At 40.3% G+C, this 144,179-nt stretch overlaps 4 protein-coding genes and 1 pseudogene across 5 annotated transcripts in view; 4 read left to right on the top strand and 1 right to left on the bottom strand.

Moving 5' to 3' along the window:
• Positions 1-10,047: 10,047 nt before the first annotated feature.
• On the top strand, positions 10,048-23,296 carry ASPDH (aspartate dehydrogenase domain containing; the record flags this gene model as incomplete). Its single annotated transcript, XM_081343554.1, has 7 exons — positions 10,048-10,102; positions 11,220-11,364; positions 12,692-12,776; positions 13,517-13,666; positions 14,110-14,336; positions 15,174-15,313; positions 23,259-23,296. 7 exons carry the CDS (start codon positions 10,048-10,050, stop codon positions 23,294-23,296), a joined length of 840 nt encoding a protein of 279 aa, XP_081199680.1.
• A 9,082-nt stretch (positions 23,297-32,378) lies between these two features.
• JOSD2 (Josephin domain containing 2) lies at positions 32,379-38,798 on the top strand. The gene is made up of 5 exons (XM_081344006.1): positions 32,379-32,476; positions 34,080-34,265; positions 36,025-36,150; positions 36,569-36,763; positions 37,094-38,798. Exons 2-5 carry the CDS (start codon positions 34,123-34,125, stop codon positions 37,194-37,196), a joined length of 567 nt encoding a protein of 188 aa, XP_081200132.1. The 5' UTR covers positions 32,379-32,476; positions 34,080-34,122; the 3' UTR covers positions 37,197-38,798.
• Positions 38,799-47,790: 8,992 nt separating this feature from the next.
• Positions 47,791-92,019, top strand: LOC308678247 (RNA binding protein fox-1 homolog 1-like). Its single transcript, XM_081345312.1, has 12 exons — positions 47,791-47,896; positions 63,231-63,452; positions 73,032-73,175; positions 73,578-73,631; positions 74,834-74,926; positions 75,216-75,276; positions 77,564-77,617; positions 78,859-78,994; positions 79,992-80,031; positions 82,386-82,462; positions 82,764-82,836; positions 84,321-92,019. Exons 1-12 carry the CDS (start codon positions 47,810-47,812, stop codon positions 84,363-84,365), a joined length of 1,086 nt encoding a protein of 361 aa, XP_081201438.1. The 5' UTR covers positions 47,791-47,809; the 3' UTR covers positions 84,366-92,019.
• A 7,062-nt stretch (positions 92,020-99,081) lies between these two features.
• LOC308678929 (vomeronasal type-2 receptor 26-like) lies at positions 99,082-122,564 on the bottom strand (annotated as a pseudogene). Its single transcript has 9 exons — positions 122,371-122,564; positions 121,168-121,558; positions 119,947-120,804; positions 119,426-119,653; positions 116,240-116,319; positions 106,310-106,601; positions 104,567-104,794; positions 101,478-101,604; positions 99,082-99,983 (listed from the first exon to the last, which is right to left on the bottom strand). The product of its transcript is annotated as a vomeronasal type-2 receptor 26-like (transcript).
• A 19,866-nt stretch (positions 122,565-142,430) lies between these two features.
• Positions 142,431-144,179, top strand: part of THAP7 (THAP domain containing 7) — a 12,592-nt gene continuing 10,843 nt past the window's right edge. The window contains exons 1-2 of the mRNA XM_081344780.1: positions 142,431-142,469; positions 143,769-143,848. Coding sequence (XP_081200906.1) covers positions 143,769-143,848 — 80 coding nt within the window. The 5' untranslated portion in view covers positions 142,431-142,469. The remainder of the gene's footprint in view (positions 142,470-143,768; positions 143,849-144,179) is intronic.

Raw genomic sequence — 144,179 nt, 5'->3', positions numbered from 1 at the left:
TAAGGAAAACCCAAGCTTGCCACTGCAGAGAGAAAAAGGTTAGATGAAATGAAAACATGCCAAAATCTATTTAAAAATAGAGAGGATATATAATAAACTGGAATTAAAAGTGACAACAGGACTTATTAGGATAGCACTTGCCCAGTGACTGCAGAATTTTTTGTTAAAAGGAAGATACTAACTCCAAGAATAATTACATAAATCAGAAACAAAATGTATGTTATAAAATTTGCACATATGTTTCATACCATTGGTAGGATAAGAAAATATAAATTGGTAGTGATAATGGTGGTGGTGGTGGTGGTGATGATGATGAATCCAGAATGATGTTAGCTCCAGTTAGTTAATTACACTTTAATACCCCTTGTCTAATCCTAGGATCTACAGCTCGATGTTCATGATGTCAATGATGTCAATGCCCTCATGGACATATTCCTGATATAATAATAATAATAATAATAATAATAATAATAATAATAATAATAATAATAATAATAATAAGAAGAAGAAGAAGAAGAAGAAGAAGAAGAAGAAGAAGAAGAAGAAGAAGAAGAAGAAGAAGAAGAAGAAGAAGAAGAAGAAGAAGAAGAAGAAGAAGAAGAAGAAGAAGAAGAAGAAGTTGGAAGGGACCTTGGAGGTCATCTAGTCCAACCCCCTGCTAAGGCAGGAAACCCTATACCATTTCAGACAAATGGCTGGCCAGTCTCTTCTTAAAAACTTCCAGTGTTGGAGCATTCACCACCTCTGGAGGCAGGTTGTTCCACTGGTTAGTTGTTCTAACTCTCAGGAAGTTTCTCCTTAGTTCTAGGTTGCTTCTCTCCTTGGCTAGTTTCCATCCATTGCTTCTTGTCCTGCCTTCAGGTGCTTTGGAGAATACCTTGGCTCCCTCTTCTTTGTGGCGGCCCCTGAGATATTGGAACACTGCTATCATGTCACCCCTCACTCTTCTCTTCATTAAAATACACATACCCAATTCCAGCAACCGTTCCCTATATGTTTTAGCCTCCAGTCCCCCAATCATCTTTGTTGCTCTTCTCGGTACCCTTTCTAGAGTCTCAACATCTTTTTTACATCGTGGTGACCAAAACTGGATGCAGTATTCCAGGTGTGGCCTTACCAAGGCATTGTAAAGTGGTATTAGTACTTCACGTGATCTTGATTCTATCCCTCTGTTAATGCAGCCTAGCACTGTGTTGGCTTTTTTGGCAGCTGCAGCACACTGCTGGCTCATATTTAAGTAATTGTCCACTAGGACTCCGAGATCTCTCTCACAGTTACTACTATTGAGCAAGGTACCACCTATACTATACCTGTGCATTTGATTTTTCCTGCCTAAATGTAGAACCTTACTTTTTTCACCATTGAATTTCATTTTGTTAGATAGTGCCCAGTGTTCGAGTCCATCCAGATCCTCCTGTATCTTAAGCCTATCTTCTGGAGTATTGGCTATTCCTGCCAGCTTGGTGTCATCTGCAAATTTGATGAGTTCTCCATCTATTCCCTCATCCAAATCGTTGATGAAGATGTTGAAGAGCACTGGGCCCAGAACAGAGCCCTGGGGCACCCCACTACACACTTCCTTCCATGTAGATGCAGTTCCATTGAGGACTACACGCTGAGTACGGCCTGTCAGCCAGGTACGAATCCATCTGGTGGTGATGCTATCTAACCGACATTTTTCTATCTTATCAAGTAGTAGGTTGTGATCTACTTTATCAAATGCCTTACTGAAGTCCAAGTAAATTATATCTACAGCATTCCTCTGGTCTACTAGTTTTGTCACTTGGTCAAAGAATGCAATAAGGTTTGTCTGGCATGATCTGTTTTTGACAAACCCATTTTGGCTTTTAGTGATAACTTTGTTCACATCAAGGTGTTCGCTGATTTGTTGTTTGATTATCTTTTCCAGAATCTTCCCAGGTATTGAGGTCAGGCTGATAGGTCTGTAGTTTCCTGGATCTATTTTTTCCCTTTTTTGAAGATGGGAACTACATCAGCTCTCTTCCAGTCCTCTGGTAGTTCCCCAGAGGTAGTTCAACTATATTTGAAAAATATAGTTCAGTGGTTCTGAGATCATGTCTGCCAGTTCCTTGAGAACCTTGGGGTGTAATCCCAAGGACAGACTCGAACACTTGGTGCTATCTAACAAAATGAAATTCAATGGTGAAAAAAGTAAGGTTCTACATTTAGGCAGGAAAAATCAAATGCACAGGTATAGTATAGGTGGTACCTTGCTCGATAGTAGTAACTGTGAGAGAGATCTCGGAGTCCTAGTGGACAATCACTTAAATATGAGCCAGCAGTGTGCTGCAGCTGCCAAAAAAGCCAACACAGTGCTAGGCTGCATTAACAGAGGGATAGAATCAAGATCAAGTGAAGTACTAATACCACTTTACAATGCTTTGGTAAGGCCACACCTGGAATACTGCATCCAGTTTTGGTCACCATGATGTAAAAAAGATGTTGAGACTCTAGAAAGGGTACAGAGAAGAGCAACAAAGATGATTAGGGGGCTGGAGGCTAAAACATATAGGGAACGGTTGCTGGAATTGGGTACGTGTAGTTTAACAAAGAGAAGAGTGAGGGGTGACATGATAGCAGTGTTCCAATATCTAAGGGGCTGCCACAAAGAAGAGGGAGTCAAGCTATTCTCCAAAGCACCTGAAAGCAGGACAAGAAGCAACGGATGGAAACTAGTCAAGGAGAGAAGCAACCTAGAACTAAGGAGAAACTTCCTGAGAGTTAGAACAATTAACCAGTGGAACAACCTGCCTCCAGAGGTGGTGAATGCTCAACACTGGAAGTTTTTAAGAAGAGACTGGACAGCCATTTGCCTGAAATAGTATAGGGTTTCCTGCCTTAGCAGGGGGTTGGACTAGATGACCTCCAAGGTCCCTTCCAACTTCTTCTTCTTCTTCTTCTTCTTCTTCTTCTTCTTCTTCTTCTTATTATTATTATTATTATTATTATTATTATTATTATTATTATTATTATTAATTATTATTATTATTAATTATTAATTATTATTATTATTATTATTATTATTATTATTATTATTATTATTATTATTATTATTATTATTATTATTATTATTATTATTATTATTATCCATCTGGTCCTGGTGATTTGAACTCATCTAGGCTGGACAGGTGCTCACTTACCATTTTCTTGCCTATCTTAACTTGCATTTCTATTCTGTTTTTTATGGCACTGGTTTTGGTAGGTTGGACTGTTTTTCCCCTTTGTGTACAAGACAGATGCAAAAAACAAGTTAAATAGTTCTGCTCTTTCCCTGTTGCTTGTCACCTTCTTGCCACTTTCCCCCACTAATGGACCAATCATTTCCTTAACTTTTTTCTTGCTTCTTATATGTTGAAAGAAGCTTTTTTGTTATTTTTGACTTTGGTCACAAGCCTTAGTTCATTTTGAGCCTTAGCTTCCCTCACTTCATCTTTGCAGGCATGGGCTGTTTGCTGATATTCTGCCTTAGTTATGTGCCCCTCTTTCCACTTCTTATACTTGTCCTTTTTATCTTTCAGTTTATCAGAGAGCTCTTTATGCAGCCATGCTGGTTTCTTTTGAAAGCTGTTATTTTTCTTCTTTGTTGGTATTGTGCTATACTGGGCCTTTATTATCTCACTTTTCAAAATTTCCCAAGCTTCTTGAGTTGTTTTCCCCTTTAGGATTCTCATCCATGGAATTCTTCCCAAGATCTCTCTAAGTTTATTGAAATTAGCTCTTTTAAAGTCCAAGACTCTAGTTTGGCTGTATTCTATTGCTTGTGCTTCCATAATGTTGAATTCCAAGATTGCATGATCATTTCCCCCCAAGGTTCCTGTGGCTTTGACACTTTCTATCATTTCAGCTCAATCCCATTCTAACTTCTATAAGTCTGAAGACTGGAACATAAGAAGCACTCTAGAAAATATAAAAAAGTACCAGCATCCAGTACAATATCTGTTTCCCTGAGAACTTTGGATGTACCTCACAGATCCCTAGGATGTTATAAAAGTAATGAGTGGCTACCCCCAAATGCTCAACAAAATGGTGGGAAGGGAAGGAAAAGCTTACTAAAGAGGTTGGCTAGTAGCAATCCTACCAGTTTAACCTCTGAGTGCTTTGTAATTTCCCCCACCCACTATCTAGCCACCATTTATGGAAGGAGCAAGCCCTCTCTATGACAGCCATTTTCACTGAGTGCCCACAACATGTTTTCAAAATGTCAAATGTGCCTGCTGGCCCTCAAAGGCTGGAAAGCTTTAAGAAAATAATATAATTTTGTAGCATTAATAGAAAAAAGGTGAACAAGGTGAATAGGTATGAACAGTCACAAGTAAATTATTGCCTTTTTTTAAACTGACCCTGTCATACCACAGTTACATTGACCTGAAAAATTGAGGCTGCAGCTGTAAACATGCTTACTAAGAAATAAGTTCTACTTAAGCTTAATAGAATTTATCCCTGAGTAAACACATTTTAGGTGGGCTCATAATTTTTTCACATGCATAGTTGATTATTTGGGGACCAGTGGGTACCTGTGGAATTTTAAAAATATGTTGTGGGATAGACAGTGGTGTTTTTACATTCATTAAAAATGACATTCATGGAAACAGGCATCTGGAGATGATGATATGATTGTGATATCATAATGCACACTCACTCTTTCATTTTTGACTTATTTATTAATATGTATTTTGTCTTTATTATTTTTACAAATAACTCAAAGCTGCAAGCATATCCAACGCACCTTCCTCCTCCTATTTTCCCCACAACAATCTGTTGGGTTAAGAGAGAATGACTGTTCCAGCTACCTTTCATGGTTAAGGTGGGACTTGAACTCATGGTCTCCCACTTTCTAGCTTGTCAACCACTAACCACACTTAAGTCCTGACATTGGGCACAACTGAGTAAGGCAGAGAGGTTGTGTTGTGTATATCATGACATGTTTTATCAGTTGTTGCCCCTGATCACATTCTGCAGGTGTCTATGACATTGGGATAACCAGTCACAAAACCTCAATTTACCAAAATGTTACCTGCTAACCCTCTCTCATTCTTTTTCTGTATAGCTAGATCATATCCAAAGCACTGAACTGTAAGTTGCCTATCATTTTTATTTTCTAAGAAAGCTTATGGGACCAACCTTAGGCTCAGAGGCATTCTTAGAATTAAAGATGATGTTGAAGAGTTCCCCATTTTAATTAAAAGAATGTTTTCAAGATGTACAAAATTAGATGGGTCAGGAGATCTGACAGATACCAAGGGAAATATCTAGAAGCACATTGATATTTCTATGCAGTGGGCACATTACAAATTAAAACTTATTTTCAGTCAAGTGTGCGAATTATGTCCATTATAAAAGCTTAGTTAATAGGACTTAAGACTTCAATGCTCAGGAGGGAGCATATGATGTGGGATACTTACAGTTGTTGGAATGAATGTGTGATATTGTGGCCATATTTCCAAGCCAGCCAAAGAGGCAGCTTTATTTTTGAGAAATTCTGCAAGCAACCATTTCAACAAGGGTTACAGGCCAGCCTGGGTTAATAATTAATGCCCTTCCAGAAATGATCAGCCAAAGGAACTCAGTCAACATTCCTCTTTTTCCCCCATTATCCTGCAGCTATCTGAACGCAACTTAAACCAGGTGAGTCACCTCAACATAGAAGGGGAGCTGGGGATATTAAGCAAGAGGAGGAGTAAAAGCTATATTTTTGTTGTTGTTGTTGTTGTTAGTTGCGAAGTCGTGTCCGACCCATCGCGACCCTATGGACAATGTTCCTCCAGGCCTTCCTGTCCTCTACCATCTTCTGGAGTCCATTTAAGCTCACGCCTACTGCTTCAGTGACTCCATCCAGCCACCTCATTCTCTGTCGTCCCCTTCTTCTATTGCCCTCAATCTTTCCCAGCATTAAGCTCTTCTCCAGTGAGTCCTTCCTCCTCATTAGGTGGCCAAAGTATTTGAGTTTTAGCTTCAGGATCTGGCCTTCTAAAGAGCAGTCAGGGTTGATCTCCTCTAGGACTGACCGGTTTGATCGCCTCGCAGTCCAAGGGACTCGCAGGAGTCTTCTCCAGCACCAGAGTTCAAAGGCCTCAATTCTTTTGCGCTCATCCTTTCTTATGGTCCAACTTTCACTGCCATACATTGCAACTGGGAAGACCATAGCCTTGACTATACGCACTTTTGTTGACAGGGTGATGTCTCTGCTTTTTAGTGTGCTGTCTAGATTTGCCATGGCTTTCCTCCCGAGGAGCAAGCGTCTTTTAATTTCTTGACTACAGTCCCCATCTGCAGTGATCTTGGAGCCCAGGAAAATAAAATCTGTCACTACCTCCATTTCTTCCCCATCTATTTGCCAGGAATTGAGAGGGCCGGATGCCATGATCTTGGTTTTCTTAATGTTTAGTTTCAACCCAACTTTTGCACTCTCCTTCTTCACTCGCAACAAGAGACTCTTCAGTTCCTCTTCACTTTCTGCCATTAGAGTGGTATCATCTGCATATCTTAGGTTGTTGATATTTCTTCCAGCAATCTTAATTCCAACTTTTGATTCATCTAGCCCTGCCTTTCTCATGATGTGCTCTGCATATAAGTTAAATAGGCAAGGCGACAGTATACAGCCTTGCCGGACTCCTTTCCCAATTTTGAACCAATCAGTGGTTCCGTGTCCAGTTCTCACTGTTGCTTCTTGGCCCGCATATAGGTTTCTCAAGAGACAAATAAGATGTTCTGGTACTCCCATCTCTTTAAGAACTTGCCACAGTTTGTTATGATCCACACAATCAAAGGCTTTAGCATAGTCAATGAAGCAGAAGTAGATGTTTTTCTGGAACTCTCTAGCTTTCTCCATGATCCAGCGTATGTTGGCTATTTGATCTCTAGTTCCTCTGCCTCTTCGAAATCCTGCCTGTACTTCTGGTAGTTCTCTATCCACATACTGCTGGAGTCTAGCTTGTAGGATTTTAAGCATAACTTTACTAGCATGAGAAATGAGTGCAATGGTGCGATAGTTTGAACATTCTTTGGCACTGCCTTTCTTTGGAATTGGAATGTAAACTGATCTTTTCCAATCCTGTGGCCACTGTTGAGTTTTCCAAATTTGCTGGCAAATTGAGTGTAGCACTTTTACTGCATCGTCTTTTAAGATTTTGAATAGCTCAGCTGGAATACTGTCACCTCCACTAGCTTTGTTGTTGCTCAGCTTTTCTAAGGCCCACTTCACTTCACATTCTAGGATGTCTGGCTCGAGGTCAGTGACCACCTCATTGTGATTATCAGGGACATTAAGCTCATTCTTGTATAGTTCTTCTGTGTAATTTTGCCATCTCTTCTTAATCTCTTCTGCCTCTGTTAGGTCCCTGCCATTTTGGTCCTTTATCATGCCCATTTTTGCATTGAACGTTCCCTTCATCTCCCCAATTTTCTTGAAAAGATCTCTGGTCCTCCCTATTCTATTGTTTTCTTCTATTTCTTTGCACTGTTCATTTAAGAAGGCATTCTTATCTCTTCTAGCTATTCTCTGGAATTCTGCATTCAATTGGGCGTATCTTTCTTTTTCTCTCTTGCCTTTTGCTTCCCTCCTTTCCTCAGCTATTTGCAAAGCTTCCTCAGACAGCCATTTTGCTTTCTTGCATTTCTTTTTCTTTGGGATGGTTTTGGTTGCTACCTCTTGTACAATGTTGCGAACCTCTGTCCATAGTTCTTCAGGCATCCTGTCTATCAGATCTAATTCCTTAAATCTATTTGTCACCTCTACTGTATATTCAATGGGGATATGATTTAATTCATACCTGATTGGCCTGGTTCTTTTCCCTACTTTCTTCAGTTTAAGCCTAAACTTTGCAACGAGAAGCTCATGGTCTGAGCCACAGTCAGCTCCTGGTCTTGTTTTTACTGACTGTATAGAGCTTCTCCATCTTTGGCTGCAGAGCATATAGTCAATCTGATTTCTGTGTTGACCGTCTGGTGATGTCCATGTGTAGAGCCGTCTCTTGGGTTGTTGGAAAAGAGTGTTTGCTATGACCATCGTATTCTCTTGACAAAATTCTATCAGCCTGTGCCCTGCTTCATTTTGTACTCCAAGGCCAAACTTGCCTGTTATTCCGGTTATCTTTTGGCTTCCTACTTTAGCATTCCAATCCCCCATGATGATAAGGACATCATTTTTTGGTGTTAGTTCTATAAGGTGCTGTAGGGCTTCATAGAACCGGTCAATTTCATCCTCTTCAGCACCGGTGGTTGGAGCATAGACTTGGACTACTGTGATATTGAATGGTTTGCCTTGGATTCGAACTGAGATCATTCTGTCATTTTGAGGATTGTATCCCAGTATTGCTTTTCCTACTCTTTTATTGACTATGAAGGCTACTCCATTTCTTCTGAGGGATTCTTGCCCGCAGTAGTATACCTGATGGTCACCTGAATTAAATTCACCCATTCCTGTCCATTTTAGTTCGCTGATACCTAAGATGTCGATGTTCAATCTTGTCATCTCTTGTTTGACCACGTCCAGCTTGCCTTGATTCATGGATCTTACATTCCAGGTTCCTATGGAGAAAAAATCTTTACAGCATCGGACTTTCCTTTCACCACCAGACATATCCACAGCTGAGCGTCCTTTCGGCTTTGGCCCAGTCGCTTCATTCTTTCTGGCGCTACTAGTACTAGCCCTCTGCTCTTCCCCAGTAGCATATTGGACGCCTTCCGACCTGAGGGGCTCATCTTCCAGCGTCATATCGTTTTGCCTTTTGGTACTGTCCATAGGGTTTTCATGGCAAAGATACTGGAGTGGGTTGCCATTTCCTTCTCCAGTGGATCACGTTTTGTCAGAACTCTCTGCTATGACCTGTCCGTCTTGGGTGGCCCTGCACGGCATAGCTCATAGCTTCATTGAATTACGCAAGCCCCTTCGCCACGACAAGGCAGTAATCCATGAAGGGGAAAAGCTATATTAAGATAGAGTATTTAACAAAGTAAATCTGTGAGTAAGAGTTGAAATAATAAGTTACAGGATGAAATGTTCCCTTTCAGTTTCAGGCCACATCATTCCATTCTGTTCCATTTGAACAGATGTCATTCCTTGTAGACCAACATATTCAGGCTACTTTAAGATGTTTGGGGTGTTCTTTTAGCTTCAAGTCCCAAAGATATTTTTTTCTGTTTTTGCAGACCTTGGGGTTTTCCCAATCTTCCCTTTCATGCAGCCTGAGCATGGAATTGGAAGGAATAATAGATTTGATTAGATCATACAGAAGAAGCATCTGGTGCCAGCATGCGTGTGTATGAATGAAAATGGGAACTGAAGACTCAGAGGATGGGTAGAGAATGGGAAACTAAGATACTTTCCCAGAGCTTTCTCATCCATCAATTATTAATGGCAGCATCAAATGATGACTTGCATGTCTGAATGAGCAATAAGATTAGAAATTCTGACTCATCTCTGTTGCTTCACAGTGAATTCGTTTGCACATGCAGCCATGAATGACTGAGTGGCTGAACTAATAAGAAATCTTGAAATGGCAAATGTGCATAGCCTCTCTGTATCTCCCTCACATCAGCGCCATTCAAGATATGTTGCACTACTGTTCCCATCATCCTCAGCCATTAAGGATCTGAGCCAACATATACCATGTTATATGCATGTTAAGATGTTTGCGTCATTTCGCAGTTATAGAATTGCAAGTTCTTGCATTTTGTACATATTAACTGCAATTCTTTTCCTCATTTCCAAGTGCAGAGAAGGTGATTTTGCTCAATAGCCAAGTAGCGTATTAGAGTCAGAGACTCTTGAACTAGGATATCAAGATTCAAATCCCCATTCAGCCATGAAAATCCCCAGATAGCTTTATGGCATTCCCTTGACTTATAACCTACTTTGCAAGAAAAAAAACAGTATGCAGGAAGACAGGTAGCCTGAGCTTCACTAGGAAGGGCTAGACAAACATGAAATACCCTGGGGCCTAAATAAGGGATCCAGTATAATACCTCAGGCTCTGCTCTATCTTTGTCAGACAACTTTCTGTGGCTATTTGTCTCATAGCAGGCTGAATGTTTGGAGGCCAAAGGAAGAGGCGGATTGGAATTGTGGGCTATGGACATCTAGGTAAGCAGCATTTCTTGACCATATTTGTCTTATCAGTCTCCCCATTCACTGAATCTGCTACTAGACAAGCAACTTGTAGTTTTTGCCTTTATTATGAACATCTACTTTCAGCAAGATTGCCCAATATTTCTGAAAACTTGGGTGTCTTTTTATTTCAAAAGCGATTTTAACAAATCTGTGTGTTTGGCCAAATGCTTTGGTTCTTCAGGGAAGAAAAGAGGGGGGCTGGGGGGGGAGACTTTCTGAGGACTTTGCAGAAGCTTAAGACATTTATGCTAACCCTTAAAATCTTTTAAAAAAAACTTTTTGCAATGGTGTGAGGGGGATTAGGGGGTATAATATGTGCCTTAAATCCCTGCAAACATTGCCCCACCCACTCTGCCCTATCACCTGGAGAGCGTATAGAAATAGCTCAGCTTTTAGCTACTACAAATTTCCCACTCCTGCACTAGAGCCAGTCAAATGCTTTTCTCCAAAGACTCATATTTTCAGTTTTCAAACCCAGACTTTTTCTTAGGTCTTGATTTTGACCTGGAGCAAATGCCAAACTGTTATTTAAGTTTTGATTAGTTTACTGTAACTGTCAGGATCTACAACCCCCCGCCCCTTCTGATTTTTTCATTGATTTTTGCTTTGGGCTAATAAAACAAGCCTGTCTTCTTGTACATTTGTGGGGTTTTTTCCCCTAAGTACAGAAGGTTTATTTTGCTGGATCAGAAAAAAGATTAATGTATTGCTCAGCATTCTGTTTCCAATGGTGGTCAAACAAATCTTTTTTGAAGCTCATAAAACACATCTATTGTGCTAAGCTGTAATGTAATTTGCTTGGTTTTGGCTTAGTGCTATATAAACTATGATTTATGCTTGGGCATAATCACGATTAGGCAACTATATCATAACCAGACATGCATGGACTCAACCAGTGCATAACAACCCCCCAAATCATTGGAGGTTCTAAACAAAGGACATTATTAAGATTGAGTCACTCCCAGAACAGAATCATAGCAAAATTGTGACAATAATGCCAGAATTTTTCTCCCACATCTGAAGTGTAGCAGGTGCATGAGAGAGCTAAGTCCACAATGGTGAAAATTACTATTTCATTTTCAATCTTCAGGCCAATATCTGACAAAACGAATCCAAGATGAAGGGTTCCAACATGGTTTGGAGCTGGCTTTTGTTTGGAACCGGGATGCCAGCAAGTTGGAGGGCACTGTACCATTGGAGCTGAGGTTGGGGAAGTTGACAGATTTTTTACAATGGTGAGTAGATAAGCTGTTTCACAGTTAAGATAAGGAAAAGGTGATTTATGACCTGTCAACATACTTAGGATCATTGCAACATCCCTATGCTCAAATGATTGCAATCTGGGTGCTTGGCTTGCATTTATAATGCAAAAATTTTTGCAAAAATTTAGGGTCATGTCATCACCATTTTTAACCTTCCCAGCTGACTTCCAGTAAGCAAAGTTTATAAGTTAAGGACTACTTACATTGAGTTGAAAGCCACATTCAACCTTTGAGTAGTCTGCTTGGGCTACGCTCCAGTACAAAAAAAATCAAACTAGATTTGATTTTAATAAAATTAAAATCAAGTAAGTGTAGTTAGTGTGAGCACTTCCCATCTTTTTAGCAGTCAGCATAAGACAGTTATTAAGATGTTAGACCAACTCTTAGCTCTCTGAGTGATTTTGGATTATAATAATCATATACTATATACTGTATGGATTATCTCTGTAGAAACTGAGTTGAATTTTATTGAAGAACATGTCTAGGTAGACATGCCTTCAACTGATGATTCACAATGTGGCCAGTGTTTATTCTCAAAATTATTACAGTCTTCTCATTTGGAAGACATGTTCTCTATTGGCATTCTTGCCAGGGGAAGTTCTACTGGCATTCAAAGGTATATTTATTCAAACAGATACTTGATTTTGTAAGTTGACTGTTAGAGCTACTGCAAACCCAGGCAGAATTACCTCACATTTATTTGTTCTGAGTGACTAGGTTGATGTTTGACACACCTATGTTTAGGTTTTGATGGTTGTCTGTTTTGAATTTCATTTTTCTTAGTTGCCTTGAAAGATGAAAAACAAACCTAATAAAGATGTATCAGTAGAAGATCCCACATTCAAACATTAGCATTTCTACACAAGGGCCAAGAGGACACTTGACAACAGCCCGGGAGTGCTGCTGTTGATGAAAATAGTTCAGCATTCCCCAACCTGAGGAAAATTCTGTGATTAAACCAATCTTCTCTGACCAAATGTAATTCCCTCAGGATGTCTAGACTTCAGTATTAATCGCCACTACCCTACTGGATGGGGAATAATAGGGAGTGAATAATGTGACTGAATACCTATCGGTCAATCAAGTTGGGGAAGGCTGAACTTCAAGGCACATTGTGTGAATCTCAAGAGATCTTATGGAAGAATACCATTATTTTTTTAGATTTAGTGTAAGAGTTGGTCCATTAAAGACAAACTTTTCAGTGGTTACAAAATGAAGGGGAAATGGATTGTTATCTAGGTACTGCACTGGTATTTTCAAGATAGCATCTTGTTATTATGTTTGTTGCTTCTTTCCAAAGCCATGCTGATGTCATTGTTGAAGTGGCACATCCCTGCATTGCCCAAGATTATGGGGAATTCTTCCTTAAAGCTGCAGATTTTATGGTGAGAACTACAGCTGCCTACAGACAGAGGCAGGCAGCATCAGCATGTTTTTTTTATTTATATCTTGCTCTAAATGTGACATGCAAAAGACTCTAATCCATATTTTTTTACCACGAATAGAGAACTTTGGGTGATCAGAGACCATTCAATGTTTTGGAAGGAATCAAGGATCATAGAGAGTGAAACAATAATGCAAATTGTGCTTGACTGCGTTATGTACATAGGCAGGGACAGGATTTGCTATTTGTTTTGGGAGAAAGTCCAATATTTCCTCTGTTGTGTACATTATGTTAAGGTTACTTTTAAAGACTTGTGGTACTGTTTTCATGTTTTCTATGGTACAAAAATTATGCCACTAGGTTTTGACAACTCTTCGTCTCCCAGTAAGGGTGGATATGAGTTTGGATCATAGAATATGGTCTAAATTAGCATTTCCACACATGGTATTTTCCAGATATGTAGCCTGATTCCCAGAATTCCCTGTAAGCATGGCCATTACTGAGAAATCTGGGAGTTGAAATTTGCATATTTGGAGGGCCAGCTTGTGAAAGGGTAGTCTAAACCAAATAAATCACATTTATCTGTTAGTATGCTGTGTGTACTTGGTTTCTGTTTCTTTCTCCTTTGTCTTATCAAAATAAATTATTTTGCACTCAATAATTGGAGAGAACCAATAAATATATTATCCTGAAGCACTCTTCTTCCAGATTCCCCAGTGCAAATATCTCCATGTCCTTTAGGTGGGATCACCAACAGCCCTAGCAGATGTGAACACTGAGCTTAGATTACGTGAAGTGGCAAAAAAGACTGGACACACACTTTACATCCCCAGTGGGGCTCTATGGGGTGGCCAAGACATTCAAAGGTTGGATGATGCAGGGATGCTCCAGGTAAGTGCCTACAGAGAAATGGGGTAGGTAGCTTACTTAACCTAGTGATATCTATAAAACATGGAGCTGCATCTTTCAGAATTCCAGCCTGCAAAGGAATTGTAGTAATTGCAATTAAAATCTTGGAGTTGTGCCCTAAGTCCAGATAGGACATGTTGATGTAAGAGAAAATCTATGTTGATAAAAGGAAATTTGGACATAAATATTTGGAGAATTACTGACATCAAATGCAGCCGTGGAAGACGCCAGTTTGAAATACTGGAAAACTTTCAGCCAAGCAATGTATACTTCACAGAGCAAAACAAATTAATTAATGTAAGGCACTTTCCTGTATTCTTATTCAGAAGTGGAAATCTTTGGATTGGGATTTTACTATTTAAAAGGCTAGAAAGAAAGGGATATTTAAGGATTTGTGACTTCTCCAATACTCTATTTTTTTCTAGGCATTAACAGTCACCATGATTAAACACCCGGACAGCTTCCGGTTGAGTGGGTCTCTTGGAGAGCTTGCAAAGGGAAACAAGGAGGAAAGCATAGTGCTGTACAATGGCCCTGTGCGGGGTCTGTGTCCCTTGGCTCCCAACAATGTCAACACAATGGCAGCAGCTTGCATTGCTGCTCCAAGTCTGGGCTTCGATGGTGTAAAAGGTTGCCTCGTGGCAGATCCTAAGTAAGTTTTGAACTGAAGGGCAAGCAACTTGGTACTCATGAATCCCTCTCTTAGTATCTAATGTACATCTTGCATGCCTGATTTTTACTTGGTGTTTTTTTTTTGTTAAAAAAGTTTATTTCAGTCTTTTAAAATTTAAATGAGAAACCTGCATACCTTATCTTTATTTACAAGACTTCTCCTGTTTCCCCAAATAGGGCCTGCAGGCATTTTCAGAAAAAAAAGGAATGAATAATAATAATAATAATAATAATAATAATAATAATAATAATAATAATAATAATAATAATAATAATACCCAGAGATTGGGAGAATGCCAAGCAGAACTGGCAGCACTATGTGTCAGAAAAATCAAGATGATTGCCATGGTAGTCATAAAAACGAGGAGTTTGATCACCATGTAGCCATATTGTCTTTAAAAAACAAACAAAAAACCATCATACACTGTAGACACCCTTTATGGCAATTTTTTTTAAAAAAAGGAAACTCCTATTTCTAGAGAATATTCTGAGGATTAAAGTTGGTGTTGTAGTTATATTCTTGATAAGTGGATATTTTGTGACTGGACACAAGTATCATGGTAGCCATTTTCTGAAAGTGCTATGGTTTTAAAGCAGGTGTCTCTCAATCTTGGCAATTTTAAGAATTATGGCCTTTAACTTCCTAAATTCCCCAGGCAGTATGTTAGCTAGTGAATTCTGGGAGTTGATGTCCACACATCTTAAAGTTCCCAAGGTTGAGAAACACTGGTGTGAAACGTGTCCCAGCAAGCTCATGGCTTTGTGTCATTTTTTTTCCTAAACACCTGGTCTAACTGAGCACAATTTTATTTTCCAGTGTCCCTGACTATCATGTGGTGATGATTGAAGCAACAGGGCCAGGGGGCTTCTCAGTCAGCACCAGTCGCAGGAACCCAGCTGCTTGTGGGGCTGTTACAGGGTCAGCTACCTTTTCTGCTTTCTGGAGCAGCCTATTGGGTAAGGATGAAAACTTTCCCTTATCTAGAATGTATGAATTCTGCAGCATATCCCCAATAATGACAGCTGTCACAGGCCGCTCCACGCGGCCGCACTGACAGCTGTCAAAGGAATCGCGCATGCGCAGTCACGCTCCGCGGACTGTCAAAAATCCAGTACACGCGGCCGTTTGACAACTGTCAAACGCCGCGCATGCGCCCTGCCCGCGAGCTGTCAAAACAACGAAGCCGCGGGCTGTCAAAACGGCGGCAGCCGCTAAACTGTCAAACTGGCGCATGCGCCTAAGCCGCAGACGCTAGCTGTCAAAAATACCGGCTGGTTGGAAAGGCCAGCTGACAGGGTTTCCCCAGCCAACGCGCTTGCGCTATCACTGGGGAAATGTCAAAGCTGCCAGCTGACCATTGGCACAGGGTTCCTCGGCGGGAAAACACCCGCCCCTGATTCGCTGTCCCGTTTGACAGCTGCCTATAAAAGGCATGTTGTACCGCTCTGTTTTTCGTCCGGGCTATGTTAATAAACAGTTGAACCGAAGACGCGTCTCCCTCGTCCTTGCCACCGCTAATTCACCTGGCGACGAGGATGGGATCCCGGTACTAGCTGAAGTCACGGCCCAGAGGCATAGCTGCCCAGCCGAATCGCTGAAGTCATGAGCTAAGTCACTGACTGGGCAAGCGAAACCTATTTCTGGCGCCACGGTACCGCGGACCCAGCATGGCAAACCTAGGGCACGTGAGGGAGTTCGACGTCCGCCACCCTGAAGGCTGGGAGTCGCACTGGGGCCAAGTCGAGGGGTACCTCCTCGTGAACAAAATCACGGAGGACCGCCACAAGGCCGCTGCGCTCCTATGCCTCAGCGGGCCGGCAGTATACGACATTGCCGTCGGCCTCTGTAGCCCGGACCCGGTCGCCACAGTACCGTACGCCGAGCTCACGGATCGCCTCAGCAAGCACTTCATGCCGAGGGGGTCAGAGCTGTACTGGCGACTCTTCTTCGCTCGCCGGCAGCAGCAACCTGGAGAGCCCTCCACGGCTTTCATCACTGCCGTCCGGCATGCCGCCCGAAAATGCCACTTTCCCGACCTGGAGGATCGAATTCGGGACCAAGTCATCGCCGGTCTCCAAAACGTGCGCCTGCAGAGGAAGCTTGTGGCAAGACCCACAATGGACCTTGCAGAGCTCACCTTGGAGATAATGGCGTATGAAGACAGCCATCGTGACGAGCCCCAGGCGTTTGGCGACAACCCCGGTACATCCGTCCATCAAGCTCGAGAGCTCGACCAAGGACCTCCGGAGCCAGACTCCAGGGTCGATGCAATCCTCTTCCGGTTCAATCGCATGGTCGCCGGTCGCGAAGGGAACCGCAGCACGAAGAAACCGCAGACCGGCTTTAGGGCAAAGTGTGCGAGCTGCGGCGGGGGCCATGCCAGGGCCACTTGCCGTTTTAGAAACGCGAAGTGCCATGGATGTGGCAAGACCGGCCACATCCGCTCCGCTTGTCGCAGCCTAAACCGGGAGACCCTCCACGACCTTGACGAGATCCCCGCAGGTAGGACTGACTTCCCCCGCCCTCCCCAGGGGTCTGTAGGGTCCGTATTCTCCCTAACCAAATCCCCTGTAAATCACCTCACCAGGGCAAAAGTCAGAACCTGGGTCAAGATTCAGGGAGTCCCCTGCGAGATGGAGGTCGACTCGGGGTCCTCCGTCTCCATCCTGTCAGGGGACACGCTCCAAAGGATAGCAATCAAATCCAAACACCGCATCCCCATCCAACCTTCGAAGGTTTTGCTGGCAGATTTCCAGGGCGCTCCAATAGATTTAAAGGGACAGGCCAACCTAAAGGTCGACTTTAAAAAATTTTCAGGAAACCTAATAGCTCAAATAACCAAACAACCCAGAACCAGTCTCATCGGATTGGACTGGTTCGAGGCATTAGGCATTCGCCTCGAGGGGACAAACCGCATCCACGCCCAATCGTTGGAAAACATCTGCAAAAACTTTGCAGATGTATTCGATGGCTCCCTGGGCAAATACAACGGGCCCCCCATCAACCTCAAACTCAAACCCGAATTAGGACCCATCAGAATCAAAGCCAGGAAAGTCCCCTTTGCGTTAAAGCAAAAGATAGATAAAGAGCTAGACCGCTTAGTCAATTTAGGAGTCCTGGAGCCCACTGACAGCGGAACATGGGAAACCCCCATCGTGACGCCTGTCAAACCAAATGGGGAAGTGAGGATCTGCGCGGATTACAAAGCGACCCTGAACCGCGCGTTAAACCCTCACGCGTATCCAGTCCCCTCAGTGAGAGACGTCCTCTCAGAAATTGGTTCCGCTTCCATCTTCGCCAAATTAGACCTAGCACATGCCTTCCTGCAACTCCCTGTAACTAGAGAGACTGCAGATGCCCAGACTATAGTCACGCATAGAGGGGCGTTCAAAGTGAACCGCCTCCAGTTCGGCATCTCCGTGGCACCTGGAATATTCCAGGAAGTCATGGAACGAACCCTTAAAGGCATCCCCGGAGTCTGCCCTTACTTCGATGACGTCCTCATCGCGGGCGACTCCACCCACACCTTAGCAACCAGACTGCACAAAGTCCTCACCAGATTCCGGGCAGCTGGATTAAAACTCAAACGAGAGAAATGTTCCATCGGGGTACCTTCTACAGACTTTCTTGGCTATAGGATAGACGGCAAAGGCATTCACCCCACCAATTCCAAAATCCAAGCTATTAAAGCCGCACCCCCCCAAAAAAAAATAAAACGGAGCTCCAGGCATTCCTAGGACTCCTGAATTTTTACCACTCCTTCCTACCAGGCAAAGCCACAATAGCGGAGCCGCTCCATAGATTGTTAGATAAAGGAGCCCCCTGGCAATGGACCGCTTCGCATAATGACAGTTTTAATCAGCTGAAACAATTGCTCTCCAGCGATACCACTATATCGCACTATAATGAGACCAAACCCCTTTGCATCGCCTGCGATGCTTCCCCATATGGCATCGGGGCAGTCCTCAGCCACTCCCTAAACGACGGTACCCAAGCCCCAATAGCATATTACTCCAGGACCCTTTCAAAGGCCGAACGTAACTATGCTCAAATAGATAAGGAAGCCCTGGCCATAGTAGCTGGAATCAAAAAATTCCACGATTATCTCTACGGCAGACCCTTCACAATTTACACAGATCACAAGCCCCTCCTAGGAATATTTACTTGGGACCGTCAAACACCCCAAATCTTGTCCCCTCGCATGCTGCGCTGGACCACATTCCTGTCCGCATATTCATGCCAGCTAATTTACAAACCCGGCAAAGAAATGTCCCATGCCGACGGCCTGAGTAGGCTCCCTCTGCCACAAATAGACCCGGACCCAGCCCCAGCTGGCCGCATTCTAGCCATACAAGAGCTCTCAGAATGCCCAGTGACAGCCAAGGACATCGCCCATGCCACAAGCAGGGATCCCACACTCAGCAGGGTGCTATCCTGGGCCACATCAGGCTGGCAAACTTCCTGCCCCAACCTCTCCATCCAGCCATACTTCACAAAACGGCACGAGCTCACCACCCATCTAGGCTGCATTCTCTGGGGATGCAGGGTGATAGTTCCACCCTGCCACAGAACCAAGGTTCTCCAGACCCTTCACGATGGCCACCCGGGCATCACGAAAATGAAAGCCTTGGCACGAAGTTATGTTTGGTGGCCTTCAGTAGATAAGGACATAGAAGATCATGTAGCCGGCTGCTATCTCTGCCAGCAAACCAGACCAGCCCCTCCCCATGCTCCCATACACAAATGGGAAATCACAAAAAACCCCTGGTCCCGTATCCACCTCGATTTTGCTGGCCCTTTCCAGGGACAAACCTTCCTGATCATAGTAGACAGCTATTCCAAATGGTTGGAGGTTCTCCCGGTTTCCAGCACCACCACAAGTGCCACCATCCAAGCCTTAAGGGGGTTTTTCGCAACCCACGGTTTTCCCGACGTAATAATTACTGACAACGGGCCTCAATTTACCTCCCGTGATTTTCAGATCTTCACGAGGAGCAACTGTATTAGGCACGCGACATCGGCCCCCTTTCACCCGTCGAGTAACGGCCTCGCAGAGGTCATGGTGAAGACCACTAAAGACTCCCTCCGCAGACTCATCGGAAACTGGCACCTCCGACTCGCCCGTTTTCTCCTCGCTCACCACACCACACCCGTGTCCACCACCGGGAAATCCCCCGCAGAACTCAGATGGGGTCGCCGGCTGGTGACTCGTCTCGACAGACTTCACCCAGACAGGCCAGCAGCAGAAAAGCCCGACAATCTACCATCAAAGACATTCACTCAGGGACAAAATGTCTGAGCCCGCAGTTATGGGGGAAGGGATAAATGGACCCAGGGGGTAGTCCTCGATCAAACTGGCCCCCTGTCCTACACCATCAACGTCGGCGAAGGGCTCACATTGCGAAGACACGCCGACCAACTTCGGCCCAGGGCACCCGCCAATATCACGCCAGAGCCAACTTCGGAAATTTCCGACCCCCCCAGTACCAATCACCCCGAGGACATTCCAACATCCACTGATCTACAATTCGACACCCCCGAGGAGACTCCTGCGGCAGACGAGGAACCGCCACTCCGCAGATCCACACGACCTAAGAAACCCCCAGAGTACCTGGCGGACTTTGAGTGGGCCGGCAGCTCGCCAACACGTTCTAATGCCAGTTGAATATAGTTCTAAGTTATGTTGTTCAAACCAAGGGGGGGGGAAGGGGTGCAGCATATCCCCAATAATGACAGCTGTCACAGGCCGCTCCACGCGGCCGCACTGACAGCTGTCAAAGGAATCGCGCATGCGCAGTCACGCTCCGCGGACTGTCAAAAATCCAGTACACGCGGCCGTTTGACAGCTGTCAAATGCCGCGCATGCGCCCTGCCCGCGAGCTATCAAAACAACGAAGCCGCGGGCTGTCAAAACGGCAGCAGCCGCTAAACTGTCAAACTGGCGCATGCGCCTAAGCCGCAGACGCTAGCTGTCAAAAATACCGGCTGGTTGGAAAGGCCAGCTGACAGGGTTTCCCCAGCCAACGCGCTTGCGCTATCACTGGGGAAATGTCAAAGCTGCCAGCTGACCATTGGCACAGGGTTCCTCGGCGGGAAAACACCCGCCCCTGATTCGCTGTCCCGTTTGACAGCTGCCTATAAAAGGCATGTTGTACCGCTCTGTTTTTCGTCCGGGCTATGTTAATAAACAGTTGAACCGAAGACGCGTCTCCCTCGTCCTTGCCACCGCTAATTCAAATTCTTCATCTAGATGTGGGTCAGTTTGTTCCAATCCTGATTTTGATTCAAACAATACCTGTAATTCTTGGCTGGAACTTAGCTTTTCCCAATCTTTCATGCCTGGATAGTCAGTTCCTATATCCCACATAGCATCACTCATCTCACTTCTGATGGGGTTGAGCGAATAAAAGTCCAGTGCTCAACAAGTTGGGGAAGGCCAGCTGAATATAACCCTGAACTTGTAATGATAGATGCCCAGATATGGCGATTTCAACATTACATTTGCATTACAAACTATTGTATACCCTCAGCTAAATGTGCTTTTTAAAACAAATGTTTCAGGGTACATCATCCCTATCTATTTTTATATCAGACGATCCTGCTAGGTATTCTAAACTAGTTTTGTTACAGCAGTGTGGTCATTGATGCAGTTAGATCACTTGAGATCTTCAATAAAATGTATTAATAGGAGTCTCCTTTTATAGAACTACTTATTTTACCAAGATTAGAAAAAATTATAAAAGGGTTATTGGAATACCCTGCTCCCTGATTTTAAATGACTCCTGATCACCATTAAGGATAGTTTTAAATGTGTTTAAAAATTAAAATGAAAGAATAAGATAGAAAGTTTTATTGTCATTAGTACGCTCAAGTGCTTATGCCACATCTGATCTTTCTTTCTCTTTCTTTCTTTCTTTCTTTCTTTCTTTCTTTCTTTCTTTCTTTCTTTCTTTCTTTCTTTCTTTCTTTCGAGTGATATGGTTCCCAAGCCTTTGACCTGGGCACCAAGACATACAGTAATCCTACCTGCACTACTACAGTAATTATATAATAATATAATTACTATAAGGAAGTGATGAGAGAATTGTTCCTATCATGAATCTTTCTAGTGAGTAGATAATCACATCTCTTGGTTATACCTTCATTTACATTGTATATTATCTGTTTCCTACTTTAGGTGATCTTTGAACAATCCTTTATGGTGATCAGAAGTCAGTTTAAGAAAGCATAGACAGAGAGAAAGTATAGTATAGTGGTTAAATTTATTTAACAAATGGCATATCATACATGGACTAGTAATATATATTAACATTTCATCTAGATTAATAAAACACTGTAAAATATAAATGTTGAAAAGATCTATGTTGAAATACTAATGTCTAGGCCATTTAACCATTAAAGCACACTTTGTTTATATTACAAATAAAAATAAAAAATAAAATATTAAACCGGTATATGCCCTCAGCTTACAGCCACTTCCTTATAGCAATTAATTATATTATTATATAATTAACTGGAGTAGTGCAGATAGGATTACTGTATGTCTTGGTACCCAAGTCAAAGGTCCAGGAACCACATGACTCCTTTCTCAAAAAAAAAGCCAGTCACAATATGAGCTACAGTTTGAAGTGGGACCCCCACATTGAGGGGAGGATACTATGCCCCATTTATACAGAGAGTCCTGGCAGATTCCATGTGAGGTACAAATCCTATTCAGGATTGTCCATTGCTGACATGATAGTTCAATGCCTGGCACCTTTTTTGTGGGTCATTTATATTTCTTGATTAAAGTATTAGCTTAAAACTGGGGAGATTCTGATATTATGAATGGAACTTCATTTTTCAATTCATCTACTTTAAGATCAATGTGGTGGGGATAACATAAAGAGAGATTCTCATCTAAGCCAATTTGAGAAAGAATATTAATCTAAAAATAAATAAAAAATAAAAAAACTGAAAAGTAAAGGCTGCAGCCCTACTTGGGCAAAGGTCCCCCTGAATTCAATCATCTTTCCCCAATATTTGGGAGGGACTCTAGCAGCAGGATTTAGCTTCTATGAGAAAAAGATGGACATTTTAAACATTTTCCCCTAAAGCCATGATGTCCTTCCCCAAATCTCAGCAGGTGAAATAGGTAGGTGCACCTAATAAAAGTGTCACCCTGTATAAAACTGAGATTTGTGAAATCAGACTTTCCTCTGCATCTTCCTATGTGGAGAGATCAATTTTAAAAGAGATAAATAGAATCAAACTTTACTTTAAAAAAGAAAAAGAGACAATGGCAAAGGAGATTAAAGACACAAAGCTGTTAAAATCACATACAGCATCTTAGAAGGAATTCCAGTAGAAAAATAAGCAAGAAAAGATAAGGTTGTAAGTAGTTCACAAATTACTTATTCTTAATATAGAAGCAACTCTACTGTACAGAGGAGCCACTTGCATAAAACATACAAGGACTGAGACAATTGTATAGAGGTAATAATCATCAGAGAAAATAGACTACTCATATTGTTAAAATAAAAACTAATCTTAAAGAATATTTCTACCTAAATGTTTTAGGTTTCCCTATTCCTTAGAATAACTTGATCACTGAAGTTGAAGTATAAGTGCTAGCTTCTGTGAGGTTTTTTAAAATCAGAAACTGAAAAATTCTTCTCTTTCCTCTACACAACTTTTTACTCCTTTTCTCAAGAGTTCAGCTTCATTTTTCAACAGGGGCCAATTTCAATATTTTTAGCAAAGAGGAAATGGCTGAGAAAATTAATTATTCTTGTTTAGATACTGAAGCAAATTTCTGATTCAGACAATCTGGATATTATAAGGCAGCTGGCTAAGAATAAGGTTTGGGAGATAGAAGCAATAACCCAGGCCTTCAATGATCCATTCTTTTCCTTCCTATAGTATGCCAAGGACATGGAGGCCGAGTCTACCTGTGCTGAGGTTTATGAGATTTCTTCCTAAGAAGATACATAGAAGATACCTGAAAGGTAGTTCAATATGATGGGAAAACCAAGAAAGGTAGCAGCACCTTCTTAAAGGAAGCAGAAAAAACCCACTCACACATCTTGGATGGTTTCAGTTTGTCAGTCAAATAAATCAACTTTCTCCAATGTGAGCACCTTGCAAATATGCAGATCCCCCCTAACCAGCTGAAAATTTTGAGTGGAAGTCCACACATCTGAAACAACACTGAAACTGGGGGAAGCTGGTAAAATAACTGGATCAATCAATATCTTTCAACCTAACCCACCTCACAGGTTTGTTGTTGCAGGGAAATTTTTTAAAATTTAAATTTTAATCCCATTTATATCCCGCCCTTCTCCGAAGACTCAGGGCGGCTTACAATTTAAGCACAAACCGATGCGCTTAGCAATAGCCTTCATTCTATGTATATGCCTGCTTATTAGGGCTTTCGGCCCCCGCCAAGCGGCATTTTTACAAAGTCAGCTTATTGCCCCCAACAATCTGGGTCCTCATTTTACCTACCTCGGAAGGATGGAAGGCTGAGTCAACCTTGAGCCTGATGGGACTCGAACCTGCACTAATTGCAGGCAGCTGGTGTTACTTAAGGAGGCATTAGCCCACTGCTGCACCAATAGGAGGAGAAAGTAGTATTGTTTGTGTCTGCTGCCTTGAGTTCTTTATAAAAATAATAAATATGACATGGGGATAAACTGATTCAAATGAGACAAAGTTCAGTTGCTGTTATTCTTGTAATCCCATCTTGTTCTTCTCAATAAATCTTGTTAAAGAGACACGGTGACAATTGTGCTTAGGAATATCATTTTTACTTTTAGCTGGATGCTTAAAGATCTGACAGTATGTTATTTGAGAGCAGGTTGCATTACTGTATGCTTATCGAAAGGATGTCTCAAGGGAGCTGATCCTGAAATCCTGAGCGTTTTAGAACAGGGCAGCTGCAAGCTCTGAAATCCAAGGAGGGCCCCCATGTGGCCTTCCAAAGCCATGAATGCCTCCCAAAGTTGTTACCAAATTGTCATATTTAATATAATAGGTGGAAGAAATAATAAAACTCATGATCAACAGACAATCTAATTAATTATATTTGAGTTTAGTTTACAATATAATTTTATTCATTAGTATACACCGAAGCACTTCTGTGGTGAAAGGATCTCCTAGTAACATCACTGTTGCCCGGGGGAACAACCAGTAGGGAGCTCTTTTCATGTCCCTGATAATGAGACCACCGAAGTGGTGCTATTTACTCATGTTTTTACACACTTTTGAACTGCTAGGTGGGCAGGAGCTGGAGTGAATGATGGGAGTTTTTCCAGTCACACAATATCACTTGGGCTTTGAGTGCGAGTTGCAAATTGTCAACCTAGCTTTGCAACCACATGAACCAGCACTCTCCTTATTTATTAGTATAGAAAGTTAATTCAAATGTAATTCTTATCCTGACCCTATCCACTACTTTGGGATGTGTACCACTGATAAGCCCAAATGCAGCTCTCAGATTTAAGAAACAACTTCCTGGTTAGATAGGTGGGGAACAGCTCTTGTACGTAGCACTTGGTAATACTTAACTGCAACTTTGGAAAGACAGCCAGCTAAATGCATGATGCCAGTTAAGAGAAGCACAAAAGTTTATTTAGTGGTTAAGGCATCAGAAATGAGGCTTAGGCCTGGCTGAGTGACTTTGTACCAGTCCCCCTCTCTCAGCTCAACTCACCTCACAGGGTTGTTGTTGTGGGGACAATAAGAGAATGAAAGATTATTAGATGTTTGCCATTTTGAGTCATTTATTAAAAAAAGGCAGAAAAATATTTTTAAACAATCTATTTCCCCAAATATTTATATCCTTACACAGCAAGATTCCTTAATATTCTTTTCTCAACTTTTCCATTTAAATGGAACAGAATCATTAATTATTAAATTCCATTTGATTCTTTTTTTTACCTTTTTAATTAGCATTTAACTTGAAGCTGTCATTCAGCTGAAGAATTCTTAGAAGAAAACCTGCCATTATGAGCTTCTTTATTCCATCAATATTAGGTGTGACTTGAAATATACAGGCCTTAATTAGTACCCAACTTAAATAATTTCACAGTGTTTAGTGCAGTAACTTTATTAAGTCAAACTGAAGATCCTAATAGGTAAAATTTGGAGAGCTTTAGATCTCCTGAATTAGCTATTACATAGAGATAATGGTCATTTAATGTTGTTACAGTAGTCATGAAGAAATTAGAATGCTTTGCTGTCTGTTAAGTTATGAGACATCCCACTTATTTCAAACATCAAAGGAGAATAGCTAGAGGAGGGGTCCCCAACTCCTGGGCCATGGACTGGCAGTAGGCCGTGGCTTACTAGCAACCAGGCCCTTGAAACAAGTGAAGCCCCATCCATTGGATGCAGGCAGCACACAAAACCACACCCCCTATGGTCCACGGAAAAATCTTTCTCCTTGGAACCAGTCCCTGGTGCTCAAAAGCCGGGGGGCCTCTGAGCTAGAGGATGTCTGAAAAGATTGTTCAGTGCTACCCAATATCCTTGAGTCTGCCTGTCTTTTTGTCTGTCTGTCTGTCTATCTATCTATCCCAACAATGTTACTTCATGTTTCAAAGCAGGCTCCCCCAATTTAGCATCTTTCAACTATGCTGAGGTTGCAAATTCCAAAATTCAAAATGTGAACATCTTAGCAGGTGCTACTGCTCAGCTGCCCTTGACTAAGCTCAGAAATTTAGGCTGGACTGGAAGCCCAAAAGCACCCCAGAAAGAAGTGGGAATAAAATATTACTATGAAAATGCACTGGCCATATCCAGATCTCTGTAGTTCTCAAAAGGGGTATTTATGTACAGCATTTTAGCATCAGAAGACATATTTATCTATTTAGGAATACTTGTAAAGAATGGATGCCTTTTCAGCATTTTACAGAACTGAATGAAATTAAGACAAAGGTAGCAACTCTTTTGGACAGATAAGTGTAGTTAGAATTTTGTCAGAATGTAATAAATACACACAAAATGGCTGATGGAAGCTCATTTATTCATAAAATGGCTGCCACAATGGCATAAAAACTATTAGTAGTACTCGCAGAAACTTCATCTTGTTTCTCTGGATGTTCTCTGCCTCCATAATAAGAAGTAGACACATTTCCAAGCAAAGCACTGGACTGAAATTATACCATTTTTTATTTTGTGAGAATGTTTGCTGATGCCAGGGGCATTCTTATAAATAAAGGTGATTGTAAAACCTGGCATTTAGCAGCATTTTCTTTTTCTATTTATTTGTTGTTCTTTTTAAAATTAGATTAAATGATAAGATCAGGTCGAGCAAGAAGCTATGCAGACTATATGTCCTTGAACATATCTGTACTCAGCACACTGCTTATTCCTAGATTAAGAGCTATTGCCTTTTTTTCTTACCAGAGCCTATCATTTATAGACAGAAATCCAACAAATATAACATACCATAAAGATTACAATGGTAGTTTGCTATACATCTAGAACATCTCCCAAACTTTAGAACTATTGTAACGAACTCTACATGGGTTGGCTTTGAAGATTAATCAGATGGTTCAAATGGTCCAAAATATTGCAGCTGAATGATGAAGCTCAATAAATGTTCCCATATAAATACCTCCAGGACCTACAGGTGAAACTCAAAAAATTAGAATATCGTGCAAAATTTCATTTATTTCAGTAATGCAACTTAAAAGGGGAAACTAATATATGAGATAGACTCATTACATGCAAAGCAAGATAGTTCAAGCCGTGATTTGTCATAATTGTGATGATTATGGCTTACAGCTCATGAAAACCCCAAATCCACAATCTCAGAAAATTAGAATATTGTGAAAAGGTGCAATATTCTAGGCTCAAAGTGTCCCACTCTAACCAGCTAATTAAGCCATAACACCTGCAAAGGGTTCCTGATCCTTTAAATGGTCTCTTAGTCTGGTTCAGCAGGAATCACAATCATGGGGAAGACTGCTGACCTGACAGTTGTGCAGAAAACCATCACTGACACCCTCCATAAGGAGGGAAAGCCTCAAAAGGTAATTGAAAAGAAGTTGGATGTTCCCAAAGTGCTGTATCAAAGCACATTAATAGAAAGTTTTGTGGAAGGGAAAAGTGTGGAAGAAAAAGGTGCACAAGCAGCAGGGATGACTGCAGCCTGGAGAGGATTGTTAGGAAAAGGCCATTCCAAAGTGTTGGGGACTTTCACAAGGAGTGGACTGAGGCTGGAGTCAGTGCATCAACAGCCACCACACACAGACGGATCCTGGACATGGGCTTCAAATGTCGTATTCCTCTTGTCAAGCCGCTCCTGAACAACAAACGTCAGAAGCATCTTACCTGGGCTAAAGTAAAACAGACCCGGTCTGTTGCTCAGTGGTCCAAAGTCCTCTTTTCTGATGAGAGCAACTTTTGCATCTCATTTGGAAACCAAGGACCCAGAGTCTAGAGGAAGAATGGAGAGGCACACACTGCAAGATGCTTGAAGTCCAGTGTGAAGTTTCCACAGTCTGTGTTGATTTGGGGAGCCATGTCATCTGCTGGTGTTGGTCCACTGTGCTTCATTAAGTCCAGGGTCAACGCAGCCGTCTACCAGGAGATTTTGGAGCACTTCATGCTTCCTTCCGCAGACAAGCTTTATGGGGATGCTGAGTTCATTTTCCAGCAGGACTTGGCACCTGCCCACACTGCCAAAAGCCCCAAAACCTGGTTCAATGACCGTGAGATTACTGTGCTTGATTGGCCAGCAAACTCGCCTGACCTGAGCCCCCTAGAGAATCTATGGGGCATTGCCAAGAGAAAGATGAGAGACATGAGACCGAACAATGCAGAAAAGCTGAAGGCCGCTATTGAAGCATCCTGGTCTTCCATAACATCTCAGCAGTGCCACAGGCTGATAGCTTCCATGCCACGCCACATTGAGGCAGTAATTGCTGCAAAAGGGGCCCAAACCAAGTATTGAGTACATATGCATGCTTATACTTTTCAGAAGTCCAATATTGTTCTATGTACACTCCTTGTTTTATTGATTGCACGTAATATTCTAATTTTCTGAGATTGTGGATTTGAGGTTCTCATGAGCTGTACGCCATAATCATCACAATTATGACAAATCACGGCTTGAACTATCTTGCTTTGCATGTAATGAGTCTATCTCATATATTAGTTTCCCCTTTTAAGTTGCATTACTGAAATAAATGAAATTTTGCACGATATTCTAATTTTTCGAGTTTCACCTGTATATTGGTTAAAAGTGACCTTCAAGGTTCAATTCAACATGCTGGTTGCCACCTTTAAAGCCTACATGGTTTAGGACTGTATACTGTATAATACCATCTACTTTCATTGTATACTGTATAAGACCACCTACTTTCATTGGTTTCTACCTGTCCAATAAGATTTAGGGGAATGTCTCCCTCCCTCCCCTTAAGATCATGCTTAAGGACTATGATGACAAAATTCTCATAGTTCCCCTTCTTTGGAATTGCAATACCCCTGAAATTAAACCACTCTCCCCATTTGGTTATTTTTGGGGTGGGTGGGTGAAAGTTGATTGAAATATTATTATTAATAATAGCTATTATTGCTAAATTGGTTTTAAGTAATTCAAGAAAAAGAAAAATGTGTTTATGGCCCTGATCAGATCTAGGCATTTAAACAGTGCTCTGACCACACCTGGGCCTATGGCTGTCCTTGTCTGACCCATATGAATTGGAAATTAGAAATGAAATGTAAATAAGTGTGCCATGCACACAATACAACTGCATTGTTTTTATTTGAAAGTGACTGCTATGTTTTTTCAATTGTATCTATATGTGTGCATGTGCAGTGGTGGGATTCAGCTGGTTCACACCGGTTCGGCAGAACTGGTTGCTAATTTTTTGTTGCCCACGCCCAGAATGGACTTCCGGAAGTGGCATCCATTTGTTCACATATTTGAATCCCACCACTGTGCATGTGTGTCTATGCACCTTCATAGCCTTATTGGTTTAGCCCTTAACAAGAGTCTCAGTTTCTCTTGGGAAAATTAATTGCCTACCCCTGGCCTGGATAGACTACAAAAAGGCATTTGATCATTTGATTCTTTTTCACATAGCTGAACTGAGAAATATCTCAATTTTTTTTTATTGAAAAGTTTTACAATACATTTTTGAATACAAAAAACCCCCTCCTCCCCCTCCCCTCTCCCCAACCCCCCCTACCCTCCCCTCCCCCCGACTTCCCCGAGCTGAATACAGGGTATAATAATACAAACAAGCATAATCTAAAATATGCTAACAACAATAATAAAACATTAAATTCTATCACACTTTAACTCTCCATAGTCAAAATATTAATAAAATAACTACTAATTATACGTCATAAAAATCTGCTACTTATTCAAATGCTAAATGATACTTTTTAGTCCCATATTTATTCTGAATATATTCAATCCATCTTCTCCATTCCACAATGTATCTCTGTTGCGATTGATCTTTCAAATATGCTGAAATCATTGCCATTTTCGCCAAGTTAGAAACTTTCAAAGTCCACTCTTCTATAGTCGGCAGTTCTTCCTTCTTCCAATATTGTGCTACTAAAAGTCTCGCTGCCATAATTAAATTCAACATCAACTTTGTATCTATAACAGTAGTATCTGTAATAATACCTAATAAAAACAATTGCGGAGAAAACTTTATCCTTTTCTTAAATATCTTTTGCATATTCCACCAAATTTTAATCCAAAAAGCTTTAACCTTTTTACAAGTCCACCATATAGAAATATCTCAATTTTTTTTGAAACAGCAGAAAAATTTGGCAATTTATGAAAATCTCAATAAAGTTTTGGTAAAAAAGCTGGTGGCTAATAGGGAAGAGATAAGATAAATTGAAATGAAATGTGGAATTTTTCAAGTTGATTTATTATCATCTTTACTCTTTATACTATGAAGTGGCCCCAGTAACAACAATTTGGAACAAAAGAAACTGTGGATATGACTTGGCCAAAAAATGAGTAAGCAGTCTGCATTTACTCTATATGGATGATTTAAAATTATTTGGAAAACCAAAGGCTGAACTAGATTCCCTATTAAAAAGCATAAAAGGATTCAATAAGGTTCCTGGAATTTGATTTAGTATCAACAAGTGTGCAACTATGGTGATAAAGGCAGGCAAAATTGTTGAAGACAGGGGAATATAGCTTAACAATGAAGATTTGATAAAAACAAGAGCACCAAAAGAAGGATACAAATATTTTATAATTTTGGAAGAATTTATTCCTTTATTACAGAATCAAGTCAAAGAAAGTACTTCAACCAAATATATCATATGAGTTCGTAAAATGTTGAAATCAAAACTAAATGTTGGAAACATTGTTAAAACAATATCTGGGCCCTGTTATTCAATGTACTGCAATATAATTGACTGGATCAAGGTGGAACGTGATTACCAGGATCAGAAGACAAAAAAACTCCTTATGATAATATACCATGATTTGCACCCCAAAAAATGATAGTGATGAACTGTATTTGCCAAGAGATGAAGAGGGTACAGGACTTTTACAGGTGAAACAAGCTGTAATGGAAGAAAAGCATGGCCTGATTGACTACATTAAGAAAAGTCAATAATTCTTGCATGAAGGAAATCTATCAAGGAAAGCTTTTGAAAATAACAAAGGTAATTAAAAACAATTTGTTAATTAGAAGAATAAGTCAATACATGGTCAAAATTTGAAAAATATAAAAGGAGAACTTGATAAAAAATCCACATAAATTGGTTATCAGGAATATTAAAGAAACTGAAGGGTTTATTTTAATGTCTCAAGAACAAGCTTTGCCAACTAACTGCATGAAGGTGAAAATTCTATATGTAAGGAACAACAGAAAATGTCTTGGTTGTAATAAAAAGAATGAAACAATTAACCATTTGATCAAAGGCTGCAGTAGAATGTCACAGATTGATTACAAACAGCATCATGAACAAGTTGCCAGAATTATTCATTCTAAATTTTGCCAGAGATCTCATTTTGAATGCTGTAAAAATTGTTGGGACTATCGAATTGAGAAAGTTTTGAAAAACGACCAGATCTTAGGGAACTTTAAGATCCAAACAGACAAACACCTTTTTCATAATATGTCCAATACTGAAAAAAAAGATTCTGGTTCACTGATGTTGCTATTCCAGGTGATCCAGGATTGAAGATAAAAATTAGAAAAAAATATGAAATACTAGATTGAAATTGAACTCTTATGGAAAATCTGTTGCTATGTCAACTGACATTGGAGTTAGCTAAAAGACTTCCTCAGTATCTGGACATATTGAATTTATCAGACTGAAACACACTAATTTTAATAAAACCGAAAACTGTATCCTGCCCATATATGCTCCCTTAATAACTCTTAGATCTATGGTTCAGATTTGAATTATTAAATTTTACTTAAACTTAGGCTGTGAATCTAACATAATTACTCACACGTAATAATAAACATATAATAACAAAAGAATAATAAAATCTGGCTTTTAGAAGACTCCTGGGAGCAGTTTTGCTATCAATATAGATACTTCACTAAGGGTATGTGTTCTGCACCTGGTATAGTAATTGCTTATAGTATATATAAGCAATTAATATAATAATATAATACATAATAGTATATAAAGACAGTTTAAATCTTGGAATGAACTGCCCTTAAACTTTGTATAGTTAGGTTATCTTACAACAGTTGAAATCCTACACCTTTGCAAAGCAACTGTCCAGAGTGTTTTGAACGAAATATTGTACCAAGATTGCAAATCCACTTACTTTCCAGTTACAATATTTCTCATCCGCCGTTTGGGAACTATACTGTAATCTTTACCTAAATTATAAGGAACACCAAACCTCTTGAATTCGCGATCAGTACACTCCCTCCCGTGGTCTCTTTCAAGAGAACGAAATCGTAGAAATTGCCTCTCCTTTAGTTGCATTCTGGGAAATGTGGTTTCCTATCTTCTTCCGGTCAAACGCGTGAGACCTGCCGGGAATTGTAGTTGTATCGCTACGCCCAGGGCTTACTGGGAATAGTAGTTTCTACATCTCTGCACAGTCAGCCTGGCCTTTAACAGCCGTTTCTGGGGAAGTCATGGTGGGGGGGCTCGTTTATTGGACTTTCGCTTTTTCCCGGGTAAGTTGATTTTCTCTGGTGGTTGTTTTCCCAACACCCCCCCCCCCCAATCCTGGTACGAGTTGGTAATTGGGAATTACTCACGTTGGTGAGTTTTTGTTTCCCTTGGTGGAAAAAATATGAAACATTCAGCTGGGTGTGGAAGTTCGATTTGCATCCGAGGATGATTTTCAGCGCAGTGAAGAGTGGTATCTTCGAGCATGCACAGAATTAAGCTTTGTTATAATAAGGACCTTTGCATCCGTCGCACCTGTTTATGGGAGCAAATTTACAGTTTATAGGAATATCTTTTTTAGTCTGTCTTTAGCTACCTCATTTTGATTTACGAGTTTGAAAGTTGTAATGACTACTGTACGTTACCTTGTAATAAGTCCAGTACCTGTCATTTTGGCATGATGTGATATGTACATTTTAACGCATGTGCAGTGGTATCATAAAATGAAATATTAATGTTTTACTGCTGTAATATTGCTTGTCTTGGGAACTTAGTAGCAGAGTACTAACAGGAGTTTTTATGTGATGATCAATGCTACAACATTGCTGATATTTAAATATATATGATTTCTTGACTGTTGTGGATAATTATTTCCTTTGTATATGATGCTTCAGAAACTTTTGAGTGAATAATCTTCTAAGGAAGGATAGTTTTGCCATGCCATAGATAGCCTTCCCTAACCTGCTGTCCAACAGATTTATTGGATTCAACTTTCCATAATTTTCAGAAAGTGAAATTTATCACATCTGAAATGAAGTTGGCTCAGAAAAGGCTGGCTTGCCTTCATATTTTGCTATGGATAACTATAACACACAATTTCTTAACAGAAAGATCTGTATGTACATCTCAACAAAGTGGCTGTGTTCATTCTGATCAGTCTGGATTAAGGGAAAACAATTTGATGCTATCCATTCATTCAGGATTTAAATCCCGAACAATACTATCCAAATAGTGTATATGATGGGCATCATGTTCCTCTCCCTGCCCCTCTCTCTCAGGATGCATTAAGTTACTTGTTTAGCACTATGGTGATTAAAATAAAGGGATATTTGGCTTCTGGGTCTTTTAATATTTTTAATATTTGACTTTTTTGTTTTGTTTTCAATCCTATGGTACTTAAGAATTCCCATAATTTGCTTGGGCTTCTGGGAAACATTTAATATTATGATGCACTCAGGGCATTTGTGCTGCCAATAATGAACATAAAGTTAAAGCTTTGGTCAACAATTGGCTGGCATTCCCTAGCATCTGACAAGGGTGGGGCAGCCAGGAGAATCTATTGGATGAACTGCTATGATCCTAGAGAGAGCTTAGCAGGCATACGAGCTAGAGAAAGAAGAGACAGAGAAAACAAAAAAGCAGAGAGGTTGAGAAGACATTAGGTCTATCTGACGAAAGTGGACTTTGAGAACCAAGAAGGTCTAAAAAAGAAAGGCTTTGAGGACAAGAGTTGCTGTGAAACAAACTACACAAAGGTGCCTAGAAGGGTCAGAGGTGAAACTAGTGTTGTTAATGCTACTGCCAAATATCTCTTTGTTGTCTGCTACTGGGATTGTACTGATTGGATGTGTTTATTCCATTGTTTTCTTACTGGTTTTTTTCCTCCAGGGTTGATCTCCTGGGAACGGCCTTTCAGGCCAGTTTGGATGTGATGTCTGGGAATCTGGGCCAAACTGAGACATCTGCAGTTTATCATGAGAGACAGCGCCTGGAACTGTGTGCCGTCCACGCCCTCAACAATGTCTTGCAGGAACGACTGTTTACCCAAGAGATAGCTGATGAAATCTGTAAAAGGTAGGTGGTTTGGGTGGTTTGCCTCTCTTTGGGACTGCTCTTTCCTATACTAGGATCTTTAGGGGAGCATCTCGTAGAGTTAATTGCTCCAACTTTCTTATACCAACCTTAAAAACATTAAAAGGAACTAAAATAAGTGAGTCAAAATGGAGAGGGGAAAAAAATCTTAAGGGTTTAAACCTTTGGTGTCAAAGTGGAGAAGGATGGAGTTTGAAATATTGATTTTATTTTATTTAAATATTTTGTTTATATTCAGTCTTAGAATTCCATCTTTTCCTTAGGAAGAAGGGTGGTGATTTGTTGGTTTTGGTTTCTGTGAAACACTGATTGACGAGAGAGGTGGAGTAAAACTGTTTCATGCCCTTTTTCCATTTGAGAATCATGAGGGCTATGAACTCGTAAGTTCCATGTGAAATTGTTCTTGCAATAAATTATACATAAGCTTTATCTTAGAGAACTCCCATAAAATACTCCTATTGCTGGACCCAAATCTCCTTACGCCCTTCCAAGCCTCCTTGTTTATTTAATGTAAACTCTGCAGGTTTCCTGGTAGTAGGGAATGGATATTGGGCTTGTCAAATCTCCTTCAGTAATATAAAGTGGCTATTTAGAAATAACAAAAAGGGCTCCATCTCTTTTTGCTTTTGTTTGCATTTGCAAGCCCCTGAAAGGGACACTGCCTTCTTTTGTTTCTTTGGAAACTGACTAATTGTGCTCAGGGCAAAGCAAGTCTGATGAAGAAGGAAGATTTTACCCTGGATAAATATAATAGACTATTCCAGCATCTTCCACATAAGTGGCTGGAAATTCTTTCATGTATTCATTTAAAACAATTAGTATTTGTGGCACATTGTTTAGTACAATTAAGATAATATCTTAGCTTCAGCAATATTTCATTGGAAGCAGGTGTAAGCTATAAGTTGGCCTCTTAAATACTGAATCTGCTGCAGTCTGGGTCGGTTGATTTATTGTTCATTTATACAATCTTATTCTGGGGCAAGTAGAAGTCTCTGAGGCTTCCCTAGAGTATCATAAGTCTACGGAAAAGGCAAGGCACCAGCTGTATATAAAGAAGTGTACATCCTTTATTTTCAATATATTTCCAGGAGTAGCTCTCTGGAGTATAAGATTTTGCCAGCTTGAAATAAACAAAAAGTTAATACATGGAATGAGTGCTTTAAAAACCCACACATCTTATTTTGGACAGCTGGAGATAAGAAAAGAAAAAATAATAGCACGATACTGTCAATGGGCATGGCACAATATAACTTCAGAAAAAAAGGTCTTTCCCTCAAGGGAAGGCAAGAAAAGAAGATGAAAGTGAGGTATAGTGGCCTCCCCTCTGTCTTATTTTTGGACTCTCCATGTGATGTTCATGGCAACTCAGGAACATTCTCTATTATTCCAGGTAATAATGCTGTGATATATCAGCTCCAGCATCAACTGTATTTCCAAAAATGGCCCTTGGAGTCTCATGTATGCACCCTGAGAAAATAAAGATGACAGGTCATTGAAACTCAGTACTTTTTTTAAGAAAGAGCCTGCTTCTACAGAAAATGAAAAAGCTAAAATAATTTAAGGAATGTAATAGGGTCTCCGTGGGATATAAATGGATCAGCCAAGCTTACTGTGGAAACCATTTTTGAGAGCACCCCTATCATACACTTAGTATTGCAGATGCGCCCTTGACACTTAGGGGAGTCCCTTCCTCCTTTTCCAAACCTTCTCTGGTGATGTCTGTCATCTTTTTTTCCCACAGACTGGCCCCTGATACTAGGTGGAATCCACACCGTAGCTTTCTGGGAACAGGGAATTATGATGTCAATGTCATCATGGCAGCTCTTCAGAGTGTGGGGCTGGAAGCCATTTGGTGGGATAAACGAAGGTAAGGAAGATCCTATCCCTTTACTTTTTCTAGCTAAGCTACTTTTTCTGAACAGACAAAAATCAAACTTCAAATTTGTCATTCTATTTTTTTTTAAGAATAAGCTTCTGTCATTCTGTACTTCTGTATTCTCCTTCACCTTCTCTTCCTAACTATCTTTACTGATTCATCCCTCACCTTCATGCCTCATTACTTAAGGCAGCTTGTAATTTAAAAATGACAAAGTTCAATCAAGGTCACATCATGCTGTACCATTTTGAGGCATGATTGCTAATCTTTTCTCTATGGCTGTCTTGGGAACTTCCTCACTGATAGATTGACTAAGTTGGGAGCTGCTTACCATGATGTGAGACTATCCTCTTCTCCTGGCCATTTCAGAATTGTTTTTTCATCATCTCTCCTTTCTCTCTGTGTATAGACCCCTCGAGCAATTGACCCTGGCAGGGCTGGTTGGCTTCATCGTTAATGTCCCTTCCAATGTGTGCCTGGGTTTCCTGTCTCTTCCTGTGAGGCGTCGCCACTGGATTGCTGTGCGTCAGCTTGATGGCATCTATTATAATCTTGACTCCAAACTGAAGGCACCAGCACCAATTGGTGGTGAAGCTGACCTCAGGTAATAATTGCAAAGATGTAGTGACCTTTTTTTGTTTTTATTTCCATATTATGAATTCTCTTAAAGTATATCATATCATATACATAAATAATACCAAATATCATGTAATGAAAACCCAACTGACCACGGAAGTTAAAGTTGCTAAAAGGAGTAAAACCGACTGATTGCTTTGACTAGCCACATCTGTGCTGACTTTTGAACAACAGTCTACAATGCTGTAGAAAGCTGAGGTCCTTGGAGAAGAGTGCTGGGATGGTGAGAATGGTGGTGGGAGGCTCACTCAGCAGGAGACCTTGCTGAATCCGTAACATGTTATTTTTGTCCCCACAGGGTATTTCTCCAGGAGGTGCTTTCCCAGGGCCCCTGTGAGTTGCTGCTGGTTGTGCCCCATGAGGCAGGTGAAGCCAGGCCTTGGCTGAACACTGTGAGGTGATCCCAGGCCTCCCATAAGAAACTGCCTGGCCTAAAGATCTTTTTTCTCTCTGCTGCACTCCCTTGCACCACCTGCTGCATGTGACGAGGGGAAGAAGGCAGCACTCCATTCCTGTGTATACTGCCACTCTGGGTGCCAATAATAGAATCCATCTTACCCTCTCTAAGAAATGATCCTGACGTCCCTCTATGTCTGCTTGCTTTTTAAAGGCTTGGCTTCTTCTGGGATGATATGGAATAAAGGACATGGCACCTAATGGTGAAGGGTCCCCACCATAGCCTATTACATGATACCTAGGCCTATATAGGATCTTCCCTGTAGACAAGTAGATCAAAGTTGGAAATTAGTTTATGTGCAGGGCGTGATAGGATGCCCATTTCTTATTTTCATCCTCAGCCTATGATATAAATGCAACAGTACAATGTGGGTCTCAGTAGACCCAGAAGGCCTTGAGTTGTGTTTTCAGGATTCTTCTATAAAAGCCATTCTGCTAATAACATCCAAGAGTTCCTTGGGTGAAACAATTTGTTGACCATATCTTAAGGAATTCACATTTGATTTTGGAAAAGGCTATTCTGGAAAATTGAAGAAGTCAGGAGAGTCGTTTGAAGAGCCAGTTGGGAGAATGTGGAGATAATTAAGAACTGTTAAAATGTGAGAAAAGCAGGGTAACTTTAGTTTGGGAGAGCTATGCAGAAAGACTTGCCTTCTTTCTCAAGTTTCCTTGTGAAACTATTTGAAGGAAAATGAGAAGTTTAAGAATTGTGGGATGGCTGTGGTTGATGTGGAGAAGGCAGAAATTGAGAGAGGGAGAATAATATTTTGCTAGAATCATGGTTTAGAAGAGAGTAATAATTTGGATACTACATAGTAGCTTCTAAGGTGCTCCTTGCCTTTAATTCCTGGCTAACAGAAATTCAGTAGGAAGATTTCCCCAAAAATGATCTCTTAAAATAGTGCTGTTCCTGAGTCTCTGTTTCCAGTATCCTTCCTCATTGGATGGTGCTGCTGGGAATTGTAGTTCAGCACTATTGGGAAGGTACTAGGAGTACTTGTGCCTGTTGAATTTTTGGCTGCCAATAATAATTAAAGGACAAGAATCTGCCACAGTGAATAAAGATGTGATGATTCTCTTCCAGAAAATGAAAATATTTGCTTCTTTTTCTTCATTTCTTTTATTTCTAAAGGGAAAAAAAATCCTCCTTGTGCCAGAGAACAGAGTTATATGGTGAACAGTTCAAAACAGTTGTCAGGACATGAGAGGATAATGCACTACCCAGTTCATTATCCAGTTTTATGTGTTTTTATCCTTTTCTAGGCTGCATTGCCTATTTTGTGATGTAGAATAATTATAAACCTTCCAAGTTTTATGTTTTTACCAAAAGAAAAAAATCCTGAAAGGGTAGAATTGAAATGGTGCGATACAAATAAATGTGTTCTTGAGTTTATTTTTTATTTTTTCTAGTAGAATGTGATTTTGTTGTAGGAGAAGATTATACCTCATTTATGTAGAAAGTTGCACTGACTACCAGGAGGCCACTGTCACCACTGTTTCTACAGAAAGTTGATGAAACAATATTAAAAGTTAAAAAAGGTAAAGTTTCCCGTGCACATGTGTGCTAGTCATTTCCAACTCTAGGGGCCGGTGCTCATCTCCGTTTCAAAGCCAAAGAGCCAGCGCTTGTCCGAGGACGTCTCTGTGGTCATGTGGCCGGCATGACTAGTTAAGTGAGCCCAATAAAATGCTTTGTTTCAGACATATGAAAACAATGATGGGCAACTGGACTGATTTGAAGGTTGGGGAGAAAGGATGGGAAGTTTTTCTCATTTACCATTTCACAAATGAATAAAGCATTTGCATAAATGTCTCATATCACCATAAAGAACTGCTGTTTCAATCATCTCCCTTGGCATTCTACAGCATCCTGAATTGTCCCCTGGCTGTGTATTCATTATGTATGAATAAACTGTCAATCACAATGTTCTCTTTTTTAAAAAAATACATTGCAGTGCTTCATATTTGGAAAGGATTTATTAATAATCTCTGGGCAACTTGAATGGTCAGAAAATCTATTAAATTTCTACACTGCCGATCTCACCTAAATGATTGGGGAAATTACGCAGCATAAGAAACCATATAAATACATAAATAAAAACATACATTAAAAAGAGAATTAAAAACAAGTTAAAATGCCAAGTAAAAATAAAAATCTGTACAAAATTCAAAAGGCTATGAGGTTAACAAAACAGTAGAAGTGTCCTCAAACCACCATTTCCAAGTTTACACCATACTTCTAGACCCCCATAATAATTGGCAGAGCCAGGTCTTAGCACTCTTCTTGTACCATATCTGTTATCGGACATTGGCGATCATGTTGACTGCTGAGTTTTGTTCAAACCAGTCCCTTAGATTTTGAAGCCATGATCTTCTGCCTGGACCTCATTTGCCTTCAATCTTTCCCTGGAGGATTAAATGGAGTATGCTGTATTTTTCTGGGTGTCGCATCACATCCGAAATATTCTAATTTTCATTTTTTTAATTGTTTTGATGATTTATCTTGGCTTTCCCAGGTGGCTTATCACCTCATTTCTGATTTTATCAACCCAGCTTATATGTAAATCCACATTTCAAATGCTTCTAGTCTTTTTAGGTGGACTTCTGTCAGAGACCAACTCTCTACTCCATAGAGCAGGATAGAAAAAATATAACATCTGACAAGCCTGGTTTTCAATCTTAGGCTTATGTCATGACTACAGAAGACGGTTTTCATTTTGAAGAATGCTGTTTGAGCTTTCTCTATCCTTGTCTACGTCAATGGTCATGTACCAACTTTCATGTAAATTAGAACCGAGGTGCATGATCCTTTTAAATTTTTCTAATGATATTCCTTCTGAATTTATTGGTGGTAAATTAACGGGCTGTTTGCTAAAGATCGTGATCTTGGTTTTCAAGGTGTTAAGCTTCAAGCCGTATTTTTCAGACATTTCTATGACTTGATGAGGAGCTGAAGGTCTTCATGCTTACTGGCAAGCAGAACTGTATCATCAGCATATCTTAAATTGTTGATCCAAAAACCATTTACTTTGGTGCAGCATCGGTGTTCTCCACTGCCTCATTGAAGATTGACTCAGAGTAGATCAGGGGTGTCAAACTCAATTTCATTGAGGGCTGCATCAGCATTGCAGTTGCCCTCAGGGAGCCGGGTGGATATGGCCTGGGTGGGCGTGGCCTACTGGGTGGGCGTGGCTAGAGTGCGTATGGCCTACTGGGTGGGCATGGCCAGCTCTACATCGTTCGCATCAAGGGTGCCTATGGGGGCCTGGGCAGGAGTGGGACAGATCTGAGGGTCTCTGGCAGAAGGAGGGTCTTTGGGCCAGGGCCAAGGCAGTGGGGGCCGTTCCCTCACTGTTTCCAGGATGGCTTCATGGGCCGCATGAAACCATTTTGCGGGCCGGATCTGGCCCCCGGGCCTTGTGTTTGACATGTCTGGAGTAGATATTGAACAACAGTGGAGACAGAATACATCCCTGTCTGACCCCTCTTCGTGTTTCTGCATCAGCTGAGTATTTTTGGCCTAGTCTCACATTTGCTACCTGATGCCAATATAGATTCTTTATGATTTGGATGTCTTTGTCATCTAGTCCCACTTGTTCCAGGATTTCTAATAGTTTGTTGTGTCTTATTTTATCAAATGCTTTTTCAAAATCAATGAAGCACATGTAAACACTGTGATTGACATCTCTACAATGCTGTACAAGAACTTGAATGCTGAATAGCACATCACGTGTACCAAGATTGTTTCTGAAACCAAATTGTGCATTACCTACACTCCTCAATTTTGTTGTATATTCTTGTGTGAATTATTCTCAGGAATATTTTCAGGGCATGACTCATTAAGCTTATTGTTCTGTATTTGGTACACTTCTTTGCATTTATTTTTGGGGGGATTGTCACAAAGGTTGATTTTAGCCAATCATTTGGAATCCTTCCAGTTTCATATATTTGAAGAGCTACAGAATTTTTCTTCTAATTGTTTTCTGCAATTCATTGTATTTTTCTTTGTTTTTATTTTTATAAGGTCTTCTTTCATCCATGAGATGAACGATTTCCTCTGTCATCCACTGTTGTTTCTTGTGGTACCCCTCTCTCTGTTTTGAATTTGTTACCTCTACTATTGCATTTTTAAATTTATTCCAGTTCACTTCTACATCTTCATCATTCAGGTTGTTGGTTTCTCCTAAATGAATTTCTAGTACTTCTTTTATCTTACCTTCATGTTTAATGATGAAGTCTCTGTCAATTCTTGGTTTAGTAGGATTCAGGTTTTTCATCCTTTTTAGTTTCAGCTGGACTTCGACAAGTAGTAGACGGTACATCTGCACCTGGGTATGTCTTTACTGATTTTACTGAGTTTCTAAATCTTTTGTTTATTGTAAAACACTCTTGGGAAACCAGAAGATTTGGGGGCAGCAGCTGAGAAGGGCCTCCTAGAACACACCAGTCAAAACTGACTGACGGGACATGTAGCATATCCTCCCTGCTTGACCAGGTGGGATGGGTTGATGTAATTGAGACAAGATGGTTCCTCAGGTATCCTTATAGGTCCCAAATTAAACACCCCTCCCCCAAAAAAGATGATTTAGGATAAATCTACCAAGAATTCATTTGTTGCTGCTCTTCTGTAATCAAGAATCCCTGGTCATCTTTTACTCATCACAATTAAAGAAATAGGTGAAGTGTTAAAAATGTGGACAAGATGTGGCTTTCAGGTTTCAGCAAGAACATTGAATAAATATTTGTACAAATCTCTTCAGAGGCTAGAAGCAAAAAGAAAAAATGAGCAAAATGGATTCTTTTCTTAAGGAGAGATTATTTTTCTGCTTTTCTCCAGAAATCTGTAGAGCCAGTCTATCTTATTTTCCATCCTGAGGGTTTGAACTACTAACTAATAAGGGTCACTTTACGGGTAAATCCTGGTTTACAAGTTGGCAGTGATTTCTCAGAACAAAAGTACTTGCTCAGCTTTTAAAAAAGGGAGATAAATTCACCAGGGAACTCTAGTGGGGCAGGATAAATAAGTAGGTAGCATGTGGACACACACTTTTCGTATTAAAGCTACTGAATTTTTTGCTTTGTTTCATGAAGTTACAACTTCTTGCTATATGGTATAATCTTTGCAATTATTTTTGTTTTTGGTCAATATTGGTAATTTGGTTACAAGAAACACTATTTTTCAGCCTTTTTTTTCAAACCATGGAACCCACTAAGTCTGTCCCTTCCCATGAAATTGGAAAAAAGAATGAGATGGTGGCACAGAAATGGAGTGGGAGAGATTATGAAAATTATTGTACTGTACCCAAATGCAAAAAAGTCCTAATAATACCAGGGTGAAAAAACAAATTTCCGCATCTAATGCAGCTGTAAGATAATCATGCCAGTTTCCTTGTCAATTCCCAATGTATTCTGAATGTTTTGAAAAATACCATTCTTCTTCTTACCTTAAATAGTAATATATTCCTAATACCTTTGCTGTGAGACCATAGCTAGTTCAGCATTGGGACCATGCTAGGTAGAAAATCTAGGTTTATTCCCCACCACCTCCAGATTGTTGTTGTTGTTGTTAGTTGCGAAGTCGTGTCCGACCCATCGCGACCCTATGGACAATGTTCCTCCAGGCCTTCCTGTCCTCTACCATCTTCTGGAGTCCATTTAGGCTCACGCCTACTGCTTCAATGACTCCATCCAGCCACCTCATTCTCTGTTGTCCCCTTCTTCTCTTTGCCCTCAATCTTTCCCAGTCAGTCCTTCTCATTAGGTGGCCAAAGTATTTGAATTTCAGCTTCAGGATCTGGCCTTCTAAAGAGCAGTCAGGGCTGATCTCCTCTAGGACTGACCGGTTTGATCGCCTTGCAGTCCAAGGGACTCGCAGGAGTCTTCTCCGGCACCATAGTTCAAAGGCCTCAATTCTTTGGTGCTCAGCCTTTCTTATGGTCCAGCTTTCACAGCCATACATTGCAACTGGGAAGACCATAGCCTTGACTATATGCACTTTTGTTGGCAGGGTGATGTCTCTGCTTTTTAGTGTGCTGTCTAGATTTGCCATGTCTTTTAATTTCTTGGTGCAGTCCCCATCTGTGTGATCTTGGAGCCCAGGAAAATAAAATCTGTCACTACCTCCATTTCTTCCCCATCTATTTGCCAGGAATTGAGAGGGCCAGATGCCATGATCTTGGTTTTCTTAATGTTAAACCAACTTCTACACTCTCCTTCACCCGCAACAAGAGGCTCTTTAGTTCCTCTTCACTTTCTGCCATTAGAGTGGTATCATCTGCATATCTTAGGTTGTTGATATTTCTCCTGGCAATCTTAATTCCAACTTTTGATTCATCTAGCCCGGCCTTTTTCATGAAGTGCTCTGCATATAAGTTAAATAGGCAGGGCAACAGTATACAGCCTTGCCGGACTCCTTTCCCAATTTTGAACCAATCAGTGGTTCCGTGTCCAGTTCTTATTCTTGCTTCTTGACCGGCATATAGGTTTCTCAAGAGACAAATAAGATGGTCTGGTATTCCCATCTCTTTAAGAACTTGCCACAGTTTGTTGTGATCCACACAATCAAAGGCTTTAGCATAGTCAATGAAGCAGAAGTAGATGTTTTTCTCCAGATTACATGGTTTTAAATTAAGGAGCCCTCCTGTGCTGCTGCGAAATTCCAAGCCTTTGGGCCTGAATCCCTTTAGCTCTACTTATTTTCTTAAGTCAACGCTGACAATTCTTTGGCCAATGATTTGATTTGTAAAGCTTTATATTTTCCTAGTGCCATCAGGTGATTGCCAACCTTTAAAATGAAATCTTTAGATCCTGGTGTGGCTCACTGCACAAGGCCCCTGGATAAATAAAAACTCTTACAGATACAATCTAATAACAGAAAAAAGCATAATGGTGAATGTTGTATTTATTAATTCTAATAAATATGCACATGTACTTGAGGTATATTAAAATTTGCACTTTGACCTTTTTGCCTGGTTAATGATAACCCTATTAGTTTGCTAGTTTATAATTAGTTATTGGCGACTGCAATTTTTCTGGGACATCCCTAATTTTACATAATTTGCAATTTAAATTCACAAAGCCTTTGGCTTAATTTTAAAAATCCTCCTCAGCAGGTATGAGGACCCAGATTGTTGGGGGCAATAAGCTGACTTTGTAATAATGCCGCTTGGAGGGGGGGGCGAAAGCCCTAATAAGCAGGCATATACATAGAATGAAGGCTATTGCTAAGCACATTTGATTTGTGCTTAGATTGTAAGCCGCCCTGAGTCTTCGGAGACGGGCGGGATATAAATGGGATTAAATAAATAAATAAATAAATAAATAAATAAATAAATAAATAATAAATAAATAAATAAATAAATAAATAAAAATATTTCTGATAAGAAATACCCAACCATTTTACAGGTTTTGATCATAATGAAGGCTGTTCATTACAGCCATAAGTCATGACAGCTATAAATATAAATATATTTATAAATTATAAATATAGACAAAATATAATAATAATAATATAATAATAATATAGATAAAATAAAATAGATAAAATATAAATAAATTATAGGCAGTTACAAAAACCCACATAACCAACCTAATTTTATGGCCTTTTTTGCAACAGCCCTTAAGCAAACCAATGGTTTGCAGTGGGCCAGTTTTGCTGAAAACTGAATGTAAATGCTAATTTAGGGGGAAACCATCATAAAACACTAATGTGACCATGAAATGCTGCAAATGGCTATAAATGCAGGCTGATTACTGAGCACCCGAAGTGCAGTCACAAGACTGCGGTGTACAGGTGGCCACCAGAACTTTGAATCTGGGCATATCAATGCTCCAAGGAAATCCATTGTACCTTTGAATGGTCACTAAACAACTGCTTATAAGGAAAAGAAAAAAACCCCTAAAGCAAAAGTAGTCACTCTCCTAGTTCTGCCTACAATGTGGGTCTTAATTATGCTCAGGAAATTTGGCTTTCAGAACAATGGTTTCTGTTGCTGTTGCTCTTAACAATTACTTAACTATTTAAAGTTTGTCATACATAGGTGCTTTTATTAAATTTGATCCAAAGATCCCATGTTTTTCTTTTCTTTTTTTACTTCTCCAGAATTCTTCTTCGAATCAGGTGAATGTTCACATCTTCAAAGCAGTTTTGAACATATGTGGGATTTGCACCTTTAGCATGAAACCATTCCCCCCCCCACTTCTACATTCATCCTTTTTTTAAAAAAAACTGCTAATTCAAAATATAAAGGTTCATTCCCCATTTATTTATTTATTACATTTGTATCTAGATATTTTTATATTTCTTGTTTGTAATATGAGCTTTGTAATGATCATATTAGACTTGAGGAGGGAGCAGGAAGCCTTTATTTGTACCTTACAACTAGATCAAATATCTGAAGCATAGAAAATAGGAGAAAAGATTAGACAGCCTCATCATTAAAAAAAATTAATGGAGGGCAAAATCTAATAATAATAATAATAATAATAATAATAATAATAATAATAATAATAATAATAATAATAATAATAATAATAATAATAATTGGAAGGGACCTTGGAGGTCATCTAGTCCAACCCCCTGTTCAGGCAGGAAACCCTATACCATTTCAGACAAATGGCTGTCCAGTCTCTTTTTAAAAATTTCCAGTGTTGGAACATTCACAAGTTCTGGAGGCAGGTTGTTTCACTGGTTAATTGTTCTGTCAGGAAGTTTCTCCTTAGTTCTAGGTTGCTTCTCTCCTTGACTAGTTTCCATCCGTTGCTTCTTGTTCTGCCTTCAGGTGCTTTGGAGAATAGCTTGACTCCCTCCTCTTTGGGGCAGCCCCTGAGAGATTGGAACACTGCTATCATGTCACCCCTCACCCTTCTCTTCGTTAAACTAGACATACCCAATTCCAGCAACCGTTCCTTATATGTTTTAGCCTCCAGTCCCCTTGTTCTGTACCAGCCTGCTACCAGCCCTGCAGAAAAGGCAACCCCTTTACAAACGGCAAGAGGCTGGAAATACGTCTGCCAAATTTTTTACTACAAAAAACAAACAAGACACGAACCAAGATACAGGAGCTTTGAAACACTATCTGAGCGGTTGCTTTCAGCAAACCAGCCCTCCCCACACATTCCCTTTATAAAGAGTTCAGGGCGTGGCCTCTCTCTGCCTCCTTCTGAGAAGCCCCACAGCCTTCCTCTGTTTACTCCTACTTGACTGCCTCCTGCGTCGGGCGTCCTTGAACAGGGCCAGCTGTGGGTCATCTTCATCCACACTGTCAGGCTCACACAGCTGGGTCTCCATGGTGACCAAGTGGGAGGGGCCTGCCTGAGGGCTATCATCAGCAAGATCTACAACCCCCTCAGCAAGGTCTTCAACACCCCCTCCTCCTCTGAGTCGTCCGACCCAACTGCCGAACCCACAGGCTGACCCTGAATCACAACACCCCTAATCATCTTTGTTGCTCTTCTCTGTACTCTTTCTAGAATCTCAACATGTTTTTTTTACATTGTGGTGACTAAAACTGGATTCAGTATTCCAAGTGTGGCCTTACCAAGGCATTCTAAAGTGGTATTAATACTTCACGTGATCTTAATTCTGTCCCTCTGTTAATGCAGCCTAGCACTGTGTTGGCTTTTTTGGCATCTGCAGCACACTTCTGGCTCATATTTAAGTGATTGACCACTAGGACTCCAAGATCCCTCTGTGGTAGTGTTAGCCATTTTGTAAAAAAACAAAAAAACAAAAACGGTTTGGCTTCTTTTCAACCAGGAGGTTTGCAATATGAGAGCCAGAAAAAAATCCAATGACACAAATAATATCCAAACAATAATTGCAGTGTTGAACCAAAAACATGATGCCAGCTCTAAGAAAGAAAGATTTTCATCACTGAATCTTAAACAGTGGAAAGATGTACATTTATTAGGGAATGGGCTTTAAATAATTTAAAAAGCAGGAAATAAGTTAGACAGACACATTCAGGAGCCATATTTATTAGGCATGGGAAATATATTTCACCTGTTTTTAAGTTGGCAAGTATAATCCACGTTTGAATTAAAATTCAGTTGTGTTTATCAAACCTTTAAAACTAGTTTTCCAATCAAAATAAATGGGCTAGAATGAATATATAAGTATTTTGGTAAAAATAATATACAAAACTAGAATTGCTTTTCAAATGCATGTATTAGGCAATATGGTATAATGATTTATCCAAGAAATGATTGATAAATATGTGTTTACATGGAAAAAGAACATGTATCTTCAGTGCTCCACCCAGAGTTGCTTTAGATAATGATATGGACAACATATAAATTTAATAAATAAACATGTATATAAAATAAGAATATTTAGGACTGCATACAACTCAGTATAATAGCACATGATACTACTAGGATGGTCTAAGTAAAGAGTTTGCGACAGACACTTGTGTTTTTGACAGCTGTTGGCGTCCTTCAATGGCACTGTCCCATCTGCCACTCAACACTCCCTCAGCTGGTGCCAAAGCTGCTTGAACAGAGGCACTTTTGACTCCTTTTGGGACCTAGTAGTAGGGCCCTTCCTTTATTATGTGCCATGTTGTCCCCTCCAGCTGTGGTTCTGCACCCCTACAGCCTGCCTGTCTATCCTCCGGCACCCCAATGCTACTCTGGGCTGGTTCAGGTATGATCATTTGTAATTATGTGTACATTTATACATGTGTTTGTGTCTGTTTGTGTGAGATAGAAGAAACATTTCAGTGTCATTGACAAAGCCCAGCTGTGCCTGTCTTGGTGGTCTTGGGACAGCTGATAAAGCTTCCCCCATTGATAAATCTCTCCATTCCTGAGTTATTTTTACAGAATTGTTCAGACAGGCAAAGTCTTCTCCTTATATGGAAAGGGATATTTACAGCTTCTTCAGGAACTAGGAGATCGATCCATTCTGTCCTTTGTACTATGGATTTCCTTTTGTTTGTACACCAGGTAGAACCTGTCCACTGAAAAACCTTAGGAATATAATGGATGGAACCTCTGTTGTACATTTTTTTGTTCTCTACCAGTCTTAAAGTTTAAATGATAATCTTAAAAAGCAAATTTGACTTTGGTGGACAACATAAAAGATTTGATGAGAGAAAAGGGTTACACCCTCAGATTCTACTCTATTTAGAAGTTGACTTTCTTCTAATTTTTCAGTGATGCCACACCATTCATCTTTTAATCAGGCAAAACTGTTAGTGGTTTTGAAATGAAATAGAACAAATACAACCCTATACTTCAATGCATGGAGGGCCATTCCTGATAGTATAAGCATTTAATAATTAATATAGCACAGCCTGTCTTCACTTATGTTACTAGTTTAAATTATGCTCAGCACTGTAGAAGAAAAAAATGGTAGAATGCATGAATAACATGGGTTAGCAAAAAAAACAAAAAAGCCCTAATGATTTTACAATATAGATAAAGCATCCTAAAATCCCTTGCAAGTGTGAAATGATGAAGCTGGGAGATGTGTTGTTTTGATGATATGCTGAGGAACACAGGCATCCAAGCAGATTTGTTTGCTTTTGGACCAGCACTAAATACTTACACAATGAGTACATATTCATCTATTCATTTTCTAGCTTGGGTTGTGCAATACTTTGGACTAGGCTAGGCTAGGCTAAAATTGGATTGGTGTCTAACATATTTTAGGAGAGCCAGTTTGGTATAGTGGTTAAACCACCAAGCTAGAGTTTTAATCCTGCCTTAAGCACAAAGCCAACTGATGAGCTTGGGCCAGTCATTCTGTCTGAACCCTAGGAAGGAGGACATATCTGAAATCTTACTAAGAAAGCTGCAGAGACTAGTCCAGGAAGTTGCCATGAGTCAACACTGACTTGAAGGCATTAAAAAATGTTTAAGGAACCCAGTGATTCTCATGGTATAGCGTATGAACCAAGCCATCATATAAAACTCATAATATGATTTATGTGTTTGGATAAAGTATGGCATGTAAACAGAGCAATTGCATTTTGTTAATTTGGACCCTGCGGGATTCATTTTTGTGAGCCAAGTGCACACCAATATATGATAATCAACAACCTATTGAATGAGATGCTTTTGAAATAATTTAGAATTCTGGCAACCCTTTGTTAAAAATGTGTATCAATTATGCATTAAGGCTGCAGGAATTATTTTATTTTTGGGTGGAAAACCCACATATTTTGTTCTAATCTTTATCACGGGGAGACAGTTGTGTCTCACTAAATAATAAGAGGAATCTTAAACACTGCAAAGTCACTGATTAAAATGCAACAAGAAAACATAAGAAAGATAATAACAAAAGCAGAACAATAATGCCTGCCAAGAACCAATGTTCATAACAAACCAAGGTAGACCCCAGAGATAATATAAAATGTTTTGTGAACTCAGGCAGAAATTTGAATCTAATAATATAATTAAAATTATAAATGATTTGTTACTTGTGTTGAGAGGATTACATTGTATAGTTCAATTGTGCCTGAACACTTACTGCTTAAAAATGTACAGTGCAGAAATAGATAACCTTATGCTCTTCAGCATTGAATTGGCTTCAACCAGCATGTCGAATAACGAGGCGCTGTGGATATTATAGTCCAGACATCTTGTAAGCATCATCTTGCTTATTCCTACTTTAAACAGTTGTGAATTATCAGCTTTCTTTGTTCTTGTAATTCAAAAGAGAAGCACCACTGAGATTTTATTTTTGCTTCTTTCATCACAGTATTACTAATAGTATTAACAGTGAAAACATCTGACAAAGCAGAATATTTTTGAAAGCTTTCCAAAATGGGTCTGCCCTACGTTAGACAGAATAAGGCAGGTATTATCCATGCTCACCTGGTTATTTTCTTAAACTCCTGAACTTTCCTCTTTGTTGGAAGCACATATGGCATTGATCTGCAATTTTTAAAAATTGTAGAGGTGTACCTAGTAGTGATGTCCTAAAAGGCACCCTCTCTACTGAGACATTGCTAATTATTATGTGTGGCATTAGCAATACGTAGCCCAGCTTATTCATTTGAAAGTGTAGGCTCATTCCTGGGCAAGACTCTGTTCTTAAAATTACATCTAATGAGCCAACAATGACCATTCCTGAGCTAATTGAATTTGGCAGTTCTCCACACCTCAGAAGTATCATAATTTAATTAATGCAATGTGCTGTATGTGGAGCCATACTTGAAAATTGTTCAGAAACCTCAGATGATGCAATATGAAGACGCTAAAATGAGGACATTGGTTACTAATCAGTGCAATTAAATCTGAGTCATATAATATCCATATTTAATTACAGGCACAGTTCAAGATAATCTTTCAATCCTTAAAGGTTAGGGCCTGGTTGTCTGAAGAACTGTCTATCCTTTTATAAGTTTACTTGAACATTAAGATCTGCAGGAAAATCCACTGCAGGGATGACCTGTGTTTCTGAACCTTAGCAATCATTAAGAAGAGCCTTCTTTCACATGGCTCTGTTCTGGGCCCAGTGCTCTTCAATATCTTCATTAATGATTTGGATGAGGGGATAGATGGGGAACTCATCAAATTTGCAGACGACACCAAGCTGGCAGGAATAGCCAATACTCCAGAAGATAGGCTTAAGATACAGAAGGATCTGGACAGACTCGAACACTGGGCACTATCTAACAAAATGAAATTCAATGGTGAAAAAAGTAAGGTTCTACATTTAGGCAGGAAAAATCAAATGCATAGGTATAGTATAGGTGGTACCTTGCTCAATAGTAGTAACTGTGAGAGGGATCTCGGAGTCTTAGTAGACAATCACTTCAATATGAGCCAGCAGTGTGCTGCAGCTGCCAAAAAAGCCAACACAGTGCTAGGCTGCATTAACAGAGGGATAGAATCAAGATCAAGTGAAGTACTAATACCACTTTACAATGCTTTGGTAAGGCCACACCTGGAATACTGCATCCAGTTTTGGTCACCACGATGTAAAAAAGATGTTGAGACTCTAGAAAGGGTACAGAGAAGAGCAACCAAGATGATTAGGGGGCTGGAGGCTAAAACATATAGGGAACGGTTGCTGGAATTGGGTATGTGTAGTTTAATGAAGAGAAGGGTGAGGGGTGACATGATAGCAGTGTTCCAATATCTCAGGGGCTACCACAAAGAAGAGGGAGTCAAGTTATTCTCCAAAGCACCGGAAAGCAGGACAAGAAGCAACGGATGGAAACTAGTCAAGGAGAGAAGCAACCTAGAACTAAGGAGAAACTTCCTGACAGTTAGAACAATTAACCAGTGGAACAACCTGCCTCCAGAGGTGGTGAATGCTCCAACACTGGAGGTTTTTAAGAAGAGACTGGACAGCCATTTGCCTGAAATGGTATAGGGTTTCCTGCCGGAGCAGGGGGTTGGACTAGATGACCTCCAAGGTCCCTTCCAACTTTATATATTATTATTATTATTATTATTATTATTATTATTATTATTATTATTATTATTATTATTATTATTATTATTATTATAAACTATGGAATGCCTTCTTCTCTAGGCTCTCCTGCTAGCCTCATAAAAATGACTTTACTAATCCATTTTTGAGGGATGATGATTTTATCTTCAGCTCATTCTTGGCCTAGACCAGGGGTAGGCAACCATGGCTCTTTTATGACTCGTGGACTTCAACTCCCAGAATTCCTGAGCCACCATGGCTCAGCTTGGAAACTCCCTTTCCCCTCAACATGGCTGGCTCAGGAATTCTGGGAGTTGAAGTCCATGAGTCATAAAAGAGCCAAGGTTGCCTACCCCTGGACTAGACCTACCTTTAGTTTCAAGTTGAAAGGGATGTTTTCCTCCTTCTCCCAATACAAAGCTTCCTGTACAGGCAATTTATTATGCTTTGGGAATAAACTGGGATGTGATGGTCTCAGAATGGAATTTGTTCTAGAAACATTTTCTTCTTATTTGATTGCTGGCTGCTGCCAGCTTTGGTGATTTTTTATTTTCTCTACAAGAAGAGTGAATATACAAAAGAATATTAAACTGCCAGGAGAGTAATAGGCCCGACAGGATTCCTGCTATTTGAGATGTGTGTATGTATGTGCTAAGCTTGTAAGCCGCCCTGAGTCTTCGGAGAAGGGCGGGATATAAATGGAATTAAAATAAAAAATAAAAATAAAAAATGTGCTGGAGAGATCATATAGGAAAGTAGTTGATCTACACACACACACACACACACACACACACACACACACACACACACACACAAACACGGAATAGAAAAAGCTCTTTTCTTGACCAAAACATTTTGAGAATGAAATTAGTTTCCTGAAGGAGATAGAAAAATCCAGAGGCACAATTGCATTGAGAGTTTTCTGGGTCAAGCTTCACATTTTTGTATTTTAAATCAATTCTTCCCATTACTCAGAAAAACCTTGGTAGTGATGGGCTATTTGACATGGGTGTATTGATTTTTTGTTTTTCTGAGAAGACTTATCAATCTCCTGGGAGAAGCAGCCACTATAAATAATTAAAAATAAAGTCAAATAATAAAAAGGAATGGTTGAACCCCCCAGTGTATTTGGTGGTTGATTTTTCAACCAGTAGGTGACACTGAGTGTAAGAGGACTCTGTATTAAATTATGAAAGTGCAACAAAACTCTCCCTTCTTATTGTTGAGATGCAGTAAAGTTGGGGGGAGCTCAATTTCAATTTATGTTAATATACTTTTGTCCTGAGTCAAATATGCATCAATTGTCTTATTTTTATGTTTTGTTCTTAAAACATATATTGTGATTCCTGGAGTTATTTTTCTAACAACCAAAAAAAAGCAGGATATGCGTTAAATAAAAAAATAAATCCACTTGAAATTTGACATAGACTGCTGTCAAGATGGACCTGCTGTTGCTACCACACTGGTTATAAATTTAAAAGACGTTTGTTTATTTTCAAAACCTCTAAAAAAGATAGAGGCAAAGGTAGTTTAAGAGATTGCAAATAATGTTTGTCCTTGGAGCAATGGCAAATTTGAAATGGATACACAGCAGGTGCTGGTCATGGCCTATAACATGCTTCCTCTACTTGATGCCCTCCAAATGTATTGCACTTCAATATCACAGTCAGCTTGCTGGTCTACATTTTCTTGTGTTGTCTAGTACAAAAGAGACATTAAGCTTCTTGAAAAGATCTTCATCTTGAACAGATTATTGCCAATGACTGGGCACTTGCTTAGAATCATATCAGAAGGAAGGAAGTAAATTTATATATGGGAAAGTCACAGATTTACCAACCACGTGCCTGAAAGCATGCTGAAAAGCTTGTGTCTTAATATTAACATCATTCAAAGCAAAGCAAACACTGAGCATTAACAATAAACATTATTTTTTTAAGTTTGCAAGATATTGGAAAATCTCTTCCTAGACAAAAAGGGAACTAAATTTGTCCTATATAAAGCATCCTGCTATGCAAGGAAAAGACATCGAGAGCATTTTCCCAGTCCATAATAGTGCAACAACAGATTTTATGATATGGTATTATTCCAAACATTAGAGCTTTGTGAAGTGGGATTGCATAGTGCTTATGACTGGTATTCTGCAAAAGATTCCAAAAGAGAAGTCCACTTAACAACTCTTACTCCAGTTTCCTGCCAAATGCCCCTCATCAAACTTTCCCCCAAACCTCCAGAAGATTCCTTGATATAGGTTTTATTTACAAGTGTGTTTGCCTTCCTGAACCCCTGCCCTTTTGAGCAGTGAGTGACAAGAAAGTGCCATAGTCAAATAGAGCTATTTATAAATGCTGAAAGTGGAGCCAACTATGATAAGAAAGAGTGTTGGAGGGCTGGTTTTCAAACTACCTGGTGATACTGTTTGCAAGAGAGATTTTGTCTTGATGGAGTGAGAGAAAGTACATCAGTCTCTGAACAAGTGATGGCTGGCAAATGTCATCCATATCTATATTCTCCCTTGTTTTCCCATGGGATGGATAAAGACATTTTTAGAAAACAGGTGGTACAAAGTACTCCTCCTATCACACTAAGCTTCTCTTCAGTTTCTGTCTGTGTGTGAGTTTCTTGATTACACATAAACACACACACAGAGACATACATTTAATTATAAGCAGATCACATTGCTAACTCCAAAATGAAGGTGGATTTAGACAGAAGACTTTAGTGAAACTGTTTTTGTGGATAAGATACCTGGTAGGTGGGCAGTAGTCTTCCAAAACACAATTCCTGCTCAGATTGCGGCCCAGTTGCGGCCCTATCTGGACCGAGATGCCCTACGCACAGTCACTCATGAGCTTGTGACCTCCCGGTTAGACTACTGCAATGCTCTCTACATGGGGCTGCCCTTGAGGACCACTTGGAGGCTTCAGCTGGTACAGAATGCAGCTGCGCGAGTAGTAATGGGAGTTTCCCGATACTCTCATGTAACACCTCTTCTCCGTGAGCTGCATTGGCTTCCAGTTGCCCTCCGGGTGAGATTCAAGGTGCTGGTGATGACCTATAAAGCCCTAAATGGCATGGGTCCGGATTACCTTAGGGAGCACCTGCTGCCAGCATCAGCTTCCCATCGTCCTGTGCGCACCCACAGGGAGGGCCTCCTTAGGGTTCCGCCGGTTATAGATTGCCGGCGGGTGATTCCCAGGGGGAGGGCGTTCTCTGTGGGTGCGCCCACCCTTTGGAACGAACTGCCGATGGAACTTCGGACTGCCCCCAACCTTCGCTCGTTTTGCCGGGACTTAAAAACTTGGTTGTTTGAATTGTCTGGCCTGGACTGAGGGATTTTAAATTAAATTAAATTAAATTAAATTAAACTAAATTAATTTTAAATTTCAATTTTAATGTTATCTTAATTTTGTGGGCTTGTATTAATTTAATTGTATTTTATTCTCTCTTTTTGTATTGTTTTTAACTTGCCCTGTGAACCACCCTGAGTCCTTCGGGAATAGGGCGGTATATAAATTCAATAAATAAATAAATAAATAAAAATAAGTACACAGCAACTGGTATACATAGTATCTGCTTTGTTTATAGTATGGTTTACAGTTTGCAACTCTGGCAAGAAAGAAACACATGTTTTGAACAACCAACAGCTCTGCAGTTGGCTACTTCAGCTGCTAAGCATTTGCTTTTTAATCCAATAGACTGTCGATCATCATGATTTCAAACAATCTTTCATTTATTCCTGAGGATTTAAGGTAATTTTTCTCTTTTAATAAATCAAAACCTCCTTAATCACTATTTCTTTGAAGAAAGCTGAGACTTCCATGATCCTGCTGTCCCCACTTAACATTTGGTCCAAGCTGTAGTCAATTTCACAACTAGAGCTTATAAAATCAGCTTATAAAACAAAGGATTCTCTCAAATCTTGAAGCCATGATTTTCTCTGCCAATTTAAGTAGAAGAATCTTCCCCTAGCAGTGATCTGCTTCTAATGCTGCACAATATGTAGAATGCTTAATTACACAAAAGTCCCCATCATGAAAGCATCTAGGGAACACAGTTTTAAGGGACAATAGCATGCAGACAGGTTTGGATGTATACTGTGTGTTCTGTGCTTGAAACAATTGTCACACTGACAGAGTAAAACACTCATGTAGACAGCTGTTTCTAGAGTTTATGGACTGAGTTTCCATATGCTTATTCAGACACAAGAGAAATGCGAACTAAAAATGCTTACATTGCTCTTCCATTTTTTTCCACAGTAAGACTATGATTTAGTGAGCAATCCCTGGACATTTGCAATGTGCTGCTATTATTTAAAAATCTCCCTAAAACAAATGAGACTGAAGCTTAAAAAAGGAAAGAAAAGAAAAGCGATACTAGTTGATCTTTTGCTGAAACTTACTTTCAGCTTCAACTATTCATCACTTCTAAATTAAGAATGTTGATTATATTGAATATTAATCAGTTGCTTTGACAAAATCTTTGTACGTCTCTTGGCCAGTTTGAATTTTATGTCAGAATTTCTGTTTCATAGCATTTGTTACTTTCTGTAGACTTAAAAACATTATTACATATTAACAGAGAGTAAAACTGAAGTCATCTCTTTCTCAAGCAGGGACATCTGCAGGAAAGGTTAAGAAAAGACAAGATGGCAGTTGCAACTATGCAATGGAAGCCCCACCCCTTTTGTGATGCATGCATCTTGATTTTGCTTATTCACCCATTGTCGACAACATAAGTTATGGATTTTCTGAGACACTCTTTTGCACTAGTTACATTCCTATTCTGCTCAGTATGGCATTAGGTGAATGAAATTGTAAAGTATTTGTCCGGATAGAAAACTATCAAAGTTGTGCTTGCAAATTGATATGTTTTCATATCATGCTTCTTTTTTTCCCTTTTTTTTGAGGGGAGAGGAATATATTAGTTTTAACTCTTGTTCAACTGGGAATGAACGTAAATTCTGGCTAACATAGGTCAAAGGACAAATCTGGAAACAAAGTGTGCTCTTGTGCTTCTGCAGTTACAGAAATAGATGAAGACTGGTGTGGAGGTGGAAAGTGGGTACTTCTAAGAGAGATATTATAAAGTGGTCCTACTAAGCAGGCATGTGAGTCATTTAGTAGCAACTTACTGGTTTACTACTCTAAAACAACTTTCAGCTTATGTTGTTTCATTTGCAAGTATTTTTCTAAAAAGTAAAATAAAATAAAAGCAGCATCAAGGCAGGGGCAGGAAATCAAAGCAAGATGGTCAAATCAACTCTGTGTCCAAACCCTTCCCATTTTGTATGTGCATATTTATATGCCCATTTCTTTTTGTTTTGGCCCAATTTGAACACTATGGAATAAAACCTGGATTTAACACTGGACTATTTCTGTAAAACAATTCTTTGATCCTATGAAATTATCATATTCAAAAAATTAACAATCTCTACTTGTTATTAATACAAAAAAAATGCACTTTCTTTCAAACAATATCAATGATTGAGCTCATACAATATTTAAACTAAAGTTTACCTATGATTTGTTCACTTAATGAGACTTGGCTAGATTTGCAGTGTCATACATGATGCTTTATCATAAATATTGACTTATAAATCTTAATGTCTGGTTTCACACATCACAGTAAGTTATATGACCCCATTACAAGTTTACACTTTGAGGCCTCTATCTTTGATTCTGGAGACCAAGTTAATACATACCTAATTACCTATGAACCAAGTGAAAATGGATCCTATTTACAGAGAGGAGTTTTTTGGGGTGTGTGTGGAAAAATAATGAGTATCATCTGAGTTACTGTTCTATTAGTCTGAGTTTTATCTACTGTTTTATTGTTGTATGCTGTGTAGAATCTGTGGTTTACAGCAGTATATTGAATGAATGAATGAATAAATAAATATTAGTAAAGTTTACACAACCTGCTAAAACATCAGTTGTGCTTTGCTGAACATAGTGACAGAGCTCATAAATAACTCTTTCTGCATCTGTTTAATGAAATCTGATTTGATCTTATTTTTGTAAACTCGTACATGCAACCATATGTGTTTGTACTCATCGTTGTACTGGTCTGGGTCTTCAGGGAACAGGTGAGATTTCACAAATGGAATAATTCTTTGAAGGGGTAAGGGGACAAAAACTGTTACCCATAAGTCCTATTCTCATAATGCACTTAAGTAAGTTAGGGAGGGGAGGTTAGTAACTTGTAAAATAAAAAACAGGAAAAATAAATCAACTCAGTCAATTAAATATGATGAGGTTAAATTTAACCCCTAATCAAGATTGCAAATGTTAAATAGCGGGTTCTTTGACTCAGGAATGAAGACACGAAATGGAGTACAGGGTAACTCATCATTTATTTCATGCTGTGACTGTACTGGAGCAAATGGCTGCAACCAGCCACAATATATAGTCTAGCCCCTAGGCGGCAGCCAATAGGTTTGAATCAACCATTGCCGCCTGGAGATAGCCAATTGCAGCACAGGAGACTTGTAGTCTGGGTTGCTGGAGAGCCGTTAGCTGCTCCAACAACCCACGTGGTATTCCCTCAAAAAGCCTAGTACATAACAGTAAAGATTTGGGCAAAATTAAAATCTTTATTCCTGCCATCTATTTTTCTTATAAGAGGACATTTCCTCTTAGCATTCAATTATGTCAACCCAGGACACATTTACTAATTATAAAAAACAACTAGACTTTTAATTTCTTCATATTCTTCTGATATCTTCTTGTATCTATCTTTCCAATCTGTTTCTATTTTTGACAAAAAAATCTGTAGGAAGTAGACTCTGAAAAATCATATTCAATATGGTACAGCAATTTTTAATTAGTTTTTTTTCATCAGTCCTCTTCAAGCATCAGTCTTTATAGAAGAGGGGTAAAATCCACTTGGTAGCCACAGCCTGAAATTCAGGCTTTATGTGGTTGCATGTATTAATGGCAATGTGAGTTGTTGAAATTGTTGGAGCACTGATCAAGGTGAACCTCAGCATCAATATGTGGTTAAAATGCTGGATGCTTTGTGAGATGACCATATAATACTGAAAACAAATGGAATTTTTAATGATCAAAGTGCTACAATCTGCACCCTTACTTAAAATTATTCATTTAAGCCATGAGTATACAAGCTATTTCCCTCTACAGGTAATCCTCAATTTATGACCAAATGAATAACGATCATTCAAAGCTGTAACAGACCCCTGAAAAACTACTTATGACCCAGTTTCAAAGATTTGATATCATTATCACTCTGTGATCACATGACATGCAGAAACTGAATGTCACATGACCTGAGTGCTGCCAACAACCATAAATAAGGGCCAGTTGATGAGCACCAAAAAAATGAAAAAAAATTGATGCTCATCAACTGGCCCTTATTTATGGTTCGTTGCAGCACCCCAAAGTCATGTGTCATTGTTTCTGAAAAAAACAGCCCACAGCTAACAATGGGTTTGCTTAAAGCCAGGGCTTTTTTTCTCATAGAGCGCTCAGAACGGCGTTCCAGAACCTTTTTTTTTTTGCAAAAAAACAAACGAACAAACAACCCAGCTCCCTTATTGGTTTTCCTAAGCCTATTGCAGGGCTAGCAATCTTGGCTCTTTTTTATTACTCGTGGACTTCAACTCCCAGAAATCCTGGGACAGCCATGCTGAGCGGAAAGGGAGAGGTTTCCAAGCTGAGCCATGCTGGCTCAGGAATTCTGGGAGTTGAAGTCCTTGAGTTATAAAAGAGCCTGCACTAGAGGAGGACATTAAAATTATTTACAGGATTACTTCTTTTGGAACTAAACTTTTAGAATCTAAAACAGCTAATTCAGAAAAGCCAACAGGAAAGAAACTCACACTTTTCATCTGCTTCTGTCTTTTGGAAGGTAAAATTAGATAACAAAATAATCTATTTCTTATGTTAACATCTTTGCAATGAAATCAAAGGTAACAGGAAAGAAATACTGTTTGGACTGTTGTGTGTTTTGAAAAATAGATTATTTAGAATCTAGTTATGTTGCACTTCAGTCTTTAAATAATTAACCTAGTATATACATAACAATATATGATGTTTTCTCTGGTGAGCTTAACATCAATAACAACATTTATTAAAAAGGCTAAAATAATTTCTGGGGGTATTATCTGTATAGTAAAATTTTGGACAAGCAGTGATCATGTTACATATGTGCATAAGCGTAGTCAGTAGCATATGCCTTTTTAAAAATACCAAACATGCAAAGAAACAAAAATAAGTCCAAAATATCTGTATTACATCCAGAAATGCCAACTTTGCAACCAATATTTCTCATCCATAACTATGGCACTCTAAGGATACATGCAAATGTTTCTCGGGGATCAGTAACGCAACAGGCATTGCTTTTTCCTTCCAGTAACATATACCTAAAACCAGTTTATTGCATTTGGCAATTGTACTAAAAAAATCTCATTCATTTAATTTGAAATCAAGTGAAAAATTGATTTAAATTATTTTATTAAAACAAATTAATGGCAATTCTTTTATTTTTTTATTTTTATTTTATTTTAATTCCATTTATATCCCACCCTTCTCCGAAGACTCAGGGCGGCTTACAAGCTTAGCAGTAGCAGTAAAAAGTTTATAAAAAGTTGCCTCAAACAAAATGAGTTTGACATGCCTGCTCTAGATAGTTGAATGCTCCAAAATGAATTCTAGACCAGGCCTGTACATGCAGCCTACCAAGCACCCTTGGACAGAGCACAGACTTTTTTTTTAAAGTAATAAAATCACTACCACTGCCCTGAAAGTCATGTTGCCTAGTGCCTCCATGGCTTACCATGACCACAAGCTCCAACACTGTAGATGCTCCTCTAGTCACCAAATCATTGATTAGCCCACCAGCATTCCTTTGCAGACCACAAAGATTTTTAATTTATCAGTGTGGGCCTTTCCTTTCTACAAGAGAAGAAGAAGAAGAAGAAGAAGAAGAAGAAGAAGAAGAAGAAGAAGAAGAAGAAGAAGAAGAAGAAGAAGAAGAAGAAGAAGAAGAAGAAGAAGTAGTAGTAGTAGTTGGAAGGGACCTTGGAGGTCATCTAGTCCAACCCCCTGGCCAGTCTCTTCTTAAAAACTTCCAGTGTTGGAGCATTCACCACTTCTGGAGGCAGGTTGTTCCACTGGTTAGTTGTTCTAACTGTCAGGAAATTTCTCCTTAGTTCTAGGTTGCCTCTCTCCTTGACTACTTTCCATCTGTTGCTTCTTGTCCTGCTTTCAGGTGCTTTGGAGAATAGCTTGACTCCCTCTTCTTTGTGGCAGCCTCTGAGATATTGGAACATTAGTACTTCAAGTGATCTTGATTCTGTCCCTCTGTTAATGCAGCCTAGCACTGTGTTGGCTTTTTTGGCAGCTGCAGCACACTGCTGGCTCATATTTAAGTGATTGTCCACTAGGATCCAAGATCTCTCTCACAGTTACTACTATTGAGCAAGGTACCACCTATACTATACCTGTGCATTTGATTTTTCCTGCCTAAATGTAGAACCTTACTTTTTTCACAATTGAATTTCATTTTGTTAGATAGTGCCCAGTGTTCGAGTCTGTCCAGATCCTCCTGCATCTTAAGCCTATCTTCTGGAGTATTGGCTATTCCTGCCAGCTTGGTGTTGTCTGCAAATTTGATGAGTTCCCTATCTATCCCCTCATCCAAATCGTTGATGAAGATGTTGAAGAGCTGCACAGACCTCTTCTAGATTTTCCTCTTGCCTTTCCAAGTTAACTCCTTGGTCTGTCATTGAGCAAGAATTGACTTTGTAGGGAAGCATATTATCATTTGATTTATATTTAACATATGTTCTACCTTTATTTACCAATTATATAATATTTGTATGCAATCCACATGGCGAGGTTTGGGGAAACTTACAACAGAAAAAATATATTTTTAAAATTATAAGATCAAAACATCGCCTGGCCCGCACCGCCTCCGCTGCCCGCATTGCACAGCCCCGCCATATAGAGTGGGCTCTGCTGCTCCCATAGCACCAGCCGCGCCGGCCCCGGCCCCAGGGAGGGGAGCCCGCCACCAACACCCTTCGTACCTGTAACTGCAGCAGCACCGCCCCCCCACCCTCCCTCCTGTGCCGCCAAGATGAGAGTTCCGGCACTTTTTTTTTTTTTTTAGAAAAAAAGCACTGCTTAAAGCCCACAGTGTTCACTTAACAACACGACCAAAACGATCCAAAAATTGGATCTGGTCATAGGTTGACCCATTTTACTGTAATTGCAAGATTCAGTTATGTTGGGATCTGTTGACCAAAACATTCAGCAATTACTGGATTAACTACTCTGGCCTTGAAAAGAAGTCTTGAGCAAAACAAACTTGCTTGCTTTTGTTTGAGGCATCAATTCAAGTCCTAAAAATATCTCCCAGTTTTGCATTTTCCCAAATCTGGCTCCCATTAATCCCCACGCCTGCCTTTGGGCAGGTGGGACAGGTGCTAAGCCACCGCAGGACAAATTGCAAATTCCAAGAAAAATCTGCAGCTGTCGGCGGCCGCCTTTATCAGATCTGGTTTTTTTAAAAAAAGAACTTTTCATTACCCCTCCCCCGCCGCTTTTCTTCAAACAGCTGAAAAGACAAAGCCGGCACAGCAGCTCCAAAGAAGAGCAGAGAGAGTGTGGGCGGGAGAACTGATAAGAGAGCAGCCAATCCGAGAACCCGTACGCGCCGAGGTTCATGCTCATTGGCTGAGAGAAAGACACAAGGGATGCCTTTATAGTCGTGGGGATAGGCTGAGGAAGGGACGTCTGGATGGGTGGGTGTTTTACTCCAAGCATCCTTCTCAGCGTGGCAGCGATTCGCAGCATAGGTGGCAAGGGATGGGGCCTGTTGGTGTAGGTGGGTGAAATACTAAAAACTTTTCAGAATTTTCCCTCTGCCCTCCGCCTAGGTTTTGGAAGCTGGGACCTTTGGTTTTTCTCGTGGGGGAGGGAACAGAAGGGGAAGCAATTGGTCGCACGGGTTGCAAAACTAAGGAGAGAGGAGAGTGTATTAGCTAGGATCCTTCTGCTCCATTTCTCAGGCGCCCTAGTTATATGACCAGATGCTTGTTATCATCAGAATTAGAATGAATTTAGGGCTTTTTTCATTATTAAGGTTAAGGACATTTTATTTCACTTGCCATTTTTATAGCTAGTCAGGATTTGAAGTGCGTATGCTGGCTCAGTAGTTTGTATGTTCGGATATATTCTCTGAGTGTACACACATATATACATTCACAGACACTGGAGTTCTCTACTGTATTTCTTTATTATATTTGTTGTGTGGCTATTGTAATGGGTTACCCTTATCTCTTCAGCTATATAACAAAAGTTGTAGGAGAGGACAGAATTGGTTTTGAAAGAATTTGAGATTCTCTCTCCCCCCCCCCACCTCTCTCTCCCTCTCCCTCTCCCATACAATGTCAGATGTGTATGTGTTTCCAGGGCAGTTTGAGCACAGAGGGATAAGCCTTAGTGGATATGGGGATTTTATATTTTATTCTCAAGAGTCTGCTTCAGAAAATCGTTACCTTGCTTCTCTTGACTCACAGGTTGTGGCAGTGGTCAATTTCATTTTCTTTTTATTTTTATTCCTCCAGGGTAGTCCAGATGCTGCAGTACCACCTACTGATGCCATGACACAGACATTTCCAGCTCAGTACCCACCGCCGCCACCCCAGGCCCGGCTCCCCCCACAATACCATCTCCATAGCACCCCATCTGAGTACCCATCTCCAACTGCCCTGGATCACAGCCTGCGCATCTTCCCTGAGCAGGGCACAACTGCATCGGACCCTCTGCCATTGCCTCCACCTCCTGCCGTAAGTGGAGGGTTGGTTATCTAGCCCTCATGAAGGAAATGCCAAGAGAAGGGCAACCAGTGGGGTAGTTGGGGAAGTCAGCAATAGGTCCTAGCCTGCAAAATAAGTGTGATCATTTCTTAGGTATTTCTCAAGAACAGGTTCTGGCATTCTCTGGCAGAAACAAGACAAGCTATAAAGGGTATTAGTTGGTCTGCATTTCATTTCCATCACATCCTCTTCCTGCATCTCTGTATTTGAACCCTGATTTGTTGTATTTTCATGTTATCTATTTGTTAACTATCCAGCTATCAAAATTCTCTGCTGTTTCATGGAAGGGATAGCATCATTCACAGTGGCATGTTTGATGGCTGGGTTTTCCGAAAGGTAAGGGTCATTTAGGGAGTGAATTAAATTAGAGCTTCCCCATACAAAAGGTTTGGTATACACGATTTTGCTGAACTCAAATGCTTGGGGCTTCCTTAGATCCCCCAGCCATTTGGATTCCCAAGTTTGAATGAAAGCCTTAGTATGACTGAAGCAGTAGAAAGAGCATCTCTGACCATGGTAAAAACTCAAACCCAAGCAGCTCCCCTCATTTCTAGAGGCGGGAAGTGGGGAGAAACTGGAGATGAACAGAATTGTCAAAAGATATATCTTCAGAGCCAGAAAAGACTTGCACTTTTCATTTTGTACAATAAATATAGAATAACCATTACATATCTGTGAGGTTCTGTTGCATGTAAATGTTGCTGAGCCTTTCTGCAGTATAGGTATAGTAGGTGCTCAGACCGTCCTTTAGATTTAACACATTTCGGTCAATAAGGAAGTTCTATCACCAATTCGTCTGGGATCATGCACATTTCCTTTTCCTTTCCTTCATATCTGCCAATTCTAGGGAATTGCTCTTTTCCCAAGGATTGGTTTATTAGTTTTGAACTTTTCAATCAGGAGTTCAAGGTGGCATGTATAAGTAGCCCTCCTACTTTTTACATTACAACAATCCTGGGGTGTGTGTGAGATAGGGACAGACACACAGCCTCAAAGTAACCCACTATACTCTCTTAGCTGAGGGTAGGTAAAAACCTGGGTCCCTGTGTTCCTTAACATCTTCATTGCCATATTCATTTGCTATCTTAGTGATTTCCTTGGACCCAGATTCTTTCTGGTTGTCCACCATCTCCCTATGTACCCCTTCCATTCAAGCAAACTTTTTCTTCTCTTATCCTAATCCCAGTTTCTTAGAAAACAAAATTTATATCAATACATATACCTTAATCTAAAGCCAGATAAATTATTCAGGGCCTTGAATTTACCATATATCAGGACTTTCAAGAAATTTTGGAACGCTGAAAACATGTCTCTTATTGAACATCTGTAAATGGTGATTTACTTTCTGTAGAATATCTAGTACTTATTCACTCTCCATGGATGCTTGTGAAGTCTTAAGATGCAAACCCACAAAACGTAATACAATATATGGAACACCTTGACTGAGTTCTTGGACCAGCGGTTCCTAATATAACTTAAACTTTCACTTTTTTCTTTTTATAATTCTTTTGTATGATTTTTACTGACATTTTTTTTAAAAGATAATAATATGAAGTAAAGGAAAAAGGAAAAAGCCAAGAAAAAGCAAAAAGTGCATGAAAAGAAAAAAGTTGAAAAACAGAAGGAAAAAACTACAAAGAAATGGCTTTTGATATGCCTCACCATAGTTAGAAGTATAATTATATTTTAACCTTTCAAGTTATATCACAATATTCTTTCTATAACTTATGCTGTCTAATCATCAAAACCATGAACCACAAATTTTATTTTTACACCAAAAGTCTATAAAAGGCTTCCAGTCAGTCCTTAGTTCTTTTTCCTACTCTAATAAAAGCTAGTCCCTGTCCTTCCAAATCCACTTCTGGTCCATTTTTTTTTTAAAAAAAATTGTGAACTCGACAGTATTCACTGCGTCTCTACTCCTTTCCAAAGCAACATGCAAGGGCTTCACTTGTTATTGTTTGCTCTCATTCAGGGCTGCTTTGTACTTAGGCTCAATCTACACATTTGTGTTTTTTTTTATTTTAATGCAGTTTAGTTCCCTCCTTGAATATTTCCAAAGAAAAACTGGAAGGGATGGCTAAAGCCAGAAGTAAGGTTGGTTTCTTTGGGACTGAGAAGGAGGTATTATTTAAAATAATACATACAAATGAAGGCTAATGCATCCTTCATTCTGTCAATTATTTGCTATCTAGAGCCCATCCTCCTACCCTGCACCATTTCCTTTCTAATGATTTTGTTATTTGTGGAATTGTGATCATAGGAATTTTAGATCTCTTGTCATATCCATTCCTCCTAAGCCATGGTCGAAGAGAGTACAGAATTCCATAATGTACCAGTTTCCTTCAACCTTGCAGCGCAGAATGTTTGGATGCTTCTCTGTACTCAAACAGGAATATTGATTCGTTGCCATCCACCTTCATGCATACCAGAATTATAGAAAGAAGAGAGAAAGTATCAGATCTGGTAGAGTATGGGGAGCTGCAGTGTGAATGCCCCTAATGTATGTCTGCTTAATCATGAAGTCAGATATTTCTGTCTTGGCAGTGTCTTTTTCCATCAACATTGCTGACAGGTACAGAATTTGCCTGAGACATTTTGCTATCTGTATCAATATTCTATTTTCCCCCCTGGATTGGCTCAAGCAGTTAAATCCCAGCAGGAAGTTCCACAATTGAGTCTGTTTGCTTTTTGACTGTGATAGTAGAGACATTACTTCCAGCAGTTTTCAGAATATATTTGTTCTCTGTAAATAAGCTGCAAGACTCTGTTGTTCTCTAGAGAAGCATTATGCTTTGATGTTGATGCATGATAAAATATAGCCTGCAGCTCTTGCTGGACTCTCTCACATTTCTATGACATACCTACCACTTGGTTGCTGGCAATTTTCAGTGCTGAATCCCAAATGTCTTCTTAAAATATATAGAATACAGTACTGAAAATGTTGCATCCATAGCTGATCCCTTAAGGGCAATTAGATAATTTGTTGTAATTAATAGCAGGACAAACCAATCCAGATTCTGCTAGAGAGACAAGCTCAGTGAAACAACCTAGTATTTTCTAGATATTTGAACTACAGGTCCAAGCAACATAGCAGACTGTGGATATTATAGTCTATCTGAACAGTAACAGATTTACTCCCTCAATCTGCCGGCCAGTTGACAACCCAACTACTTTGAAATCCTCCAGTGTTTTGACTGGGGGCCACATCTTGAGTTTTGTGAGCACTACATCTGCTGGGTAGCTTCCTCATAGCAAGACTGCTGTGGGTCATATAGCCTTTCATAAACCAAAACATTAGAGGAGACACGGAGAGGCAGATCACTGTCATTACAGTAAGAGTCACATAGTTGTTGAAAACTATTTGGGCCAAAAGTGAGCAGTGAAGTTAAATATTGGTGTAAATATGAGAGTAAGAGGGTTTTTTATTGGGTCAAAGCCTGTTTGCCAAAATTCTATGGTGCTTAATGCACTATCTACTTGTATTTTTTGATGGCTATTAATACACAGAACATAACTATACAAATATATGGTTCTTTATAAAGTAATAAAGTTAATAGTGTTAATTTAAACAAAGCTTTGAAAACAGGCATTCCTTCTTGGTTGCCTGAGGTAAGCCTAACTGATTGTTTGTGACCAGAGAAATGTCCATTGATGGACAATTTGATGTTTGGTTAATTTTGATTTTTTGCTTTATTGCCACTATCCTGAGAGAGAAAGATATTTTTAAACACATGTATCAGAGGAATAAAACTGAGGGCTGTGTATGGTGCCAGAAATTATTGTGTGTGGCCTCACCAAATACCATCAAATTGAAAGTGGAAGAAGCAGGGAATAAATAAATACACAACTGTAGAGTAAGCATATTGATTGCTTACTTAATTAAATATTAGAAAAGAAATAAATATAGTAAACTTGGTCCTGTTACTGGGGGGGGAGTATTGACCGTTAAGGCCAAATAAGATCTTTGGCTTGGAAAAAATTAAATAGCTTGAGGTATAAAGATCAGGTAATTATCTTTCAAACAGGTAGAATGGAAAGGTTTCAAATCCAAAGACTTGGGTGCTAAACTCCAGAGGATCCAATAATTTCTCATTTGGGTGCACCATAAAATCTCTCCTTAGTTTTCCACCTCACAAGGCCATAGAATCCTCCCTTCTCTCTAATCCAGCAACAGAGGCAGTGGATTTGGTGACCATATTGGGTAATGATGCCTTTCTCCAGCCAACAGCTGCACCCGTATCAGATTCCCTGCTCTATCTTTCACCTCCTCCCCCTGCCCCAGATCTTTCACCATCTTCACCAGCAGCTGTTTATCTCCACGTGGACAACTAGCACATAGCCAATAACCTCATTTCAAGGACACCACGTCCTCTTATGAATTGTAAGCAGAGATTTCCAGAGACTGTTTCATGCCCAAGACAAGAAGTCCAAACAACATTTGTTTCCCTCTCCAAGGTGACAAAATAATAAATAAATTAACAAAATGAGCTTTTTCAAAAACATCCCACTATCTATCTCTTGAAGCAAGGATAGACCTACAAGATAAGATAGATCAGAGTCATCTTGTAGGAGAGATGGGCAGCATAAAAAATTCAATAAATTTAATAAATTAATTACCATGAAGAGAAATGCAGAGTTGACTTGAGCAGATTTGAGGTGATTACAATAGGATGGAAATTAGACTGACATTTGTATTGGTTTTTGCCATCATTTTGTGGCCATGGAGAGATTGTGGGATTTTCAGTCCCAAATGCCAAATCATTTTTGAAAGTTTAGGGTTTTTTGCATCCTGACAACCGGGTAGAGAGCATCATTTTACTCAGATAATTAAAAATCTTGATTGGTCCTGAAGCAAGTTGCCTTAGGGCAGGCTCAAAGCTTCTAAGAGGACCTTTCTTTGCTATTCAAGTCTCTTTCATAGACTAATTTACACTCTGCCCTTCTAGCTTAATATCCAAACTAATTGGGTTGCCAACTGCCCAGAGGAAAAAAAAGAAACATGGAGGAAGGGATTCAAATCACTTCTCTTTTTCTTATGAATCTAACAGTAGTATATAAGTTGCAGAAACCAGCAGGGCAATTTTTTCATACCCATATAATCACCAGCTAATTCCTTTAATTCATATTGTTTTTAAAGACAACTGCAGGGACTTTTTCCAAAGTTGGCAAACCTGCTTGCCAATTCAGCACCTGGCTCTTGTACACCCATGCAATTTCTGATTTTTGTTTTCTGTTCAGTAAATAAATGCCAAAATACCTCAAGGGAGAGTGAGCTTTGCTCATGCTTGGCCATATGCTTGCATCTCCCTTTTTTACTTTCACCTCCTAACTTCTGCAATCTGATGTTGCTGGGATTAGACTCTGTGTGACCCCCAGCCCCAGCTCAGATACTACTGAATCGTGGCTGTGCTTTGGGTGATGTGCTGGAAATTTAAACAGCGGTATTTTATTAAAGATGTACTTACTATAGATAAGTATGACTCTGTCCAATTTTTTTCCCCACACCATTTTGAGTGTCAAATTATGTCTAGAATGCTTAATATAAGTGCTTAATTTATGTTGAATGTGTTGGCAGAAATAGTAGCAGTCCTGTCTGTTTTTCCCCTCTTTGTGTAAGTTTTGTAGCTTTTTTTTCCATAGCAGATCGTATGTTTTAGTTACTGATACATCCTTTATGCACTTTTCTTGGTGGACCAAACAGAGGGTGTTGTTGTAACTCATCTGTGTGTTTTCTTTTTTCTTTTTCCCCTCATGGAACATGAGAGCTGCTGCTAGCTTTGTAGCAAAGCTGTCTTTGCAATGACTCCTTGTGTCTTTCCTGGACTAGGGCCTTTTCCGAGGTGCTAATGGCAACGTGTGCGGACCTCCTGCCGAGCTCAGGTTTTCTTCCAGGCATCTTGGACTCCATCACATTTCTCTGGCTCTAGTCTCATTAATACATGAATAGTTAACCTACTCACTGCGCAACTGCACCTGCCTGTCTTCTCAGCCTGACACTTGAACTCCCCCCCCCCCCATCCCACCATTCCCTCTGCATTTTATCCTCCCAACAAATGTTGGGCCCTATTGGAAAGAATTTAATCCCTGTTGAACTTGTCTTTATAAGCAGGACTCTGAACCTTTTGGAGGAATCCATCTGGCTAGTGGGAGGTGGGTGTGACAATGGGAACTAGGGTTTTGTGTTGCCCTGGGGATGAGTAGAGGAATGGGAGCACAGGGGAGGATTTGGTGGACTGAGGGGTATGGCTACTGCTTGGGGGGTTGTCTGCATTTGGGAGTGGCTAGAATTGTGTGTCCATGTGCTTTAATACTACACACAGGTGTTGTGTGCTAAGACAAGCAGAATCACTGTCCTGTTCCCTAGTCTGTAAGCATGTTCACAGAAGGGTGTGTACATTGGATATCATTCTGGTTAGGATTCAGAAATAAAAGGGAGAACCATAGAACAGGAAGATTGATCTGTGCCCGATTCCCTCCGGGTTCATAACTGTCTCTGGGCAAGCAAAAGCAGCTCATGAGACATGTTTCTCAATGGAAATTCAGGAGGGAAAGGTTGGAGAAGACTGACTTCATTGCCTTGCTTCAGCTCAAAGCTACTACCTCGCACAGCTGCTTTTCATTTTTAAAAGGTGGGAAACATTATTCTTGTCTGCTGTGCAGTTCCTGGTTTGGTAGTGAATAAAACACATTGCTACACACTAAAGATACGCTTCCTGACAAAATATAAAAAGATGCTTCAGGTTCCAACTCAGATCGAGCCCTTCTGTTTTTGGAAAAAAATAAATGCCAGCCTTCAGAATTTAAAAATTTAGAGAATGTTGAGAAGGAAGATGCTATATTTTTTCCAGCCTAAGGGCATAATCAAATTCAAATTAAAAATTCATAACACATATTAAATTAGTTCAACTGAATAATATATGTTCCAGATAGTTTGACTTAAAATAGACCTGTTTTTTTATAGATGGTAGATGATAGAGCAGCAAACCTATTTCTGGATTGTATCGTTTTAGATAGCAGGAAGGGCTCATATAACTAAATGCTCAGCTCCTTATGAAATAATTCCTACACGTAGATGTTATGGAAAATCTTGCCTTTTGCTATCTGCTAATATTCTTCTGTGGAAATGTACTGCAAACACAGTTTTCTCAGTGTATTTGGCTGTTCAAAAGAATTAAAACTACTTCAGACTAGGGGCTAAATTAATTTATAAAGGGTAGGTGGCATTGCAGGCATGTAGGTAAGCATTCGGTGGGGTATTCTTCTACTTGGAATCTCATTGCACTTTTTACCATATACATACCGTGTACAGTATCTCTTTCCATTCATACACAGTTAGTCTTGTTTTGTGATTAATCTCTCATGCTGTAGCCATTGCTACTGGATCATATGACTACTGCTTTAAATAAACTGGTCCGGTTTGTGCATTATGTTTTGCTCAAAGGGGAACTTGCTTGCTCCTATAACTTTAGCCATCATGATATGTGAAAAATAGTTTACCCCTTTAGCATGATGTGAATCCAGCCAATTGTGTTTACCTCAATCTGTGTTTGAAGTTGTAACAACCCCACAAATCCTTTTTTGACATGCCTGCTATTTTTTCTGGTAGGTGCATCCATAGGTGATCATGCATGCCCTTTATAGGCCGTGCCCTCTCATGGCTAATCTGTGGCAGGAATTTTGAAGACAAGTTCAACGTCCTTCCCACCCCTCGCCAGATTAATTGCTCTTCTGGCTCTTCTCTTCTTCCCCCAATCCTTCAGCACTTCTGACATTGCAAGACAGAGGCTGTGCACATTTGGTCTGTTCTCAGAATGCTGCATCGTGGAAGTTGCATTGTGGAATAAGAAGGGCCACCTGCATGGAGAAGAAAGAGATGTGGGTCTGGGTTGGTTCTCTGCCACCAGGCCCTCAGATCTTCTCCACAACTTTGTCATAAATTACATCCACTCAGCCAGTCTTGCTTCTCTCCACTAACGGTTTTCTGTATGCTGCCATGTGTCTGTCCTGTTCGCTAACCCAAGACAGAATGTTTGCTGGTGCATTGAAATATGTTCTCGGTGAATTCTTTTTTTTTTTTGGATGTGTGGGTGGTGAAGCTTGCAAAGAAAAAAAAGCACCATTCCCTTTAAAGGGAAATAATGGATTTTATATTGAAATTGAGATTTGCAAGACATGAGGAAGAACTCTGGATTTCTCAGATCTCAAAGCCATTACTGTTAGATAAAATTAATGTGCAGTCATATATCTAGAGGAAGAAACTCTTACTATGACCCCATTCATGAAGTTAGCAATTCTATGGGTGGTTTTTAAAGGGCAAAAAATAGGCCTGAGAACCTAAAGTGATGGGAGTTTGGTAACTGTTTGTTCCTTTAATGCAGTTCCTCCTAGCTAGGGGGGAAAAACAACCATTCACATTATTATGCTCAGCTAGCATCACTTATGCCTGTAGGAATTAGAGGTTTGATAAAATGCTCCCTGATGTTAGAAGATACCCATGCACACAAAATATTGGTCCATCTGAAACATAATTAGGCTAGAAATTTTGCCTTAGATGGGCTACTTTTCTTCATTAGTTAATTGCTTGACAAAATGGTCAAAAACCTAGGATCTTCCACTTGGATTCTTAATGATATCATCTTAGGAATTATTCTTTGCAGTTTTATATATATGTAATTATTTACATTTATCTGTAGCTTCTTAGTGAATACTGTGCTATTTGAAAATTAGTGGAGGTAATAGGAAACAATAGAAACAATAGGAAAAAGGAACCAGGAGTCAGTTCTGATATATCTTCTCTTATATCATAAGCCAGATGCAACCAATAGTCTAGAAAACATAGAAAGAATTAGGCGTTTTATTATCTGAGCTAAGCCCACTGAAGAATACCTCGTTGCACTGGCAGAAGGACTCATGCATTTGACTTTGCTCAAAGCAATCTTTTGTCCAATTGGTACCTTCCGAGAGAATTGGGACATTAGATTCCTGAAATCTCCAGCCATGTGGCTGGAGAAAATGTCAAGCATTCTTTACTAAAACCCTAGAAGGGTCATTCTAGATGAGGAAGACACTTCTAGCTCAATAGGTCCTTAGCTTAAAAATAGTTTTCAAGATTCAACATGAGAATGGTGTAGGATGATGATCGCCAAGTTTTATAGAGGAGGGAAGGGGACTGCTGCCACCCTATGTAACTTAACCTTTATGGTTTCTCCTATATAATAAAAATGAGATGGGTGGTGTATAAAATAAATAAATAAATGCCAATACATTTATCATGGAGATACTGCTGTATAAGTCTTCCTTTTTCCTCATGGCATCTGTGTTTCTTTCCATGAACTGCAGTCCTCATATTACAAAGTTCAGCATCTTCCCTTGTGACTGCCTCCAATTTGAATTGAATTCAGCCTCTTCTCAGACAAGTTCAGCCAACTTTTCTCACCCGTGGCTGAATTACAAAATTTGGAAGATCCCTCTCTTAGTGAATATGGTGAGAGTTGACCCAGGGATGTGTGTGATCTTGCTTTCTTCCCCTCCCACCCTTTTCCGTAGCAACCCGAAGAGGTCCCTGCACCTGAGCTATCTCCAGAGACAGAGGATGCAGAAAGTGAGGAGAACAAAGCCCAGCCAAAGCGCTTACATGTGTCCAACATTCCCTTCCGCTTCCGTGACCCTGACCTGCGACAGATGTTTGGAGTAAGTCAGTTCTACCCCATCCCTAAAGAGACTCACCTGAAGTCAATGCTGGGTTCCTTAATCTGTTCATTTATTTTGGTTTCTTTAGTTAAAAAAACACACCAAATCTTGAAATCGGGAAGCACCAACTCATCTGAAGAACATTGGTTTGGGGGTATAGAGTGAAAAACAAGCATATATTTTCAATAAATACTGTCATATATTTTGGGCCCTATATATGAATTAATCTCAGCCGAAGAACATTGGTTTTGGGGTAGAAAAACAAACCAAATAATCAAGCATATTCTTTCAACAAATATATGCCAGTATATAATTTGGGCCTGTATATGATATAATCTCTTGATAAAAACTGGGCTGTGCATTGTCATTCTGACAATGGTTGATTTTCTTCCTATTTTCCAGCAATTTGGAAAAATCCTCGACGTGGAAATCATCTTTAATGAGCGTGGCTCAAAGGTACTGTATGGAGAAGGGCTTCCAAAGGAAGGCTGTGGATTGTCTGTGCTCTCAGAGGAAAAGAAGTTTAGGATTTGCTGATGGCACTTGGCAAATCCATCTTGCTTGGCAAGCAATGCCATTTCATTGCAAGGTCACATTAATATTAGGAATCCTAGTAATGCAGCCAAAACTTTTGCTAGTTATTCAGAGTTGCCTGAACCTCAACAGGGGAAGCAAATAAATTGGATGGATGGATGGATAGATAAAATTGCCTTGACACATTTATCCACCTTATTGGAGACAATATGAAATGCAGGCTTTGTAAATGGCAAAATTTCTTTAAAAATACCTGAATATCAGGTATAGTATCTTTTTGTTGTGATGATTTGATCATATAGAGATGGCAAAACAAAAATATAGTGGAAAAGTGAATGGGTCATCAGAAAGAGAATAACCAGAAAGTAATGGTTGTGTAAATTGATAAGCTCTTCACAGAGAAATAGGTGAGAAGCTTAATAAATAAAAGGTAATATATTTTGATTTCTTTGGCTTAGTATTTCTAATTCCAATGCTCCAAGGTTGCTGAAGTCAAAAAGGTCTCAGGATTGGCAGCAAGATCAGTAGAGTGAATTACTAGGGTTGAAATGCATTGGATTTGAAACAAAACGATACTTTAGAGTGCCAAGAGAGATTATGCCAGTCAATCAATCAATCAATCTTTATTTGGTCCTAGACTAGCAGGTAAAACACAAAATTCACAATTAATTAGGATAAAAGGGAAATGAATTGTTCTAAAATATCTTTAAAAAGGTTAGAGTAAATATGATGTACTGTGCAAACTATAAAACAATTCTTGGCTGTGGTCAAAGAAATAAAATCAGGTTAATCTGATAATCCTTTAACATAAATCAGAATACTTAGTGAAGAATGGAACTAATAATTCATGGTGAGCACCTATGTAGGGAGCGCATTACAGAATAATGTTTTCAAACATTTCAGTTATTCCTCCACCACATAGACACAGTCTCTGTTTAAAGGAGAAAGGCCATGTCTGCAACTTTTTGAAGCAGCCTCGTCTTTTTCCAGGATCACACAGAAACTACAGAAGACTCATTTTTTATCATTTAATCTGAAAGTCGCACAGCCTTCTGATTGTCTTTGCAATGTAAGTCAGTCTTTCCAGTTTGCTCCACAATGACACAGATCTTCTGTTCTCTTAGGGTTTTGGGTTTGTCACCTTTGAAAACAGCCAAGATGCTGACCGAGCACGAGAAAAACTGAATAGCAGTATTGTTGAAGGGAGGAAAATCGAGGTGAGAGTTTAATCTACGTATCATACAAACATATATCAGCCTACCAGTTTTTTGCTCAACATGGTATTTTCTACTTGGCTGAAGGTTCCCCTTCCAAGACTTAATGTTACACTTAACAGGGGAGCAGGATATGCTGTATGCAAGAAATACTGAATAGATTTATTCATGAGTTCAACCAAAGTCTTGCAAAGACTTCTTCAAAGTATAATGTTAGTCTGCCTTTCCTACTCTAACTAACTACATCTTGTTGCACTTTGATCTGACTTCCTGCTTTTTTTCTCCCATGCAGGTGAATAATGCCACTGCCCGTTTAGTCACCAAGAAACCTCCAGTGGCACCTCTGGTGAATGGTATGCAATGAATGCAATATGCTTGCTTCTAAATGCCATATTTAAAACAAATAGTCCAGAGTTCTCTCACTAGAGTATGACAGCCAAGGCCTGCTTTTATTCAAGGCAGCTCTTTGGTTTTTCTGACTTCGTGGCATCTTTGGGTGGCACCCTTAGCAGGGCAAGTAAGTGCTTGGGGCTAAGGCAAGACACTTGTGATTCGCCCACTATCTTCCCCCAGACTCCAGATTTCTATTTTAATCTCCAGAACCCCCAACTTTGGAATGGCTATGGTTTTTCTGCCTTTTTTTCATTTTCATTTTTTCATTTAGGGGTTTTAAGGAATTAATTGATGTCTCATAAACTTTCAGAAGCTTAACCTCAAAAACCTTCCAGCTCTATCCCCAAATCACTAATTCTGATTTGGAGGAGGTTAATAAGCCAAAAGCATCCTTAATCATTTGCCAGGTTAAACGCATCCATTCACCACTACTACCCAAAAACCTTGCAAAAACGTACTGAAAATTTTGTCCCTATCCAAACCAAGGATGTTATGATGTCACTGGCCATGACTCTCTGGGCACAGGAAGGATGTGATAATCCAATTAAATAAATAAATAATGATGATACATCTCCAGTGACAAGAAAGCTGCCATTCTGACTGACACAGTGCTCTGTGTCTTTTTTATTTGCTCCTGTGATACACAACATACTTTATTGGACTGGTATAGACTTGTTCACCTTTATTAATTTTTTGTGGCTTAATATGTTATGCAAAGGGACGTGGTGGCTCAGTGGGTTAGGACGCTGAGCTTGTTGATCAGAAGGTCGGCAGTTTGGCGGGTCTTCGGCTTTGAAACAGAGATGAGCACCGGCCCCTAGAGTCGGAAACGACTAGCATGCATGTGCGGGGAAACCTTTACCTTTTTATGTTATGCAAATGCAGCCAGTTTGGGGTTTTTTCTTACTTTTGCTGGGTGCAAATGCTTCAGAAAGTCTCATTGTTCAAGAATAATGTGTAAACTCAGGAAATGATCTTGTTCAATAACCAGGTTAAGAATATCGGACAAACCCAGCTTATATCTTCCAGTTAGTTTTTTGTTACAATGGGGCTGCCAGGCTGAGCTGGCCATTGGTCAGTTCTTCAGAAGAGCCTTGCCAAGGTATAAAAAGGCCTCTGTGCTGAAGTGCAGACAGTAGGAATGGTTCTCCCTGAAAGACATAGGCTTCAATTGTCTGGAACCTGCTGCAGAGTCTGAGGAGATAAAACACATTTGATGTCACACTCGAAGGTCTGAGACGGACCTTCATCTATTGAAAAAGAAAATCCAGCCCTGTCCTATCCCAACTTTTCCTGATAATTAGAAACTCTGATATTGAGGAAGCTAAAATGCATGCTAGGAGAAGTTATTGATATGTTTTCTCTACCCTTGACATCAACCTAATACATTGGCCTTCTATATCCAGAATTCCTGGCAATGGCCATGTGGTCCAGGAGGTGAAATCTATGCATCTGGAAGGTGCCCAGGCTAAAAAAGGGTGGATTTAGATCCTAAGCCCTGCTATATGCCTTAGGTATTGCACTTTCAACTGTAGAGGCTTTATACATACCAGCGGGAAATTGTATATAAAGTTAGCAGAATAAACAAATAAACAGGGCAATTTGTAATGGGCTGGGAATATTTAAGACCCGCAGGCATGCAGATTCCACAAACGCATTATTTCAACCCTTGCATTCTGTGGCTGGCATGGATTTGCAATAGTTTCCAGGGCTGGAGTACTCCAACTAACGAGACAGAATTACTTCAACCAGCTGTCCCCATCTTTCTAAAACATACACATGTGCAAATGACTTGGCATGTCCAGTCAAGGTTGTGCAGGTTCTGGTAATAATAATAATAATAATAATAATAATAATAATAATAATAATAATAATAATTATTATTATTATTATTATTATTATTATTATTATTATTATTATTATTATTATTATTATTATTATTATTATTATTATTTAATTTCTATACCGCCCTTCTCCCGAAGGACTCAGGGCGGTGTACAGGGCAAATACAGTAAAAATACAATGTACAAAAGTTAAAAAAGAATTAAATAATACAGCCCAATTCCAATAAAATTAATACAGTTAATATTAAAATACCCCAAACCCATCAGACCAGGCCGGCTTGTTCAAATAAGTATGTAAGCTGGGAGAGTGGCCAGATATGCAGAATGATTGGCTGGGCAAGAAGAAATAAGCTAGGAGGTATATTGATCATCTGATCTTCTCTTTGCTTGGATGTCCTTACAGGATGGAAAATCAATCCTGTAGTTGGCGCTGTCTATGCTCCTGATCTGTACACAGGTTAGTGTGTTGTGTCAAATTGTAGGAAGCGACATTGGCATAAAACAAATGCATGTACACATACACAGAGACTTTTGAATGCATACCAGTTAGGAATAAATGCTGTGTGAATTGCATACATGCATGCAGGTAGTCCTCGGCTTACAACCCAAGGTGGGACCAGAGCATCTATAGTCGTCATATAACTGCCTCATTGTTCGATCTTTTTTGCCACAGTCATTAAACAAATCTGGCTTCCCCCAATGACTTTGCTTGTTTGAAGGTGGCAGGGAAGGTTGCAAATGGCCACCACGGTGACCCCCGGGTGCTGCAACCCTTATAAGTACATGCCAATTAGCAAGCCCATATATCACAATCATGAGACTCCAAGGACTTGTGTGTGTGCATATGCAAGAGAAAAAAGTATGTAACAATATTAGAGAGAGAGAGAGAGAGAAGCAGGCAGGCAGGCAGAGACAGACAGACAGACAGACAGATTAGAAATTGAAAAGTACTTTTTTTCTAAAAAAGAAAAAACTGCCAAGATTTGATCAAATGGTGGTATTTTCTTTTCTTTATTACCCATTTTTTAAAAAATAAAATGTTGAAATGTTGACAGAAAACATACTGTCAGCAATCTTTTGTTGCACATCAGAGATAGATGTATCCTCCCAGCTTGTTATAAGAGGAGATCATCCCACTCAAATTTTTGGGATTATTAGGCCTAGTTTTTTTTTTTACCCCAAGTTGAAACTTTAAGCACACTTAATTTTGGCTGATTTCTTAGAATCATTCTTTGTAAGATTTTTTTTATTTTTATTTTATTTTAATTCCATTTATATCCCGCCCTTCTCCAAAGACTCAGGGCGGCTTACAAGCTTAGCAGTAGCCTTCATTCTATGTATATGCCTGCTTATTAGGGCTTTCACACACACACACCCAAGCGGCATTATTACAAAGTCAGCTTAATTGCCCCCAACAATCTGGGTCCTCATTTTACCTACCTTGGAAGGCTGAGTCAACCTTGAGCCTGGTGGGATGTGAACCTGCACTAATTGCAGGCAGCTGGTGTTACTTAAGGAGGCATTAGCCCACTGCTTCACCAAGATGTTCTGCCCCTTCCACTGGTAAAACTTTGGAGCAGAAAACAATCCCATTCATTGTCCTGATTAGTTCTATTTCTGTTCCAAGTCTGCCTCTCTCATATAATGGAATGTGTATCTTCTTTCCCTGTTTCTGTCTTTATTGCTCCTCTAACTCAGTGGCAAGCATTCCTTACCCCATGATGGCACCTGCTGCTCTGGCTTATCGTGGGACTCTGCGCGGGCGTGGCCGAGCCACTATCTATAATCCCATTCGGGCAGCACCTGCCCCCACTCCAGTTCCAGCCTATGGCAGGTGAGCATTGGCAGAGAGGAACTCACAGGGGAATTTTGTTCTCTAGTCAACTCAAGTCAGTATGCAAATAAATGAAGTCTTCAGAAATAATAATAATAATAATAATAATAATAATAATAATAATAATAATAATAATAATAAAAAATTGGAAGGGACCTTGGAGGTCATCTAGTCCAACCCCCTGCTAAGGCAGGAAACCCTATACTATATCAGACAACCCTATACCATAACCCTATACCACAGGTCTGCAACCCGCGGCTCCGGAGCTGCATGCGGCTCTTTCAGCCGTCTCCTGCGGCTCCCGGTCCTCTGCCATGTGCACTCCCCCCAAAAAAAGTGGGACTAAAAAAGTTCAACCAATCAATTCAAATATGCAGGGTAGGTGCATATCTCACCTTGGCTCCACTCTTCAGTCAAACCCTGTTCTGTGCATTCATGCATGTATGCGCATGCGCACACATTTTTTGTGGCTCCCAGTTTTTCCTTTTGTGAGGGAACCGGTTCCGAGTGGCTCTTTCACTGTTTCAGGTTGCTGACCCCTGCCCTATACCATATCTAGTCCAAATGACTTGGACTAGAAGACTTCCAAGGTGCTTTTTAGCCCTACAATTCTATGTTATATCTCATTTACTGAAGTGCAGTGAATAGATAAAAACATCATATATTCTTGCTTTTTTTCTTCATTTTTCTCAATAACTATCTGGCTGCAACAGAAACCTCATTCAGCTATTCTTGGGGTGGACATAGGAACATCAGAACTGGTTCAGCTACTATGAAGACTTGTAGTCTCTCATGCCAGATACACAGTTCTTCTTTCTGGTTGTTAAATGGTCAGGGAAGGGCACTCTGCACATGGCCAAGGTCATGTTTTGCTCCTCATATCTTATATAACATAATTAAAAGCAGCTTCTTAAGATGGATAACTTGTATTTGAAAGGGGTGGGTGTGAAGGGAAAGATATTTCCTGTTGCATACTGATATTTCTTTTTTCACCCAGCGTGCTGTATCCAGATGGTCTATACAGTTCTGACCTCTACGTAAGTTGTCCTCTGGGTATTTCTGGAAATTAGAATCCAAGGGTCCTGGGATAGGTGCCTAGCACCAACAGTCCCAAAGCAGAAAAGGATTGGTAGGGCTCACGATCCTTTTGCAGGGATAAGATTGCTGATCTTTGGGGCACTGAGTCAAAAAGTTACTTTGCGTAGGCCAACATCATGTGTATTCTTCACTTTCCAGTTTATGCTTCAGTGCAAAAGTTAAAATGTAGGTGTCCATTCTGGATAAAAAGGAGGCATGACATATGATGTTTCTTGCACTCATGATGTTGAGTAGGCATTGAAAGGAGTCATGCAACCTGCTAAGTGCATTCAGAAAAACTGGCCAAGTTTCCTTCCTTCTCAGCAGAGAGAAGAGACGGAGGTCTCTGTAAACTCTCTGGGTCATTCATCCAACAGATTGAAAGACTAAGAAAGCAGCTAATCACTTTAATGCTCTTTTCCCTGCTAGTGGTTCTTTTTTCTGGCATAATATTACAAAATAAAAGACAGAAATCTGTATGAAATGGACATGTATACCAAAGCTCAACAAACTTCAAACCAACTAGAGCCTACACATTTTAAAAGCACTCTGAAGCTCAGTATTAAGAGGCCACAACGGCATGAATGTTCATACCAGAGCTTAAGAAACCAATCAAACCAACATTGCAGTCATAGTCTTTACATTTATACAATCTCAGCAGCAGTAGTAATATGTGTCTGATGCACATAGCTTTGTATTATCTATTGCAAAATAAATCAACAGCACAGGCAGTCTATCCTACGCACATTACTGCTTTATTCTTTTTTTTTAAAGCAACAATTGGCTAGGTTTGAACTATGCAGCAGTGATTCCTTTTCACTACCACATTACTCAATCTAATCTAAATCAGTAGCAACAATAACATAAATGATCCCTATGCCTCTGCTGGAATTTTCCCCCCAAAAAACAACCCAGTCCCAAACCACAGAACAATTTTCTGGATGAGGTACTCAGAATTGTTGGAATGCTCAAGCAAAGCTCTACAACACAGCTGTTTTTTTACTTTGAACTTGATCTAACATTGAACAGAACTCTTGAAACACTCAGTTTTGTTTTGTGCTTAGAACCCTTGTTTTGAGAATAGAACTTTTTGTTTTGAAACATTATGCATATTCCTAATGCATCATAAGCAGCTCAGTCCCTTTTTAATTAATTTGTTGATTAAGCCAAGTCTAAATAGGTGACATCACCCTGTCAACAAAAGTGCGTATAGTCAAGGCTATGGTCTTCCCAGTTGCAATGTATGGCAGTGAAAGCTGGACCATAAAAAAGGCTGAGCGTCAAAGAATTGAGGCCTTTGAACTATGGTGCTGGAGAAGACTCCTGCGAGTCCCTTGGACTGCAAGGCGATCAAACCGGTCAGTCCTAGAGGAGATCAACCCTGACTGCTCTTTAGAAGGCCAGATACTGAAGTTGAAACTCAAATACTTTGGCCACCTAATGAGAAGGAAGGACTCACTGGAGAAGAGCCTAATGCTGGGAAAGATTGAGGGCAAGAAAAGAAGGGGACGACAGAGAATGAGGTGGCTGGATGGAGTCACTGAAGCAGTAGGCGTGAGCTTAAATGGACTCCAGAAGATGGTAGAGGACAGGAAGGCCTGGAGGAACGTTGTCCATAGGGTCGCGATGGGTCGGACACGACTTCGCAACTAACAACAAATAGGTGAATAGGCCAGACTACAAGTAGTTCCTGATTTAAGATGGTAATTGAGCCTGGAATTATAGTTGTAAATCATGCTAGCTGTTAAGCAGGTCACCATGTTTTTAAAACTCTTTTTACAACTGATTTTATGATCTTTATATGTATCACTGTGGTTGTAAATGAACACTGCTATTGTTAAGTGAACGCCGCAGTTGTTATGTGAATCAATTATCTGCAGTGGTTATTTTTTTGCCAGAATCCAGAAGTAAACACCAGTTTCCACCCAAAAAAAAAGTTGCAAATCGCAGTCACATGGCTGTGGAACACTGCAAATGGCCTAAATGCTGGCCATTTGCCAAGTACACAAAATGCACTTGCTTATCACCGGATTGTGAGCGACTGTCGAAACTATACAACTGAAAGTATAGGTAAAGATAGAAAAAAAGTTATGTGAAAAAGAAAAAAAATCTCTTCAAGGCACAATCAGATAGGCAGAAAGACTGCTCAAAGTTCTCTTAAACAGCCCATTTCAGGAGCGGGGGGGAAAAAGATCCGTGGATAAAGTCCTGCTTTTCCCTAAGAAATTGGTGTGTGTCGGGTGGGGGGGGGGAATGGCATGATGTTTATAGACTGTTGGAATAATTTTTATTTTAGCCGCTGTTTGAATTTTAGGGTTATCCTACAGCGTACAGAGTGGCCCAGACACCAGCAGCGGCAGCAGCCACAGCAGCAGCAGCCTACAGTGATGGGTATGTAGAGGCTTGGATTAATTAATTGAGTCTGGTTTTTTTAAAAAAAAATCTATTGCAGGGGAAAGGATTCTTAAAGGGTACAGGAATTATTAGCACTGTCCTTTCCACAGGCAACATCACAAAATTGCCAAGCTGCTAATTGATGAGTAAATTTTCCCCCCTCATTTTAATGTCCTTTTCCTAGAAAAAGAAGTTGATTACCCCAGTGGGGAAGCCTGTTGGGCAACATCTGGTCCACAAGCCTAAGATTTCCCCTCCCCCCTCCCCATCTTGACTGCTGGTGTTTTCTCTGATGCAGGTATGGACGGGTCTACACTACTGCCGAGCCTTACCACCACACGGTAACCCCTGCCTATGGAGTTGGTGCCATGGTGAGTCACTTCATGAATGGCATGCTACATCTTGGAAAGATAGCTGGGCAGGATCAATTATCATGCTGTCGAATCATCTGCTGTAAGCCAAGAACATCTGTACAACACAGACTAGTGATAGAAACACCGAGCAGATGAACAGCATCTGTCTTTCGTTGGAAAAGAAACATTTGCACATTGAGAGAGGGTGCTGTGCTTCCTGAATCAATTACATTGATCTTAAATGGCAAAAGAGAAGGAAAACATAACAGTAAAAAACTGTAGAAAAATACATAATCATGCAACCATTGTCAATTAGAATTCGTGGATCTGAAGACTACAGATTCGTGTGGGAAGAATAAAACTTTTGAGATATAAACTTACAGATCTATATAGTTCTTTTTTCCATGAAATATAACACACAGATGTAAAATTCTTTATCCATCTCCCTCAGGCTTTTCAAAGCCACAGCTCTTAGTGTGTGTTTTTATGAGTGGGAATTGGGGCAATTTTTGAAATTTTAAAATCTTAATACAGATGGTTCCCAAATTACAACCAGTCCATTTAAAATTACAATGGTGCTGAAAAAAGTTATTTGTGATTGGTTGTTGCACATAACAACCATTGCAGCACCCCTTTTGGTGGTGTGATCAAAATTCAGGAGTTTGGCATCTGGCATGTATTAATAACAATTTCAACATCCTGGGATTGCAACCTTCCTAGCCAGCTTCTGGCAGGTAAACTCAATGGGTAATCTGGATTTGGCTAACAGCTATGCAGTTCTCTTATCAAGTGCAGTAACTCGCTTAATAATCATGACAAGAAAGGTTGTAAAATCAGGTGAAATTCTGGTTCTAATTGTGGTGGTAAGAAGCTCCCTGTATCAAGCGAGGCATGTTTGTATTTCTGCAAAATGGCCAGCAGATAGCAGTGTTCACTTACTCATTGAGAATGTTTCTTTTTTCATCAATGCTAGCCCACATTGCACAGGTAATAGGATTCAGATTTGTCTGTTGAATTATCTTTACAGGGAAAAAGTCTTCAGTACTTTTAGAATGGAATCTTTCATATCTCCCTTGTAGGGAAATGCATAAGTGTAACTTTTTTAACTTTGGTTCTTGTGACAGTAATGATGAAATAGTCTGAAATTATGTGTTACATTGATGAAGTAAAAGAGGGCATTAACGGGCAGCAGGAAAGTAAAATAGAGATTAGAGAAGATATTAATTTTTCCCTCAAAAAGGGACATTTCTTTTCAATAGATCTATTCAGTTCAGGGAGGGTGGGAGTTGTGGGCCTGGGTCCTCTTTTATCAATTAGGTTTTGCCTCTTCCTTCTCCTTAAAATTCCAGTGCTATTGGCTGTGGTTGAGTGACAGGTAGAAAAGAGTTCTTTCTTAAAAGTTACACTGAAGCATTCCATGGCTTCTATGGCTTTTGGGTCTTTTATGTTTTGTCTCTAAGCCAATTCTCACTTCTCCTGCTTGCTTTCTCTCTTTCTGGCAGGCCAGTTTATACCGAGGAGGATGCAATCGCTTCACTCCATACTGAAGGACCAAGCACTGGGGCTGAGCAACCAGGAGGTGGCATGGATGATGGGATCCCATGCTGAGAACCTTGTCTCTCTGTGTGTGGGTGTGTATGAGTCTGTGTATGAAGGAGAGAATTAGACCATTGATGTGGATATCTCCCACCCACCAGTACAATACCCTGGGGACTGTTCAGGAATTTTCCTTGAGCCCATAAGAATTTTTAGCATTATTTACAATTCAGGCCTCTTCTGTATCTTCTGGGTGGGTAAAGACTAGCAGGTGGGCAGCACACAAAATAACAAAATGCAGATCAAATGGCAGATACGCAACCATAGCCAAGTCATGGGTCTTGAGACCCATAGGTATCCTATTTCAGTTAGACTGTGGGGAACCAAGTTTGGGACTTGGTAACTCCATTTTATTTCTTGGATATCCAAAAATTCTCCAACCGTTTAATTGGCTTCCAGTCTCTGTACTGGATCTGGTGCATTTTAAATCTGGATTGAGGCTCTTATAATTGTTACAGCCTCAGATAAGGAACTCTGGGATGGAAGAAGCACCACAGTTTCACCTGATCAAATATTCAAACACTGTAAAGTAATTGATTTCCAAACTTGGGGGTGTGTGTCAAAACAATAGATTTACACAGTTTACGCTTAACACAGTTTCCCCAGGAAACTTGGGAACTATTATGGAAATTGCTGAAAATAGTCCAAACCCTCTCATGTTACACTTCCCACAGTTCTTGAGTGAGAAGGCAGAGTAGTTTTCCAGCTGACCTCTGAAGGTGACATGGAACAAGAGTGGAAAATAAGCCACTCTCTTGAGATCATTGTATTCCAGCTCCAGTCATCTCTGGCCGTCGACTGGGAATTATCTGGAAGAGACCCTCTAGAGGGTCATGTGGTCCCTTGTCACTTAGATTCTTTTATAGTTCTCTGCTTTCTCCCCTCATTGCCTATCCTTTTCCTTCACCTTGACTGCTCTTTTATATTGTGCTCCTTCATGCTAGCTCTCGTCTATCTTTGTGTGTGTGTGTGTGTGTGCTTTCTTGCATTTCCAATCTGCTTTGGGTATCAGCTCAGTAACAGAAACAAGGCTCTTATTTTCTGTAAAAATGAAAATCAAGTTTTTGCTTACAAATGTTCCCTATTTTTATCCAGTTAAGAAAATATGTCAACTCATTTCGGATATCCTTCCCCCCACCCACCCACACACACACACAGAGGCCATGTGTGTGAAGAAACAGTTCTGTTTGCAGGAATGACACATAGCTTTACTTGCCTCAAGAGAACACAGCCTTATCCAAGAGGCAACTACTAAACAAACAGGCAGTGCTTTTTTCATAGTTCTTCAATGCTTCTCCAGTGCAGAATCTTTTTTTTTTGTCTGAATTGAAAAGCAAACTGCTCCCATCTCCCTATTTTCAACTGACTGGGCTGGCAAAAAGAAGCATCCTTCATTCATATTAAGGGCACAGGCTTGCTTGATAGGAGCCAAGCCAGCTGTGTGGCTTTGCCTTCAAACATTTTGTCATTGTTTCAGTATGTCCAGCATGCATCAGCTGAAGCACACATCTGCTTAAACTTAGGCCGGCCATTTTGCAGCAGCACAGTATATGGAAAAGCATGCCTATGTACAGTATATGCATTGTACTTGATGACATCCACCATTGCACCAAGTTTTCAACGTTTTTTGGAAATAATAACAATACAAACTTTTGCACTGCAATTTGTGCACTTAAAAAGACATGTCTAATATATTTTGGTATGCTCCTCTCTTAACCACCTGATTTTAATCTTCTAGTTTTACCAGGACTGATTGATAAATATAGAACAATGAATGGGGAAGAGTTATTATTTTTTATATTAAAATGTGAACGTTTTAGCTGGAATACAAATAAATACTGTATTTGTGGATATACAGGAAAGATCAACAAATTAGTAATACTGGAAACTTGAAAGTCACTGATTGGGAAGTTTACATTCCCTGACATATATGCTGATATAGATATATACACAGGCATGAGTGTTATTGAAACATTTCTTTTTTTAAAGAAATATATTTAACCATCATTTTCTCCTAAAGGCTGTTATCCCAAAGCAGAGTCTATTTCTGTTTGTGGCAATTTTGCTTCACTGTATTTCTGAATTTATGTTGCGGTGCCTCTCAAGTTCATAATGCAATATCTCAGGGAAAAACTTCTCTATATAGATGCTTGTTCTTCTTTCTGCTGTTTCCACATTACTGTAATAAAATTCTGGTTCTGGCTAATTTCTGTTACTCTGCCTCTTCTTCTTTCTTTTCCTCCATCTCTTTTTCTATTGCTGCATCCTTGCTCTTTCCCTTATTTAGAATGATGCTCTCTTCGCTTCCATCAGGGAGGTGGGGAGGGGATGGTGTCACGGTAGGGGCTTTCTGAAATGGGCAGGCTAAGATTGGAAATAGGCATTAATTTGGGGAAATGTGGATGAAAACAGAGAAAAGGCTAATTTTATTTTTAAAGCTGCCGAACAGTTTAGATAATGGTGATGGCAGAACAAAATAAACATGTAACCTGTGAGAAGCAATGCATTTCTCAAGGTGTCTCCTAAAACCCATCCCTGCTCCTATTTAAAAATATTTGGCTGCTACTGCTCTTTGAAGACAGGAAATCCAATATAATAGTAAAATCGGGTGAATCTTTGCTATTTTTAGAATGGTCTCTCATGAAGCCATTATGTAGTGCTGTGTTGTTGTTTTTTGCTGTATCTGTGTGTTGCCTTGAGCACCCCAAGACTCTGAATGTTGTCTTTTGATGAATCACGTTTCTAGCCTCTGTAGCTGTAAAGTTTGAACTTAGTGGGCAATTTTGGCTGAAATCTTAGTAAGCATAAAAATAAGAAGAAATGACCTAATTATTAATCAGATTCATATTCTGGCCAACTCCCAACCACTCTGGATACCTTACAAAAAATAAAATAAGGAAAATACAATAGTAACCAGTTGGAGAATTATGTGTATTTACACACAAACACACACACACACACAGGGAGAGAGAGGGAGAGAGAGAGATTAAAAGAATCAAAGTTGGGTTTTTTCTACTTGACCCAATTCACTATCCCCAAAAGCGAGTGGAGTATATCCATGACTTTGATCTGAAGTGCTATAAATGTGATATGAAGTGCTGCTGTTTCTGATTCCACAGCCTACGTTCCCCCTCCTAACATGCTGCTTTTCCTAAACTAATATTTTGTCTCACCCTATTTAAGAATGCCTTTTCTTAGTAGTATCGCAGGCTAAACTAAGTTCTCTTGTCTTACTAGAATTTATTTCATCTCAATGCTGTTGAAAGGCTGATCTTTCTCTTAGAACCCCTGTCTATGTTTCTAAAAAATTATTTCTCCAGCACAGTCACCCCTATTAAAGAAAGGGCCCCCCAAACAGTGGGTCTTTTGCATCTTGAGTTAACTGACTGCAGCAAAAATCTATTGCAGTTCAACTTACTGGTTATAGCTATTAAAGATGCAGGAGCCCGCCCTTCTTTTGTACCTGGCTATCGTAGTACAGACTAGCTATAGGAATGAGAAATAGTTTGTGTTAGGTTTTTCCCCTCCTGTGCTCATTTTGAATTGGGAGGGCATTCTTGATACCTGGTGTTCTCCCATATGCAGGCTAAAATGAGCACAGGGGCACATAGTCCCTTCTGTCCTCTGGATTTTTCCCTCACATTGCTACATGTGCAGATCAGCATCACAAATGAGATTCAGGATGTTTTAAAGGCGTTACTGGAACAGAAATGCCACAAACCTCTGACATTTATTTCTGCATAAATGAGCATCGGGCGGATATTTGAAAAAAGGGACTCCTTACATTTAGAAATGCATTTTTGTGGTGACAGAGAATAAATTTCTATTTCCTTTGGCAATCTGGTTCTGCTCCAATGTTATAGTTTGAACTTCTTTGCATGCCTTTGCTTTCCATTAAGTTTTGCTCACCCTGAGGCCACATCACCTCATTCTTTGCTTTCCTCCACAGCTTCGTTCCTCTAATGCAGGGGTGTCAAACTCAATTTCACTGAGGGCCGCATCAGCATTGCAGTTGCCCTCAGGGGGCCGGGTGGGTATGGCCAGGGTGGGCGTGGCCTACTGGGTGGGCGTGGCCAGAGTGCGTATGGCCTGCTGGGTGGGCGTGGCCAGCTCTACATTATTCGCATCAAGGATGCCTATGGAGGGCCTGGGCAGGAGTGGGACAGATCTGAGGGTCTCTGGCAGGAGGAGGGTCTCTGGGCCAGGGCCCAGGCAGTGGGGGCCGTTCCCTCACTATTTCCAGGATGGCTTTGTGGGCCGCATGAAACCACTTCGCGGGCCGGATCCGGCCCCCGGGCCTTGTGTTTGACATGTCTGCTCTAATGGTTTACTCTTGTACTTTTTTCCCCCTCTCTTTCGTCTCTTACTGTTTTCCTATAGCTTTGTCTCTTTCCTTATTTTCATGCTTTCTGTCTGTGTGCGTAGATTCCCACCACTTTTTTGCTTCTTTTCCTTGTCCAGCTGAGGTTTAAATTAGAAAAAGCACAGGATAGACATGGGTGGTTGGCTATAAGAAGAAGAGCAAGTAGCCTAACCTTTCCCTTCTTTTCTTTTTCTTTTTCTTTTTTTTTTTGCTGCAAACTGTCTGGTGCCCCCCCCCCGACTCAGGAGGGGATTTTCCTTCGCCTGCAGAACGAGAGCCCATCTTAAAATGAGAGATTTTTTCCCCCACCAAGTCAGCTTTTGAATGGGAACAACATTTTTTGCAGTTTCTTCCTCAGATCCTTTCTTTTCCCAGTCTTATTTGGCTCACAGCCTCCCCAGGTAAAGTTTTTTTTTTAAAAAAAGGGATAGAAAGATATGTGCGACTGTGACTGGCTTCTTCCATCACGTTTTGAGATCAAGAAGGAAATCATATTGGCAGCAGCAGGTTTTTTTTTTCCCCTTCTCATTTTATCGCTTATAATCCCCAGTCAAGGGTTCATAAAATTCCCATGTTAATCCATCAAATTAAACCACGGTTTGCTTAGCCACAGTTTATTTAACTAACTACAATTGGCTCAGTTCATACAACATATGGACAAACAAAGCTTCATTTACAATGTGTTTTGCACAACAACAAAGATCAGGCAAAACAAATTCTGCTGTGGTTCTGAGCTACTTCTGGTTTGATCCTCAGCTTCTTGGAGTTTAGCTGCACTCTTTCTCTTCTCTGTGTGTTCTTTGACTGTTTGCCCCAGTGCAGATTCTTTCTATTTTGGCTCTTTGCTTTCTTCTTCTTTGCTTTCCTTTGCTCTTTTCTTCTTGTGCATGTGTACTTTTTTGCTCGCTAGCTGACTTTTCCCTCTATAGCTTCATTTCTGCATGCATTTTTGGGTGAATTATTAGATTTGGTATATACAATATACCTAATTATAACTCTGTTAACTGCTGTATGAAAGAATGAGACTGTCTTCTGTTCATCTTGGGACCCTGTTGCTAAACCTGGAACTCTCAGCATTTATAAGTTGTGATGCTGTTTGAACGGGATTGGGAGTTGTAATCCAACAAAAAAGGGCTATAAATTCTCCAATCCGTTTTAGAGCTAAGCAACTTCGAATACTTCCTTTCTTGCCTAAATGCTTCCAGTCTTGGAGCAGGTTTTTCCTGTAGTTCATAAGAATAATCAGGAACTAAAAACGAAGGCAAGAAGTCATTTTTCATTGCACCAGATTTAAATTACCCTGGAAATATACTTGTAGCATGTTTCTCGTTCTCTTTCTAGATTTGCTATATGCTATCCAGCCTGCTTCTCACTGAAGTCTTCTTTCTTCTTCAGCTTCCTTTTTTTTTTGTCTTCTGCCTTCTTGCCTTTTCTTTGTTTCCTCTCTAATATTCAGGAATCTCCTCTTTTTCTTGATTCCATATTTGTTTCTTTTGTTCCTCTTATTTAGCAAAAGCCCGGTGTAGAATGCTGCACCCACTTTACATGCATTGGCCAGATCCTACCATCCTTAAGCCATGTCCTTACTTGCACCTAAACATGATACAACGTGCCCTGATGGTATCTTCTACCTGCCCCATTTTACAGCTTTTGACAAAACAAGACAGAACTAGTGTCTATTGATGCGAGTATTTATAATTTAATGTTAGGAATCTGATGTGCTTGCATAAGAAGTAGCAGCACTTATACTGTTTAAAATTGAAGACATGGAGAGATTACAAAACAAGATATTTCCTGCCTGAATGCTTACAATCTAATATTGTTTCTCACAGAAGAAGAAAAGGTAGTGGGAGGAAACATATTTAAGGATTTTTTTTTCCTGCAAAAATCTCAAACCACACAAATCTCAGTGGAATTAGGAGAAACTTAGGTGCGGCTATGTATGTTTCAGTTGAACTGAAGCTGTGGCTTTGTCTTCATCTCTTCCCCTTGTTCATCTCCATGAATGAGACAGGCATAAGTAATGCATAATTGTACTAGTGTTCACGTTCTGTTCCCACCCCCACCCCCCTTTTGGCACCCCATCAAGTGCAGCCTCAAATTGTGGGAAATCTGTCATGTTACTTTGGAAGGAAGCCAGATGTTTGGTATGAGCAGGAAGAAAGGCAACAGGCAGAATAGAGACAGAAAGAACCAGTTTTATGCCAAGATAGCTTTCTGCTGCTTCACAGCTTGAGGGATAGCATTACAACTCAACAATGGGGAAAGACCTACTCTCAGTTCAGTGGGAAACAATTTAAGCCTGTCTCACTCATACCCTGGGGACAAGATGGAGGCAGCATCATGTGGATCTGGTATACACAGAGGCAAAAAAAGATGTTACCAAAACAAGTTTGGTAACTGACTCACTGATCTTTCTTTTCTCCCTCTTGCTTAGGCTGAATCATCATCTCTTACGCTCTCTAGTTTCTTGACTGGCCTGCTCCATTGAATGTTTGCTATCTTTTTGCAATTTTCTTCTTGCTGCTTCTTTTTCTCTAAGTCAGGCTTTTTGCATTATTTAAACTACTCATCCATGTTACTGTAAAGAGAGAGAGGAAGCAATTTTGGTTATCATGAAGAAAGAGCAAAAAATAAATAATCCCCCATCTTATCTTCATGTTCTTCTGCAGAACTCTTCCATTGCCTCTGGTTCAGTTCCCGTATTAAAGTAAGCCAACTGTGAAAAGTCTTCCAAGACCAGAGAATGTGGGAAGAGACAGCAAAGCAAGATGAATATCATACTTGCTTCTTTGTGTTCTGTTTAATAGGAAGCAGACACCATCATTCCTCACAAATGAGAGGGTGGATTGAACAAAGAAATTTCTATCTTGTCTGGTTGTAGTTGCTGTGCTGGACTTGCCTGCCTCACATTTTTGCATGCTTTATTCCTTCTCTTTTTCTGAGTTGTGCTTCTTCTCATGTTTCTTTTCTTCCTCTGTGTGGTTTGTTGGATCTATCAGTGATCCAACAAATAAAATAAATAGTCAAAGGACACAGTCATGGATCCTTCCTTCCTTTTTTTATTTCTCATTTACACTTCAGCTCTGAGGAGGGAGAGCATTATTTTCTGATTGGACAGTACAAGGCAAAATATGGTCCATCTTCTGTGAAACAGCAATAACAAATTTCATGGAAGTCAACATTGACTAATCATTAGGAGAAGATCTCCAAATCCCACTCTTAGACCAAAGTAAGGTGGTCAGTATCCCCTTCCTCATCCTTGTTTTTCTACTTCCTTAATCTTGTAAGTATTATGAAAAACAGTAGCACTATGTGTACTCTTACATGTGTCCGCTGCCTCTCTTCCCCTTGAAAGATGCAGTCCAGTAGCTAAGAGCAAGGCAATGGTTGTGCTTCACAGTACTGCTCAATTTCTAAAAGCAATTCCCCCATTTGCTAACTGAGAACAACTGGAATTGTAGTCCCAACACCTTTTAAAGGTGTTACATTTGATAGCCCAATAAGTACTACGCTATTTTTACCTATTTCTTTTTCATTATTCTTTTCTATTCACACAATTTTGTCCCTTTACCTCTGCAACACTATGTATGTACTTTCTTCTTTGGCACACTTGTCTTGCTTGCTTCTTCTTTCTTATCTCTTAAAGCCTTTCCACCATTTGCTTATCATGAGTTCTCTAAGGATGTTCTAATCAATTCTGTCACTTAATTGAGAAGCAGCTGCAAGCAGATATTTCTTTTCTGCTCTGTTGCTATGCAGCTTTTGTGCTATTATCAAGCTACCAATGCTGAATCAGGACTAAAGTATTTTTGTTAATTTGCAGAAAATTACTTGCATTTAAAATGTTCCTATATATAGAATCTACATACAGCCCATGTATTTTCTTGCCTTGCCTGCCTTTTCTTCTCTTCACCCTCCCTGAACCCTGCACTTAGTTCTGCACTGATTTTTCCCCCCAAGACTTTTTCATGCATAAAGCACTTGTCTGCTTTAAATCATCTCTTTAATAAAACCAGCATTGTCTGGAATCTATATTTTCAAAAACCTTTTGATCGTTTTCTTTCAGTAACTGCATTCATACATTTATGTTGAACAGCTGTGATGTGCTTTTTAATATTGTGTAATACTGTGCTTTTCCCTTTTTTACTCTAGCTTTATTTGTCCAACCATCTGCACTCTTGTTTGTTTTTTTCATTCTCATTTATCTTGCATTTTTTTCAAGGGTTATCCTCAACTTTTTCCTGCAATGTAGGAACTATTTTTAGAATTGGTACTATCTTTTTTTTCTCTTTTGCTTCCTCTCTTTTATTTCCTTTTTCTTGTTCTCTTCTTTCCATTTTTTTCATTATCTTCCTTATTAATGCAACAATGAGGGAGGGAACCAGTGACGAGTGAATTAAATAATTAAATTAAATTAAATTAAATTAAATTAAATTAAATTAAATTAAATTAAATTTTGATTAGGAGTAGAGAATAGGATTAGCATCAACTTAATAGTGAATCTGAATTTAATCAATAAAAACAACTTATTCTCTGTTAACTCTTCTGTTTCCATTTTCTGCTTTTCTCTAATGTGTCCTAAGCCATTTCTCCTCCTCTAACCCAATGCCTTCTCTTTGCTTTTGCTCAATTTCCTTTCCTTTCCTCTCCTTTTTCCTTTATCTCCTTTTTCTTTTCTTTCTCCTCCTTTCTCCTTATCTTTTTTTCTTTCCTTTTTCTCCCAACCTTTACATACTAATGAAATAAGAGTTGAATGGCCTTGTTTAGTGGCCAAATCCTTATGAACTTTCTAATTTACCCATTTTGCTTACTCCAGTTCCTGACCTTTGCTATAAAATTTCTATCTCTTGTTTATTCACTTTCTTCTGCTCTGTTCATGCACATTTCTCGTTCTTATTACTATATTTCTTTTCCTTTGCACTGACTCTTCATGCTTACCTGTTTTTGTTTGTGCTTTCATAGAGACTGTGCTTTCCTCTCTCTACCCTTCTTCTCTTTGTCCTTTGTCTCTCTTCTCTCTGTTGATTCCATTCCATTTCTCAACCTTTCTACACCCGTGTATCTTTTTGGCTTTATTCATCCCAGAGCTATGGCAACACTCCAATTAAATCATTTTGGTTTGTGGGCTTTACAGACGTAGAGGCCATTATAATATAACATGCATTATTTCAATTTCTGCAGCATATAAAAAGGCTAACTACTCAGACTTTGAGGACATCTTACCTATAGTACTATCTTGGTGGTGATCCTGTTCCAATGGCCAAGGGCTCTAAAGACATAATTGGTGTATTCGTACTTGTGAATCTTAAGGCTAGTTGAGCTTTTGTATGACCACAGGCTATGAGCCATTGAGCACAGTCTACTTGAAGTATTTGGATGCTAATGTTAATCCTTTTATTTTCTGATACTCGCCTATTTTTTCCTATTATTCTCTTTTTTCCCTGCTTCCATGTCCTCTTTCCTTCCCATCAAGATATCTGTATTGCAGTATTGACATGTATTCTCCAATTTACACTGTTTCAATCAATCTGGTGATGTTAGACTTTTTTTAGCAATCATGAAATAATAAGCAGCAGGGGTTTTGTGCAATAAGCTACAGTCTGATACTCTTCCATACAGTAAAACTCTGATCTAGATGAGAGAAAATAGTCAGATGGGTCTGCTTTTAGTCTGCATTGATAATATTTGTCAATACAGGATGATATTTATGGAGGTGCCCATTTTGTTTCTTCTGTCCCCACCCTAAATTTAACAAGGCAGGAACATCTGAGATTTACTGTACCTACAGATTATAACATTTATTAATATTGTAGTGGTATTCTCATTATTGTCTATGTACATGGGCTGCCTTCTCTATTAGATAAATTGCTTTTCAGCAGAAATTGCTTGGAATAGGATATTTATTGGCTAACTGCTCTATCAGTCACAAAGTCTTGTCTCCCATTTTTTTGAAACAAACAAAAATAAGAAAATACTTAAAGAGTATAATTAAATAAACAATATGTGTGTATATATGTATGTAAGAGCTAACAAAAGACTTGCACATTTTAAATTAGGAAAAGCAAAGCTCACTCATACTGTCACCATATTTCCATTCACAGAGCTGTTTATATACAGGCAAAGACTATAATCACCTTGTGAAATGTATAAATAGATAAACATTTGCAAACATTTTTTTAAAAAAAGCTTATGTACATAGTAACTCAGCTGTTCTTGCCAAACAATACCTAATCACTACATCACAGGAATACACAGGTACACTGCAAATTTGCATTGTGAATCCCATGGTATGCATGAGAGAACAGGTGGATATTAATTATTTATTTCAGTAATTCTCTACATCAGATTTTGTGTTGCTACATCACTATGTTTCCAAGAGAAAAACATTTTAAGGATTGGAAATCACAAGAATAAACATCACAGTGTATTCCGCATACAAAGTAGGTCCCAGAGTGTGACTTACTGTCCTATTTTTTATTTAAAATGCTAATTATTGTTCAATATTTTCAAATAGTGTGTGTCTTGTATTTCTAATAAAATGGATTTTCATTTCATTAATGTTTGCTTTTTTCCCCATCTCAGAGTAATATCATGCTTACTTTAATTCTTCAGGAAGTATAATTTCACTTATTTCAGAGGGCTTGATTTCCTTGGAATGACATGGCACAAGAAGAGTATTTATAATAATTGCATTTGTGAACAAGTAAACTAATTGTAAGCATAAAGTTCAAAGCCATTAATATTCCAAAGGAAACCTGCAAGAAATTTAATCTCATCAAAAAACAAACAAACCAGGATTCCCAATGCACTTGGGTGACTCAGACTCAGCTTTTTGATATTGTATGCTTCTGAATTTGTTTTAGGACTGATCCTACATTATTAAATGTTTGCAGAAGTTAAGTTTATAACTCAAGTCTGATTTATTTGAAACTGCAAAACAATTGTTTTCCTTTTTATCACTGAAGTTTTGTGGTGTGGGTGGTTTGTCTTCTCCTTGATGGAAATGTATGTTTTGCCCCACTTCCTAAGCTCAAACTGACCAATATTCTCCTCTTCGCTACTAGAGATTCATTATTTTATACCTGCAGTTTATTTCTTCCTGCATTAATAGTTTATAATTTCTCTTCCTGACTCCCCTTCCTATTCTGACTTCCAAACCTAAATAAAATCATGATCACAGTTATTGAGGAAAATGCTTGTTGGCAAATTGGGCAAAATGCTATCACTTCATGTTCATACTTCACAGGGATTTTTAAACACAACACAGGACTGGCTGATGTTCTTGGTTAGCTTTTTTAAAAATTTAATCTTCCCTTGCACAGCATCTTCTTATAGCAACTTCTGGGGTTATCTTTGGTTCATTTTTTATATGTACAAACAAAAAAAAACCCTACAAGCATTCTGAAAAATATGGATCAGGATATGTGAGCAGTATCAATTTATTTCCTTGTGAGGTAGAGGAAGAGATTATTTTTGTTATTTTGTGATTGCTTAGGACAAAATGGTGATTGGATGACATTCTCTGCATTCTCCTTTAGAAGGAAAGCAGGAGAATGCAGAGTACCTCATAGGGTCCCTTGGATACGGGTATCCAGAAGGAAGAGGACCGTGGGGTGAATTCAAACTGCATTGTAAGGTTTTTGTGTTGGACTCATTAGGAGGGGAGGAAGGGCGGAAAAATTTTCTTGGCATACACTTTTTTCCTCCCAAGCTTGACAACCCTAATGTCCCAAAGGGGAGTTTAATAATCAGTTAAGATCTATCGTAACCAGTGTTTTTTTGTAAAAGAAAAAGGTGCCGGAACTCATACATGTCATACAACCCGCCTTGCCTACCCTACAAGGTTCCATCCAAAAAAGGTGCCGGAACTCCGTTCTGAGCATTCTATGACAAAAAAAGCCCTGATCGTAACTATTTTTTTGGGTGAGTGTTCATAACTACATTTCCAAATTACTATTCTTGCACAGCAAAAACATTATAGTACATTATTTGTTATAGTTATTTTGAGTACAAGTCAGATACATAATAAAATATAGAAGAATTAAGATTTGCTAAAAACATCTGTCCAATTACAGCTGTTTGATTTTAGTCATATGTTCTGTTTGCCTGTTGTACCAGTTGAAATAATCCTTTCTTCAGGCCTGCACATTTATTCTAGTTAGTAGGGAAGCTGCAGTTGCTGAATAGGTACAGAAAAGCAGCCAGGGAAAATAAGGAATTATTTAAAAATAATAATGGAGTTAGAAAGGTCTTGAGGAGTCATAAGGGGTCAAGGCTGAAATCTGAAAAATTCTTATTAATTTCATTAAGTTGTATGGCCCTTTAAAATATACTGAACCATCTCTGTTAACATTAACAGCAGCAAGGATTCAATATATTTTTATTGAAAAATATTTTGGATTCTGTTTTTTGAAAACCAACTTATTCTTTCATATTCATATTCTAAATCATAGGAATATGCCTGGTGTCTAGAATAATTTCACAAACATAGTATTTAATTCAAATTGGAAAAAATTCTTGGGCTATTCTCTTATTCATGGTATTGTGTGCCACACTGAAAAATTTTAGAGTTCAAATCTTTAATGTATAATTTAAACTATTGCTATTAATAGATTTTTTAATAGCTTGAGTTTTGAATTATTGAATTTGTGTTTTTAGCTTAAACAGGGACACAGAATTTAATTTAATAGATGTGAAATATATGAGCTTCTAATGATGCAGTAAAATATATGACAATTCATATTGGTTACTTACCAAATATATTTATTTATACCTGTTTATTATATTTGTGTCATCCTTTTGTTATATTCTTTCAAAATTGTAATGATAAAATGTGAGAGCATCAGCTTCTGCGCAATAATTCTGGTGCCTTTCATTTTTAAAAAATAAATTATATTTTATTCAAACATGCTGAAAACTCATTTTTCCATGAGATTTTTAGACAAGAACTTTCTTTTTTTTAAGACACTATTCATTAAAAAAAATACAGTATATATTTGCCACACGTCACTGCACAGTCAGCCACAAATCTCTGGTAGGAAACAAATGGTTTAGAATAACTCTTCTAAATGTGGAATTATATTTGGCCAGATATTTTAAAAAATCAGCTTGACAGCAAATATCAAGGCTAGAGGATGCTGAAAGGTCTTTAGCATATTGTTGCTATGAACTTTAGGCCATTTTCCACGAAAATCTGCAGTATTAGGCATTAACCCACTTTGCACTGTTTTTCTTGCTGAGAACTCCCTTGCTTTTGAGTCTTTGGGCATCAGCTCGGTATTATGAACAGAGAAAGGTTCAATGTCTCATCTAAAAAGCATCCTCTCCTCTTATGCATTTAAAATAAAAAGACTGGTATGACAGGTGCTAATGAGAAAGAAGGATAAAAGGAAAATGTGTTGATTCTCTCAGTTTGTGCTTCTTTGCTTTGTCTCCTTTCAATATTAGGCTTCTCTTATATCACTCAGCCAGCTGCATGAGGATCATGCATGAAACTGCACTCTCAGTTGTCCCACTGGTTGGCTATACTGGCAGATTATAGGCAAAAGTGATGCGTTGTCATGTGCTATAGGCACATAAAGTCAGAGTGTAAAAGTTTATATAGCAGTGAGGTTGGTACCCTGTATTGCCTACAAACCCATATATGCTCTTCAGTGTAGCTGGTGCTAACATTTCAACATGCTCCCTTAATAATTTATAAATTAGGACCATGTGCACTTTATTTGCTCTGCATTTGCTCTGATATGCAGTGGAAGACCACTCTTTTCAGCCTCAGACAATCCTGGGTGAAAAACAGTGGATATTTATGATGGACATTTCCATTCTGCTGGATTGCAAAACTGATTCTAGGTCTTCATTTCCTGCAATAGTCAGTAGACACTGAGACTGGGATCTACTCTTGGCAGAGATTTGGATGCACTGAAGCACCATAGGAGAAATTGGAGCCGAATAAGAGAATAAGAATGCCCAGTCATAAATAGAATGGTCTCCATAGCAGCCCTATTGCAGAAGCACCTCTGTCTCCTTATCAGTCATTCAAGTCTAAACCTGAAGAAAATCTCCATAGACAGACAGACCCAAGAGTAACTTTTAAAATTACATACTATAATTTCATGAAATATATCTTACATATGTAGACCAAAGCATGTATCTACTTCATACAGGTTGTAATAATCCTGTCTCAACCCCCAAAATTAAAAATTAAATTGGATAGAAGGGCCAAAGTGCTCAAACCCCTCCCCCCAGTTCATGTTCTGCACTTCAGTTGGAGGTCATGTTGAAAACAAGGATAAAACACTTCATCAGCCCTTCCGTTTTATTAGTTGTTCCTTATTGTTCAGATTGGGCCTCAATAATATAACGTAACATTTGGAGCCAAAGATGGAGATGAGTAGACCAGCACTGGAGGCCAGGATGGAGAAGATCTCCACAGCGACTGTGTATTTTCCTTTTGTGCTTAAATAGACTGGAACAAATGATACCCAAACACTACAGAACACCAACATACTGAAGGTGATGAATTTGGCCTCATTAAAACTGTCAGGCAGTTTCCTAGCTAAAAAGGCTACAACAAAACTGATTGTAGCTAGAAAGCCCATGTAACCTAACACACAGTAAAACATGGTGGCTGATCCTTCATGACATTCAAGTATTATTTCTCCAAAAATCGAATGCATGTCTAGATTTGGGAAGGGGGGTGAGATTCCCAACCATAAGACACAAAGGCCTATTTGGAAAAGAGAACAATAAAACACAATGGAAATGGCCAGTCTCTTCCCCATCCATTTCCTCATTCTAGATCCTGGTTTGGTGGCCATGAAGGCAAGAATCACAGTGATGGTTTTGGCCAAGATGCAAGAAACAGTTAGGGTGAAAATAGATCCAAAAGCCACTTGTCGGAGGAGACAGGTCACTTTTCTGGGCGGGCTGAGGAAAAGGAAGGAGCAGAGAAAGCAGAGTAGGAGGGAGAAGAGGAGAGCGTAGGTGAGATCCCGGTTGTTGGCACGGACAATTGGTGTGTCCTGATGCTTAATGAAAATGACCAGGACCTGGACTGTGAGCAGAGAAAATAAAACAGCAAAAAGAGCTAAGCTTATCCCCAGAGGTTCTTTCAACGAGAGATAGTTGATTGTCTTCGGAATACAATGAGATTTATTCTTGTTTGGATAGTGATCTTCTGGACACATGGTACATATATCCATGTCTAGAAAGAAGAGGTGCAAAGCAAAGTAGACTAAGGTGATTTACAATGTATCTATGGAAAATCCTGGAATCATCTACACACCCAGGTTTTCTAGCAGAAAATTGGTCTACTAGAGCACGCCATCCAGCACCTCCTTCCAGTCATTGAGAAAGGAACCCCGCTCTCCCCCCCCCCCACAAATATCCTTTCTTGCTGCATATCAAAAGCAACGTCTCCTAGTAAAAGTAAAACTGGGCTTCGTTTCAAGGGACATTTTGTTTCAAACTATCTACTCTGTACTATGATGGGAATACACTTCCTTTCTAGTCACTGGTTGCAATGATGTACAGCTATTTTGTATTTGGCTGAAGAACTACAATATATGGTCGCTTCTGAAATGATCACTGCTAGTGTAGTAGTGGTGGGTTTTCCTTTTTTGTTTTTAATTCAATTGGGGAACCAGCTGAATTCCACTTTTTTCCTGTTTCTGTACCATTTAATTATCTGCCTATGCTGTGCTTGGTTTGCGACAGTTGAGTTAAGGTAGAAAGGGAGACTGAGGCCAAATAAGGTTTTACTCAGCTCAACTTCTGAAAAGCTTTTAATTTTTTTAACTTGATGAAAGATAAAATCGTAGTTTGTTTCCTTCCTTCCTTCCTTCCTTCCTTCCTTCCTTCCTTCCTTCCTTCCTTCCTTCCTTCCTTCCTTCCTTCCTTCCTCTCTCCCTCCCTCCTTTCCACCAGAAGATGCAACAAGAAAGTGTCAAGTGCAAAAGGAATCAGTGTGTGGCATATGGGTACTATACATTTAACAAGAGTTGCCAGTCAGAAGGTGCCCTTAGTAAGTCTAAATTATTTTAAACTGAAAGTAACCATTTCTGTGGGTATTCATTATTTTAGCAGCTGTTGTATGTGCTGACCCATGGTGGTGCAGTGTTTAAAATGCAGTATTGCAGGCTAATTCTATCAACTGCCAGCAATTTGATTCTCATTGGCTCAAGGGTGACTCACAGCCTCCCATCCTTCCAGGGTCAGTAAAATGAGCTCCCGGATTGTTGGGGGCAACATACTGACTTTGTAAACTGGTTAGAGAAGGCTGTGAAGCACTGTCTAAGAGTTATTGCTATTGCTGTTGGTATTGCTTACTATTATTCTTCCCATGAACCCAAGGACCTCTTTATCAACTGAGATGAACTGATTGTGGGCACTGAATTCAAGTGAGCTGTGGAAAAATGTTCTTGCTCCAGTAAATATTACATTGTGGACGTTAGCTTATGGAAAGAGTCTAACCATGGAGACTACAATTTTTCAAAGAACAACTATAGAAAGGAAAGTGATCAATACTTTCTTTCTCGGCAGGCCAGGAGGGGTTCAGAACCAGGAAAATGCACCAATTGGAATAAGCATTTTCTGGGAGGTACACGACTTGTTACCCTGGCCAAAGAACTGGCTTGTGCATGAGAGGCTAGCAGCTTAAGGATGGATTGCAGCCAAGCCCTTCTGTGCTGTCTCTTACCCTTCTCAGTGGAAACTTTGCCCGGAGGACATGGAGAACAATCATAGCAGCAGAATTTTGCCCCTTCCTTCTTCTTTTTGCTGGAACCAGGAAGGCAGTTTGGGTTACACACAGAAACAGGCGGTACCTGTTCATTTGAAGAAAACATGGACATAAATCATAACTGAATAACACAAATAATCTCACATTTCTCATAATAAATGCATGGTTCTGCCGTCCTCACTGTCAGATTTTACAAACTATTAATATCCTTAGACCATCAATACTTCTGAGAAATATGGCTTCTGGTTCTGGATCGCGGTGCTGGCAGACATAAGAGGTGATCACTCCTCACGTCGTCTGGCTTTCTTTCACCAGGGGGCCCCTGTAAAGGGGTCGGAGGTTGCCTTGGAGGGGCGATGAGCAGGGGAGAGGACCCTCCAATCGATGGTGGAAGGGTGGCAGCCCTCCTGTTTACCTGGAGCAGCTCTTCGGACTGACGAAGAAAGGATCGGCCGCTCCCATGGCCCATCGCTTCTGCCATTTCCTGCTGAGGCCAAACTTACAATCAAGCACTTGAAAGCACAGTGGAGAAACTGGGTGAGACCTGCCTTCTCTTTATTCCAACTTTTTACTTTTTCCTGTTAAAAGCCTCTTGAATCTGCTTCCCCTTGCGAGGAGAGAGGGTAGAGAACTTTTTTCTTTCCACCCTTTTAAATGTTGGTGTTTGAATACACCGGGGAAAAAAACCTTGAAGAAACATAACTAACTAATTGGATCTACATCCCTTTTATATTTGATGACCCCAAAAACTCCTATCTTCACAGGAACTGGCTACCTTATCTATTTGTTTTAAAAAAAGGAGAAAAAATAAAAAAAGACGTAGAAGGATTTAAATTTGATAAAAATTTACTCTGAGAAGGATTTTACATGCTCTGGGGACATCATGTGGCTAAGCCTGATACAGCAAGTAAACATTACTGGCAAATAAATCTGTTTATAATTTGGATTTGTCCTGGGCACTAGCTAAAGATAAAAACTTGAAAGAGCTGGGAGGTGAATTTAGCTTTCAAGATCTGTGGAGGTGAACATTTACTGACTCTTGTTTAAAAATTAGTCTCCACTAAAGGACTATCTATAACTATTCCAGAAATGGAGGGAGACCACAAAAAAATCTTGAAGCCACTGAGATAATTAACTCTAGACTGAAAGATAAAGGTGTTAACCTCAATCCACAGACTGAAACCCAGACTTCAACTAAAGAAATTACAATCCATAAAATAACAAAATTGGAACAAACTACTATTAAGACAGAGGAATATAAGCAACAACAACAAGATATCGAAAAATCTAATATCCAAATCCATCCAAAGACCCTACAATTTTAAAAGTACAAGGAACTATCACTAAGACAGAGAACTTTAAGGAACAACAACAAAGTATGGAAAAACTTAATACTCAAATCTTGACCTCATCTAAAGAGCTTATAACTCCAGAGTTATATCAAGCAGAAGACAGTAATGCCAAAATAGAGGATGCTAAAGATCAACAAAGACAGCTTATTGAAAGCCTGGATATCCAAGCAGCAACTACAAAACTGGATAAGACCTTCTACTCAAATCAGATGAACCCAGAGGAAAGAAAAGACCAGACCGAACTGAAGACAAAGACATCAGAGCAAATACAGAGATTTGAATTAACAGGGCAACAACCTAATGATCACAAATGGTTTCGTTTTTGTGGATTGTTGATGGTTAGATGGTCTCCTTCGATTCAAATAATAGGTGCTGGAGTGAAGGGAGACCTATCTGGCAACCTAAAGGTTTTGGTTTGGAAACCTGATTGGTAGAAAAAGAAAACTAGAGTTAGATTTAAAAAATGAGTTGTTAGAGAGCTACTAAAGGCTATTCCTTTAGTAAAGTGTGATTATATTAGGATCTGAAATAGAAAATGTTTATGAGATCAAACTAGAATGTGCTTATGTAGTTATCAGGCTTAGATATTATAATTTGTGTACTGAAATAATGGAAATTTGGCTTATGGATCCTACGTTTGATGTTAAAAGATGTTTGAATATTTCAACTAAGAACTAAGAATTAGGTAAAAATTAAAGAATTTGGTTACGTATGATTGATAAATATAGGTTGTTGTATTGGTAACGTGTGATGTATCAGGATGAGAAAGAAAATGTTTATTAAGTAGAGTTTAGTTATTCAACTATTGTGTGTATGTTAGATGCTACAATTTTTGGTGTAGTGAAATAAGGGAAATTTGGGTTGTGAATATTATTTTGGATGTTAAAGGCTAAACTTGAATACTATAACCAAAATCAAAATTAGGTAAAATGTAAAAACAGGACATGGATATGTTTAATTAAAATTGGACTGACAAATTTTTTAACTGACCATGTTATTCTTAGAAATTTATTAGTTTAAGGATATTATATTAAATATTAAGGGAAATAGAGAAGGGTGTTTTGATAACGTAACTTGAAGTACGGTATGTACTAAAAACTCTGTTACTAAATTTTTCATTACCAAGTTACCATGTTGCTTTCTAAATGTATAGATGTTAAACTGGAAAACCAATAAAACTTGTTTTAAAATAAATGCTTCAGAGAAATATGAAGACATTTATGGAATAATTCTTCTGTTTCAAGAACTCAAAATTTGAATATTACATTTATTAAAATGTTTTTCCTTCAATACTGCCATTGTTTCTGAATTTTCAGATAGAGACCTTTTATTGGAGAAGAATACAGAATACAATTAGCAGCAGAATAGATAGTCCTCAACATCACCTTTGAAGTTACAATGGACCTGAAAAAAGTGACTCACAGCATATCAACATGCTTACTAATGCTGCAAAATCTCCATAATCACAGGATCAAAATTCAAGACTTAAGTAATTGCCCCATTTTGGGGACTGCTTTGCTGCATACAGGAATATTACTCTAAACTTACAAGTTGTCTTGGATATTCACTTCTGCACTCACTTATTTACCACATACTACCCTTGTTCTTTAGTGCAATTCTTTGCAAAGAGCAATAACTGACACTTTGTTTTATCTCTCAGATTTGTGTCCAGTTTCCATCCATCCTGCGTCCCACCTGGAGAAAGCTGTGGTGCCACACCATTTTGTTCCCATCAATGGTAACTCTCTTGCCTGGGGTAGCCATCACATCAACTCTTCCAATCTTCACTCTCATATAGGAATTATTTGGAAAAATGACTAAGTTGGTGATATCAAAACCAGCATTTAACTCTTTGTGCTTCCCCAAAAACACTGTTTCTCCAGCACTGTTGTTAAACGTCACCCACTGAAGAAAGGGATGCAGCTGCATTGGAAAAATCATAGAAACAAAGAAATAATTCAGTTCGTTTTTACATCCAAAGGTCAAAGGGTATTTTCCCCAAACTCACAGATCATCAGGTTTCTCCACCATAGCCCATAGTCCTTAATAGAGGATGGCACATTCAGTGTGGCAACACCAACAACAGTTGTGGTACTTGTGCTGTGACAAAGGGACATGAAACTGTAAGCAAAGAAGCTTGGTGGAAGGAAAATGGTGTACATTGCTCTCTGGAGCTTTATTTTCCAACTATGGTTCTCTCTAAGAAAAGGGCTCACCTGCCAAGCATGCAGATCCTGAAACTTCAGTTTCTCCCTTTCCATTATTGCTCTGTGTTTGGACTTGGACTGATACAAGGCATGTAAAGCGTGTGCCACAACATAGACAGCATTGAAGACACTGTAGCTGTGGCCAGTCATGCTCATTTCAAAGGCCAGGGAAGGAAGGTTCTCCAGTTTCTCTTGTCCACTACAGGCTTCACTGTTATGTTTCACCATCTTGGAATCTGGAAATAAACATCTGAATGTTTGTGTCCAGAAATGCTCCAGAAAACTGTCCTCATTTGTCTGAAAAATATCTCTCTGTTGGAGAAAGGATTTGAACCCTTGAACCTCACCCGAAGGAACTGTGAAACTTATGGAACCATGGAAAACACGAGTATCCTCCCTCATCTGATAGGACGTGGATGCAAAATCCAGCTGAGCGGTCATAATCCACACCTTGCCCATAGATGAACGAGTCATATTTTGCATTTCACCTAATCCAATTAATGTTTGTAAAGAAAACATGGAGAATATTTCCCCATAGACAACAACAGCGTTGGCTTTGCTTTTGACTATCACTTGATGGATGTGAATCCACTTTGGCATCATGTTGATATATTCCTCTATATATGTGGCTTTGGGGATTCTCTCTGAGAAAGCATAGCAGATGCCTTTTTGGGAAAACAGAAGCTGAAGTTTCTGCAGAAATATCTCTCCACTTTCATTATCCACAGCAAGGAATCCAACCCACTTCCATCCAAAATGTAGAAGTAATTCAACAATGCCAGCATGCTGGTGAGCTTCATTTGAAACCATTCGGTAGTAAAAAGGTGCCTGAATTTGATCACCTGGAGCAAAGGAACCATAACTGAGCTAAAAGGCAAAGAATATTGATTTCTAGCAAGTGCGATAGATGAAATTTGGATTTTAATTTAGCATACTGTTACATTAATGAAGAAACCTAATTCAGAGATAAGCAAAAATATAATACATCAGGACTTGTTCCATGACTGTTGCCCAAATTTTCCAAGTTCCTCTCATGCCACACAATTCTCGATTAAAAGAAGGAGAAAGATAAATGAGCTGTGAAGTTACCAAGCTAATTTCAACCAAAATGGAAGAAAATGTCTGTAACTATTGCCAAAATTTTTACAAGTTTCTCTGATGATACACGAATTTTTGATTCAAAGAAGGAAAAAGATGAAATAGCTGTGAAGTTACCAAGCTAATTTCATACTTGGGGCATGTTGTAGATCATCAAGATGGATGACATGTGCAGGGATGTATCAAAATCCAGTCCTCCAATGACTGCCATTTGATTTTTCTGCCTGTTGCATCTGTAATTGGGTACAAATCTATCCCGAATAGAAAGAAGACCAAGAGTACCCTGGAGGGTCATCCTTTCATTGAAGTAACTGTCATAGATTTGGAATCCCAAGGTGACATTCGGCAAAATACTGGGGTTCCCATTGATCTCCTTGACAGCAAATACCAAGGCCAGAATGTGTTGATAATTCTTTGGTACAACGCTGAAATGAGAATAGCACATCCAAGCCGTTATCATTTCTTTATTTAAACTGGGGATATCTGACTCTGTAACTTTCACTTGCTTGAGTTTCACTTGTTCCCTGTCATAACAATGTTATAACCTTCATGAAAATCTGTTTCCAAGGATAAGAACAAAATGAAAAGCCAATCAAATTATATTGCAAAATATCCCAAGTGAAGATATTTTAAGGTATTATAAAATCAGCAAAGTGAAGACTTTGATGACAATTAAAACTAACAAAAACAAAGTCAAGAAAGCATTCTAACAAAAGAAAAAGAATTCTCTGCCATTAAGCACCAAACAAATGATACTTAAAAAGAAGCACGAAAACAATGAGTGAACAAGACCGTAGACATGGTATCAGATTTTGTTCTGATCCCCCAAAATATAAATATTTATTTATATTGTAAGTAAATATAAGCTATAGATATAGTATCCCCTGACAACTCGTACATGTTCATTTAGTAGTGAGCCCTGTTGCACTCTATGTGTATGTTCTCATTTGATGCTCACAAACAATTGAACAATCCCCTAACATTTTTTATTTACTTCTATGACCACTTCTTTCCAGGTTGTTCAGGGCCAGTAGAAATTAATAATTATGATATAACATACAAAGAATTAAATCAATAGATTGCCTAGCAAATTGTGTCTAATATGAAAGGTTCTGAAGTAGCAATCAGCATAACTTTCCAATAATGAGAACAGTAATCAACAATCTTTCATTACAGAAATAATAGAGGTTATAAATTTTATAAATTGAATATATTTCAATTTAACACACACACGAACACTTAAACATATAAATAATGTCTTCCTATATATCAAAGTATACAAAGGTGGGATTAGTCAATTATACTGAGCAAAATTTAAAAAATATCTTACAGGAGATTAAGAATTTGAGAGATGGGTACATGGTCTGTGAAGTCTTCATAATCAAGAGAAGACAGGAGATGAGAAGTAAGCCCACCAATGATTAAGTCACCTGGCTGATCATACTGGTGAGGGATATGGAGTTCATTAATGCTGCAGAAACTGACCTGTACTTGGTGCCACATATGAGGCTGTACTAAGAACATCAACACCATAAACCTTGCCATTTAGAAGACCAGTAATTGCCTATACCAGAGAAATGAGCATGGGCCTAGGTCTAGCAGCGTCTTATGATGACACTTAATTGTTGTGGTGCCCTGGTTGAATTCTGACTTAAAACTGAAGAGAAGAGCTGGGATCAGCCTCAATAGGATTTTGCTACCTTTTCTGCTGTTTCTGTTGTTGGAAGCATAATGGAGGGTTAACAGTCAACGGAGGCCTTATTGAAAGATTACAGGGAAGATAATAATAGGGTTTTTTTGACAGCAGATGTCTTGGGAAAAAAATAAGAAAATATGTTTACCACTTTTTCCTCAAATGAGTTTCTTGCTTTTTTGAGAAAGCAAAAAGAAATTGCAATAAGACAAACAAATGTTGACTGTTGGACTAAAAGAGCAAGAATAGGGCATCTGATAGCAACACAGTAACAGCGAAATGAAGTGATTCCAGATATGTTAGTCTACAAATTCTGTCATTCCTTTCCAATAAAGATGGGGAGGATTCAGACCTAAAATGTCTTTCTGGTTCCTTTTCTTCACCCAATTTCCCAGCTGCTTTGCTGGTATACCATCCTTTATTGAAGACACCCCCCCACACACATACAGAAACCCTATTATTTTGTCCTGAATCTTGGTATGCTTGATGTACCCTTACTAGGAACCTAGAATTAGCCCATGCTATTTGGCTCTCTGTACAGCTGTAAGATGCAAAATTCTAAGAATCATGATACATGGCTCCCTTGGCTGAGAGTCCAGCCTCATCCATCATGATCCACCTCCTCTAGTTGGCAGACAAACTCTGTGGTTCCTGCAGTTTCCTTTTTCCCCACACCCATGAGAGACTGCAGGAAGGAAGTGGAGAATGAGGAGTTTTCACATAAGCAGGCTATCAATGCTGCTAACATCGGGTGTTATTGCTTTGATAACAGATGGAAATGCATTCATTTTTCTCTTTCTCTTTTGGAGCTGATTGATGCTGGGAGGGGGATGTGGATGAGAGTCCAGTTAGTGATAACAACAATTTAAAGTCATGGGAATTCAAGGTTACTGAGCCCAGAGTTGATAACGATTTGGCAGGCTGGAGAGTTGTGGAGAGGTAGCCCGCCGTTTCAAGCTAATTGGGGAATGTGATTTATGACTGTTAGTTGGAGGAGGGAATTGTGATTTGCTACTTTGTGCTAAGGGGAATGGAATTCAGTTTTGGGCTTCAGCTATGTAGTGCCAATGTTATGCTTCCCGAATAAAAGATTCTTTAAGGTAAACAATGCCTCGAAATTCTTTTGAAGAGTTTCATCTGTCGGAACCATGACACAGGCATTACAATCAGATGATGTGGGAAGAGAGATGTTCCAAAGACCCCCTTTAGCTGGGAAGTTATACTTTCCATCTTAATCTCTTCTTTCCCCAGATTACTATTAAAGATGTGTTAGTGTTTTATTTTTTTGTTTTGCTAGTTGTGTGGGGTGGGACATTCTCCAATAAGGGTTATGTCCGATTTTTAGTAATATTTTCTGTTTGTGAGCTTGAACCAATCCATCCTTTCTTCATGCCTGCACACCTGTTTTAGTTAGTAAGAAATGCAAGCTGCAATTGCTGAAAAGGTGCAGAAAAGCAGCCAGGGAAATAGGGAACAATTGAGAAATAACAATGTGAGGACACAGTTAGGAAAATCTTGAGCACTCATAAAGGGTCAAGGCAGGCTTGAAACAACCTCCATTGGCAAAAAGCCTGTTGCTAGCAAAGCTGGACAAAAAATATGTAATAACCTACCCTTATATTAAAACCCCTTATGGACAATGGAAAGCCCCATGTGTTAAAAGAAGAGGATGAAAGCTGAGTTTTCTCTCCTAATAATTGTAAACAAAAATTTTGTAATCTTTACAAATACCACCATGATATCTTTTTAGTACATTGTAGAATAGATTAAATTCTGAAGGTAATAATTTCATTCCAATCTGAGAAAAATTTATTAATTTCATATAAATAATATAGCCCTTCAAAATATACTGGACTGATACTGTTGACATTAGCAGTGGCAAGAATACTCTTTTTTCATTGGAAAAAAATGGATTTTGTTTTTTTGAAGAACCTCTTATTTTTTCATATTCTTGTTACAAATTGTGAGAATATACCTTGGTGTCTAGAAGAACCTCATACACTGAACCTCATACATTTATTTTAATTAAAATTAAAAATTATTCTTGAGCTAATCTCTTTAACATGGAATCATGCAACATCCAAAATCTGGGTTTTTGAATTCAAACCTTAAATGTAATCTATAACTATTGATTTTAGGACATTGTTTATTACCTATAATTTTTTAATGGCTTGAATTAGGTTAACTCAGTTTTTTATCTTAAAGTTTAACAGGGACACAGGTTTTAATTTGGAAACCAATGTAAAATATATCAGCTTCTATGATGTATATGGTGCTGGAGAAGACTCCTGTGAATCCCTTGGACTGCAAGGTGATCAAACCGGTCAGTCCTAGAGGAGATCAACCCTGACTGCTCTTTAGAAGGCCAGATCCTGAAGTTGAAACTCAAATACTTTGGCCACCTAATGAAAAGGAAGGACTCACTGGAGAAGAGCCTAATGCTGGGAAAGGTTGAGGGCAAGAGAAGAAGGGGACGACAGAGAATCAGGTGGCTGGAGCAGTAGGCGTGAGACTAAATGGACTCCAGAAGATGGTAGAGGACAGGAAGGCCTGGAGTAACGTTGTTGATGGGGTCACGATGGGTCGGACATGACTTCACAACTAACAACAACAAGAATGATGCATTAAAACATATTAGTTTTATGACATTTCACACCTGTTGCTTATCCACATGTATTTCACTACTTATATCTGATTCTTTTATTTGTTTCATCTATTTCTTATATTTTTTCAAAAAAAATGTAACAATACAATGGGGGAGAGGGGAGCTTCTGTGCAATACTCTGGGTGATGTTCATTTTTTAAAAAACAGTAAAATTATATTTTATTCAGGCATGCTGAAAAGTCATTTTTGTATGAGATTTCTCAAGATGTACACATTATCTTTCCCTTTTTCCCTTTTTATAACACCATTTATTAATACAAATAAAGTTTTGATTTGTTACAACCATAAATCTCTGGCAAGAAGTTGCAATGGCTGTTAAAAATGTGGAATCCTAAAATGGTGATAGGCCAGTTTGTAAGTTTTCCAAAGATCAGCTTGACAACAAATATCAAGGACAGAATATCCTGAAAGCTCTTAAGCATAATATTGCTGTGAATTCCAGGCCATTTCCCAGGAAAGTATGCAGTATTAAACATTAACCACACTTTGCACGGTACTCTTCTTGCTAAGAACTCCTTTGCTTTTGACTCCTTTGTGCATCAGCTCAATATTATGAACAGAGAAACATTTAGTGTCTCATCTAAAAAGCATCCTGTGGTGGGGACAATGGAAATCTCAGGCCAGCAGGACTATGCCGTTGTCTATAATGTCATGAATTTATGCTATGTGTGCTATAGTAGTGTTGGAAATGTTTCATTTATTGCTAAGCCACTTCCATCTCAGATTCTGCTGTACAATGGGATTCAAAAGACCTGGATAGCATTGATATGATAGTCCCTCCATGTTGCTCTTGATGGAAACTGATGTGTTGCAGAGAACATTTAGGGTGGTACTATAGTTCTCACTGCCACTGAAAGATTCCATGTTAGACTCCACACCCTGGTCAGTACCTCTTTATTCTCCTACCATCAGGTAGAAGATACAGGAGTATAGCCAGCCATACCAACAGGCTGAAGAACAGCTTCTATCTGTGGGCTGTCAGGCTCTTGAATGGGAAATAATTTTATAATTTTATGTATGATTGACTTGCGAGGCTGGTGTGTTGTGCAATTAGTTCACATGGTGTAACACGATGGTGGGTTTGTTGTCACTGTGAATTGGGGGGGCATGAAGGGAGGCTCAGCCAATCTCAGTGTATAGATGGTTGTACTTTGACAATAAAGGTTCATTCATTTTATGTCACTAGCTAAGAATGATGAGGATGAGGAATGAGGATGATGAAGCATGAGGATGATGGAGGAAACTGCACACTTAGCTGTCCCACTGGCAAACTATATTGGCAGAATATAGGCAGAAGTGATGCACTACCAGATGCCATTGGTGCATAGAGTCAAAGTGTACTAAGGGTACACAGCAGTGAGATTAGTATGCTGTATTACCTATAAATCCATACAGTTTCTCCAGCTATAAAATTCACATACAAGATAGGATTTTCATGGGGAAAAGTATTTACGGTAATGTTGGAAATTAAAACTAATGCAGTATATGCTCCCTTCTCAAGGGTAATCATACAATGACATCTGACTTTCTGAAATGAATTTAACCCAGAATCTTGGCAGAAGAAATAAGCACAATCTCCACCAGGATTCAACGAGAATACTAAAGTTCAGTAATTTATGGAGCCTATAGTATAGTACCTGTGAAAAAACCTGCTTTGGATGCTGGACAGTTTGGCCAAAATGCTCAACACACATCCCAATTCATGTTCTGCACTTCAGTTGGAGGTCATGTTGAAAACAAGGATAAAACACTTCATCAGCACTTCCACTTTATTAGTTGTTCCTTATTGTTCAGATTGGGCCTCAATAATATAACGTAACATTTGGAGCCAAAGATGGAGATGAGTAGACCAGCACTGGAGGCCAGGATGGAGAAGATCTCCACAGCAACTGTGTATTTTCCTTTTGTGCTTAAATAGACTGGAACAAATGATACCCAAACACTACAGAACACCAACATGCTGAAGGTGATGAATTTGGCCTCATTAAAACTGTCAGGCAGTTTCCTAGCTAAAAAGGCTACAACAAAGCTGATTGTAGCTAGAAAGCCCATGTAACCTAACACACAGTAAAACATGGTGGCTGATCCTTCATTACATTCAAGTATTATTTCTCCAAAAATTGAATGCATGTCTAGATTTGGGAAGGGGGGTGAGATTCCCAACCATAAGACACAAAGGACTATTTGGAAAAGAGAACAATAAAACACAATGGAAATGGCCAGTCTCTTCCCCATCCATTTTCTCATTCTAGATCCTGGTTTGGTGGCCATGAAGGCAAGAATCACAGTGATGGTTTTGGCCAAGATGCAAGAAACAGTTAGGGTGAAAATAGATCCAAAAGCCACTTGTCGGAGGAGACAGGTCACTTTTCTGGGCGGGCTGAGGAAAAGGAAGGAGCAGAGAAAGCAGAGTAGGAGGGAGAAGAGGAGAGCGTAGGTGAGATCCCGGTTGTTGGCACGGACAATTGGTGTGTCCTGATGCTTAATGAAGATGACCAGGACCTGGACTGTGAGCAGAGAAAATAAAACAGCAAAAAAAGCTAAGCTTATCCCCAGAGGTTCTTTCAACGAGAGATAGTTGATTGTCTTTGGAATACAATGAGATTTATTCTTGTTTGGATAGTGATCTTCTGGACACATGGTACATATATCCATGTCTAGAAAGAAGAGGTGCAAAGCAAAGTAGACTAAGGTGATTTACAATGTATCTATGGAAAATTCTGGAATCATCTACACACCCAGGTTTTCTAGCAGAAAATTGGTCTACTAGAGCACGCCATCCAGCACCTCCTTCCAGTCATTGAGAAAGGAACCCCGCTCTCCCCCCCCCCACAAATATCCTTTCTTGCTGCATATCAAAAGCAACGTCTCCTAGTAAAAGTAAAACTGGGCTTCGTTTCAAGGGACATTTTGTTTCAAACTATCTACTCTGTGCTATGATGGGAATACACTTCCTTTCTAGTCACTGGTTGCAATGATGTACAGCTATTTTGTATTTGGCTGAACAACTACAATATATGGTCGCTTCTGAAATGATCACTGCTAGTGTAGTAGTGGTGGGTTTTCCTTTTTTGTTTTTAATTCAGTTGGGGAACCAGCTGAATTCCACTTTTTTCCTGTTTCTGTACCATTTAATTATCTGCCTATGCTGTGCTTGGTTTGCGACAGTTGAGTTAAGGTAGAAAGGGAGACTGAGGCCAAATAAGGTTTTACTCAGCTCAACTTCTGAAAAGCTTTTAATTTTTTTAACTTGATGAAAGATAAAATCGTAGTTTCCTTCCTTCCTTCCTTCCTTCCTTCCTTCCTTCCTTCCTTCCTTCCTTCCTTCCTTCCTTCCTTCCTTCCTCTCTCCCTCCCTCCTTTCCACCAGAAGATGCAACAAGAAAGTGTCAAGTGCAAAAGGAATCAGTGTGTGGCATATGGGTACTATACATTTACCGTATTTTCCGGCGTATAAGACGACTTTTTAAGCCATGAAAATCACCTCAAAAGTTGGGGGGTCGTCTTATACGCCGGGTCATCTTATACGCCGGAAAAAACCTTCGGATCTTTTCTCTTTTCTGCTGGGCGGCGGGATCGCTGGGTGAATGGAGGTAGGCATGGCAACCCGTGGTAAAGCGGCTGACGGCAAACGGGTGATGGAGGGCAAACTCTCGTCAGCTTCTGGGGCGGCTACTGCAGGTGCTGCCATTGCTCTCTCTAGGACTGGCCGTGCTAGCGCCTCCAATGCTGGCTGACAGGTCCCTGATGAGAAGAGCGGGACTAGCCCGCGCCCGTCATCTCGGGCAGCCGCTGCCGGGGGTGACTTCATCGTCCTTCCCCAGCGACAGGAAGTTTTCTTGAGTCCCTTGCCGCTGCCACGGCCGCCGCCTCTTCACAGAAACACGACTCCCGCTTGGCTGGAGCCCTGGGCTGAATGGAGGCAGGCAATGGCGACCCGTGGTAAAGCAGCTGATGGCGAACAGCGAAGGAGGGCAAACTCTCGTCAGCTTCTGGGGCGGCTACTGCAGCTGCCGCCATTGCTCTCTCTAGGACTGGCCATGCTAGTGCCTCCAATGCTGGCCGTCAGGTCCCCGATGAGAGGAGGGGCAGGCAGTCCCCAGAGGCGCCCCGCTCGACCGTAGGAAGGGAGTACCTTTGCTCCTGCCGAGGCACCACCTGACTCGCGCCGACCAGAATTGCTTGCCCGGTCACGCCTCGGCTTCGCGCATTGCCGCTGCCCGTGAATTGTCTCCAGCGCGCGCGGTGCTCTTTTCAGCGTGGTGAATCTGCCAATCAATCTTCGGGTTTTGGGCGGTGGGAGGGTGGGGGGAAAGAGAGATGGAGCGCCTCTTGTCTGCAGCCACTTGGCGCCCCTTGCCCGGAACTGAGAGCAGCAGCACACCAGGCAAGAGAGCTCAGAGAAAAGAAGGCGAGGTGCCCATTTGGCGGGGAAGGAGCAAAGCTGGGCAAATCACAGAGCAGGCGGAGCAGAGAAATGTTACAGGGGAAAAGGGGGCGGGGTTTAAAAGGCAAGGCGGGCAGGACGTGGAGACGTTCTGCAGTTAGAAGTAACGAAGGAGCCTCCAGGCGCTTTCTGGATCGGATTGTGCAAACTGAGTGTGCCACTACAGTCCTCATGTTTCCCAGGGTTGCCTGTCGTGCCAGAGGTATTCCCTGTAGCCCCACATTCTTTAGCTCCCCACTTTCCTTAATTCGGGCAAATTTTGTGCTCCGTGGAGAAACATTAATACGCAAATCCCGTTTGTTTAACCGCGCAAAACTCGGGGGAAACCTTGGTATTTGGGAACGGAAAGGCTTAAGCCTTTCCATTTCTGTTTTATGCACGGGCTGGGAGGGTCACGAAGTTTACCTCTTTTATTTATTAACGAGTTGTTAATATGCAGATTGTGTGCCAGGAAGTGAAATATTGAGTTATTAGCCCAAACCCTATAATTTAACATTAAAAGTAGGGGGTCGTCTTATACGCCGGGTTGCCTTATACGCCGGAAAATACGGTAACAAGAGTTGCCAGTCAGAAGGTGCCCTTAGTAAGTCTAAATTATTTTAAACTGAAAGTAACCATTTCTGTGGGTATTCATTATTTTAGCAGCTGTTGTATGTGCTGACCCATGGTGGTGCAGTGTTTAAAATGCAGTATTGCAGGCTAATTCTATCAACTGCCAGCAATTTGATTCTCATTGGCTCAAGGGTGACTCACAGCCTCCCATCCTTCCAGGGTCAGTAAAATGAGCTCCCGGATTGTTGGGGGCAACATACTGACTTTGTAAACTGGTTAGAGAAGGCTGTGAAGCACTGTCTAAGAGTTATTGCTATTGCTGTTGGTATTGCTTACTATTATTCTTCCCATGAACCCAAGGACCTCTTTATCAACTGAGATGAACTGATTGTGAGCACTGAATTCAAGTGAGCTGTGGAAAAATGGTCTTGCTCCAGTAAATATTACACTGTGGACGTTAGCTTATGGAAAGAGTCTAACCATGGAGACTACAATTCTTCAAAGAACAACTATAGAAAGGAAAGTGATCAATACTTTCTTTCTCGGCAGGCCAGGAGGGGTTCAGAACCAGGAAAATGCACCAATTGGAATAAGCATTTTCTGGGAGGTACATGACTTGTTACCCTGGCCAAAGAACTGGCTTGTGCATGAGAGGCTAGCAGCTTAAGGATGGATTGCAGCCAAGCCCTTCTGTGCTGTCTCTTACCCTTCTCAGTGGAAACTTTGCCCGGAGGACATGGAGAACAATCATAGCAGCAGAATTTTGCCCCTTCCTTCTTCTTTTTGCTGGAACCAGGAAGGCAGTTTGGGTTACACACAGAAACAGGCGGTACCTGTTCATTTGAAGAAAACATGGACATAAATCATAACTGAATAACACAAATAATCTCACATTTCTCATAATAAATGCATGGTTCTGCCGTCCTCACTGTCAGATTTTACAAACTATTAATATCCTTAGACCATCAATACTTCTGAGAAATATGGCTTCTGGTTCTGGATCGCGGTGCTGGCAGACATAAGAGGTGATCACTCCTCACGTCGTCTGGCTTTCTTTCACCAGGGGGCCCCTGTAAAGGGGTCGGAGGTTGCCTTGGAGAGGCGATGAGCAGGGGAGAGGACCCTCCAATCGATGGTGGAAGGGTGGCAGCCCTCCTGTTTACCTGGAGCAGCTCTTCGGACTGACGAAGAAAGGATCGGCCGCTCCCATGGCCCATCGCTTCTGCCATTTCCTGCTGAGGCCAAACTTACAATCAAGCACTTGAAAGCACAGTGGAGAAACTGGGTGAGACCTGCCTTCTCTTTATTCCAACTTTTTACTTTTTCCTGTTAAAAGCCTCTTGAATCTGCTTCCCCTTGCGAGGAGAGAGGGTAGAGAACTTTTTTTCTTTCCACCCTTTTAAATGTTGGTGTTTGAATACACCGGGGAAAAAAAACCTTGAAAAAACATAACTAACTAATTGGATCTACATCCCTTTTATATTTGGTGACCCCAAAAACTCCTATCTTCACAGGAACTGGCTACCTTATCTATTTGTTTAAAAAAAAAGGAGAAAAAAGAAAAAAAGATGTAGAAGGATTTAAATTTGATAAAAATTTACTCTGAGAAGGATTTTACATGCTCTGGGGACATCATGTGGCTAAGCCTGATACAGCAAGTAAACATTACTGGCAAATAAATCTGTTTATAATTTGGATTTGTCCTGGGCACTAGCTAAAGATAAAAACTTGAAAGAGCTGGGAGGTGAATTTAGCTTTCAAGATCTGTGGAGGTGAACATTTACTGACTCTTGTTTAAAAATTAGTCTCCACTAAAGGACTATCTATAACTATTCCAGAAATGGAGGGAGACCAGCCACAAACTTCGATTGACTATAATCTCATACTTGAAAAAAATCTTGAAGCCACTGAGATAATTAACTCTAGACTGAAAGATAAAAGTGTTAGCCTCAATCCACAGACTGAAACCCAGACTTCAACTAAAGAAATTACAATCCAAATTACAAAAATTACAAAAAATTACAAAAATTACAAAAATTACAATCCAAATTACAAAAATTACAAAAATTACAAAAATTGGAACAAACTATTATTAAGACAGAGGAATATAAGCAACAACAACAAGATATCGAAAAATCTAATATCCAAATCCATCCAAAGACCCTACAATTTTAAAAGTACAAGGAACTATCACTAAGACAGAGAACTTTAAGGAACAACAACAAAGTATGGAAAAACTTAATACTCAAATCTTGACCTCATCTAAAGAGCTTATAACTCCAGAGTTATATCAAGCAGAAGACAGTAATGCCAAAATAGAGGATGCTAAAGATCAACAAAGACAGCTTATTGAAAGCCTGGATATCCAAGCAGCAACTACAAAACTGGATAAGACCTTCTACTCAAATCAGATGAACCCAGAGGAAAGAAAAGACCAGACCGAACTGAAGACAAAGACATCAGAGCAAATACAGAGATTTGAATTAACAGGGCAACAACCTAATGATCACAAATGGTTTCATTTTTGTGGATTGTTGATGGTTAGATGGTCTCCTTCGATTCAAATAATAGGTGCTGGAGTGAAGGGAGACCTATCTGGCAACCTAAAGGTTTTGGTTTGGAAACCTGATTGGTAGAAAAAGAAAACTAGAGTTAGATTTAAAAAATGAGTTGTTAGAGAGCTACTAAAGGCTATTCCTTTAGTAAAGTGTGATTATATTAGGATCTGAAATAGAAAATGTTTATGAGATCAAACTAGAATGTGCTTATGTAGTTATCAGGCTTAGATATTATAATTTGTGTACTGAAATAATGGAAATTTGGCTTATGGATCCTACGTTTGATGTTAAAAGATGTTTGAATATTTCAACTAAGAACTAAGAATTAGGTAAAAATTAAAGAATTTGGTTACGTATGATTGATAAATATAGGTTGTTGTATTGGTAACGTGTGATGTATCAGGATGAGAAAGAAAATGTTTATTAAGTAGAGTTTAGTTATTCAACTATTGTGTGTATGTTAGATGCTACAATTTTTGGTGTAGTGAAATAAGGGAAATTTGGGTTGTGAATATTATTTTGGATGTTAAAGGCTAAACTTGAATACTATAACCAAAATCAAAATTAGGTAAAATGTAAAAACAGGACATGGATATGTTTAATTAAAATTGGACTGACAAATTTTTTAACTGACCATGTTATTCTTAGAAATTTATTAGTTTAAGGATATTATATTAAATATTAAGGGAAATAGAGAAGGGTGTTTTGATAACGTAACTTGAAGTATGTACTAAAAACTCTGTTACTAAATTTTTCATTACCAAGTTACCATGTTGCTTTCTAAATGTATAGATGTTAAACTGGAAAACCAATAAAACTTGTTTTAAAATAAATGCTTCAGAGAAATATGAAGACATTTATGGAATAATTCTTCTGTTTCAAGAACTCAAAATTTGAATATTACATTTATTAAAATGTTTTTCCTTCAATACTGCCATTGTTTCTGAATTTTCAGATAGAGACCTTTTATTGGAGAAGAATACAGAATACAATTAGCAGCAGAATTGATAGTCCTCAACATCACCTTTGAAGTTACAATGGACCTGAAAAAAGTGACTCACAGCATATCAACATGCTTACTAATGCTGCAAAATCTCCATAATCACAGGATCAAAATTCAAGACTTAAGTAATTGCCCCATTTTGGGGACTGCTTTGCTGCATACAGGAATATTACTCTAAACTTACAAGTTGTCTTGGATATTCACTTCTGCACTCACTTATTTACCACATACTACCCTTGTTCTTTAGTGCAATTCTTTGCAAAGAGCAATAACTGACACTTTGTTTTATCTCTCAGATTTGTGTCCAGTTTCCATCCATCCTGCGTCCCACCTGGAGAAAGCTGTGGTGCCACACCATTTTGTTCCCATCAATGGTAACTCTCTTGCCTGGGGTAGCCATCACATCAACTCTTCCAATCTTCACTCTCATATAGGAATTATTTGGAAAAATGACTAAGTTGGTGATATCAAAACCAGCATTTAACTCTTTGTGCTTCCCCAAAAACACTGTTTCTCCAGCACTGTTGTTAAACGTCACCCACTGAAGAAAGGGATGCAGCTGCATTGGAAAAATCATAGAAACAAAGAAATAATTCAGTTCGTTTTTACATCCAAAGGTCAAAGGGTATTTTCCCCAAACTCACAGATCATCAGGTTTCTCCACCATAGCCCATAGTCCTTAATAGAGGATGGCACATTCAGTGCGGCAACACCAACAACAGTTGTGGTACTTGTGCTGTGACAAAGGGACATGAAACTGTAAGCAAAGAAGCTTGGTGGAAGGAAAATGGTGTACATTGCTCTCTGGAGCTTTATTTTCCAACTATGGTTCTCTCTAAGAAAAGGGCTCACCTGCCAAGCATGCAGATCCTGAAACTTCAGTTTCTCCCTTTCCATTATTGCTCTGTGTTTGGACTTGGACTGATACAAGGCATGTAAAGCGTGTGCCACAACATAGACAGCATTGAAGACACTGTAGCTGTGGCCAGTCATGCTCATTTCAAAGGCCAGGGAAGGAAGGTTCTCCAGTTTCTCTTGTCCACTACAGGCTTCACTGTTATGTTTCACCATCTTGGAATCTGGAAATAAACATCTGAATGTTTGTGTCCAGAAATGCTCCAGAAAACTGTCCTCATTTGTCTGAAAAATATCTCTCTGTTGGAGAAAGGATTTGAACCCTTGAACCTCACCCGAAGGAACTGTGAAACTTATGGAACCATGGAAAACACGAGTATCCTCCCTCATCTGATAGGACGTGGATGCAAAATCCAGCTGAGCGGTCATAATCCACACCTTGCCCATAGATGAACGAGTCATATTTTCCATTTCACCTAATCCAATTAATGTTTGTAAAGAAAACATGGAGAATATTTCCCCATAGACAACAACAGCGTTGGCTTTGCTTTTGACTATCACTTGATGGATGTGAATCCACTTTTGCTGCATATTGATATATTCCTCTATATATGTGGCTTTGGGGATTCTCTCTGAGAAAGCATAGCAGATGCCTTTTTGGGAAAACAGAAGCTGAAGTTTCTGCAGAAATATCTCTCCACTTTCATTATCCACAGCAAGGAATCCAACCCACTTCCATCCAAAATGTAGAAGTAATTCAACAATGCCAGCATGCTGGTGAGCTTCATTTGAAACCATTCGGTAGTAAAAAGGTGCCTGAATTTGATCACCTGGAGCAAAGGAACCATAACTGAGCTAAAAGGCAAAGAATATTGATTTCTAGCAAGTGCGATAGATGAAATTTGGATTTTAATTTAGCATACTGTTACATTAATGAAGAAACCTAATTCAGAGATAAGCAAAAATATAATACATCAGGACTTGTTCCATGACTGTTGCCCAAATTTTCCAAGTTCCTCTCATGCCACACAATTCTCGATTAAAAGAAGGAGAAAGATAAATGAGCTGTGAAGTTACCAAGCTAATTTCAACCAAAATGGAAGAAAATGTCTGTAACTATTGCCAAAATTTTACATGTTTCTCTGATGATACACGAATTTTTGATTCAAAGAAGGAAAAAGATGAAATAGCTGTGAAGTTACCAAGCTAATTTCATACTTGGGGCATGTTGTAGATCATCAAGATGGATGACATGTGCAGGGATGTATCAAAATCCAGTCCTCCAATGACTGCCATTTGATTTTTCTGCCTGTTGCATCTGTAATTGGGTACAAATCTATCCTGAATAGAAAGAAGACCAAGAGTACCCTGGAAGGTCATCCTTTCATTGAAGTAACTGTCATAGATTTGGAATCCCAAGGTGACATTCGGCAAAATACTGGGGTTCCCATTGATCTCCTTGACAGCAAATACCAAGGCCAGAATGTGTTGATAATTCTTTGGTACAACGCTGAAATGAGAATAGCACATCCAAGCCGTTATCATTTCTTTATTTAAACTGGGGATATCTGACTCTGTAACTTTCACTTGCTTGAGTTTCACTTGTTCCCTGTCATAACAATGTTATAACCTTCATGAAAATCTGTGTCTGTTTCCAAGGATAAGAACAAAATGAAAAGCCAATCAAATTATATTGCAAAATATCTCAAGTGAAGATATTTCAAGATATTATAAAATCAGCAAAGTGAAGACTTTGATGACAATTAAAACTAACAAAAACAAAGTCAAGAAAGCATTCTAACAAAAGAAAAAGAATTCTCTGCCATTAAGCACCAAACAAACGATACTTAAAAAGAAGCACGAAAACAATGAGTGAACAAGACCGTAGACATGGTATCAGATTTTGTTCTGATCCCCCAAAATATAAATATTTATTTATATTGTAAGTAAATATAAGCTATAGATATAGTATCCCCTGACAACTCGTACATGTTCATTTAGTAATGAGCCCTGTTGCACTCTATGTGTATGTTCTCATTTGATGCTCACAAACAATTGAACAAGCCCCTAACATTTTTTATTTACTTCTATGACCACTTCTTTCTAGGTTGTTCAGGGCCAGTAGAAATTAATAATTATGATATAACATACAAAGAATTAAATCAATAGATTGCCTAGCAAATTGTGTCTAATATGAAAGGTTCTGAAGTAGCAATCAGCATAACTTTCCAATAATGAGAACAGTAATCAACAACCTTTCATCACAGAAATAATAGAGGTTATAAATTTTATAAATTGAATATATTTCAATTTAACACACACACAAACACTTAAACATATAAATAATGTCTTCCTATATATCAAAGTATACAAAGGTGGGATTAGTCAATTATACCGAGCAAAATTTAAAAAATATCTTACAAGAGATTAAGAATTTGAGAGATGGGTACATGGTCTGTGAAGTCTTCATAATCAAGAGAAGACAGGAGATGAGAAGTAAGCCCACCAATGATTAAATCACCTGGCTGATCATACTGGTGAGGGATATGGAGTTCATTAATGCTGCAGAAATTGACCTGTACTTGGTGCCACATATGAGGCTGTACTAAGAACATCAACACAATAAACCTTGCCATTTAGAAGACAAGTAATTGCCTATACCAGAGACATGAGCATGGGCCTAGGTCTAGCAGCCTCTTATGATGACACTTAATTGTTGTGGTGCCCTGGTTGAATTCTGACTTAAAACTGAAGAGAAGAGCTGGGATCAGCCTCAATAGGATTTTGCTACCTTTTCTGCTGTTTCTGTTGTTGGAAGCATAATGGAGGGTTAACAGTCAACGGAGGCCTTATTGAAAGATTACAGGGAAGATAATAATAGGGTTTTTTTGACAGCAGATGTCTTGGGAAAAAATAAGAAAATATGTTTACCACTTTTTCCTCAAATGAGTTTCTTGCTTTTTTGAGAAAGCAAAAAGAAATTGCAATAAGAAAAACAAAGACAACAGCCTTGGTGGAGCAGTGGGCTAATGCCTCCTTAAGTAACACCAGCTGCCTGCAATTAGTGCAGGTTCGAGTCTCACCAGGCTCAAGGTTGACTCAGCCTTCCATCCTTCTGAGGTAGGTAAAATGAGGACCCAGATTGTTGGGGGCAATAAGTTGACTTTGTAATAATGTCACTTGGGGGGGGGAGTCCTAATAAGCAGGCATATACATAGAATGAAGGCTATTGCTAAGCACATTGATTTGTGCTTTAGATTGTAAGCCGCCCTGAGTCTTCGGAGAAGGGCGGGATATAAATGGGATTTTTTTAAAAAAGTTGACTGTTGGACTAAAAGAGCAAGAATAGGGCATCTGATAGCAACACAGTATCAGCAAAATGAAGTGATTCCAGATATGTTAGTCTGCAAATTCTGTCATTCCTTTCCAATAAAGATGGGGAGGGTGCAGACCCTATTATTTTGTCCTGAATCTTGGTATGCTTGTTGTACCCTTACTAGGAACCTAGAATTAGCCCATGCTATTTGGCTCTCTGTACAGCTGTAAGATGCAAAATTCTAAGAATCATGATACATGGCTTCCTTGGCTGAGAGTCCAGCCTCATCCATCATGATCCACCCAGTGGCGTAGCGTGGGTTGTCAGCACCCGGGGCGGGGCAAGGCAACCGGAAGCGGAAATAGAGGGGCGGGCGGGCGGTGACGTCACGGCACTGCTGAAAAGACGCGCCCCGCAGCGGCGTAGACTTTCCAAGAAGAGTCGCGCGCATGCGGGATGCTTCCGGGTCCCTCTCAAGGGCGGCTGGGCGGGGCTCCGACCTGCAAGAGCCGCTGCATTCAAGCTCGCACGTGAGCCCCGCTAAATAAAGCCACGCATGGGCACGAAGCTAGGCCGGCTGGCCAGCGGGTCCATCTTCGCTCGGCCAAACCTGCCAGGGCGCCTGCGGGGCACTTGCGGTTGGCCTGAGCCTGGGCAGAGAGTTGGCCGCTTCTATTTATTTTATTCAGTTTATGTGGCCGCCCATCTCACCTGCCGGACTCATTTCGCTTTGCAAGAAAGAGCAGCTCGAGAGCGGAGCCAAGCCAACTCTGTGCAGCCCTTGGGGCTCCCTGAGCACTGCGTTCAGCAACGAACCCACGTTTCGGACTCTTTCCCGCCCCCTTTGCGGAGCTTTGCATCTAGAACTCCTTCTCGGTCCCTGACGAGCCTTTTTCACTGATTTCTCGCCACAGGTAGTCCGCGCAGAGTCCCGCGGCGCTCTCCAAGCAGGAAGCGCAGGCGTGAGACCGCGTGCACTTGTTCACTTCGGGTTTTGGGTTTGGACCAGATATTTTCCATCGCCGGCTATCACGGAGCCAAACCGGGCGACTTTTAAGGAAGGCTCTTATTCTGGAGCAGTCCGGTGCGTTGAGAAAGAAGGGACCCCAGTTTCTTCCTTCGTGGAACTGGAATCCAAAGTCACCCTGCCGCCGCCCTCCCGCACGCCCGTCCGTCCGTCCACTACCCTTTCTGGCTCGCTCTCCCGGAGCGGATGAAGGAGACACGGGAGGGGGAGGGGGCCGGGAGAGGGGGAGGGCCTCTGCAGCAGGGGGCCTCTCCTGGTTGCGCCCGCGTGCGCCGCCTGTCACTGGGCGGCGTGTATGTCGGCGGCCTGGCCCCGCCCCGCCTCTTCGCAGCCCGCGGCGCGGACAGAAATGACACAGAGCCTCGGTGGCTACCGAGCAGCTCAGTGCGAGCGCGCCCCCCCAGATGTTGCGCCCGGTGCGGCCGGCCCCCCCTGCACCCCCCACGCTACGCCACTGGATCCACCTCCTCTAGTTGGCAGACAAACTCTGTGGTTCCTGCAGTTTCCTTTTTTTCCCCACCCGTGAGAGACTGCAGGAAGGAAGTGGAGAATGAGGAGTTTTCACATAAGCAGGCTATCAATTCTGCTAACATCGGGTGTTATTGCTTTGATAACAGATGGAAATGCATTCATTTTTCTCTTTCTCTTTTAGAGCTGATTGATGCTGGGAGGGGGATGTGGATGAGAGTCCACGATTTGGCAGGCTGGAGAGTTGTGGAGAGGAAGCCCGCGTTTCAAGCTAATTGGGGAATGTGATTTATGACTGTTAGTTGGAGGAGGGAATTGTGATTTGCTACTTTGTGCTAAGGGGAATGGAATTCAGTTTTTGGCTTCAACTTTGTAGTGCCAATGTTATGCTTCCCGAATAAAAGATTCTTTAAGGTAAACAATGCCTCGAAATTCTTTTGAAGAGTTTCATCTGTCGGAACCACGACATTAAGCCCCAAACTCTCAAACTTTACCTAACTATCTTGGGGTCCCAAGCCCCAGTCGCTATCCCTTGAGTTGAGGGATAGACTGACAAAGATTCAGGGAAGATTTCAGCATGGAGAAAGAAAGAGCACCTGATACCAGCACCCCAGCTGCAGCTGCTACCCCAGAAGGAGGAGTGGGAGCCAGCACACCGGTGGAGAAGGAACTTTTCCAGGCCTCTCAGTTGGGAGCAAAGCCCAAGCTGTAACAACTGCTGATCTGGTCGTCAGAGTGGACCTTTCCCAGTAGAGACTTCAGACACCTCAAGATGGCCTTGCCACATCAAAGATGGACATGTTTAAACTGCAAAGAGGGGATTCCCACATGTCACGTTCCCCATATCGGTGGAGAACCACAAAATTGACTACTGCTGAGGACTCAGGTGAGTGGAAGTACCTGTCAGCAGCTCATAATCAGTCAGTGGAGAAGTTGGTGGAAAGATTTGAGGAGATAGAGATAAGAAGTGGAGAGCAACCTTCCCATTCCCCATATGCTAGTGATCATGATGATTGACGAGGCAGCCACCAACTCCTGACAAGGAGAACCCCCAGTCTCACCTGTGCAGTCCAGGCAGCCTCCCCATCCTTGAAGCCACCTACCAGGACCTCCAGCCCCATGGGGAAAGGCAGCTCCAGTCATTGCCCTTCCAAAAGCCCAGATTGCCGATGATGAGATAAAAGCCCAAGCTGTCGCTGGGACAGCCAATCCCCAGATTGACATGCTTACCGACCACCCAGCCCAGGGCCCATACAGCAATGGGGGTTGCCACAGTTCCCACAGGTGGGGGGCCAGCAGCCTCTGCCAGTGCAGCAGCCAAGCTCGGGGTATCTGCAGCCCTGAATATGCAGCAGCAGATGGGGGCCTTGCAACAACTGGGGGTGATGCAGCCACCAGGAGATCAGCAACCACTGGGAGTACAGCAGCAGCAGTGGGGATGGCCACTGCCCCTGAATGTGCAGCAACCGCTGAGGGGCCCACAATTGATGGGGATCCAGCCACAACCCCCTCCGGGGCCACAGAGGGGCCTACAGGAACTGGGGATGCCACAACCCCCTGCAAGCCAGCAGCAGTGGGGATGGCAACAGCCCCCGGGCATGCAGCAACCATTGGGAGGCCTATAGGAATTGGTGATGCCACAGTCGCTGGCAATGCAGCAACAGCCATGGGGGTGGCAACAGCCTCCAAGTGTGCAGCAACCGCTGAGAGGCTTGCAACCACTGGGAACATAACAGCTGCCATGGGGAAGCCAGCAACAGCTAGGGGTGCAACAGCCACAGTGGAGAGGCCAGCAACCATTGAATGTACCACCTCTGAGAGCAACCTTTGATGGGGACCCAGAGAAACTGATCTTTTTCCTCAACCAAGTGCACTCTCACTTGAATCTCTGTGCTTATTTCTATCGAAATCCAGCCGCTGTGTTTGATGTGATTGCATCCAGCTTGGAAGGAGAAGCATCCAAGTAGCTGAACAATTTATATAATGAGCAAGCACCCGAGTTGAAGGACCCCCATCTCTTCCTCCTAGGAATGAGAGCAAGGTTTGAGGACCCATCCATTGCCCTCAAAGCGGAGAAACAAGTCCACAAGATAAAGCAAGCCAGCAGGCCTGCACTAGAATACATACAAGACTTTCGCAAAATAGCTGGTTGGATAGAAAGGTGGCCCAAGCATTCCCTAGTCCATCACTTCAAAGAGGAACTAGATGATCACCTTTCCCAGGCCTGTATTCATTGAGCAGTACCTGATCAGCTGCAAGAATGGTACCAGGCAGCAGTAAGACTAGATGTTCAGTTCAGCTGCTATAAGAAGCCATCCCACCTGAAGCCGAGTTGAGGCCAGAGCAACCCAAACGGCAGCCACTCCACCAAAATCCTCCAACCAATGTGGCTACTGAAAATCCCAGGGCACCTGCAGGCCCACCGATCAAGTATTTCTATGTATTCAAGTATTTCTATGCTGGACTACTGTCCATAATTTTGGTTGGAATATTTCTGCAATGTAGAATGGGTCTTTAACATCATTTTGTGCTTTCTTGCATAAATTCTTAACAGTCTTCACAGCTGATTCAGCTTTGCCATTAGCTTGTGGCTGATGTGATGAGAAAGTCACATGCTCAAAATCCCACATAGCTGCAAATCTCCTAAACTGTAGGCTTGTGAACTGAGGACCATTATCAGAGCTCACTTTATCTTGTTGGCCACGATGCACAAACTGAGCTTTGCATCTCTTAATGGTAGTTTCAGCAGAAAGTCAGGAAGAAGTTCAATTTTTCAAAAGTCTGAATAATGATCAACTAATATAAGGGACGCGGTGGCTCAGTGGGTTAGGATGCTGAGCTTGTCGATCAGATGGTCGGCAGTTTGGCGGATCGAATCCTGAGTGCCGCGTAACAGAGTGAGCGCCTGTTACTCGTCCCAGCTTCTGCCATTCTAGCAGTTCAAAAGCACATAAAAATGCAAGTAGAAAAATAGGGACCACTACGGTGGGAAGGTAACAGCGTTCCGTGCGCCTTTGGCGTCTAGTCATGCCAGCCACATGACCACAGAGACGTCCTTGGACAAGCACTGACTCTTCGGCTTTGAAACGGAGATGAGCACCGGCCCCTAGAGTTGGAAACGACTAGCATGCATGTGCAGGAGAACCTTTACCTTTACTTTAATATAAGGTACTCTTTTCTGGCAGTTGAATAAATTTATACTGACAATCTGCCAAAGACGTGAGGGTATCTCATGTGACATCATGGTTTCTTTTTGCTGCAAATGTGCATATTCATTGCAAGTGGGACAATTACTAACAAAGTCTTTGATTTCACCTTGCATATTAGGCCAGTAAAGAGTATCACGAGCTTGTCTGTAGCATGCTTCACACCCAATGTGGCTTGAGTGTATGCGTAATAACATCTCTGCTCTCAGTGACCTTGGGACTCTGACTCTTGGACCCTTGTACAACATACCATCTTGTACACTGATCTCATCTCTGAAGGACCAATATTCCCTCACAATTGCAGGAACTGCCTTCTTCTCATCTGGCCACCCATGATAGCCTTCAGTGCCTGTAAAGCTGCATCAGCATATGTGTGTTGTTGACTTGACGTAGCCGCTGATTTGTGACATTAAGATAGTCTGCTTGATTGACTTCAGCAAAAAAGGTTTGTTCCTGTTGCAACCAACAAACCATATGATGCTCGTGTTCTCCTCCACATGTCCCCTGATCTGATGTAGCCCTGCTCAGGGTATCACTGATATACATTTCACATCCTTGCTTATAGACAATGTTGAGATTGTAATGCTGCATTGTAAGCATCATGTCTGCAAACACTTGGGAGCACACCAAAGGGGCTTCTTGAATATGGCTATTAGTGGCTTGTGATCAGTTTCAGCTGTGATTGTATCCCAGCCATAAAAATAATGATGGAAACGCTAGCAGGCAAATACAATACTTAAACGTTCCTTTTTGATTTGAGCATAATTTAGCTCAGCCTATGAAAAAGCCCTGGATGCATATGCAACTGGCTAACCTTCTTGCAACAGACAACGACCTAGGCCATTTTTGCTTGAGTTACTTCGAATTGTAACAGGCTTTGTGACATCATAGTATTTCAACACTGGGGCAGCCCTGACCAAGCATTTTATTCCTTTACTGCCTGGTCATGCTAGGGAAGCCAGTGCCAAACTGCACCTTTGTCCACCAAACGTCACAATGGCTGACACACCTCAGACAGGTGTGGCAGGTATTTTGCTAAACCAATTAATCTCTGCACCAATTTGGCATGGGCAGGCGGCAGCATGTCCAATCTTATCTGGGTCAGCTTTTAAGCCTCGTGAGGACAGGATGTCCATGGAAACGGACTTCTTGCACCTTGAACTGCAAATTCTTTGCCCTAAGCCTCAGCATCTGTTAAGTTCGGAATGACGAGCGTTGACAGCGAGGTTGAACAAGAGAACGTTTATTGAATGCACATGGGTCAACTGGCTAACAGCCATTAAATCCCGTATTATATACTAAGGTGCCTTTGAACAGTAACCAATCCCCGGCCCAGAATCTCCCGCCGAGAATGCAACAACCAATAACTGCACCAGGGTTTTCCCGCTTCAGGAAAACCACTCCCATTAACTACTGACACAACACCCCTTCCCCCCCAGATAAATTTATTTATTGACATAGTCCTTCAAATAACTAGGTGGCTTATGAACCCTGGCTGGGTATCTGCTAGCCGTGCTAACAACAGGTGTGCCAACTGTTTTGCTATTTGTTTCTGGCCCGGTTGTTTGTGGCTGTGACTCAGGTGATGCAGCACTTGTGGATTGTTGGGGTTCTATTAGAGGTCCAGGGGATACGGTTGGGCTGCCCAGGGGGAATAGTTCCATTTCTGCTGGGCTACTCTGGGCAATTACTTCCGCTGCCCTGATTTGTGTTCCAACCCCCTCCCCCCCTGGTGCTGCGCTTAACTGGTCGTGTCTGAATGCATTGTCAAGTGTAGAGACGTTCCTTCCATTATTGGACTGCACAATTTCAGGGGACCTTTTCCTTAGCTGATCGATGTGTCTCCTGATCAGCTGATTCCCTTCCCCCTCTATAATGTACGATAACGGCCCAGTTTTGTCAATGACGACCCCTTGTGACCATTTGTCCCCCTGTCCATAGTTCCTTGCCCAAACTAAGTCACCAATATTGAGAGACCGGGTCGGAATGTCCAGTTCAGGTTCCACAGGTAGTCTGTCGGGGTGTAGTCTGTCCAATTTAGTGGTTAAACGTCTGCCCCACCTCATTTCAGCTGGGCTTTTCCCTGTGGCCGTGCAAGGTGTTGTATGTTGGGCCAACAGGAATTGGGCCAGTCTCTGATGCCAGTTGCCGTGGATGATTCTTTTTAAGGCGTCTTTGGTTGTCCTGACGTTTCGTTCAGCCAATCCGTTGGAGGAGGGGTGGAAGGGTGCCGACGTCGCATGCCTAATCCAGTTGGCCTTGAGGAAGTCCTGAAATTCATTGGATGTGAATTGGGGCCCATTGTCAGAAACAATCACGTCAGGTAACCCATGGGTGGCAAAGAGTCCCTGCAAGACCTGTATGGTTTTGGCTGAAGTCATGGACTTTACAGGCACGACCTCCAACCACCGGGAGTAGCTATCCACAACAACCAGGAATGTGAGACCCTGGAATGGGCCTGCAAAATCAATATGAATGCGAGACCAAGGATTCCTAGCCACCTCCCACTTATGAACAGGTGTGTGTGCTTGTTCTGGCCTAGACCGCTGACACTGATAGCACCCGGCTACTCTGTCCTTGATTGCTGTGTCTAACCCCGGCCACCATAAATGACTCCTCGCTAGGGCTTTCATACGAACAATTCCAGGGTGCCCCTCATGTAACTCCCCAATTACTGCGTTCCTATGACCCTCTGGAATGACAACCCTATTTCCCCACAGTATACATCCCAGGTGTGATGACAATTCATCCTTCCTTCTGAAGTAGGGCGTGAATTTGGGGTCAGGAGTTTTGTTAGGCCAACCCCCTTGTACCCACGCTGCTATTCTACTAAGGATGTGGTCTTTTTTAGTGGCTGCTGCAATGTCCTTGGCTGTCAGTGGGCACTCTGAGAGTTCCTGAAGAGACAGGATTTGGCCCACAGGTGCTGGGTCAATGCCAGTATCTGCTAGGGGTAATCTGCTAAGGACATCTGCATGCCCCATCTCTTTCCCAGGTCTGTGTTTGATAGAGAACGTGTATGCTGAAAGGAAAATAGACCATCTAAGCATCCTAGGGGACATGATTTGGGGTGTCTGTCTGTGGTGAATAACCCCAGCAGGGGTTTATGGTCTGTGTATATTGTGAAGTTCCTACCATACAGGTAATCGTGGAACATTTTTACTCCTGCCACTATGGCCAATGCTTCTCTGTCTATTTGTGCATAATTCCGTTCAGCTTTAGTTAGGGTCCTGGAATAGTATGCAATTGGCCTCTGTTGACCTTGGTCATCCATATGGCTTATGACTGCCCCTACTCCATATGGAGAGGCGTCACACACAAGGTAAATTGGCTTATTTTCAATGAAGTGTGTAACCGTGGAATTGCTGGACAAAATGTCTTTTAATGTTTGGAAGCTGATTCTGTGCTTTTCCTGCCACAGCCAAGGGGTCTTCCTGTCTAACAGCCTGTGTAAGGGTTCAGCAATAGCTGCTTTGTGAGGCAAGAAGGTATGGTAGAAATTTATTAATCCTAGGAAGGCTTGTAGTTCCGCCTTATTTTTGGGTTCAGGTGCTAATTTAATTGCTTTAATTTTCCCTTCAGTGGGGTGTATACCCTGAGCATCAATTCTGAATCCTAAAAATTCAGTTGATTTTACGCCTATACAACACTTGTCCCTTTTTAACTTAAGCCCTGCATTCCTGAATTTCCCCAGTACCTGTTCCAGCCTGTCAGCTAAGATCTCCTCAGTTTTTCCAGCGATTAGGACATCATCGAAGTAAGGGCATACACCTGGTATGCCCTTTAAGGTCCTCTCCATCACCTCCTGAAAGATGCCTGAAGCTGCAGCAATGCCGAATTGAAGTCTGTGAACGTGGAACGCCCCCTTGTGGGTAACTATCGTTTGAGCCTTGGTGGCTTCCTTAGACACAGTGAGTTGCAAGTACGCCTGCGCCAAGTCGAGCTTGGCGAAAATGGCGCCGTCCTGGATCATCGCGAGGACCTGTTTCACCGTCGGGACCAGGTAAGCATGTTTTTTCATTGCTAAGTTAAGGGTAGCTTTATAATCGGCACAAATCCTCACATCCCCGTTCGGTTTGAGGGGTGTGACGATTGGTGTCTCCCAAAGGCCTCCCTCTACGGGTTCCAGCACGCCCTGGCCTACTAGCTTATCTAGTTCGGCCTCGATTTTTTGTTTAAGGGCGAAAGGCACCCTCCGGGCCTTAAGCCTAATGGGCTTCACCGCTGGGTCTAAATTAAAAGTAATGGGGGGTCCTTTGTATCTCCCTAACGACCCATCGAACACGTCTGCGAATTCATCGCAGACAGACTTAAGGGTCTTACTATTGATTGTGTTAATTCCCCCTACCCAGATTCCCAGGTCCGGGAACCAATTGAGGCCTACTAGGCTGGTTCTCTGGCCTTCGGTAACTAAAAGGTCTAAAAATCCACTGAACCCCTTGTACTTTACTCTGACTGTGGCCTTGCCTTTTAATTCTATGGGGGTTTTTTGGAAGTCAGCTAATTGAAGTTTAGTGGGTTTTAGGGGAATTCTACGGCCGCTTTTGTTTTCGTTGTATCTAAGGGTGTCACTGGAAATTATAGATACTGAGGCCCCCGAATCTACTTCCATCTTGCAGGGAATGCCCTGCAGTTGGACTCCAATTTTTAATTTAGGCCTCAGGATGTGGTTAATTCTAGGGGTTCCCACGTGGTTGACCCCCACCCCCGCCCCGCGGTTGGAAGTGCGTGCCATAGGTCTTGGGGTCTCTCCGCCACTCCCTTCGGGGGTTACCTCACCTGTGGACCATGCGTCGACCTCATGGAGACGGCTGTCGCGTGGTCGGCTTCGGCAAATGGCCTGGATGTGGCCCGTTTTTCCGCACCCTCGGCATTTCGCGGTTCGGAACCTGCAAGTCGCCCGGGGGTGGTTGCCACCACAACTGCCGCATCTTGCTTCTGGGTCGCGTGGTCTCATCTGGCTGTCCCTCTGGGGTCTTTGTTGTGCTGGAGGCTGCTGTCTTCTCCCTTGGTCGGTTCCGTCGGAGCGTAAGGGTCTCGCCGCCATCTTCCCGAACCTTCGGGCGATTTCCGCAACGTCGGCTTCCCACTGGTAGTCCACCTCCCCACCATCCACATGGCTCTCGAGGTTGATTTCTGTCGAGGCGGCCATGCTGTTGTAGGGGGGGTCGCATCTGCCTGTAGACTCGTACGTGAGTAGTTCGTCTAAGACTTCTTGTAGGGTTCCAGTGGGCTTTGCGATTATGCGGTTTTGTAAATGTTCATCTCGCAGCCCCAAAACTACTCGGTCCCGGATTCGAATCTCGAGGTTGTCATATTTACAGCGCAGGACCGCTTCTCTGAACGCCGCCACAAACTGCGTAATTGACTCGCCGGGTCGTTGGTTCCGCTTTTTGAATATCCTCCTCCAAAATAATTTGGACCTCTTTGGAGTAAAGTGGACCCTTAACTTGGCCAACAGGTCGGCGTACGCCACACTGGAGACCGGCAAGGGCTGGTACAGGCCGACGGCAACCCGGTAAACCGGTGTGCCGCTAATGGTGAGAAGGGCCGCCGCTTTCTTCCGGTCTTCCGTTATGCTGTTGACTAGCATAAACCCCTCGACCTGGCCGACGTACTCTTCCCAGTCTTCGGGGTAATTCGGGTCGAACTCCTTCAGGGAACTGACTTGCGCCATTTCGCAGTTTCCGCCGCGGCAGTGGGTTCGGTTGACTGTGATTCAAAATTCCCGCTTTCCGCGCAGCTGGCTTCCGCCGCTCCTTCACTGTTCTGTCGTCTATCCCACCTTCGTCGCCACTGTTAAGTTCGGAATGATGAGCGTTGACAGCGAGGTTGAACAAGAGAACGTTTATTGAATGCACATGGGTCAACTGGCTAACAGCCGTTAAATCTCGTATTATATACTAAGGTGCCTTTGAACAGTAACCAATCCCCGGCCCAGAATCTCCCGCCGAGAATGCAACAACCAATAACTGCACCAGGGTTTTCCCGCTTCAGGAAAACCACTCCCATTAACTACTGACACAACAGCATCACCTGCTTACAATGGTCTAGTAGTGCTATCAGCTATTGGCTCAATTCCACTGAGCCCACTCAAAAGTTCGTGCTGCTTTTGTTGATACACATCTGATGCTACAGAGACTCCAAAGGGTAGTTTGAGCCGTCTCTTTCTGCCCCAAGAAGTCCAGAATGTGGTCACATAGCTACTCTTTTCATCTAGTTTGCACTGTAAAACGGCATCTCTAACGTCAACAAGTGTGAAGACTCATGCTTTGGGTAGTGTGTGCAAAACATCAAGTGTTGGCATTAGGTAGTGTGACCATTTCAGGGCCATATTCAGAGAAAAACTTAATATATTTTGGGGGAAAACTGTATGAAAAAGATCTCTGTCCTTAGTGCCAAACCTGCAAGTCTCAGATCATCCATTCATCTTACAAAATCTGTCGCAGTGGTTAGAAAGCAATATTGCAGGCTAATTGGCCAGACACCAGTAGTTCAATTCTGATTGGCTCAAGATTGATTCACCCTTCCAAGGTTAGTAAAATGAGAACCCAAATTGTTAGGAGAATATGCTAACATTCTAAATGGCTCAGACAGTGCTGTAAATCACTCTGCAGTGGTATATAAGTGCTATTGTTATTGTTATTTGATATCTATAATTCCTCAATACAGATTCTTTTGATATAAATTTCCCTGATGTAAAACATGATGTAGTCTTCTATACAGATATTAAATATTAGTTTCCTTTTGAACAAGAAAAAAATGATTAGGGTATATCTGAATCTGTTCAGATTGCAATTTCTCCCCTTTTTATTCTTAGCTAAGAAGACATTTCAGATTTATCCCATTGAGTGAGTATACATATTTGTTATCTATACAACTTTGTCTACATCTGTATCTCTCTCCTTAAACACAAAGCAGACATCTTGCTAAGCAACCAATGTTACCTGTGGATTCTTGTAAATACTTCAGATGGCTACCATCTGATGAAAAAGCTCAAAATCAAAGCCTCCAATGAGCCCACATGTTTTCTCCATATTACACTTATAAGTAATTAGAGAGCTTTGCTGTGTGAAGAGAAACTCAAGAGGAGAATAATAATCCATTCTTTCTAAAAAAAAATAACTACTACAGATATAACTTCCCAGGTTAACAAAGATCTTGGTATTCTCACAAATCTTCTTTACTTCAAATACCTAAGCTAGAATTTGCTGGCAATTTTTTGCCATTTCCCTGCAACAAAAGTTATATGAAGTATCACAGGATGATAACCTAGGCTCCATCAATCCATTCCCATTGGTAAACAGGATTGTTGTAGGAACAGGTGGCAAATGGATTATATTTTGCATACACATGTTTATTTGGAAATCAGACACATACTTTATTGACAACAAGAAATGAAGAAAGACATAGACTAGTTTGAAACAACAGCAACAGCAATTCATGCCTGTAATATAGTACACTGCAAACATCAGCAGGTGAACAGTTTAGTGCAACCTTTCTCAATCTTTAGATTGAGAGGAACCTCTTTTTATCCATTAATCCTATAATTTATATAAGATGTCAGACTGATAGATTCTTAGCTCTTACTCTTTCTTAATCATGTTTGGAACAATAAACAGTTTGTTTGCAATGTTTTTTCATAACTGCATTTCCATTTTTGAAGTTACTATTTGTTTTTCCCCAGAGGCCTTAACAGAAGACAAATAGTGTACCTTGAGTGAAATAATTACAGGGAAGATAATTATAAGCTTTGTAGCTCATCAAGTACATCAAAGAAAGAGAACACGTTTATTATAATATTTGTCATAATATATATTTCAATCTAAGTTCCCTCTGCTATTACAAGGACAGCAAACCTATATGTTTAAAATCTATGCTAAACACAAGGGAGTGTAGTGGACTTTGGGATGTAGTTGACAATCTCTAGCATATAATTATAATTACAACACTCAAATCTTTCAATCTGATCACTCCATCTTCTTTGATGTACTGGACATGTACTTACAACTTTAAAATAGCATCCCTATTTTATCCTCGGTGCATCAAGTTCCTATAGTGGCTGGGAAAAATATCAGAGTATTAATTCAGGAAATTGAAATGAAAAAATGTGTGTGCCTTTTGCTTAATCAATAACATTAATACCATTAACTTAGCACATGTATGTTAATCATATACTACAAACAGATCAATGTATTCTGCATTATTTTTTTGATCCTGATTTTTTTTAAGTGCAGCTAACTCAGTTTTGGTTGGGAGATTTGGTGAATTTATTATTTCCTGTACTTTTCTGTATATTCATTGTATTATCTATACAAACTTACTTGTATGCTTGGGGTTTTGCCCAAGGATTTACTGCTAAACCCAAACATCATTAATGTTTGACCAGATTTAGCAGAGGCTTGATAAATGAAGACTTTTAAAATTTGCATTCCAATGAGTAGAAATTCAAATCTTTGGTTTGGGTGATTGAGAAGGGGGAAAGGTGATGAGAAAACACAGCCCCCCCCCCACCCCCAGTAGAGCCTAATCTTTTTTCCTGTTGAATATCATCTTCTTCTTCTTCTTCTTCTTCTTCTTCTTCTTCTTCTTCTTCTTCTTCTTCTTCTTCTTCTTCTTCTTCTTCTTCTTCTTCTTCTTCTTCCTTCTTCTTCTTCTTCTTCTTCTTCTTCTTCTTCTTCTTCTTCTTCTTCTTCTTCTTCTTCTTCTTCTTCTTCTAAAAAAGCCTATTACCTCCAGCTTAAATACTTTATTCTAACAAGATTTATCATCCCACGCTCAATTGTCTCTCTGTGAAGAGATACAACGGCTCATATGACTTGCAGGCAGACTATGGCATCAGGAAACATGTCTTGATATTCACTCAAACATAAGGCCATTTTTCTGGATAGTTTGAAGTAGTCCAAAATGCCCTACTGTCTAGTTGTCATGGCAGACATGTACCATTGCTTCCCTTAAGGTTGGAGGATGTGTAAACTGGTCATTGCAACTCCACCTGTTCCCAGGACAAATATGTCAAAAATGTCCCAGGAAGTTTATTAATCCAAATTTTCACATCTGACCCTGAAACTGGTGGATTATCATTCTACAATTGGAGATCCAATGGGTTTTCGTCCACCTGAGTCAGTTCTTGTGACTAAAAGAGATATATCAAGACATTGGCTGAACACCCACTTCTAAACAAGATGGCAGTTACAAATAGTTGAGCAGCACAGATTTGTGCAATTCATTGAGATGGCATCAAGATAAATCAATCAAGGTCAGGATCACTTCAGGCCGCCCTCCTTGTTGGAAATTTTGCCAGTTCTATTCTACAATCTACTAACTTCAATTCATTTTTGACTTTTGGATTGGATTCCTTGAACTTTCCCAGCTTTATGTTTTGAGACTCCCTTGTATTAACTCCATCTCGCTCTCTCGGCTGCTTCAGAAAACTGTTCCATCTTATAGACAAAGATTCTTTGATCAACATCTCACCACATGTAAGTCTCCTCCTGATTTTCAATACAACTATTATGCAGCCAAGTGTCCCAGTCCTATTCATGTATTTGCAGTTCAGCTGGTTGTGGCCAATCCAGGACCCATGAGCAGAGTGGGACAGAGCATTACAGTCAGGCCTTTCCTGACCAAATCTAACCAAGTCTGCAGTCTGATCTAAATGCCTTGAGCAAGTTCATCCAATGACACTCAAAACTAATTAAAACTGCCACTGATATAAAATGAAGTTTAACAAGTTAATAATCATGCCTTATGGGACATTATGGCAGAATTAAGGCCTACAGATGAAATCCCCAGCTTGCTGGAGCCAAAGATGAGGAGAAACCCCTGTCCCAGGCCTAGCTAATCACTAAACAGTCTCAAAAGGCCAAAAACAAATCTCTGGATTTCAGGGGAGTCCAGGCAGAACCTAAATCAGATTAAATATATTTTAAAAAATCCTTCTCAAGTTGAAAGACTGCTCCAATAAGATTTGAGCCAGCTGAGGCTCAGCTACAAATAGTCCCAGCTCCTTTCTGTACAAACTTCTTAAAAGAATTAATTCCCAAGAAAGCTTGTAAAAGCAAACCAAAATTGCCACAGAAAAATGTAATAACAAAAGCAGAGAAACCAGTTACAGTAATGTTCTTTAAGAAACTGCCTCATACTGGTCCAATTCTTCCAAAATCAATAAAGTCATCCACAGTCATGTATAGCCAGTATTAGAACTGGCTAGAAACTAGAAAACACCAATATCTGTTATTCAAAATGCTGATTGAAAACTAGTCTCAGGATACTTTAGAACAGGGGTCGGCAACCCGAAAAAGGAAAAGAGCCACTGGGAACCAGTTCCATCACACATAAAAAAAAGTGGGAGCCGCGTCCGTGCGTCCATGCACGCGCATGCGCAAAAATGTTTTGCGCATGCGCAAAACGGGTTTTTCTTGCGCATGCGCAGACACGCGCGGTTGCCTTTTTTTATGTGTGATGGAACCGGTTCCCGGTTGCGCGACGGCGACGGCCCGTCTGCAAAGCTGCCGCTTTCGGCAGCCTGCAAACGTGCCGCGGCAGCTTTCGAAAGAAGCTGCGCCGCTACCCATTCCGAGAGGTGCGCGCGCACCTCTCCGAACGACCGTAGGTGCGCGCACATCTCCCTAAACCTCCCCAAACATCGGCAGGTCTCTGTACCTCTGCGCGAACGGGCAGCAGCCCCGCTTCTTGGGAAAGCTGCCGTGGCCCGTCTGCAAAGCTGCCGCGTAATGTGCTAGTAGTCTAAGTATTAGGATTGTTTATTTTGAGGCAGTTGAGAATGGAGCAAATCAATGGCTGTTAACTTTCCTATTTGAATTCTAACATGTCAATGCAATAAAGTAGTTTCCAGGTATCCTTTGTTAATCCTCCCTGATTTGATAGAATTGCTTTTAGTGCTGTCTAGTCTTTTGACAGCGATGATTAACCTTGCAACCTGGCTTTCCACAACAATGTTTCCTAATGCTACTAGCAGATCAGATTTAGTTTTCTAAAGATTTTTTTACGGGGGGCAAAAAAAGGAAAAATAAATCTGACACTTTGTTACACAAAGAAATGGAGGAAAGGCAATCTTCCTGCTTGTTTTCAGTCAGCTTCAACTTAAATATTGTTGGCTGTCAGTGAATGTGGGGTGGAAGCTAACCTGTCCATTTGTCACATTCAGCAGTTTAATAAACAAGTCTAACAAGCAATAAAAGATACAAGGGCAATTCAGAACTAAACCTCTGTTTGGTTATCAATGACAGACACCCGCAGATACAGAACTTTTATTATACACATTAGAAAACTACATTACATTACTTGTTGACACAATTGCCATTCCAATTGAGGCACTTGTCATAACGTTTTACAAGGTTTGAAATTCCTTAGTAGTAGTCACTCAGCGCCAAATCTGGGCCATAGGGGGGTTAATCAAAAACATCCCAACAGAATTGCTTCAAAAGTTCTTGGTTGTGTCTAGCGGTGTGCAAGCGAGCATTATCATGAACCAACACCACACCGGAAGTCAGCATGCCCCAATGCTTGTTATGGATGGCTAATCTGAGTTTTGTAACATTTCTCAGTAGACTTTTGAATTGATGGTTGAGCCATGCTCCATGAACTTCACTGGCAGTACTCCTTTGGCATCTTCTCATTTGGCGGGATTTTCTATGGCACCACTTCCGGTGTAATGTTGGTTCACAATAATGCTCACCTGCACACTGCTAGATGAACCCAAATTTTTTTAAAGCAGTTCTGTTGGGATGTTTTTGATCATTCCCACCCCACCCCACCCCCATAGCCCAGATTTGGTGCCAAGCGACTATTACTAAGGAATTTCAAATCTTGTAAGACATGAAAAGTGCCTCAATTTGAATGGTGATTATGTCAAAAGGCAATGTAATGTTGTAGTTTTCTAATGTGTATAATAAAAGTTCTGTATCTGCAAGTGTCTGTCATTGATAACCAAATGGAGGTTTATTACTGAATTGTCTTCGCATCTGCAGTCATAAGTTATCTGTAGCTGGATAATCAGTGCCATTGGATCAACATCTCCAACACAAAGCACTTTGGATGGTCAGGAAACTAAATGTGTGCTTTTTCTCTTCATATTTCTCCTAAAGTTGCCATAGATATCTCATGCTTATCAGTTCCAATAAAGTTATTACTTAACCCAATCCAAGCACAAAATGTATTTACTATTGTAACTTTTCAAGATACTGAGGGAAGTCAGCTCCCCAGAGAAGGAAATATTAAAAGGGCAGAAAAATATATTTCCTAAAAGGAAATTGAAGAACCAGGAAAGCATGCCCAGTTTTCTTAATAGTCTCAGGTCTCCTTCCCCACAAGCAGAAAGCCAGTTCTATAGACATGCAAATGTGAGCCATCAAGAAGGTTGGAGCCAGGAGCTTAGGAAAGACAAAGGCTTAACAAATAATAATAATAATAATAATAATAATAATAATAATAATAATAATAATAATAATAATAATAACAACAACAATAACAACAACAACAACAACAACAACAACAATAATAATAATTTGGAAGGGACCTTGGAGGTCATCTAGTCCAACCCCCTGCTAAGGCAGGAAACCCTATACCATTTCAGACAAATGACTGTCCAGTCTCTTCTTAAAAACTTCCAGTGTTGGAGCATTCACCACTTCTGGAGGCAGGTTGTTCCACTGGTTAGTTGTTCTAACCGTTAGGAAGTTTCTCCTTAGTTCTAGGTTGCTTCTCTCCTTGACTAGTTTCCATCCATTGTTTCTTGTCCTGCTTTCAGGTGCTTTGGAGAATAGCTTGGCTCCCTCTTCTTTGTGGCAGCCCCTGAGATATTGGAACACTGCTATCATGTCACCCCTCACCCTTCTCTTCATTAAACTACACATACCCAATTCCAGCAACCGTTCCCTATATGTTTTAGCCTCCAGACCCCCAATCATCTTTGTTGCTCTTCTCTGTACTCTTTCTAGCGTCTCGACATCTTTTTTACATCGTGGTGACCAAAACTGGATGCAGTATTCTAGGTGTGGCCTTACCAAGGCATTGTAAAGTGGTATTAGTACTTCATGCGATCTTGATTCTATCCTTCTGTTAATGCAGCCTAGCACTGATTCCTAGAAGGGCACATCTGGACTCAGGACACACAGGAAATAGCCCCAAACAGGAACTGGAAATAAATCCAAACAATAGAGTCCAGGGGGTATAAAAACCCACATGTGGTCAGTCCTTTTTCTCCTGGATCCATCTTGTTGTCTGGCTTTCTTCTGTAATAAACTGTAACCCTCTTCCCAAAGCAGTCTCCATGTTGTTTATCCCTGGCTTGGATGGAACTATGATGAAGACTTTTCTTCCTACAATTCTTACCAAAATGGTTAAAAAGTAATTTCTATCACAATAAATACTATCTGCCTACCTCTACCATTTTAGAGGCTAGAATTCTTTTTAAAATTATTATTCTATTATTATTCTAATAAGAAATATAGATGCTTCTCTGCGTTTCTTTAACCAAAGGTGATGTCTTGGTAAAAAAATGCACTATAAGTACATAGTGTTTTTAATAAATTTTTACTGCTTTTAAAATAAGCAAAGCAAAAAGACAAAATCTGTATGTATAGGAAATCTGCTAATAGGCGGGATGTGTAATCAGTTCTTCAAACCATAGACTGAATGGGCCATACATTTATCTTTCTAACGTTACCTAGAAATTCTAAAAACCACTTGCTTAAAAAAAAGAGAATATGATTTATATTTTTCCTGTCCTCCTTATATGATCCCCACTTCCCAACCCTTTTAAAAATTGAATCCGCCTTTGTACAGTCCGGAGGCTTTTAATTGGTCCTAGTTTGATAATAAAAGTTAGGAGGCTGGGATTGACTGGCGGAAGGCAACAGATTAAGCGGGGATTGGCTAGAAGGGAGTGTGGTTGCTAAAGAGCCGGTACCTGCCTAGAGATAGTAATATAGAGAACAGCACTTCCCAAACAAAGATACACACCAATCACACTGTTCTTCCGGATAAGCAACAAATGCAAACCAAAGAAGAAAAGGAAGTTGTAGTAAACGGGGGGGGGGGGAAGCATTTACTACCAAGACATCCTGTTTAAAAAATACGCTGCCTTTTTCTACCTTAGCTTTTGTAATTTCTTGTAAGTAGCTTCCTTATTAGGTAAAAGAAACGAATGCCTTTATGTTCCCAATGGCTAAAAATCAGAGCTACTCCACCCGAGAATTACAAAAATTCTGACGACCACTGAAAGGCAGCTAAGGGTTTTCGGTATCCGATGAAGGCCATCGAAAGGATCCCCCTTCTCTCTGCAGCCCAGATGGGACAATCCACGAAAGATCTTTCGTGTACGAAAGACCGCCTCGGGAACGGAGACTGGGGGCCTCTAAACGTTTCTATCTCTATGCCGGACTCGAGCTTCCCTTTATCGCGAGAAGAGCCGCGATTCTCCTTTCCGCTTCAGCTTTCAAGCCGCGGCGGCGGTGTCTCGAGCAATGGGAGTGGGGAGGTGAGGTGACCCACGGAGAAAGAGCGGGGGGAAGATGCCGCGGAGTCCCGTGATGCCCTTCCGCAGCTGTTTTTGCGCGGGCTTCGCAACCCCCGAGTACGGCGGCGTGTCACTTCAGCCCTGTCGCCCCAGCTGCTCTTCTCCCCTCCAGGAGGGCTGCGGGGGGGGGGGAGGGGAAGAAGAGAAAAGAGCGGGCTGCTGTAGCCACGCCCCATTTCTGCCCCATGCTTACACACACACAAAAACACACACGCACCCATGCTTTGCGGCTGGACCTGAGACGAAGGAAGATTCCCTCGGCGCTCCCCGTCCTTCTTTCTTTATAATACGGCTCTAGAGTGAGCCTGGTTACGATGTTGCATGTCTGGCACGTTTTCTTGGCAGTGGTAATGATGAGGGTGGCCACTGCTTTTCTCCGATGTGTCTTCCTCGTGGCCCCGGATTTCCTGGTGGTCCCCCATCCAAATGCAAGCTAGCCCCAAATTTATTAAGCTTTCAAGGTCAGCTAGGTGCAATTAGCGCCTTGTTTGTGTTCATACCTGTTGTACGAACTTGTTCCAAGTTGCATTTATGTTGTCACTTATTCTAGAAACCATGGCCTATTCAAAGCAAAGCTTAATAAAATGCAAACCCAGTCTTGGAATTGCAGCATCAATGGTATTTAAAATGGCAGGCAACAGAAGCATGAAGGTCTCTAAATAATCTTCAAGTATCTACCAACATGACTGGGTTGTTAGCAAGGAGAATTCTTCCTGTTAAAGGCTTCCTTAAATCTGAACTACATGGATGTTCATTTTTAAAAATTAATGCTAATGCACATTGTCAACGCCCAGGAATGATTTTCATACATTAATCTGGCATGGCATACAGTGCAGTTACCAAATCCCAGGAAAAATAGTTGTTCTCTTTATTTTTATTGAAAATATCCCAAAATTTATAAAATTATAGTATATGTCAAAATACTCAACTTTGTCAGACTCTTGGTTTCAAAGATATGTTGAAAAGATAGATGACAAAGTTTGCACAATTTGCTGATATATTTTGCAAGCCAGAGTAATGAATGAACAATATCTCTGGCAGCTAATTAATAGACTGTGGTTTCAGTACTCTTCGACTGATTACAATGTAGCTCTAAACCATTCTGCAAACTACACATAGTTCTGCTTTCAACAATTGTTATACAGAATATTAGGATTTTAGCCAAGTTCTGGAGTCTTCTAGTTACCTGACTTTTCTTAAGAAAAAATGTATCTTAATCCTCAAAATAATAAGAGTTATGTGCTTTTTTTTCTCTTGCAGATGCCCCGTCACTGCTCTGCTACTGGCTGTTGCACTCGTGATACACCTGAAACACGTAATCGAGGCATTTCTTTCCATCGGTGAGAAATGATTTTATTCTTTGCCCTCCCAGACTCCTATTCCCTTATTAAGCTGAAACCTGGTAGGATTAGTCTGGTTAAAAATTGCAGCATCCTATTATATCTCATCATCATAAAATGAAGCTTTGTAGGATCAGTGATTTTAAAGAATTGAATTTGAATTTATTGAATTTATATACCGCCCTTTCCCTTAGGACTCAGGGCGGTTTACAGGGTATATAAAACATCGATACAAAAATTAGGAACAATTAAAAAAGATTAAATTAAATCCCTGAAAAAATATAAAACCCCAATTAAAACTCAGCCTGGGCCGGAAAGCTCGAAGAGCCAG

Source organism: Vipera berus, assembly GCF_964194415.1.
Source record: "Vipera berus genome assembly, chromosome: Z".
Classification (NCBI taxonomy): Eukaryota; Metazoa; Chordata; class Lepidosauria; order Squamata; family Viperidae; genus Vipera; species Vipera berus.
The sequence above is the reverse complement of the archived record's forward strand: the minus strand, read 5'-3'. Positions and strand labels throughout refer to the sequence as shown.

Coding starts and splice junctions, on each gene's coding strand:
- JOSD2 (XM_081344006.1), top strand. CDS start 34,123: ATGTCTGGGAATCTGGGCCAAACTGAGACATCTGCAGTTTATCATGAG. Junction 34,266..36,024: donor GCTGATGAAATCTGTAAAAG/GTAGGTGGTTTG, acceptor TTTTTCCCACAG/ACTGGCCCCTGATACTAGGT. Junction 36,151..36,568: donor ATTTGGTGGGATAAACGAAG/GTAAGGAAGATC, acceptor CTCTGTGTATAG/ACCCCTCGAGCAATTGACCC.
- LOC308678247 (XM_081345312.1), top strand. CDS start 47,810: ATGTTGTCCCCTCCAGCTGTGGTTCTGCACCCCTACAGCCTGCCTGTC. Junction 75,277..77,563: donor AGTGGCACCTCTGGTGAATG/GTATGCAATGAA, acceptor ATGTCCTTACAG/GATGGAAAATCAATCCTGTA. Junction 77,618..78,858: donor TGCTCCTGATCTGTACACAG/GTTAGTGTGTTG, acceptor CCTCTAACTCAG/TGGCAAGCATTCCTTACCCC.